The sequence below is a fragment of the Cuculus canorus genome, chromosome 24, assembly GCF_017976375.1.
Source record: "Cuculus canorus isolate bCucCan1 chromosome 24, bCucCan1.pri, whole genome shotgun sequence".
Classification (NCBI taxonomy): Eukaryota; Metazoa; Chordata; class Aves; order Cuculiformes; family Cuculidae; genus Cuculus; species Cuculus canorus.
In genome coordinates, this window is record NC_071424.1 from 3716164 (window position 1) to 3857273 (window position 141110).

At 53.5% G+C, this 141110-nt stretch overlaps 2 protein-coding genes across 6 annotated transcripts; both read right to left on the reverse strand.

Annotated features, from left to right (window-relative positions):
- Positions 1-1023: 1023 nt before the first annotated feature.
- On the reverse strand, positions 1024-23518 carry MDFI (MyoD family inhibitor). 3 transcript variants are annotated; one of them, XM_054088007.1, is made up of 4 exons: positions 8677-10411; positions 7702-7887; positions 2584-2838; positions 1024-2223 (listed from the first exon to the last, which is right to left on the reverse strand). In XM_054088007.1, the coding sequence occupies exons 1-4, from the start codon at positions 8786-8788 to the stop codon at positions 1967-1969; spliced, it is 810 nt and encodes a 269-aa protein (XP_053943982.1). In that variant the 5' UTR covers positions 8789-10411; the 3' UTR covers positions 1024-1966. The 3 variants fall into 3 exon arrangements, with proteins under 3 accessions (XP_053943982.1, XP_053943984.1, XP_053943983.1); XM_054088009.1 differs by lacking the exon at positions 8677-10411 and adding an exon at positions 23360-23518 and having other exon boundaries at positions 1025-2223; XM_054088008.1 differs by lacking the exon at positions 8677-10411 and having other exon boundaries at positions 1025-2223; positions 7702-8660.
- A 10620-nt stretch (positions 23519-34138) lies between these two features.
- Positions 34139-104420, reverse strand: FOXP4 (forkhead box P4). Of its 3 annotated transcripts, XR_008453472.1 has the most exons (18): positions 104346-104420; positions 80335-80551; positions 70002-70091; positions 61251-61373; positions 59094-59180; positions 52943-53090; positions 52025-52229; positions 51605-51709; positions 48823-48910; positions 46751-46834; positions 45627-45828; positions 45447-45523; positions 45135-45236; positions 40192-40313; positions 39998-40064; positions 39710-39876; positions 38773-39489; positions 34139-35695 (listed from the first exon to the last, which is right to left on the reverse strand). XR_008453472.1 is itself a non-coding variant. In XM_054087527.1 (17 exons), exons 2-17 carry the CDS (start codon positions 80533-80535, stop codon positions 39345-39347), a joined length of 2013 nt encoding a protein of 670 aa, XP_053943502.1. In that variant the 5' UTR covers positions 80536-80551; positions 104346-104420; the 3' UTR covers positions 36891-39344. The 3 variants fall into 3 exon arrangements, 2 of the variants coding, with proteins under 2 accessions (XP_053943502.1, XP_053943503.1); XM_054087527.1 differs by lacking the exon at positions 34139-35695 and having other exon boundaries at positions 36891-39489; XM_054087528.1 differs by lacking the exons at positions 34139-35695; positions 70002-70091 and having other exon boundaries at positions 36891-39489.
- Positions 104421-141110: the final 36690 nt, after the last annotated feature.

Genomic DNA, 141110 nt, shown 5'->3' on the forward strand with positions numbered 1-141110 from the left:
GATGGGGCCCTGATCCTCCCGAGGTGGGCAGCGATGTGCATCCCCCCACTCTGGGGCTCAGCACAAGAGGCTGGGCCAGGATAAGAGCTAAAAGCCTGAATCCACTGCTCCGAGTCCTCCCTGCCATGCACGGGGCGGAAGAAGGCTGCCTGTACCATCCTCTTCCCCTCCACGCACTTGCACTGCGCCAGGCTCCCACTGCCTTTAGCTCACCACTAAAAATAGGTTTCATGGCTGAGCGGCAGCGCTGGAGGGCAGGCAGCCCAGATCCCAAACCAGCCGGTGTCGCTGTGACCAACTGACCCATTTGGCCTCGTTTTTTAAGTACTTTTCACTCCTTGTTCCACTTCAGCCCAGGCAGCAGCCTCCTTGGGATGGCCAAGCCTGACGGACAGTGAGACTCCAGCGCGGGGGCTGTTGGTCCCTCACCTGCATGACACGGCACGGTTGGTGGTCCCAGCACCAGAAGAGCACCCAGGTCACCTAAATTCAGAGAGCTGCCAGCTCCCACAGCCTCACGCCACCTCTGGGCAGCCAGCAGCCACCCCAACTCCGCATCAGTTATTGTCTCCTTTAGGGAAGTCGTGTCCCTGCAGCAGGTGAAGCAGCACGTGGGTCCCGCTGCAGGGCAGAGCCCCAGGAGGAGCAGGGGACAGGGGGGCAGTGGGGTCAGGTTTTGTCCCATGGCTGCAGGACCCAGGGAAGAGACACCAAGATCTCAACCTGTTGCCTCGAGCAAGGAACAAGGAGTCCTCTCGCTTTTTCTCTTCCAGGATAAGAAGCGAAGAAGGAGCATCCTTAGCTGTCACTGAGCTGTTCCACGTCCCCAAGGCCAAAGGAACCCTGCAGTCTCTGTCCCTACAGCTGGGAGCGGGATGGGGTGCACGAACAGGGTCAGGGGACACAGCGTGGCTGGGAGCAGCTGTCCCCTGGGAGCGTCCTGGGAGCACCGGATGCAGCAGCCATCGGCCAGAAATGAAGAAAGACCTTTATTTACACTAACAAACCAAAGGAACAAAATATAAAATACTGTGACGCTTCCCTCCCCTCTCCCAGCCCTTCAATGGGGCTTTTTCCACCCTCACAAGCCACAAGCCCCATCCCAGGCGTGCTGCGATGGGGACAACCAACTGCGATGGGGGTCATTTGTCATCAAGCAAGCCACCCTGTCCTGAGATGCATGGTGGTTGGTAACAGCTTGACATGGTTCCAGGCTCTCCCCAGCCCTGGTTGTCCCGGCTTCCAGCTGCAACCCCGCTGCAGGGAATGGTGAAAGAGAATCTTCTTCTTGGCTGGTGAAATAGGGATGGGAGCAGGCTGTGTGTATTGCACTTGGCTGCCGATCTCAGCACCGAGGAAGGGAAGGGGACTGGCAGGATGTGTCCCACAGAAGGGACTTTTCAGCATCAGGAAGGCTTCAGCATCTTCTGGTGCCTGGTGGGCTCCCAGTGGCGAGTGAGGCTCTGTACTGTGCCCAGCCTTGGAGTCCTCGGGACGGGAGGATGCTCTGTGCCATCACTGTTCGGGATGGGAGGACGCTCTGTGCCATCACAGTTCAAACCAGAGCAATGCACCCAGAGCCTCGCGGCTGTCTCTAACACCGCGATCCTGGGGTGGCACCTGCAGGGTCTGTGGTGTGGGTGCTCCTGCTCTCGGCTCAGGTGGCAGGAGGCTCCGACTATGCTCAGCAAACTGGCCCGGTGCGGGGAAGAGGTAGAGCGTGATGGGATGTCAGCTGTACCGGGAGCCCCTATGGATTCACCCTTCCCCAGGCAGGATCTGAGCCTGGCTCGACGGCTCCAAGGATGAGGCTTGCAATAGGGGACTATTGCTTTCCTCCTTGCTCCATCTTTTGGCATTTCATACCTGGGTTTCCCCCCTCGCTGGCTTAGGGACCCTCGGCTGCTGTAAAAGGGGCTGGGAGGGACCCACTCCCAGTCCTTCCTCTCCACCCGAGTGCAGCCCCTCAGGAGGAGAAGCAGAGCCCGCAGCACTCCATGCAGATCTCCAGGCAGTCGGCCGACTCGCAGCAGGCGTCGATGATGCCGCAGTCCATATCGCAGGGCAGGTCGCAGTCCGCGCACTCGCCTGAGTTGCAGCAGCAGCAGCAGATGCAGGAGTCCTCGGAGGTGCAGGAGCCGCAGGTGGCACAGTCCAGCACGATGTTGCAGAGGGTCAGGAACTCGCAGAAGAGGCAGGAGAGAATGCAGTGGACGCAGCAGTCTGTGGAGGAACAACCAGAGAGTGGGAAAGGGGATGGATGCTCAGCCCCACAAGGATGGAAATTCTCACTCAGGAATTAATGGAAGGGGTGGAAAGAGGGGCTGGGAGCCAGGCACTGCTCTGGAGGCCTCCCTCAACACCCACGGACATCCCCAGCTGCCTGGGACATGCCTAGGTCCCAGGAGAGACCAATTCTGGAGGACGTGAGATGATCCCACTCAGCACCCACCCCGCGTGGCCGGGAGGAGAGCTCGGCTGGTGCCCAGGTCTGGGGCTCCCAGATGCTCCATGAAAGACCCCAAAGGATGCAGAGCCAGAGGAGAATGGCTGGAAAGGGACGTCCCTGGGAAGAGCCAGTACCTTCTTGTGCCTCAATAGGGATGTGGGAAGAGGCCGACTTGGAGCTGCCCTTGCTCTTCTTGCTGCTCTGGCTGTTGATTGAGTGATGTGACTGCAGCTTTCGGTGGGGCTTCTGCGTGCTGGGGAGGGGGCGGAAGACCCCGTTCCCTGCCTCCCCGTTGGCACCACCTGAATTGGGTCCTCGTCCGGCGCCGTTCTGCAGCAGATGGGTGCAGGAGCTGAGGGGCTGTGGGGAAGCTTGCACCTGGGGCTGGCCTGGGGGTGGAGAGCAGGGTGTTAACCTCACAAACCCTCCCTGCCATCCTCTGCCGGGGCAGAGACCCATGTCCAGTCCTTTGCCACCACATAGGAACCTGGTCCGCAGCTGGAAATGGGATGGCCTTGTGGCTGCGAAGAAGTGGCTAAAGGCTTGTGGTGACAGGACGAGGGGGAATGGGTATAAACTGGAGAGGGGCAGATTTAGACTGGACATTAAGAAGAATTTCTTCACCATGAGAGTGGTGAGACACTGGCCCAGGTTGCCCAGGGAAGCTGTGGCTGCCCCATCCCTGGAAGGGTTCAAGGCCAGGTTGGATGGGCTTTGGGCAGCCTGAGCCAGTGGGAGGTGTCCCTGCCCATGGCAGGGGTTGGAACTGGATGATCTTTAAGGTCCCTTCCAACCTAAACTATTCTAAGTGATGCTAAGAGATGCACGGTCCAAGAGAATGGAGATAGAAAAGGAGATGCAGCAGAAGATACGGTTGGAGAGAAGGAGGCAAGGGCTCCATAGAGAGGAAGGGCTGGAAAAAGAATGAGAAATAAAGACTTGTCATGAAGGATGTGCTGCATCTGCCAAAACTTGGCAGAGGACCTGGAGGATGAGTTCTCCCAGGATCCCCAATAGTGTCGGCACAGGCAGGGGGGGAGGAAGCTACCAATGCCGACCAGAGTGGGTGCAGAGACACTGGGAGGCATGCTTGCCTCTTGACGAGCGCGGAACAGAAGAGCCTGTGGCTGCTTCCAGTTAAGAGCCACCTTTTCCCTGAGCCACCATCCCATGAGCCCAAGGCAGGCGCTGCTGGATGGAGCTCCAGGCCATCCCCATCGCTCTCCATAAAGCCAGAGAGGATGAAGTGCCACCAGAGAGCCAGACTGCTCATCTCCCCAGGACCGCATGAATCGGCTGCTTAATTAAAGGGCTCCCCAGCCTCTGGCTGAACTTTTCTGCAGGAGGAGGAAAATAAATATCTGCTCTGTCTGCGCCTCCCTTCAGCCCTCGCACGCCGCAGCCGGGAGAGAGGCTGGCGGCCCCGCGTCCCACCGGGATGCTACTGGAGCCAGCGGAACGGCTCAGCCCTTCTCTCCTGCCCAGCACCGCATCCCCCACATCGCTGTCTTTCTGCGGTGGAGAGAGGATTGGGAACCAAGCGCAAGGGAGGGGGTTTGAGCATCCATCCCCCACCCCCAGCGACACCAATTGAAGCCATAAATAAAATCCTGCCTGATAGCGCTTTGGCCAAACTTTGATTTTTGTCTCCCGTGGCAGTAAACAAGGGATGATTCAGGCAAGAGGCTCGAGGGCAAAGGAACCTCCACCGCTGGGAAACGGGAGCTGCTTTCTGTGCAGGGAAGCTGTGGGTCACTGGGGGACCCATGGGGTGGAGGGAGCAGTGAGGGTCCCTAAGCAAGCACCTGCCCTCACCAGCAAAGCTAAAACAGATGGAGGCTGGAAAAACACAAGCACGCAGAGCCAGCGCCCAGTTCAGTCCGGACACAGACCCTGGAGGAAGTTTAACTGGGTCCTTGGGAGAATCGCTGCGTCTGCGCTGGGGAGGGAAAGGAAAATAATTGGAGCTGAGTGGGAAGAGCGGGCTGGAAGCAGGAAAGCTGGGAGAAGGGCAGAAATGGAAAGCAGGTCTTGGACTAAATGCGATGTGTTCTCCCCCTAAAGAAACTCCTGTGAGGGGTTGGCTTAGAATCATAGAATAATAGAATGGTTTGGGTTGGAAGGGAACTCAAAGCCCATCCAGTTCCACCCCCTGCCATGGGCAGGGACACCTCCCACTGGATCAGGGGCTCCAAACCCCATCCAACCTGGCCTGGAACCCCTCCAGGGATGGGGCAGCCACCACTGCTCTGGGCAACCTGAGCCAGGGCCTCCCCACCCTCACAGCAAAACATTTCTTCCTAAAATCTCATCTCAATCTCCTCTTTCTCAGCTCAAAACCAGCCCCCTCATCCTGCCCCTGCACTCCCCGATCAAGAGCCCCTTCCCAGCTTTCCTGGAGCCCTTTTCAATAGTGGAAGCTGCTGTAAGATCTCCTTGGAGACGTACAGCTTTTCCTGCACCCTTTTCCAGTGCTCCTGACCACCCGTGTCCAAGTGTGTCCATCCAGCTGGCTTCAAGTGGCACCGAGACAGAGAGTAATCGCGGTGCCGGGGCTGCCTGGAGCCACAGCGAGCAGGGGCTGAGCCCGCAGGGACCTGCAGAGCATCCCAGCCTGGCAGCGCGGAGCACTGGGTTTCTCCAGGGGGTTGCAGCACACTCGCTTTGGCTTTCTCCATATTGCTGCATTCCTTGGATAACTGTTTGTAAATCAAAATCACGCTCCAGCTGCGGCTACAAGGCAGCCAGCAATCTCCCCCTCTAAGTTAGGAAAAATAGCTTCCATTTTTTTAGGAGAGCCTTCAACTCACAGGAGCCCAAAGCTCTTCTAAAAGAGACGCCTTCAACCTGGAGCTGAGGGGAGCAACGCAGAAAAATCCCGGATGTGGGAATTAAGGCAGGAGGAGCGGGACCAGCCCAGCTGATGGCCCCCACTACACGTGCCAACCAGCACCAGGGTGCGAAATCAGTGCTTTGGGGTAAAGCACCAGCTTTCAGCTCCTGTATTTCCCACTCGAGATAATGCTTTCTCCAGCTGTGGTGGCCTCCATACAGCCGTGGGGCTGTCTTAGCTCAGGTTCCCCCATGGCAGCATCACCAGAGCTCAGAGAACAGATGCCCAGAGCGCTGCGATGCTCGTTGCCGTGACACAGGAGAGAAAGCCTTAGCACCGTCTACAACTACCTGAAGGATGGTTGTAGTGAGGCAGGTGTTAAAATCTCCTCTTCTCCCAAGTAACATTGATAGGATGAGAGGAAATGGCCTCAAGTTGCGCCGAGGGAGGTTTAGATCAGCTATTAGGAACAATTTCTTCCCCAAAAGGCACTGCCCAGGGCAGTGTCTGAGTCCCCATCCCTGGAGGTGTTTAAAAGGTGGGTAGATGAGGCGCTCAGGGATATGGTTTAGTAGTAGACAGGTATGGTTGGACTTGATGATCTCATAGGTCTTTTCCAACCAACCGATTCTATGATTTTATGACTTCTCCAGCCATCAGCTCTGCCAAAGTTATCTTCCCGAGCTGCTGAACTTGGCTGAACCGGCAAGCCGGGGCTGCCTGAGCAGAGTCTGCTGCTCGGCTGAAACGCATCACCCAGAGCCCCAAAGCCCACAACCCCCACTTTGGTTGCTTCCAAACTGCTAGAAGCTGATTTATTTAAGAACCGTGGCAGGCGTCAGCCAGCAACACTGAGCCTCGGGGGAGCTGATCCTGGCAACGCTGGCCAAGGATACGACCCTGCACCCCACAGCCCCTTCCTGCCCGGTCCCTCCTGACCTTGCACGTGCTGGGCTGGCATGAAAATTCCAGCACCAAAGGGCCATTACCCTCCTCTGCCTTCCAATGGGAAACCCTAACTGTGCTCCCCATGTCCTGCTGAGTTGGAATTTGCCCCCCACAAGTGATGGTGACGCCCTTCAGCAGTGGGGAGGGGGCTGCAAAGCAAGGGATGCTGGAGGTGATGCTCCACAGTGAGCTGAACCTCCTTTCCTAAAGGAGGATAGAGGAAAGAAGGGGGGGTTGGTTCTCTGCACCCAGCACCCAGGCAAGCCTGGATGCAAGCGGCTGTGCTCCCCCCAGCTCCGGGGCCCATGGGATGGCTGCTGGGGAGGGGGGCTACCGCGCCATGCAGGGTGCAGCAGGCTGCAGAGTGACTCAGAGGTGCAGAATGTCTGTGGGCAGCCAGCCCAGCTCCCAGATGCTTTGCAAGGGCTCGAGCTCTGCTGGAGGAAACGTGCGCTCTCCTCGCTCCACGTACGCTGTCAGGAGCGCCTGGATTTTGCTGTCCCTCCTGCTTCTTCCCACCCCGCCTGCTTGCTTTTCAAAGTTTGCAACCTCTCCCTGCTGGGAAGCATCCATCCACTTTACACCCCTTGGAAGGGAAAACTGCACGCTCACATTTAACAGAAGGGGAACGGCCGCGCGCGTAAGGGACAGCCGAGGAGCAAAACCCGCAGCTTCAGGCTGGGGGCCAGGGAAAGGATGGATGCTGTGACTCCAGGAGAGCCAAGCCCCCCGGTCTCCCACGTCTGCCAGTTCTGCTCTCCCACCTCCACATCGGAGCAAGGATTCCTCAGCTCCTACCTCTGCTCCTACCCCACCCCAATATTTCTCCTGGTGGGGGGACTGGCAGGTCCGCAGCAGCAGAACTGGGGAGGTGCTGCTCAGCTCCACCACTGCCGCCAGCAAGAGCAGATCCAGCCTGACCCCATCCCGCCCCCCCTGCTCGCTCAGGCTTTGCACCAGTCTCACCTTCGCCCTGGATACGCCAAGGCAAGAGCTGCCCCAGTGGGAGGCATCTCCCTTTGCTCCAGCAAACAGCTGTTGCACATCCCGACTGCGACTGCGACTGCAGAGCTGTTCTGCCAGCAGCCATCCCCTCTCCCTCTGCAGCTTTGGAGGATATTCCATCCCAGCAGCCAACTCTTCCCCCCTCTTCCCATTACAGCATCCTAGCGGGACCCCCAACATGACCAAGAGCTCCTCCATCCACCTGCCCTCCTCCCCCTCTGCCTCCCAAGGCTGAAGGAAGGCAGCGAGAGGCGTCACAGCGCTGCAGGATGCCGCCCTTCGCTTTCCCAGTGCCCGGTGACTCAGTTAAAGCCTTTTACTTTGATGTGGGGAAGAGCAGAGCAAGGAGGAGACGGCTTCCCACCTTTTTAATGAGCCCTGTTACTGATTAGATAGCAGCGCCCCAAAGCACGGGCACCTGGCGGTGTCCGGAGCTGCACGTGATGCCGCAGAGGGAAACACTCACATGTCACAGCTTCGGTGAGCTCCGAACGGGGACCTTTCGTCAGGACTTTTTGGGATTCATCATCTTCCAGGGGTTTCTCCTTCTTTGGTGCCGTGGGGCCGGCAGTGGGGCGGCTGGGTGGCCGGGACTCTGCCGACGGTGCCGCTACTGCCTGCCTTGGCGAAGCATGTGAGGTCTCTCCCACCTCTGCAAGAGAAAACGGCATTGGAACTGAGCAACCTGCGCTGCCCCAAGCTGTGAGCAGAGCCCCCCCGGGTACCCAAACCCCCAGCAACCCACAGCACATCCCCAGCGGCTGCAAACGGCACCCGTTGGCGCTTTGGGGCTTGGATTTTAGGGATCAAGCAAACCCAGGCACCTCTGTTGCTTTTGCAGCCCAGAGGACGCGGTAGGGGGAAGAGTCGGAGCACTGTGAGGGATCCTGGATGCTGGGGATGGGTATGGGGTGGTTTCTCTTGGATTGGAAGAGACCTTAAAGCCCATCCAGTTCCACCCCTTGCCATGGGCAGGGACACCTCCCACTGGATCAGGGGCTCCAAGCCCCATCCAACCTGGCCTGGAACCCCTCCAGGGATGGGGCAGCCACCACTGCTCTGGGCAACCTGTTCCAGGGCCTCCCCACCTTCACAGCAAAACATTTCTTCCTAAAATCTCATCTCAATCTCCCCTCTTTCAGCTGAAAACCATTTCCCCTCATCCCATCGTTGCACTCTCCAAAAAACCTTCCCAAGGTCCCACATTCCTTCTCTGAAAAGCCAGGGGATCTTATTACACTCAGTGGTTCAAGCTGGATTTTTCATCCCCTCTTCCCATGAAAGGGCCACTGTCTTCTCCTCAGGAGCCAGCTGCCACCTCCCCTTGCACCCCTGTTTACTCTGGGAACCCCTCGTTGGGGCAAGCAAATAAGAGCTACGTTATTCCCCATGGGATAAACCCCAAAGCCACACATCCCAGGGAGGAGAAGGCAAAACCCACCTCCTGCAGATGCAGCACGGCACACTACGGGCTGGCTGCCCCTCTGCTCTGGGGTGTCTTGGGGGGCTCTGGGGTGTCCAGGGGTGCAGTGGGGTGTCCAGTAGGGCTGCATGGTGTGATATTAAGCTCCTCCGCCCGCGGCAAGCCCCCCTCCTCGCTGCTCCATCCCTCTCCCCATAACCTGGAATAGCAACCGCTTGCACAACAGGGGCTGGACCGCACTTTATATAAAACTAAATTATAGCTTGGGCAAAGGGAGGGAGACCAAAGACCCATAATTTCCTTGGCTATAACAAGAGGTCCTACACGCAGGTTGGCAAGGGCGGGTAGGGGGGGGGAGCGAGACTTCGGACACTTCATTATACTCAATATAACAAGAGGTCCTACAAGCAGGAGCCGGGGAGGAAGGCAGGCAGACTTCACACGTATAATTATAGGGACTATAACAAGAGGCCCTACAAGGGAGGCGGAGGGCCCTATCTGCACCCTGGGGTTGGCAGGAGCCTGGACACCCTGCAGAGGGGCTCCAACAAGCCTGGAGCGATGCCTGCTCAGCTCCCGGCTCTGCTACATCCCACACGTTCATCCATCTGCCTCAGTTTCCCTCCAGGACGACTCTCCCCAAGATGCTGATCCAGCCTCGAGCACTGGAGCTCCTGCCATGGTGGGGTTTCTTGGAAGGAAAACATATCCTGATACAAAGCCCTGCCCCTGGCTCTCTGCTCTCATGGAATTGTTTGGTTGGGAAAGAATCATAGAATAGTTTGAGTTGGAAGGGACCTTGAAGATCATCTAATTCCACTTCCCATGGAATCAGGGGCTCCAAGCCCCATCCAACCTGGACTTGAACACCTCCAGGGATGGGGCAGCCGCCTGGGCAACCTGGGCCAGGGCCTCCCCACCTTTAACGTGAAGAAAAGACCTTTGAGATGATCAAGTTCAACCGTACCCATCCACTACTAAACCACCTCTCTCTCCTACGGGATGCTCCCGCAGGCAGGGTGATTTGGGGGCTCAACCAAGGGAAATTCCGCACTTGCAGCTGAATGTTGCACAAAAGCGTTGGCTCCAAATCCCAAGCGGAGTGGAAGTATCAGAACCCCAGCAAGGAGGAAACCCATTCCCACGGCCCTCTGAAAGCCCAGGGCAAAACGGAGAGGAGAAGAGAGCAGGGTGTCATCTACTTTGAGGTGTTTGCGCATAGGTGTGGTGGATAGGTGAATAATAACCACATGCTGCTGCATCCACATCTTCCGTCGTGTCCCAACCTGGACCGCCCTGAGTCAGACCCGCAGCGTTTAGTCAGTGCCTGATCTAAAGCCTGTAAAAGCCAGACATGAGATCCCCCATCGCTGGGGAGCTCTGGATGAAGCTCTTAGTCAGAGGTGCTGGTGCAGAGCAAGTCTAGCTCCTGTACGGCCCCCAGGAAGAGGGCTGAGCTGCCAAGCACCGGCATTGCCAGGGAGATGCTCTGCTTTCTGCCATGAGATTCCCAAGTGCATTCAGGGCTTAAAAGTAACAGCCAAGACGTTGGAGTTGCCCGGAGCAGCCCCATCATCACCAGATCCCGCTCTTGCCTTTTCGGTCAGCACTTACCTCTGCAGCAAGTGACTTACACCGGGAAAAAGAGCTGGAAAAGCAAGTGCTGCAGCAGGACAGAGGCTGGCTGGTGACCAGGAGAGCTCCAGTTGACCCTCGCCTCTGCTACAGCTGCCCTGTGCTGCCTCTGTCACATCTGCCCATTCATAGAATCATAGAATAGAATCGCAGAATAGTTTGGGTTGGAAGAGACTTTAAAGATCATCCAGTTCCAACCCCTCTGCCATGGACAGGGACACCTCCCACTGGATCAGAAGAGCCCATCCAACCTGGCCTTGAACACCTCCAGGGATGGGGCAGCCACAACTTCCCTGGACCACCTGTTCCAGGGCCTCACCACTCTCATGGTGAAGAAATTCTTCCTTATATCAAGCCTAAATCTGCCCCTCTCCAGTTTATACCCATTCCCCCTCATCCTATCCCCACAAGCCCTTATGAACAGCCCCTCTCCAGCTTTCTTGTAGCCCCTTTAGGTACTGAAGGTCGCTCTAAGGTCTCCTCAGAGCCTTCTCTTCTCCAGGCTGAACAACCCCAACTCTCTCAGCCTCTCCTCCTATGAGAGGTGCTCCAGCCCTCGGATCATCTCTGTAGCCTCCTTTGGACCCATTCCAACAGCTCCATCTCCTTCTTATGTTGACAATTCCAGAACTGGACACAACACTCCAGGTGAGGTCTCCCAAGAGAGGAACAGAGGGGCAGAATCCCCTCCCTCCCTGCTGGCCACGCTGCTTTCGATGCAGCCCAGGACACGGTTGGTTTCTGGGCTGCGAACGCACACTGCCGCTCATGTCAAGCTTCTCATCAAGCAGCACCCGCAGGTCCTTCTCTGCAGAAGGGGCTGAGGACAAGGATCGCCTGTTTAAACCCTGTGAGAAAGCAGTGGCATTGGGCTGTAGGGATGGTGAGCATCCTGGTCCACCACCTACTAAGACAAGGTTCGTTTTTGCCGTGTCCACTTCCCTCATATAATTATCCTGCTCAACAAGAGGTCTCACACACAACCACAGCGATGCAGGGAGGAAGATGGCAATTCAATTAACTCCCACTGGAACAAGCTGGCCAGGAGAGAGACAAAAATAGACAGGAGAGAAATTTGAGCGAGCTGGTCCTTCCCTGTCTTATACAGCCTCGCTTCCCTGATGTTGCACATCCATGGGGAGCATACAGACCTCCGAGTGCACAGCATCCCCAGGAGGGAGATGGAGAAGAGCTGTGTGTGGTCACAGCCTGGATGGAGAAGACTGGACACGAGTGGGCTCAGCACAAACCCTGCGGGCTCGTGCCCCACAGCTCCCTGCCGGCACTGCTGCTTTGCTGGATCCAGGAGCTTCCCAGGCACCTTCCAACCCAAAGGGAAATGCACACAGAAATGTTCATGCATTGGGCATGCACGAGCACAGCAGCTCTTAAACAAGCCTGGCAAAAGGCTCCCAAGGAAGAGGCGTCACCCCTGGTGGTGCAGGGAGAGACAGACAGACAGACAGACCCCAGCTCTGGCACAGCCTCTGTGCCACAGGCTTTTCCCACAGCTGCAAAGCTCCCCCTCCTCCTTTGAATAATCCCTACTCCCACTGCCAAGGCACCTCTTCCAGACCAGGGTGTGCAGCTCTGTAGGCTCCCGTGCAGATAATCCCCCGCGCCCCATGCCTGCATGCACTCATCACTGACCCAAACACTCCTTTTGAGGTACAAAGCCCCCAAAAGAGGGGGTTCCTGCTCCCCAAACCACATAAGCAGAGCAGGGAAAGAAGCATGGGGAGAAGCAGCTCCACCCTCCCATCACTGGGGTCTGGCAAGGGGTCTCCTGTCCCCACCGCCACCAGCGGAGGCACCTTCCCTGCCCTGCTATCATCCTGCTGCCACCAGAACGAGACCTGGCTTGACCTAAACCTGCAAGGTTTAAAAGCAACCACAAGCCCAGGCAAAACAGAGATGAAGCCCTTAGGATGGGACATCTATCCCCTTCCTTGCCTGCACCCCTACAGCGGCTGCACCCCCAACCCCTTCCCAGCCGGGGCCAACAGTCATTGTGCAGCAGAGAAATAGCCTGAGATGGGACGAATCCAGGTCTCTGCTCCCTGATTCCGCACCACCCTTCGTAAAGCACAAGGGAGGGATGAAACTAATGTGGCACAGGGAGAGCGACTCCCATGTCATATTTATGAGAACAGAGATAATAAGGCATTTAAAAATAATAAGCCGGGCTTCAATAAATCACAGCACTGCCGTAAGGTACAAAAGATTAGGAAAGGCGATAGACGTGGAGCTACTTTCTTTGCCTGCTGGTTCTCAAGGCTGAAAGATGAACACAGGTCACGTTTTCTGAGTATTCTCTCCATTTACAACGTCCAAATCCACCCATGGTTAAAACCCGAAGAGACCAGTGAGCTCCAAAGTCCACCAAGCATCGAAAAGAGTGGAGAAAGAAAGGAGGGAGGAAAAAGAAGATGTAAAGAGGGATGTAAAGAAGCTGTAAGGTTTTATTGGATTTAACAGAGTCTCTTGTAACACTCCTGGCAAAGTCAAAGGTACAAAAGGACCCTGCAGGAGCACCGGCCACGGGAAGGATGTGCTTTTTAGGGCCAGAGTCTGCAGGAGCTTCTGGGGCAATCATCAGACATCCTGATTAAGTGAAAAAGTATTTATGCTTTGGGTGGGAGGCACGCCGCGCTTCATTCCTGATGAGCTTGCAGGACTGAACTTACCCAGCCCCAAAAAGCTGGACAAACAAAAGGAAACAGCAGCGCGTCAGCAGCTGATGGGAGCGCTCGGCCGCACCGAGCCGGGATGGGGCAGAGCTGCTCTGGCAGCACAAACAAGAGCCGTGTCACAGGCTGCACGGCCACAGCATCTCAGGGCTCACAGGGACCTGTGGGTTTCCTTCTCTGCAGCTGCTTGTGGCGCCCAGACCCTCCACTGGGAAGGTCCTGAGGGTGTGGGAAGATGTAAAGCTGGAGCCGCACTTTTGGGTCAAAGAATTATAGGACAGTTGAGTTGGAAGGGATCTCAAAGCCCATCCAGTTTCACTCCCCTGCCATGGGCAGGGACACCTCCCACTGGATCAGGGGCTCCAAGCCCCATCCAGCCTGGCCTGGAACCCCTCCAGGGATGGGGCAGCCACCACTGCTCTGGACAACCTGGGCCAGGACCTCCGTACCTCACAGGAAAACATTTCTTCCTAAAATCTCATCTAAACCTCCCCTCTTTCAGCTGAAACCTGTTATCCCTCATCCTATCCCTGAAGCCGCTGGGTCAAACCCACCCAGGTTATCCCACGGCTCCTGCTCGGCTCTCCCAGCCAGCTGGGACCTCCGATTTATCTGTCCCTCCTCTATCCAAGTGCCTTTGGCTAAAGAAGAAATCTGGTGGTAGGAGATGGATGGGCATCTCCGGTACGGCACGTGCCCATCACCACTGTCCTTCACGTGTCTGCACACCAGCAATGGGCAGCACAGGAGAGAAAACTGCCTCCAACACACCGAAGCTAAAGACAGGCTTGGACTAATGAGCTCAGAAGCAAATCCCATCTTTTTGCAGCCAGCGTGTTTGGATGAGGTGGCGTCAACCCATTGCAAAAGGATGGGGGAAGAGGTCTGTCTCAACACATCTGCATCCACGTTTGCACTATTCCGGACCAAATCTAATGCCGTGGGTCACAACTTCTGCCAACGTGGAGATGCTCAGGAGAGCCTCCTGTCCCCCTTTGTCTCTCCTGTTAATCCCTCAGGAATGGTTGGTCAAGGACGAGATAATGTTGGATGGAGACACAAACAGAGACAGTCTAGCGAGGCGTTTGCCATTAACAACACGCTACCTTGCAGCAATATTTGGTTTGGGAGCTTTCTAATCTGTTTTGCGCAGATAAAAGACGCGTGTAATCTCTCCTGGTTTTCCCTTCCACGCTGCCTGGTCCAATCAGGTGCCTGTCTGACCCAGTCAAAGGATATTTTAAAGCTTGATTAAGTGGTTTCAAGTGCAGAGGAAACGGCACTGAAGCAAATCCTTCCAATCCCAAGAGCCAGGTTGGAGGAGAGGAAAGCAAAATTCTGGTTTGAAAGTTTGCTCAACTGGGAAAAATCCAAAGGGCTTATTTACATTCAGTCTGAAATTAATGCACTGAAGTCTTTTCAGATTCAATGATATTCAGAGAAAGGAAAAGGAGGGTGGGAGGGGAAGGAGGAGAAATGCCCACAGCTCCCAAAGCAAGCACAGCTTTGCTTCTCTCCTGGCAAACATCTGCCTCGGTGTCTCTCTGCTCACCTGGACAATGCTTTGGATAAACAGTTCAGTTCTGGGACAATGAGGAATCTGGTCAAAAAAAAAACCAACCCCAGTGGTTTCTATGAAAAGTTACTTCCTAAATGCAAAAAAAAAAGCAAAACAAAGCAAAAAAAAAACCCACAACCCCCCAAATAGCTCACCAGCCTGGGAGTTGTTGTTATTTGTTATTTATAGTCTTTGGGTGGGTAGGAAGAGAAGAATTTCAGGCTGGCCAGACAGGCCAGGACCAGTGTCTATCCAGCCTGTCCACGTTCAGCATTTGACCTCAGCTCAAAGGTTCTCCAAGCAAAAAGCTCCAGGTTTGACGTACGATCAAGGTGTCCCTACAAATCCCATCACCCAAAAGTCCTCGTTGACCTCAGTGGCTCCTACAGAGGAGGCATAAACCAACCCTCATGGAAGAGCTGCTTCTACCCTAGAGCAAGAACACTGGGGTGGGTGGGATAACCCTCGGGAAGGGTTTCAAGGAAGATAAACACAATCAGTGCAAGAAGCGTCTACCTCTGTCATTGCAGCAATGGTGAGGAACTATTCCTTATGCAGCAAGAACATATTTAACATATATAAAGGCAGCATTTGGGACTGCAGGTGCAAGGGAAGAAGCAATCTCCAAGCCTAAACCGGAGACACGAGACAATGCAACTTGCCCTGGGACTCAAACCAGACCTGGGACTCAAACCAGACCTGGAAGGACCGGGTTTCTTCTCCCAGGCCAGCTCATCTCCCAGCATCAGGTGTGGGCTTTGCCTAAACCGAACATCCCAAATGGAGGAGAAAAATGATGGGGGAAACCAAAGACCCAGATTGGAGTTCTTTCATTGAGTTTGAGGAGCACCACGTTGAGAAGCACCACGTTGAGGAGCACCACGTTGAGGAGCACCACGTTGTCTCAGTGCCGGCTAAACCCCACTGTGGGCCAGAAGGACATAAAAGAAGGATGCACGAGGAGATCCTGCGACATCCCAAGTGTCCTTAAGGACAAGCAATTATCCTTGAAGCCTGGAAAGCAGCTAACGCCTATCAGATCCAAGAAGATTCTGGGAATTACAGAGTAAGGAGACACACCGCTGTGCTGAGAAAATTATGGAGAGCCTAATTAAGGACCATGCCAGAACAGTAATTGCGTAACCTTACGGGGTCAAACCAGCACAGGTTCTGCCAGGGAAAATTTGCATCTTTCTAACCTGCTAAGAGTCCTTAAAAAAAGTTAATTGAAGAGCAGATAAATGTGAGCTGGTGGACATCGTTATTAACAAGGACAATAATTTGCACTTATACAGCACCTTTCATCCTGAGATCTGCCCAGCGTGTGGGCTTAAGCCAGTGCCCATCGCACGTTACCCCATCTCCGTGTGTTTTACATTAGCACAGCTGCTGTGAGACGGAGCCTTCTCACTGCTCAGCCCAGTGGGGAAACTGAGGCACATAAAAGGAGTTTACTCAAAGCAACACCCTACGGCAATAGAGCCCAAGATTTTGCAGTCCTGATGCTCAACTTCTCACTGGCAAACAGAAATTGGATTTATAGAACCATTAAGGTTGGAGAAGCCCTCTAAGCTCATCCAGTCTGACCATCAGCCCAACACCAGCGTGCCTTGCAAACCATGTCGCCAAGTGCTACAGCCACACGGTTTTTTAACCCCTCGAGGGATGGAGACTCCCCCACTGCCCTGGGCAGCCTCTGCCAGGGCTTCCCCACTGTGTCAGTAAAGAAAATACTCCTAATATCCAATCTATACCTCAACCTGGCACATCTTGAGCCCATTTCCTCTTGTCTTATCACTTGTTAACTTGGGAGAAGAGACCAACACCTGCCTGGCTCCAACCTGGCAGCCTCTCCTCATAACCCTCGTTCTCCAGACCCTTTCCCAGCCCCGTTCCCCTTCTCTGGACACACTCCAGCCCCTCAATGTCTTTTTTATAGTGAGGAACCCAAAACTAAACCCAAGATTTGAGTAGTGGCCTCACCAGCACCAAGCACAAAGGTCAATCCCTTCCCTGCTCCTGCTGGCCACCCCATGGCTGATCCAAGCCAGGATGCTGGTGGCCTTCTTAGCCACCTGGGTCACTGCTGGGTCATGTTCAGCTGCTGTGAAGCAACACCTCTGGGGTCTTTTCTGCCAGGCTGCTTTCCAGCACGCTTCTTAGGCTGGGTTTCTTCTAAGTACAGACCCCAAAGCAGCTTTGGAGGAACGAGTGAGGTGAAAAACTCTTCTGTAAAGGTCCGAGCATGGCTTGTGGGGCATCCTCGCAGAAGGAAGGTGGCAAGGCCAGGCAACCATGAAGCCGTTTGGGTGGAGCGAGTAATTGCTCCTGGAGTCAGCGAGCTGACCCGCTTTCCTCACAACGCGACGGCCGCGGGGAACGTGCCGTGCCGGCAGCCGAGCCCTGGCACTGAAAGCAGCCGAACTGGGCGAGCGTTGTCCTGCCCCAGGCATGGCCACACACACCAGGGGAGGGATCATCAAAGCACGGAATGGTTTGAGTTGGAAGCCACCTTAAAGCCCATCCAGTCCCACATCTTGCCATGGGCAGGGACACCTCCCACTGGATCACGGTGATCAAACCCCATCCAACCTGGCCATGAACCCCTCCAGGGATGGGGCAGCCACCACTGCTCTGGGCAACCTGGGCCAGGGTCTCACCATCCTCAGAGCAAAACATTTCTCCCTAAGATCTCATCTCAATCTCCCTTCTTTCAGCTGAAAACCATTCCCCCTTGTCCTATCCCTCCCCTCCCTGGTCAAGAGCCCCTCCCCAGCTTCCCTGGAGTCCCCTTTATGTACTGGAAAGCTCCTCTAAGGTCTCCCCAGAGCCAGTACTGGGAGCCTCCTGGGGTGCTCCACGGGGAGTACCCCAAAAGAGGATAGGACAGGGCGAAAGCACTTCCCAAAGCTACTGCCTGCTCCCTGATCCACCCCACCGCAGCGCTGGGGATGGAAAGACTGTGAGACATCACTGGAGCAAAGAGAGGACCTTCCCCTTCAAGTCAAATACCAAGTTCAACAGGGCTGCCAAAACCCACCTGAAGATCAAACGGAGACAGGCAAAAAGCCTGAAGATTAGGATTTGGGCAAATCATCCCTATTAACGCATCCCTGTTGCTCTCCAGTAGCTCCTTCCAACAGTACAACTCAACCGTCGGCACCCAGGGAGAACATGAGAAGGGGCCACCAGCATCGGAAGGGACCAACACGGCTCCATCCAACCCCAAAGCTCACAGCCCTGGGAGGCTGACGGTGTGCATCCTGCAGGAGGCTGCTCAGGCACGGCCTCAGCAAGGCAAAACTCTGGGAAAAATCCGAACAACTACAGCAAACACCCGGAGGACAGCTTGGGTTTCTGCAACCAATAGATTCGAGCAGGCGCTTTCCAAGGAAATTCAATTAAGAGCTGGAGCGGGACCGGGACGCTGCGGGGGCAAGCGGCACAACCCCAAAGGGCCTGCTTTGTTTTGCTCAAAACCAAAAAAAAACCCTTGAAACAAGCCAGAAGTCTGCCTTTTTGGGGCGGGTTGGAGTTTTGTTGTTGCTCAAAGAAAAGGAAAAAAAAAAAAATCAAGCATTTCCATCAGCAGAGAAGAAAAGAGGGAAAGAAAACCAGAAATGAATCTTTCGGTGTAAAAAATCTTTCTCTGGGATAAAAAAATAAATTTTGTTTGTTTCAAGGTTGGGTTTTTTTTGTCGTCTTTGCGCTTACAGGTTTGTCTGCACATCAATCTGCAATGAGCTGCACTTAAATGGTGCTCAGACAAGCAAAGATTCTTTTATTTTGACCTTGCATGGGTCGCCTTCGCTTCTGCTCTCCATCCTACGGCAGCAGAAAGTCCCAGAACTTGGTACCCGAGCGATGGTGGTGCCAACTCCTGCTCGGTGTCCCCTGCCCGGGGTCCCCGTGGGTGCTCAGCACCCTGAGCGGGGTGGCAGCACCCTCGCGCACGCAGTCGGACTCTGGTATTTGGGGTAAGTGGAGCGAAGGCACTCACAGCTCTGAAGGTTGGGGCTGCAGAACATGAGAGCTTTCCTCGGGGCAAGTTTCTTGGGAAGAGGCAGGAAGAATTAAAGGGAAAAAGGTGCGTGTGGATGTCCCATCACTGTTTGGCTTCAACCAAAGAGGAACAGAGCTGCTGGTGCCTGCGGCTGAGCCGAGACATAGAGGGGGAGAATGGTGGGGATGTGGTGGTGGCCCCACGCAACACAGGTCCTGCTGGGAAGGGAAAGGATGGAGGTGGGAGTGAGCAGAGTCAAACCCGAAGAGAAGCTTTTCCTTCTGGAGATGGATTTGCCTCCAGCACCTTTACATCATTTGCTTCCCCTGTTGTCCCTCCTCTTCCTCCTCGTGAAAGGAACGAAGGAGAAAAATAACCTCATCAAGCAAAGAGCTTTCTGTTTGCTCCTGTTTTCTGCTAATTCCTCCAAAAAATTAATTACACCTCACACACTCTGCACGCGCAGACAATCGCCCGTTCTGCCCAAGGCTCCTCAGCAGACTCCCTGCGGCTATTTCAAGGGTTTGGTTTCCAAGGTGCCCATTCCTGCCGGGCAGGAAGGAGGAGGCTGTGATGGGAATGGGTTCATCTCCAAAGATGCCAAGGAACAAACTCTGGGAAATGGGCTTCATCTCAGGCTGGGAAATAGGACCAAGCATCGCAATGACAACCCAACTCTGCCCATGATGGACCAAACTACTCCAGCACCTCCGTTTCTCTACTCATTATTATGCCAAGAGAACCCGTGGCTGCCCCATCCCTGGAGGTGTTCCACGCCAGGTTGGATGGAGTTTGGAGCCCCTCATCCAGTGGGAGGTGTCCCTGCCCATGGCAGGAGGTGGAACTGGATGGGTTTCAAGGTCCCTTCCAACTCAAACCATTCCATGATTCTATGATTTCACCAGCTTGGCATTACCAAATTATCTGGTCTAATATGCAAAGCATCGGAAAGGGAGTTGAATAAAAATTCCCAGGCTCTGTGGTGCGTGACAAAGCTGCTGGATGCTCCCCAAATGATAATAGCTCTGTACCGAAACGTCACGAGGCTAAACAAGCACAAAAGACAAACCAGACACTGTCCATTCATTGCTCACCAAGAAAGAAAAAAGAAGGAAGCGATGGGAACAAGAATTCAAAGCTCAAGACATGGAACCAAGGATCTGGTCTCCGAGACAAGGCAAGGATATTCTCTCAGCATGGAATTTGGCCGCTGGAAATGGCCAAATTTGGCAGATGGAAATCTGACTTCATCCAAGTAACAAATGATAGGATAAGAGGAAGCGGCCTCAAGTTGCGCCAGGGGAGGTTTAGGTTGGATATTAGGAAAAAAATTCTTTCCTGAAAAAGTGGTGAAGCATTGGGACCGTCTGCCCAGGGCAGTGGTGGAGTCTCCATCTCTGGAGGAGTTAAAAAAGTATGTAGATGCAGAGCTTTGGGCCATGGCTTAGCAGGCACAGTGGTGTTGGGCTGACGGTTGGACTGGATGAGCTCAGAGGTCTTTTCCAACCTCAATGATTCTGTGATTCTATGAAATCGAGGGTCTCCTGGAGAACCCCCTGGAGATGGGTTTGCCTCCAGCATCTTTACATCAGCCGGGGGGCACCTTATACCCTACTAAAGGAGGATCTAGAGGAGATGAATTTGGTCCAGCTCGGCTCGGGTTTGCCCATCCCAAGTCCACACTCTCCCTCCAGGAGGAGACTGGGGAGAGAAGGGTGGTTTATGGGCTGGTTTGGGCTGGAGATCCCTCCCCTCCACCATGGGCACACCACACCAGGCACTCAAGGATGCCCGCAGGCGTCGCGCCCCTCAGGACACAGGTACAAACATAAGACCGAACCATGTTTTACTGCACTGCTCCCGTGCAGCCAGCAGCTGGGAACACGGAAAAGATGCAAGGCCGTTTCTTCCCGACACATTTACAGACGTCTAAACAACTCACACTTGATCCTACAGTCGCCGGCGCACTACGCCGCTCCTAACCCAGGCTAGTTGTGAATTCCTGCGCAAAAGCTTTTTAGCACTAGGTCTGTGCATGAACGGTTCCCGGTTTCAGCTCCCGGAGAGGAAAGGAAATGGAAGGGAATCCAGAGAAAGCAGCTCCACGCAGCCCCTGCAGCTGCCTCGGCCCCGGGACACGGCTCCAGTACAAAGCAGCGAAAGAGTTCAGCTGGGCAGCAGAGCCTGCAGCATCCAGCTGGAAAAGCAGAGGGAAGAGAACAAGAGGATGTATTCTCCGAAACTTGGGTCCAGCTACGCTCCGGGCCAAAGCCAACAAGAGGAGAGATCCAGCTGGGCTAAGCTCGGTTTCTGTGCATCCCGGTGCTCTCACGGCACATCTCCTGCCTGCTCGGAGCTGCCTGCAGAGCTGCTCCCAGGGTGGATTTGGCCCCTTTCATGTCAGGTCTGACCGCACACACGTTGGGCTGTTTCACCTCTCGCCATCAGCTTCCTACTCCGGCAATTCTTCTTTCACATTAGAACTTTTAACGCAGTTTCTGCACGTGAACCTTGGCAGGGTCCAACCGCCACAGGACACTGGCGCAGCTCATCCTGACCCAGCAGGTCCAGAAAGACCTGATTTGCCTGGACAACCAAAGGACTTATGGAAAGAGTGAGGATCCCCAAAAGCTCTTCCAAGCACTTCTCCGTGGCCTGATCCTGCCCTCTTTGCATCCCAACGGAGAACCCTAGGGACAATCTAGAGCTGCCTGGACAACCAAAGGGCTCATGGAAAGAGTGAGGATCCCCAAAAGCTCTTCCAAGCACCTCTCCATGGCTTGATCCTGCCCTCTTTGCATCCCAACTGAGAACCCTAGGGACAACCTAGAGTCGTTTGGACAACCAAAGGGCTCATGGAAAGAGCGAGGATTCCCAGAACCTCTTCCAAGCACCTCTCCATGGCCTGATCCTGCCCTCTTTGCATCCCAACTGAGAACCCTAGGGACAACCTAGAGTCGTTTGGACAACCAAAGGGCTCATGGAAAGAGTGAGGATCCCCAAAAGCTCTTCCAAGCACTTCTCCATGGCCTGATCCTGCCCTCTTTGCATCCCAACCGAGAACCCTAGGGAGTCACTGCAGGGTGGGGAAGGGGCTCTGACACCCCCTTAAACCTATGAGGGGGTGGTTAGTTAACCCCTTCAGCTCCCGCTGGCCCCGTGCCCCGACTGAACCGTGCGCTTGGCTGAGTTACCGAAAGTTCTGCAAAGTTTGTGCTGCAAACTCCCTCCGGGGTTTGCCGACATCTGCGGTGCTCACACGGCGCCAGGGACACGCATGCACACACCAACATGCACAACTGCTCGGGGGGGGACACACACACACATGCTCAGCTGCACATAAGCACGAACACAGCTGGACACCCAAAACACACACTGTCAGGGGGACAAACACACCCTCAGCTGCACACAGTCATGCACACACACCCCAAAACACACAGTATCAGGGGGACAAACACACTCTCAGCTGCACACAACCATGCACACACACTCACCGACCCCAAAACACACACTGTCAGGGGGATAAACGCAGGCTCAGCTCCACACAGCCATGCACACCCCCCCCAAAACACCCCTGAGCTCTGTGTCCCCCCAGCCATGCACACCCCCCCTTATTTAGCTCCAACCTTGCACCCCCTGAGATCTGTGTGTCCCCAGCCATGCACACACACCCCGAATTTAGCTCCAACCTTGCACCCCGAGCTCCGTCCCCTCCAGCCATGCACCCCCCATTTAGCTCCAACCTTGCACCCCCTGAGCTTTGTCTCCTCCAGCCATGCACTCCCCCCATTCAGCTCCAGCCTTGTACCCCTGAGCCCCGTGTCCCCCCAGCCATGCACACACCCCCCAATTTAGCTCCAACCTTGCACCCCGAGCCCCGTGTCCCCCCAACCTTGCACTCCCTGAGCCCCATGTCCCTCAGCCATGCACTCCCCCAAATTTAGCTCCAACCTTGCACCCCCCTGAGCCCCGTGTCCCCCCAACCTTGCACTGCCTGAGCTCTGTCTCCTCCAGCCACGCACCCCCCCATTTAGCTCCAACCTTGCACCCCCTGAGCCCCGTGTCCCCCCAAACCTTGCACACACACTCCCATTTAGCTCCAACTGTGCACCCCCTGAGCTCTGTGTGTCCCCAAACCTTGCACACACCCCCATTTAGCTCCAACCGTGCACCCCCTGAGCTCTGTGTCCCCCCCAGCCATGCACACACCCCCGATTTAGCTCCAACCTTGCCCCCCTGAGCTTTGTGTCCTCCCAAACCTTCCACACCCCCATTTAGCTCCAACCTTGCCCCCCCCCCAGCTGTGTCCTCCCAAACCTTCCACCCCCCCCCATTTAGCTCCAACCTTGCACCCCCTGAGCTCTGTGTCCCCCCAGCCATGCACACCCCCCCATTTAGCTCCAACTGTGCACCCCCTGAGCTCTGTGTCCCGCAAACCTTGCACACACACCCCCGTTTAGCTCCAACTGTGCACTCCCTGAGCTGTGTCCCGCAAACCTTGCACACACACCCCCGTTTAGCTCCAACTGTGCACCCCCTGAGCTCTGTGTCCCCCCAAACCTTGCACACACCCCCATTTAGCTGCAACCGTGCACCCCCTGAGCTCTACGTCTCCTCCAGCCATGCACCCCCCCCATTTAGCTCCAACCTTGCACCCCCTGAGCCCCGTGTCCCCCCAACATTGCACCCCCTGAGCTCTGTGTCCCCCTCCAGCCATGCACCCCCCGCCCCATTTAGCTCCAACCTTCCATCCCCGAGCCCCCTGTCCCCCCCCAAACCTTTGCACCCCCAACTTTCCCCCCCCCCCCCTCGTACCTGGCTGCGGGGCGGGTTCTGCTCGGCGGGGTTCGGGGCGGCTCTGCCGATGGTTCCCCGCTTGGGACATCGGAGAAAAAGGGTGGGGGTGGATTTGGGGTGTTGGGGGACAACGAGAGGGCAAAGAGAAGAGAAGAGAAGAGAGAGGGGGGGTCCGAGCGCGGGGCGAGGGGGCTGAGCGCTCACCTGGGGCTCCGCGCTGGGCTCAGCCCCGCACCGCCCCCGCATCCCCCGAGCTGCGACGAGCACGGGGGGGTGGGATGGGGGGGAAAGGATGGGATAAGGCTTTTTCTTCCTTAATTCCTTTTCTTTTAAAAAAAAAAAATAAATGCGAGCACAAACAAACCACCCGAGATCGACGGAGAGCGAAAGGGGAGGAAAAAAAAAGTTTGTTTTGGGGCTGGAGCAGAAGGGAGGAGAGAGGAAGAAGGGCAGGAAAGGGGTTGCTCGGCTCCCAGGGCGGCCTCGGGGCTGGGATTGCTCCGCTTTGGGAGCCGAAAAGTGGGGAGTAAGGGAGGAGGAGGAGAAATCCCAGGAGAAAAATGGGATTAGGAGCTCTAAGGAGACCTTCGAGCAGCCTCCCTGCTGGGAAAGGGGCTCCAGGAAAGCTGGGGAGGGGCTGTGGCTCAGGGAGGGCAGGGACAGGATGAGGGGGAATGGTTTTCCGCTGCAAGAGGGGAGATTGGGATGAGTTTTTAAGGAGAAATGTTTTGCTGTGAGTGTGGTGACACCCTGGTCCAGGTTGCCCAGAGCAGTGGTGGCTGCCCCATCCCTGGAGGGGTTCCAGGCCAGGTTGGATGGGGCTTGGAGCCCCTGAGCCAGTGGGAGGTGTCCCTGCCCATGGCAGGGGGTGGGACTGGATGGGCTTTGAGGTCCCTTCCACACAAACCCATTCTATGATTCTGATTCTATGACCCCCGGGTGGGTGTTCCACCAGCCCGCTCCGTGCCCAGACAAGGAATCAAAGAGGGTGCTTTTGTTCTGGCACGTCCTCACCCTCCTCCACCCTTCCCTGCCTCAGTTTCCCCAACTGGTAAATGCGGTTCTGCTCCTCAGGGCAATGCCCAGAGCTGCTGGGATGGAGGTGGCATCATCACTGCTCTCATGACACGAGGTTGGATGGGGCTTTGGGCAGCCTGATCCGGTGGGACGTGTTCCTTCTCATGCCATGAGGGTTGGATCTAGATGATCTTTAAGGTCCCTTCCATCCGAAATTATTCTATGATTCTATAAGCCCTGAGAGCATGAAATCATGATTTCCAGCGGTATCAGCACGTCCCAAGTGGGGCCAACCCAGTGCTGGCTGTGTTTTGCTCTGTCACTGTGTCCCTGCAGGGTCCCCATGAGGATCCATCCACGTGCAGAGCTTCACGCAGGACCCACTGGGATATTTTCAAAGTTATTTTTTCGGTTGTAACGCCACTGTGTTTTCTTGCGTTTCAAAACCCCAGCGTTGCAAAGCGTACAAAAAAAAAAAAGAGGCTGCGATCGCTCTGGAGCTCAGCTGGAACCACACTGGAGATGAACCACAGCACCATGGGGGGCTGCCCTCCCCACAGCGCGCGGCTGGGGGGGTCACCGCAAGCCGCCACTTCCCTCGGTCACTGCTTCCCGGATGAGCCGGGGGTCCGGGCAATGGATTTTGCAATTCGGAGTTACGGCTCTGGGTTCCCAGAGTAGGGCTGAACCCACAGCGTGGCCCCAGGTGCCTTCCCACATCCTGCTTCTTTCCTGCTGGGTGATGCCAGAACCCTGCTGCCATCGGGGGGGCTGTCTCCTACGCTGTGGGGCAGCGATTAGGGTGGGGAGGGATAAAGGGAAGGCGCTGAGATGTCATTTCTGTGGCCCTGTGTAAAGGAAATGAGTTGGGAGGGGGAATTGAGGCAGCCTGAGGCATGATTTGGGACTGGAAGGACCTGGTATGCTCAGGATCATAGAATAATAGAATCATAGAATCATGGAACAGTTGAGTTGGAAGGGACCATAAAGATCATGTAGTTCCAACCCCTGCCATGGGCAGGGACACCTCCCACTGGATCCAGTTGCTCCAAGCCCCATCCAACCTGGCCTTGAACACCTCCAGGGATGGGGCAGGATACTTTACCACTTTCTAAGTGGTAACCGTCACTAGAAGGGTTCTGCATAGATCCTTCTTGGGGCCCATACTCTATAACATCTTCCTAAATGACCTGGATGAAGGACTTGAAGGTTTAATAACTAAGTTTATGGGTGACACGAAGCTTAGAGGAGTTGTTGACACTTGTAGAACGGTTTGGGTTGGAAGGGACCTTAAAGATCATCCAGTTCAAATGCCCCCATCACAGGCAGGGACACCTCCCACCGGTTGCTCCAAGCCCCATCCAACCTGGCCTTGAACACCTCCAGGGATGGGGCAGCCACCACTGCTCTGGGCAACCTATTCCTGGGATCCTTCTGAAAGTTCCAGCCTGAGAGTTCTTCGAGTTCTCCTCCAGAGAGATGGAGAGAGTTATAGAAGACCTCAAGAACTGGTCTGGTTGAAAGTCTACTTGTCACTATGGTTTATGCCTTTTAAATAATCCTTCCAGGAGAAGCATTCCCGCTTGCATCCTGCTGCGTCCCTAAAATCCTGTGTCCTCCTGAGAACCAGCCAGCCCCAACATTGATTGGCACCACGCAGGACCCAGTGGGATGTTTTCAATCGAGGGTGAAACATCGATGGGCACCACGACGCCCCATCCCGTGGGGGCCACGCCGGAGCAGATCACCCCACCAGGAGCTCTGGGCTGAGCTGTTTCCTTCACTTGGCTGGGTGAAGCCTCCCCAGGACCCAGCCAGCTTTCCACAAGGGTTCATTAAAGCAGCGGCCAAGCACCGAGCTGGCCATGCCGGTGACGGCGAGCGGGGCCACGGGGCGTGCCGGCATCGCCGAGCTCTGAGGCAGAGTCTGTGAGTCACGCCGGGAACACGCCAGCCCCACGCGCTGCCGCTGCACATTCCTCCCTGTTTACCTGCTCAGACAGCCGTGAGCCCAGCCCCGCTGGGAGGGATGCTCCCTCGCTTCTCCAGGAGGGACATGACCCCACTGGACGAAGATGCTTGATGCAAGAAGGACGCAGCAACCCTGGGATTGCCTTGGACCTGGGGAAGGAGGAGGGCAGGTGATGCTCTGCCTTGGGGTGGATGGAGCTGGGAATTTGGGTGCCACGTGCTCAGCTCTGGCCATGCTGGGGATTAGCAGCACTTTTCCTTTGACAGCTCAGCCTGATAACCTGTGAAAAAGATCAATGAGTACTTGGAAAGCTGAGTTACAACTTTGGTGGCCCAGGATCTACCGCCTTGGATGGGGGAAAGGGGCTCCTCACAGCAGCTGATGGGCTTCTGGGCACGATGGCAGCGGTGCACGCAGGAAAGTGCTTTGCAGGGTTTGGGGGACAGGAGAACAGCAGGGATTTACGCACAGCAACACCGTGGTGCCGCCTGCCCCACGGGCCGTCCGGCCAAGCAGGGACACCCCCAGCCTCAGAGGCAAAGCACCACTTCTCCTCCAAATGAAAGGGATTAAAATCAAAGGCAGGATCCAACCTTGCGAAACAAGTCTGTGTCCTCCATTCTTCCACCACCCTTTGTGTTAGGCAAAGTCCTGCCCTCGTACCCACTCCTGGGCAGGATACATCCCATCGCATTGCATTGCATCCCATCTCATCCCATCCCATCGCATTGCATCGCATCTCTTCATATCTCAACACATCTCATCCCATCCATCCCATCCCATCCCATCCATCCCATCCCATCACATCCCATCCTATCCCATCCCATCCCATCCCATCCCATCCCATCCCATCCCAGCCCATCCATCCCATCCCATCCCATCCCATCCCATCGCATCGCATCGCATCCCATCCATCCCATCCCATCCCATCCCATCCCATCCCATCCCATTTCAGCACAGCACAGAGATAGTTGGAAGGGTCCCGTCTTTCTGCTGCCTTCACCCTGAGCTTCGCCCTGCTCCACCACCTCCTCGCTGCCTCCTCCCATTGGGGTTTCTCTCCTGCCGCAGCCCACGGAGGCGAAATTTGGCACACATAAATTGAGGGCAGCCGGGGCTCAGCCTTCCCTGACCTCTCCTTAGCGTGCTGCATCGCAGGGATGGTTCCAGCACGTCACCGGCTGCATCCGTCACCCGCAGCATCTGGCTGCACTCTCCCCTGAAGAACCCTGGAATAAAACATGCTGCCACTTTGCATCAGTTGCCCAACAGGGATGAACAGCCTCCAACGCCCTCCTCGCTCGCTGCGAGGCTTCTGGACCCTGGGCACGGTGGTCCCATGGGATCCCAACCCCATCCCTCTACTGGAATGGGAATAGAGGCGAGCGGGAAGGTATAAATGAATCCGGTGCGGTTACAAGTGGGGTTCCTCAGGGCTCAGTACTGGGTCCATCCCTGTTCAATGTCTTTATCAATGACCTGGATGAAGGCATTGAGTGCACCCTCAGCAAGTTTGCAGATGACACTAAGCTGGGAGGAAGTGTCGATCTGCTGGAGGGTAGGGAGGCTCCAAAGGGATCCGAACAGGCTGGACTGCTGGGCCGAGACCAATGGGATGAGGTTTAACAAGACCAAATGCCGGGTCCTGCACTTGGGGCACAACAACCCTATGCAGCGCTACAGACTGGGGGAAGAGTGGCTGGAGAGCTGCACGGAGGAGAAGGACCTGGGGGTGATGGTTGACAGGGACTGAACATGAGCCAGCAGTGTGCCCAGGTGGCCAAGAAGGCCAACGGCATCTTGGCTTGGATCAGAAACGGTGTGACCAGCAGGTCCAGGGAGGTTATTCTCCCTCTGTACTCGGCACTGGTGAGACGGCACCTTGAGTACTGTGTTCAGTTCTGGGCCCCTCACCACAAGAAGGATGTTGAGGCTCTGGAGAGTGTCCAGAGAAGAGCAACGAAGCTGCTGAGGGGCTGGAGAATGTCTGACGAGGAGCGGCTGAGAGAGCCTTGAGAAGAGGAGGCTGAGGGGAGACCTTATTGCTCTCTACAACTGCCTGAAAGGAGGTTGTGGAGAGGAGGGAGCTGGGCTCTTCTCCCCAGTGACAGGGGACAGGACAAGAGGGAATGGTCTGAAGCTCCGTCAGGGGAGGGTCAGGTTGGATATCAGAAAAAAATTCTTCACAGAGTCCTCGGGCACTGGAACAGCTGCCCAGGGAGGGGGTGGAGTCGCCTTCCCTGGAGGTGTTTAAGGAACGGGTGGATGAAGTGCTGAGGTGTATGGTTTAGGGAGTGTTAGGAATGGTTGGACTCGATGATCCAATGGGTCCTTTCCAACCTGGTGATTCTGTGATTCTTCAGGGATTACAATTTGCTCAGTGATGCACGCTGAGAGCTGGGCTTTTCCATGTATTTTTTCCCACCCCTAAGTGCTGTCCCCTCTAAAGACACCCCCCCTTTCCCCCCCCCCCCCAAGGCAGTTCTAGCAGGGAGCTGTGCTGGGAGCACCTCGCAGTGTACGAGTGAATCCTGCAGCGATTTCCCACCCAGATGAATCCTTGCGCTACACCCGGGGCTGCTGCGCCCCGAGGAACGCTGTGGGAGCCGGCTGTATTTTGGAAAACAAGGCCATTTCTGTAGGTGTGTGACTGCGCTGACCCACATTCACAAACCCTGGCAGCAGCCACCGCTCCCAGCAGCTCTGCGGCCAAAGTAAATCCATCCCAGTCTTCCCAGCTCCTGGCTCCGTCGCCGGCTCCTCGGCAGGAGCAGAATCTCCTGGATCCTCTGCTCCCGTAACACCCCATCGCCTGGGCTGGAGGTGCAGTGGAAGAGGTTTTGGGGGGGGGGGGGGGGGTACCCAGAGATTTTAATCCAGTTGGAATAAAACCCCCCAACCTTCTTGACCTTTCCGACTCTGGCAAGGATTTAACACCGAGCGCCTCGACTTTGCAGTTCAAAGAAGGGGTTTTGCAACATTCCTGGCGTCTCTCCCTCCACGAACCCTTTGCCGTTGGGAGAAAAAAAAAGAAAAGCAAATAAATAAATAAAAGAAAATGCATGCAATCCGAAAAACAACCCAAAACCACCCAAATTCCCCCTCCAAACCCACAGCGTGCGGTTAACCTGCCATGAATGGGACTGTAGATTCCGGCTGCGGCTCAAGCACAGAGCCGGGTTGTGCAGACGGAGCTGTGTTTGCTTAGGGTCGAAGCCATCACCCCCGTGAGCTGTCTGAGATCATTACGAGTCGCTGGGCGCGCACAAAAACCTCTCAACAAAATAACCTTCTCAAAGGGTTCTGCGCGACGCGGGCAGGGGAGGGGGAGGAGAGGCGCTCCCTGCTCGGGGTTGGCGGTGAATGACCCCACTGTTTTCGATTTTTCTGCTGAAAGGTTTTGATGAGTCACGAGCTATTTCTGTAAAGAATAAAACAAATAATAAAAAAAAAAAAAAAAAGGAGGAAATGGTCATTTAAAAAAAAAAAATTAAAAAAATTTAAAAAAATTAGAAAAAATTAAATTAAAAAATAAATTTAAAAAATAAATTAAAAAAATTTAAAAAATAAATTAAAAAATATTAAATTAAAAAAATAAATTAAAAAAAATTAAATTAAAAAATAAATTAAAAAAATTAAAAAAGAAATTAAAAAATGTAAAAAATAAATTAAAAAAATAAATTTAAAAAATAAATTAAAAAATTAAATAAAAAAATAAATTAAAAAATATTAAATTAAAAAAATAAATTAAAAAAATAAATTAAAAAATAAATTAAAAAAATTAAAAAAGAAATTAAAAAAATTAAAAAAGAAATTTAAAAAAATTAAATTAAAAAAATAAATTAAAAAAGTAAATGAAAAAATAAATTAAAAAATATTAAATTAAAAAATAAATTAAAAAAAATTAAATTAAAATATTTAAAAAAATTTTAAAAAAATTAAAAAATACATTAAAAAATAAATTAAAAAAATTAAGTTAAAAATAAATAAAAAAAATAAATAAAAAAATAAATAAAAAATTAAATTAAAAAAATTAAATTAAAAAATAAATTAAAAAATTAAATTAAAAAAATAAATTAAAAAAATTAAATTAAAAAAATAAATTAAAAAAATAAATTAAAAAAATAAATGAAAAAATAAATTAAGAAAAAAATTCAATTTAAAAAAAGGGGTGGGGGAGCTCATGAACGTTCGTGTTTTGCAAATGGAAAAATTAAACGCTTCCCCCCCCCCATCCCTTCCACACGGTGCTCCATCCCTGGCGGGGTTGGTTGTGCGCAAGAGTTGGTAGTTGGGGGGTAGAAGGGCATGAAGAGGCACAGGAGCATCAGGCAGTGCCTGTTGGAGCAGCCCCACCACGGAGGGGACTTTGGGGGGACCTCCTCTTGGGGGGGGGTCACTGAGCCCATCCCAGCCAGGGAGTGAGCATCCCCCAAGGCTTTTTTGCAAGGAAGGAAACTGAGGCACCAAGAAATGCGTTGCTGGGGAGGATCCGGCTGCTCTCGGCGATGGGAACGATGCCACTCGGCAGCGTCGTCCCAACCCAAAGGGCTGGAGTTGCTCCGCGCTGCTGCTCACGTTTCTGGGAAGGGCATCAAAGGCAATTTGGCTTTAGGATGATGGGGGGAATGGGGTTCTGCCTGCTCGCACTGCCCTTGTCAGAGCCTCCCTGGGGCTCCACAGCACCACAGGCAGCCGCATCCTGCGGCGGGCAGCGATGCACTGTGCTCACGCTCCCCAACAAGGTCCCTTTTGTCCTCCCTCCCCATCCTGCTTCCAAACTGGGGGGGAACCCGCGCGCCTGGAGTTGATATTCCACATTTCTGCACCAGCTGATGCTTTCAGGAGGGCTACGGTGGCAAAAAAAGGGCGCTTACACCCAGCCAGCACCCGCTCTCCTCATTCCTGGTCTTTTCCTTCCCACCATTATCCTTCTCAGTAGTTTTTGAGACCCCTCCCCAGCTGCAGGGCACATCCCAGTTGGTGCCGGGCTTTGGAGACGATGCGCTGCTGGTATTAAATCAGCCACAGCGTGCCTGGGCGGCGAGAGAAAAATAAAGCAGCTGAATGAGGTCAAAGTCTATTTGAGGGCTGTTCTAGGACCCTCGGGACCCTTCTAGAGCCACCCAGGACACCCCAGTGGTCCTAGAAAGCCCTAAAGAGGACCCAGGGGGGCTCTCAAGGGGCCCTGGGAGGGTCCTAGAAGGCTTTTAGGGGTCTCTAGAGGGGTGCTGGGGGTCTCTACAGCGGTCCTGAGGGCCCTAGATGGGTACTGAGGGGGTCTAGGTAGGTCTGGAGGCCTTTAGAAGGGTTCTGGGGGTGTCTAGAAGGGTCCTGAGGGTGTCTAGAGGGGTCCTGGGGGTGTCTAGAAGGGTTCTGGGGGTGTCTAGAGGGGTCCTGGGGGTGTCTAGAGGGGTTCTGGGGGTGTCTAGAGGAGTCCTGGGGGTGTCTAGAAGGGTTCTGGAGGTGTCTGGAGGGGTCCTGGGGGTGTCTAGAAGGGTTCTGGGGGTGTCTGGAGGGGTCCTGGGGGTGTCTAGAAGGGTTCTGGGGGTGTCTAGAGGGGTTCTGGAGGTGTCTAGAGGGGTCCTGGGGGTGTCTAGAGGAGTCCTGGGGGTGTCTAGAGGGGTCCTGGGGATGTCTAGAAGGGTCCTGGGGGTGTCTAGAGGGGTCCTGGGGGTGTCTAGAGGGGTCTTGGGGTGTTTAGAGGGGTCCTAGGAGTTTCTTGAGGGGTCCTGGGCATCCTGGAAGGGTCCGGGGTGGCTCTAGAGCTCTACCCATCCAGAAGCCCCTGGGCAGAGCGCGGGATGGGCCCCCCCGGGTGCTGCCCCCCCCCGCAGGCTCCAGCCCCACCGCCCAACTGGAGAAGCTTCAGGGGGATCAAAGCACGGAGCAATCCCGCTGGTGGTCCATGGGTGGGTGGCCGTTGAGGAGCAGAGGGCTCTGCCTGTGCTCTCTGCCCGTAGGTGCTGTTTCATGGCCCCGGCGTTGGTTTTGGAGGTGGGGGACAATGCCACCCCAACCAGAGACCCCCCGAGATATCAGTGGCTCAGGAGTGGGAGCAGATCTCAGAGCAAGAAAGCTGTGGCCGCATCCCTTCCTGACCCCGTTGGTGCAATTCCTTAATGCTCATTTCTTTTAAAAACAAACAAACAAAACCCAACAAAACAACCAAAACCACTCCCTCCCCTTATTTCTTTTTTTTTTCATTCTTTTTAACCCTTTGAAAGCCGCACTGGCTGGAGAAACTGAGGCAGCAACTCCCTCCCTGGCTGGGAGCTCCGTTTCCGGCACTAAACTCCACATCGTGCTTGAGGGATGTACAAAATTCCCATGGATTTAGGGCAAAGCATTGATTTAGCCAGAAAGGAAGGTGGTATCTAACTGGAAGTGAGCTCTGGAGCGCAGGAGGAGGAGAGGGATGGGTACCCACTGCCACTCTTCTCTGGGTTCACGGAGCTCTGTATGCGGGAGATGTGGGAAGAGGGTGACTGCTCCCAATCTCTTCCCCCCATCCACATACTGGTTGGGCAATCAGAGCTTTCACGTCCACCGCGAGGAAAAAAACCCAAACCAAAGCAGGAGGAAAAAAAAAAAAGAAGTTTCTAGTTTAAAAGCTAAAAAAGCTCTTTCTCCAAGCGTTAAATCCATCAAAGCCACATGCTTTGCATCCCCAAGCGATGGACAGCCTGTGCCCAGCCGCAACCCCCCCGTGACCTCCCCGCGGGAGCTGCTGGAGGATGGGGAGCGACCCCTCGGCGGGGTTGGGGCACCCATGGGTGCTGCATGGCGTCCCCCGGGAGGGCAGCGAGGGGCTGGCAGAGGCACCGTCCCGGTGGCCATGGGTCAAAGAGCCCTGGAAAAGGGCCACTGGAAAAAAGATTAAGCAAGTTTGGCTGAGACGGAGCAGTGGAGGGAAAGGGGATATAAGAGTCTATTAATATTGGCAGGGTCGGGACGCGGATGGGAGCCAGCAATCTCGCTGGGATGCGGGGCGCCGCGGGGATCCCCATCCCTGTCCCCCTTGGCTGCTGCAGCCCTGGCTGGGACTTGGAGCAAGGATATTCAGGAAAAACCAATAATGCCATGACCAAAAGTTCCTGATGGTGAAGCCCCGATGCCCCGAGAAGTCGATTCCCCAAGGGGAGCGCTAAAACCGCGCTGATTGGTTTGATAAAGGGCAGATACCAAAGCTGCAGATCTGGCTCTGCTTTCAGAGCTGCGGTGCCAACCGGAGAGGGATAGGGTTGAGGGGAGAGGAGAGAAGGGAAGGCTGTGGGGAGACCTTGGAGCAGCTTCCAGGACTGAAAGGGGCTCCAGGAAAGCCGGGGAGGGGCTCTGGATCAGGGAGTGCAGGGAGAGGATGAGGGAGGGGTGGTTTTCAGTTGAAAGAAGGGAGATTGAGATGAGATCTTAGGGAGAAATGTTTTGCTGTGAGGGTGGGGAGGCTCAGGTTGCCCAGAGCAGTGGTGGCTGCCCCATCCCTGGAGGGGTTCCAGGCCAGGTTGGATGGGGCTTGGAGCCCCTGATCCAGTGGGAGGTGTCCCTGCCCATGGCAGGGGTGGCACTGGATGGGCTTTGAGGTCCCTTCCAGCCCAAACCATTCCATGATTCCATTCTACTCCACCACCACCAGTGGAGTCACTTCTCTCCCCTCTGACGCTCGGGCTGACCATCACTCCCTTGGTCCTAAAGAGCCCACAAGAATGAAAAGCCAGACCCTTTCATAATCAATAATCATAACAAAGCAGCCAGCAGAGCAGCATGATAAGTAATTTATTTTATTGCATTTTATAATGCCATTGTCCATACAGATTACATGCAGCTAGATCTACTGTACAAGGGTTTACCGTCTGCCAAAGCAGACACACGGAAGTTCAGAGTACAAATACACAGCAATGCTATTTCCTTTATACAGCACGAGGGATGCGGCAGTGAAGGCGGTGGCGGGAGAGAAAGAGTCACTTTATACACATCCTCCCTCCCCTCCACCCTCCGGCCCCCTCGGACCTCATCCCACCTCCCCAGCATCACCTTCCCACCCAGCGCCAAAGAGGATGGGGGGAAAAAAAAAAGAGGTGCAAGGGGAAGAAAAAAGGTTGTGGCAGGGTTGGTGCTTCCCAGAGGAAGCTCCCAGCATCTCCAAGGGATGGGGAAGCTCCCAGAATCCCCAAGGGATGGAGATGCCCAAAGCATCCGCAAGGGATGAGGATGCCCTAAGCATCTCCAAGGGATGGGGATGCTCCCAACATCTCCAAGGGATGGGGATGCTCCCAACACCTCATAGGGATGCCCCAAGCATCTCCAAGGGATGGGGATGCTCCCAACACCTCATAGGGATGCCCCAAGCATCTCCAAGAGATGGGGATGCTCCCAACACCTCATGGGGATGCCCCAAGCATCTCCAAGGGATGAGGATGCTCCCAATATCTCATGGGGATGCCGTAAGCATCTCCAAGGGATGGGGATGCTCCTAGCCTGGGCACCCAACCTGGGTTCCACTGAGCAGCTCTGAGGAGCAGAGGGTCTCCAAGCCCCCGGAGCTCTGGTCCATCCCTACCTTCCCCAACGCTTCCAGGACAAAAACCTAGATCCAGGGTGATGCTCTCCGGCCGTGAGGCTGGCCAGGCGTGTAAACAAAGCAAAGAAACCCTTTGGTTTAACGCAGGTTCAGCTGCTGCTTTCCCTTCGTCTCCACTGGCCTCCCCAGCAGCCTCCCAGTGCTACCAGTACCCTTTGAACACTGGTTTCTGCACCCTCCCCAGCTCTAGCTATTTAGGGGGAAAAAAAAAATTCATGGGAAAAAAGTAAGGAAAACATGGAAAACCGAGTAATTCCTTCAGTGAAAGCAGAAAAATGCCTTTACTTCCAAGGAGGTGCCCATCCCTTCCCCTCACAGAACTGTCCCAGAGGGGGGAAGAAATAGGAAATAAAAACTCAGGAAAAAACCCCAACTGAACAATTTGTGTTGGTTTAAACCCAGTATATATATATCTCAATATATACAGACATACAATTCTGCCGCACGTTGTATTTGGTCCTTTAATCCTTCCTTCTCCCCCTCCCTGTGTTTGAGGTAAGAGACGCAGAACTTTGGAGAAAAAAACCAGCAAAAAAAAGAAAGCCAAAAGAGCAAAAAAAAGAGAAAGCCAAGGGGTGAGTGGGTGCAGGCGTCACGGTACCTGGGGTGGGCTGGGACCCTGCAGGGGCGGCAGGCAGGGTGGAGGGGGGGTAAGAAAATGAATGAATTAATTAATTACCCCTGAGTATCAAACCGGGCACGTTTCACGTTAAATCACCCACCGTGATTCCCGTTCCAGCAACGGCCGGGGAAGAGGCATCACCTGGAGCCACAGGACTTGCCAAACCTGTGCACGTGTTTAAAGAAAAAAAAAAAAACAACTCCTTTATATTTATATATTTATTTTTTTTTTATATATATATATATAATATATATAGAGAGAGTGCTCTTTGGAGCCAGGATGGTGGCTAAAGACCTATAGGAATATCCACGGTGAAAGGGAAGGCGCCAGGTTGTGCTCATGGGGTGATGGTGTCCCGGGATTTTGGATCTGTGGGGATCTGGAGGTGTTTTGGGGTTGCCTGTATTTGTGGAAAAAAAGCTTAAAAATGATCCTAACTCCCACCCCAAGCAGGATGGCAGCGGCGCGGGAGGGCTCACGCCTTGGCTGAACCGTCTGCAAATCCCCTTCCTTGGGTTTTTAGAGAGCTGGAAACAATTCGACTGGAAAAGCAGGAGGAAGGCGAAGAAGGGAAAGGATTCAGGAGGAGCAAATGAATGGGAGCAGCTACTGACCCCCCATCCAGAACAAGGAGGGGGTTGAGCCTCAGAACAACCCCAACAGCACCCACCACATCCAGCTGTGCTGCCATAAATCAGGCTGTAGGATCTCCTCTGCCACGGAAAGGACAAGCTACACCAGTAAAAGGGCAAATCATTCCCAGTACGGAGCCAGGTTGTTCCACTGGGGTGGTCCAGACACGCTGGAGCAGCACAAGGGGTGACACCGGGTGCTGGCGTCGCCGTAAAGAGGCAGAATTGGAGATGCAAACCAAAAAAAAAGAGGGATGGAGGGAGGCAAGGGGATGCTGAGGGTGAACCGTGACTGAGCAGCAGTGGACTGGGGGTCAGGGGCTGCACCCCGACATCCATCCCATCTATCCTGCTCCGCTCCTTCGTACAAGTAAAGCAGTAAAGCGTGATGCGCAACGCCTGCCCGCGGCAGCTGTAAACTTGTTTAAAACAATAACTTAAAATCGAAAGACTGGAAAAGAAGGAAAGAAGGGAAAAGGAAAGAAGGGGAAAAGAAAAGAAGAGAAAATGAAAGAAGGAAAAATGAAAGAAGGGGAAAAGAAAAGAAGAGAAAATGAAAGAAGTAAAACTGAAAGAAGGGAAAATGAAAGAAGAAAAAATGAAAGAGGGAAAAATGAAAGAAGGGGAAAAGAAAAGAAGAGAAAATGAAAGAAGGAAAAATGAAAGAAGGGAAAACGAAAGAAGAAAAAATGAAAAAAAAAAAAAGGAAAAATGAAAGAAGCAAAAAGAAAGGAAAGAAAAGAAAGCAGGAAGGGAAAATACAGGGTGCCTCCAGCCTGGTGGCTGCTTTGAAGGAGGAGGATGAGGCTGTACCCACACTGCTAAAGTGGGGTTCGGTTCGCGCCCCCCCAGCCAGGGCAGGGTCTTTGGTGTCTGGCAGAGTCCGGTAGGAGCTGGTGGCAGCGAGGACAAACTGGGAGAAGCTGGAGGGTGAGGGGAAGCTGGTGGCTTGGCAAATCTCCTTGCCTTGCTATTTCAGCAGCGGCGAAGGAGAGAGCGAGGCTGCAGCACAGGGAGAAACACGGGTCGAGTGGAGACACCTAGCGAAGGCCGGCTCGGCACAGCCAGCACCCACAGCCAGCTGCCAGCACCCATGGGCAGCTTTGGAAGGCTTTTCTGTCGCTTTTAAGAAGAGGAAAGAGCCCCCTTGCAGCACCAGCCAGGGGAGATGCTAGTGACCCCCCCCCATTATTAGCCCCCACCAGGCTGTGCCTTCCCCCAGGGCAGCTGCTGCTCTTTTAAGGGTCTTGGCATCCCCCAGGATGGTGCTGGGGGGCAGAGGGGGGGCAGCTAGGGACCCCCCTCCACCTCAGCAGGCACCTGGGTACCGAGGATGCAATAGGCAGTGCAAGAGGATGTGCTGGGGTGATTCGAGGTATGGGGGACAACACACGCCACAGAGTGAAAAAGCCCTTTGGGGACCCCCCCGCGAGGTGATGCACACGGATAAATGAGCAGAGATCCCCAGGAGCCACACCTGTGTGTTGCATTTTTAACCCAAACCGCAGCTCCTGGTGTTGCTGCACCCGAATCCCAGCGTGGGGCTGGGGGCACACGCTGGGGCAACAACCCAGCTCCAACCGCCAACATCTCAGCCGGGGGAAGCAGGGGCAGGGAAGGATGGAGAAGCACTCACAATCGCTTCGGGAGAGCCCGGAGCTGGGCTCAAAACAGGAGCAGCTCCATGTCCATCACAGCAAGTCCCCTGACACCCCGCTGTGTGCCACGACAGCCAGTGCCAGCCTGGTCCCTGAGGCCACCAGCTGCCAGCCAGGAAGAGCCCAGTGCTGAGTACCCACATCACCACCACAGAAAGAAAGAGCAGGGAGAAGAGGGCTGTTTGGTTGTGTTGTTCTCATTATTATTAATATTTCTCTTTTTTTTCTTTTTTCCTTTTTTTGGCATCAATACCATCTGTTCACCTGAACTACGGACCTTCTGTCTCTAGAAATCTTTTGGTATCTTCCCATCTGGACACACACAAAAGGATAACAAAAAGAAAAGACGAAAGCAGCTCGGCTCGCCAGTCACAGCCAGGTTCGGCCACCACGTTATTTCACTTGGGGTTGGCTTTGCTACCAGCAGGACAGCCAAGCAGCAGCTCAGCGCCACGCTCTGCCCGCCCCAGCTCCTCTGTGGGTGCCTCCCAGGAGGATGCTCAGCGGTGGTGGGTGTTGCCTCCCCGTGCCATTGCCCGTCCTCGAAGATCCCACCCCAGCTTTGGAGGAGGAACCGGGCACGCAGGGGACCAGGAGCCAGTCCCTGAAGTTGAAGTCAGGCCACTGGCCACCCCTGCGCCGGCTGGGAGAGGTGTCAGCGTTGCAGCCGGTTCTAAGAAGGAAGTGGGGAGCTGCGTCCTCGCTGCCCGGCGCTGGCGGTCGGCTGGGGATGGTCATCGCTGCTGGGTACCACGAGTCCCCCCACCAGCAGGGACCGCAGGGCTCAGGGATCACAGTCAACCCAAGGTGGGCTGCTCTGCTTCCCAGGTGGCTTAGCAACCTGCCAGAGGTGACAAGGGGACACAGTCCCACCAATGCGCCGGTCCTTATCCTTCCCCAGTCGCAAGACAACGGTGCAAGCCCAGCGTCCGGATCACGGCAGAGGACTCACCCTCATTTCTGCTGTTTCTTCCCCCAAAGCTGGGTGGAGGCAGCGCATGGGCAGGGTCCACGGTCCCTCCTAGTGCAAAACCCACGGGGGGACGGAGAGATGCCGACGGGTTCCTGCCATCACCTTCTCTCCCCGGGGCAGTCGCTGGCAGAGGCTTGAGCATCACCGGGCAGGGAAGTGGGGACGGAGGTGCCTTCCCCATGCCCAGAGGAAGGAAGGAGGGACCATTTCGGACAGAAACAACCTACCATCCTCGTTCACCAGTCACTAACCAAGGGAGGAGGGGAGAAAAAGTCCAGCTCTTGGGATTTTTGCTTCTTGTGCCGCAGGAATTCCCCCGCAGCAGGGTCTGTCGGTCACCAGGGCCGCGGCATAGGGTAGATGGGAGCGGGAGGAACACGCCGTCAGCAACAGGTTGTTGCACCAAGGAAACCCTTTTGCTTTGTGGAAGTGCCTTTAAGAAACGGGTTAATGCCAAAGGTCACCTTGGAGAGGTGGAAGCTGTCACTTGGTCTCCGGCCAGGAGGGTGGGAAGGGTTTGCCCCTCAGTGAGGAGGAGGAGGAAGGGGTCCTTAGGACAAGTCTTCCACTGGCAGCTCCTCCTCCAGGTCCCTGTCATCGGGAATCGTCACATTCTGGTTGGTGGTGGCCATCAGCGAGACGGGTCTGCTGTCATCTTCTGCCTCGGCGGGTTCTTCCTTCACGTGCACTGGATGGCTGCAGGGAGGCAAGCCTTCAGCCTCAGGGAGCCAGTCCCACTGGATGCAACCGCTCCAAATCCCTTCCATCCCCATACTACCATGGTTTGGGAGCCACAGGAGATACCAAGCAGCTCCAGTTGCCCGGAATGCCACAGTCCCTTAACTCCAAACCTTCCAGCATCCCAGTAATGCCCACTAGCACCGTCCCTTGTCCCCTTGCCCCCAGCCGGGCTGACCTGTACTGCTGCGGGGACAGGCGCGGGCTGTTGCTGCCGTTGCTGTTGACCTGCTCCACGGTGCTGCTGACGTCGTCGTGGCCCACGTGCAGCATGCCGCTGGCGGAGCTGGTGTTGATCATGGTGGGGCTGTTCAGCAGCGGGAAGCTGCTCTCCGCCAGCGCAGCCTGCAATAGAAAGCAGCAGCGGCTCAAAGCATGGAGCATGCGAGACTGTGATGGATAAGAGGATTGCGGAACAGCAGAGGGTGTCCCAGCATCCCTGCCAAGGATGGGTCTGGGTCCTTACCTGGTAACTTGCATTAAGTGCTCCGTAACCGAGTCCTGAAATCATGTTTTTGACTAAAGTTGGACTCCTGCAGAAAGAGAGAAAGCAGAACAATGCATGGCTGAGCGCTCCCAGCCCAGGGATGGGGGGTTTGGCAGCGGAGGTGGGTGCAAGAGCAGCTTCCAGGCTCCAGTGCACGGGGCAGGAGGACCCACCCTGTCATCTTTGGTGGCCTTCGCTTTTGGTACTCGTGCTCATCGACGGTCCAGACGGCTCCCTTGACGTTCTCCACACGCACGAAGCACTTGTGCAGGCTCAGGTTGTGGCGGACGGCGTTCTGCGGGCAAAGCAAGCAGGAATGCTCAGTGACATGGACCCCTTTTCTCTTCCTCCCCACCCTTCTCCTCACCTCGCCCTTGCAGGTTCTCACGGCGCTGGGCTGTCTTGGCCACGCTTGGCTTGTCTACAGCCCAAATGCTCTCCAAAGCCACCTGGGGATGCTGCAAACGCTCACCCCAGCAGCACCAGGCGGGCTTTAGGAGCTGAGCTCCCAAGCTGCACGTGGGGCATTTGTGGACCTCGACCACATCATAGAATGATTTAGGTCAGAAGAGACCTCAGAGCCCATCCAGTTCCAACCTCTACCATGGGCAGGGACACCTCCCACTGGATCAGGGGCTCCAAGTCCCATCCAACCTGGCCTGGAACCCCTCCAGGGATGGGCCAAGATTCTGAGGACGATGGGGACAGCATGGGACAAGGGACAAATCACACCAACAAGGACCTGGGAGCAGAGCCACCCTCTTCACTGCAGCTGACTTGGTGATGCTCAGCAAAGCCAGCTAATCTTTTCCTTTCTTTTTCTTCCCCTCCACCCTCCCTTTTTGGTCCTTTCCCTCCCTTTCTTCTTTACATCGACCATCTTTACATTTCTAAATGTAAAATAAAGAGACACACACGTAGGCAGACAGCACAGCCCCGAGAGATACCAGCTCCCTTTTCCCCTTCCAACTCCCTGCCATTTGCTACTGCCCCTATTTCATTACCAATTTTAATTTGCCTCTAATTAAATCCTGTGTATTTTTCCGACTCACTTGCTAATCCATGAGGGAGGCAGGAGGCTGGAGTGGAATCTCTCCGAGCTATAATTACAAAGGGCCTAATCACGCCGGGGCTCTGCCTTTGAATAAATTTCCTTGCATTAAGGTTCTCAGATTCTCTGCCTTGCAAATGAGAATGACCCCAATTTCAGGAAGTTGGCCTCGGAGGGTTTTTTTTTTATATATATTTTTTTTTATTTCGAGTCCTGATTCGTGATGAGAGACTAATTCGTTACGCTAAAACATTAACAGCAATTTAAAAGGTCGAACGGGGGCTCTATAAACAAAGGAGCCGGCCAACACAACAAGGCAAAAGGAGACACAAGGACTGAACCCCGCTACGCTGGGAAGTGTTAGGAGTTCCCAGAAACTCATCAAATTGTACCACTGCCCCTTTTTCTTTTTAATTTAAGGGCAAAAGCAAACAAAGATGGGCTCCTTCCCTTGTCCTCCATCCATCCACCCATCCATCCATCCATCCATCCATCCATCGGCTGCTGCCCTGCACCCGTTGCCCACCAGCCAACGCCAGCATCTCCAGCTGTGCCGTCGTGCCTGGTGCTGCCGCAACGGCGCCGGCCAGAGCCAGGTGGAGCAGTGGCAGGCAGCAGGCTCCTGCTCCTCTCGCTCTTTGCTAGAGCCAGCCCGAAGAGGAAACTTTGCAAGCAGCTCCCCTTGCTCCCAGGAGCTGGTTCCTGGCGAAGGAGATTCAGGCACAGTTGGTGCCGTTTGGTGGGAGTTTTAGGGGGGGGGAAAAGGAATCTCTGGTGTCACCACCACTCCCACCTGGAGGTATATGCTCCATTCGGAACACACCTTACCCCTGGAGCCTAGACATCACTTGTCCTCAGCCCCTGTGCTGGCATCTGCCACCCAGAGCAGTGGTGCTGGCCCATCCCTGGAGGGGTTCCAGGCCAGGTTGGATGGGGCTTGGAGCAACTGATCCAGTGGGAGGTGTCCCTGCCCATGGCAGGGGTGGGACTGGATGGGGTCTGAGGTCCCATCCAACCCAAACCATTCCATGATTCTGTCTCCACAGGGAAGGGCCGCTCTCAGCACCGCACACACGGGCATCCGGAGGAGCTGGAAAGCCAAGGTGCACCCCAGACACTGCAGGATGAGCCCCAGTCCTTGCTCTGTCCTTGCACAGTCCCTGCAAACACCCCACTCCCTGCCTGCGCCCGGGGGTCTGAAGTCCGTGCAGGGCTGGGTCCTGCTGCTGCCCTTGAACCCCTGCGCTCTGGTGAGCAAACACAGGACTTCCTCCACTCGCCAGAGCCGGATCCTGCCCGGCACTCTCCTTCCTGTGCGCACAGGGGACTCCTGGTCCAAACAAAGCCCTGATTAAAGGCAAGAATCATAGAATCACTAGATTGGAAAAGACCTCTTAGATCATTGAGTCCAACCATTGCTATCTGCCACTAAACCATGTCCCTGAGCATCTCATCCACACATCTTGCAAATCCCCCCAGGGATGGGGACTCCACCGCCTCCCTCGGAGCCTCTGCCAGTGCCCAATGACCCTTTCTGTGAAAAATTTTATCCCAACATCCAGTCTGAAAAAGAAGCGTGGCAAAGCTCAAACCCTTCGTGCAGGTGGGGACGCAGCCCCAGCAGTGCCCACGTCCCCACCCCATGACACCCCCCCCTGCTTGCAGAAACCAGCGGATGCCGTGTTTGCAAAGGCAAAAGTGGAGGTGGAATAAATCCTGGCATCGGGCAGGATGAGATTCAGCATCACCGGAGCCTGGGATGTTGGGTGCTGAGCGGGTTGCTGGAACCAGGACATAGAAGAGGTACTATGGGAGATCCCCGACATGTGAATCACAGAATCATGGAGTGGTTTGGGTTGGAAGGGATCTTAAAGCCAACTCCTGCTATGGACAGGGACACTTCCCACTGGATCAGGTTGTTCAAATCCTCCTTACTGGTGCTGGGCTGGACCCCTGCCTCATCCTAACGTGGCTTTTGTAGTTTGAGAGAGTATTTGTTCAGTGCCAGCCTTGCCTGCTGTGTTTGCTTCTCATCTTTGTCTTTTCTAATGATGTTTGCTTTACGCCCCCAGTCCTGCCCCCCGTGCTGGGGGTCTCCCTGAGGACCCCCGCATCGTGCCGTGGCTCTGTCCCGCTATGGGGATGGGGTTTTCACCTTGGCCTTGGTACCCCTGTCCCATCCCAGAGGGAAACTACAGCAGGAGACGAGGGAGAAGCTGCAGCAGAAATGGTTTTCGGAAGAGCAGAAACACCTTATTTTTTCCCGTGTCCCCCCTCGTTCAAAACAAGCTTGGCCTTGAACACTGAAAGCTGTGAAGGGAATCATTCGCCGACACAAGCTCTTTTTAGTTCCCTGCCAACCCCTTTGGTAGGAGAACAGGAAAAAATAAAGAGCAGCAAAAAGGTAACCAAGAAGGGCTGAGAGATGCCCCTATGAAAATATCAGCTCTGCTCTTAGGTAACACGGGATGGGGGGAAGCTGCAAAGAGAATAAAACCAAAACATTTATTCCTTTCAGCTAGTAAAAGGGAAGGAAAAAGGCATTTTCATCTGCCATTATCTCATTCCATGGATGGGGAAACTGAGGCACGGAGCCGGGAAAGGGCTGGCCTGGATGGACCCTGCTCTGTCCCGTGGTGAGAAGTAATCCTGGGAGCAGCTCTCCATCGCTTCCCACCCTCTCCCCAAAGCCAGGGGTGCCCCCATCGGGTTGGCCAGGGCAGCAGCGGTGACGACCACTGCTGCTCCCAGTGCTGCTCCAGTGACACCATCCTGGGAGCAGCGATGGCTGCACCGGGCTGTCCCCCGGGGATGCTCTCTATCCCTTCCCACCCTCTCCCCAAAGCAGGGGGTGTCCCCATGGGGCTGGTGGTGGCAGCAATGCTCCCAGCGCTGCTCCCAAGGATGCTCCCAGCACTGCTGCAGTGCTGCGCGTGTGCCGTGAGGGGGACTCCAGACTGACACAAGGCCATGGCCAGCACCAAAAATGGCCCAGGCAACAATCACCACTCCTGCCCGGCTCCTTCTCCTTGCCAGCCTCACAGGGATGCTTGGGATGGGCCGTGTCGCAGCCAGGGGCCACCCAGAGCACTCAGAAGCCAAAATACCCATTATTCACCCAAAGTTTGCTGCGCAGAAGCAAAGCCCTACCGGTGAGCTCTGATCTGCAGCAACAACACTCCCGAATAACCGGTTCCTCCTTAACCCTTTCCAAATTCCACCATCTCGCTTGCCCTCTGCTTATTCTGATTCTTTTCTTTCTAAAGCGTTGGTCTCCCTTTGTTTCTTGCTGCCCCGAGCAGGAGGAAGCTGAGTCGCAGTAAATTCACGCAGCACGATGCAATAAATAAATCTTCCCTGGTTGGGGCACTAAGTACTCCTTCTAACCACCACCCCTGTCCTCTGAGATGCGTTTTCTCACTTCTCCGTTCCTAAATAACTGAGGGAGAAGCAGCCCCGGCACCCAAAAATCACACCTGTCAGCCCAGGCTAGTGACAAACGGCTCCTTGGTGCCAAAATCTTCCAATCCCTGCCCATCCAGCTCTGTGCAGAGTGGGTGGGGAGCTGGGGAGCACAGGCTTGGGGCTCACAGCGGAGCTACGGGTGCTCCTGCTTGCTGATGGTCCCCTCCAAATCAGCTTCTGCATCCCCGGCCATCGCTGAGACCCACCTATCTCAAAGCCGGCACCTCCCGCTCGCAGCGTACCACCTGCCCCCAGGTTATCATTAACCTTCTTTGCTATTCCCAGTGTCTCCCTCTCATCCCTGCCCTTCTCCTGGTGCTGTGATGGGTAGATCTGTTCCAGTCCCAGCTCCGCAAAAAGCCCCCACAGCACAGCCCTTTGCCCTATCCTACTGCACAATGCATCCCCAGCCACCAGGGATGCATTTTGGGAGAAAAATGTGGGGTTTATCCACAAAATCATTTCCTGCATCGTTTCAGAGCTGTGCAATGAACTGGTCCTTTACTACATGTGCCCATATAAAGCTGGAGCACATCACACTGCAGGCAGCCCCAAATGGGATGGGGCAAGCCCCATGGTGCTGAGCGGGATTGCTCTCACCTTCCAGGTGGCCGTGTTCCTCCGGAAGTAGGCAAACATCCGTGTGAACCAGTTATAGATTTCATTCAACGTTAGCTGCCTGTCGGGGGTCTCCAGGATGGCCTGGGAAACCAGAGAAGGGACAAGAGCATCACTCGCAATGCCCCGGTGGGGTTCGATGCCCATCCTATGGCAAAGCAGGAGGGGCAGAAATGGGGGTTCAGGGGCTCCCCCAGGAATAGGAAAGCAGGGAAGAGCGTGGCTTCGCCCAAGGTGCTCCACAAGCAGGTCTTGGGGTGCAAAACTGAACCCCATGGTGTGGGAACCACTCACCTGCCGGATGAGCGAGGCATACGTGAAGGGCGGCCGGACGTCCGCGTTTTTGTAAAACTCGTGATTCTGTGCAAGTTCTGGAGGGGGGACAAGAAACAGGGGGTGCAGGGAGTGAAGGGACCCGCTTTGGGACCCCAGGTTCTCAGGATGGAGGGCGCTGAGCCCATTCCTAGAACTCACCTGAAGATATCGGGGTGCAGAACTTCTCCGAGTTTCTCCTGCGGATGGGCCCCACATTGTGTAAAGTGGAAGAGCTGATGACGGAGGGGCCCTGCCGCAGCGGGGTGATGGGCGCCGTGGCGGAGGTGGGGGGATGAGGTAAGCCGTCGGGGAACGTGTCGGAAGTGCTCTTGGAGAGGGTGGCACTGGAGACCAGGTTCAGCTGCACGGACAGGCGGTTGGGCATCAGCGCAGGGAAAAGGCAGGGGCTGGGAGAGCCCCAGGCACACCGGGCAGCGCGGCGGAGCCGAGCCGGCACGTGCCGCAAAGCAGGCAGCGAAGGACTTGTAGGGGGGGACTTGGTGGGCTTAGCAGGGATGGGGGGCAACCACAAGATGGGATGCATTCATGGGATGGGATGCAACAGCAGGAGAGGATGCAGCTGCAGGATGGGATGCAGCCATGGGATGAGGATGCAACCACAGGAGAGGATGCACCCACAGGATGGGATGCAACCAAGGAAAATGGCCTCAAGCTGTGCCAGGGGAGGTTCAGATTGGACGTGAAGAAAAATTTCTTCACCGAAAGGGTTCTCAAGCACTGGCAGTAGTGGTTGAGTCCTCATCCCTCAAAGTGTTTAAAAGTTGGGCAAATGAAGTGCCTAAGGATATGATTTAGTAGCAGACAGGTACGGTTGGGCTTGATGATCTCAAAGGTCTTTTCCAACCGAGCGATTCTATGATAGGGATGCAACCATGAGAGAGGATGCACCCATGCGATAGGGATGCAACCGCAGGGAAGGATGTACCCACAAGACAAGATGCAACCATAGGAGGGGAGGAACCCACAGAACAGGATTGCAGCCATGGGATGTACATATCCCAGCTGGTGGAGCAGCACAACATGCTGACACAGGCTGTGTTTTACCCTGCCTGATGTCCTCCACCAGCACAAGGGACCAGGCGATGTTCACTGGAGTGTGGCAAGGGCATGTCCATCCCACGGAGCCCATCCAGCTGGGCCACGCAGGGCCGTGGTGGCCATGAGCAGGGCAGGGAGGAGATGGCAGCCAGTGGTGAAGGGAAATGGGAGGAGAGGGGCTGACGGCGGGGATGAAGGAGGGCAGGAGATGGATGCACGCTTACAGGTTGGCTGAAAGGCTTTGGCTCTGAAGGTCTCATGTGAAGATGGGCCATCATTGCTTGGAGACGCTCACTCTCCTTTGCCAGCTACAGGAGGCAAGAAGGAGAAAGAGATAAGTCTGGCAGTGCTGGCAGTTTCCCACGGGGGTGCCACAGCCCGGAGAAGCTGCTCACCGCGCCCCGAGACCTGCCTACAGGCAGGCAGCAGCCTCCAGTGTCCCCACAGGAGTCACCTCCTGCCTGACACCGAGTCCTCCCGAGAGCCCCAGCGGAACCGTGGCTCTGCACCCATCACAGCAGCACAGGGGTCGCCACTGCTCTGGTTCCATGTGTGCAGCCAGGTGAAAAACCTCTGATGAAACAGAGCCATTTCACATGTCCTGGCCACCCACCGCAGCCCTTGCTCACCTCCTGGGCTCTCTGGTGCCAGTTGATCCATCCCCTTCACCCTCCTCCAGCCTCTGCTGCCTCCCACACACCAGCGGCTCCCTGTCCACCCATCCCTCTGTTCGTCTGTCCATCCACCCGGACGTGCAACATCGCTTTAATTGCGCATTCCTGCCTGTTTACTCCCTGGAGTGCAAAGAAGGGTGAAATATTCACTGTGGCACCAGGAGAGATTTTGAGCCCGGCGGAGGCGATGGGATCTGACACCCGCTTTCTTCCCGTCACCTTCCCTTTCCACCGCGACCCCTCAAAGCTCAGGGCTCGGCTGTGTCCCCACATGCTGCCAGCTCTCCCACCAGCCGAGCCCTCTCCCTGGACAGGCACCGGAGCTGGGAGTCAGGCAAGGAAGGAGTTAAAGGCAGGAGCCCGAGTGGAGTTTGCTGCAAGTTTGGACCAGCTTGGATGCTTTTGCGCTGTCGTGGTGCTCATTAGAGCTGACAGGTCTCCCCTCGTGATGCAGACGCTCTCCGCCGGCACAGCGGGAGCTCCGCGCTGAAAACTTTATAATTGGTAGCTCCGGTGGCAGGTTCTCCTCTCTGCACACGCAGCTTTCTGCTCACCCTTCAGCTTCCCCCCTCCTCCTTCCTTTCCCTCCCCTCTTTAAGCCCCAGTAATTGCTTTCAACCTCTCGCTTTAGCGAGGGCTGGGGAGCAGGATGCGATCACACAGGCGGCTTTGCAGCCTCCCCACACGGGAAAGTTTTGCTGCGTGACCTCCAACCCCACAGTCCCCATTACTGGAACTCCAGGCAGATGCTTTCAAGACTGCTGCACATCACCACTGCTCTCCGGGTCTGGCAACCCCCACAGCGGTACCCACTGCCACGCACAGCGATGGGCACAAACCTCGGAGAACCCCTTGAGCCCCCAGCTGAGCAGCCGGGCACCCCGGCACCATCATGGGCTCGGGGGAGCGACCCCTGCCCTTTCCCCTCCTCCTCCTTGACTGCTTTCAAGTCTCAAGTTGAAACCTCTCCATTTCCTCCCATTTTTCCCCCCTTCTCTATTAACCAAATTACGCGAGTCAGAGATGCTGGGAAAGGCACTGGTTAAAGAATTGGCTTTCCAAAACCAGCACCGCAAGTTGGACTCATCCACCAAAATCAAAGAATCATAGAATAATAGAATGGTTTGGGTTGAAACCATGGTTTGCTTGGGGACCTCAAAGACCATCCAGTTCCAACCACCCTGCCACAGATAGGGACACTTCCCATTGGATCCGGCTGCTCAAAGCTCCATCCCAACCTGGGCTTGAACACTTCTAGGGATGGGGCAGGCACAAGGACCCTGGTCCAGGGTCTTTCCACTCTCAAAATAACTGGTGTGATGTCCCAAGAGCCCAGCAGCCCCGCACAGCTCATATGGGTCTGTACCCTTCCAGGTCTCTGGCATCTCCTTATACCCGCAGGGACACTTTGGGAAGGAGAGAGAGTTTCTGCCTTCCTCCAGCCCCATCATAATAGTGCAGGGATGCTGGTATCACTGGGAGAACCAGTTTGAGGGTCCCGTAGGTCTTGATCTCCACCAGGATGTGGCTCTCCTGCAGAGAGCGGCCAAGACATGCCCTGTAGAGTTGGAAAGGCGACAGCGTTTTAAACCCACCTCCTTCGAGGCTGGGGCGATACCCACCTGTATTTCCAGCTGCTGTACCACTTGCATCTGGACTCGACACTGGGCCGTGCTTCGGTCATCAAGTGCATGTTCTGTATTGAGGTGTCTGGAAGGAGAACAAGGGCGGTTATGGCCTGGACGTGCCCAAAACGTGGCCCCTCCACCACGGCCACACCTGGGATCAGTCCCAACATGTAAACTGCCTGTGCGGCAGCAATGCTCAGAGACACCCGTGAAGTGCTGCCTGTGTCAGGGATGCTCCAGCTCTGCTGCCCTAAATGTGACAGGTAGAAGGGAAACTGAGGCACAAAGGCAGCCCGAACAAACTGGGCTGTGCCTCCTCCCTGAACCTGGGCTGGAGGGTGGCCGTACAACCACTACAGAATCATAGAACCAGTAAGGTTGGAAAAGCCCTCTAAGCTCATCCAGTCCAACTGTCAGTTTAACCCCACTGTGCCTGCTAAACCATGTCCCCAGGTGCTATGAGCACACAGTTTTTGAACTCCTCCAGGGACTGAGACTCCACCTGATGCTCCTGGCCAGCCTCTGCCAGGGTTTCACCACTCTGTCAGTACAAAAAGTTTTCCTACTATCTGATCTAAACCTCCCCTGGCGCAACTTGAGGTCATTTCCTCTTGTCTATCACTTGTCACCCGGGAGAAGAGCCCAGCACCTACCTCACCACAACTTCCTTTCCAATCTTCCCTTATCCTCTTCTCCAGGTTAAACAGCCCAAGGCCCCTCAGCTGCTCCCAGAACCCCTGGGCTCCAGGTCCTTCCCCAGTTCCATCTCCCTTCTTTGGACACTGGGGCAGCCCTGTGGTGTTTAGGAGGAGCTGCTGGTTGAGGGAAAGTCCTTGAGAAATACTCCTGGCAGGAGTCACCTAGGAAGACCTGAGGAGCAGGTTTCCAGGACAAAGGTGGCATTATGGAGCTGTATTTACACCCTTGAAGGAAACTCCTGGAGGCAGAAGGTGACATTGCCAGAGTGCTCCTCATCCTACCGCTTTCCTGCCTTATATTTATAAAGCACAAGGACCTTTGGTCCTCACTGTCATCCCTTCTTCTCGGGCAGGGGAAGGACTCCTGGCAGAAGCAAGCAGCCGGTGACAGAGACACCACTTGCTGCAAAGCCGGGACACCCAGACTTTGCCTCATGGGGATCCTCAGCCACAGATCCATCAAAGCAGCAGCCTGGGGATGCCCTCAGCCCTGAAGACACCACATAATCTGTCCATGTCCTTGTTGGGGCGGGTGCAAACCCAACGGTTCGTCACCAAAGCAGTGGGACAGGTCAGAGCGGGGATGCTGGGCAGCAGGGCAAACTGTGCTAGGGTCACCCCGGGAACAGCCCAAAAGGTGGCATCTGATGCTGGGAAGCGCACAGATATCCCAAGGCCATGGGCAAATGCTCTCCAAGACCAAGATGGGGCAATATTCTGCTGAGGCATCCTAGAAGAAGGTGCCTCAGGAGTATCTACTGTTGGTCTGGATGTGGAAGATGACAGGAGTATCACCCAGCTGTTTGTGAGAGATTTCCAGCCCCAAGATGCAAAATGAAGTCTGAAGTAGGCTTTTTTAAACCACCGCTCAAAGGCCATGCTGCCCCTTCCACCCCAGTGCTGAGGCTTTCTGAGCTACTCCACGGAGGTGATGCTCGGAGGAGGCTCAAAGCCGGTACGTGGACTCAAAGCGAGGTCCATCTCTTCTGCCTTTTGGAGATGGAAGTTCTCTGTTTGTCCCACACCTCAAGAGGCTCTCATGTTGCCAGAGAGGGGACAGAAACACCTCACTGGTGCTGTTGGGGAGGCTGCCCCGTGGGAAACTTGCTCCTGCAAGCACTAGGTATGCTCAGAGGGGCAGGTGGGATGCAGCGACCCTGGCCGGCACAGTGAGGGTCCTCCGCAACTGCAACCAAGCCCTGGGCATCCCCTTCCAACCTCAGCTCCAGCTTCCAAATCAGAGCTTGGTCATCTGTCCAGAGCCATGTAAACACAGCCAGAGAGGTGGGAGGAGATGTTTTATCTAGGTTCGCCTTGTGAGTCAGAGGCAGAGGAAGGAAAATGCAGCAGTCTGACCCATTCGCTCACTCAGTGGCCACCAGGCAACACTCCCTGACCTTCCCCAGGCTGCCTTCATGCCTCCTCATCCTCCCTGGAAACAAGGAGGCCAGTGCAGTCTGGGAGATGCTCTGACCAGAGCTGGACCTGACTGTGTGCCAGAGGACAGAATCAGTTTGTACTGATCATCAAACCTCACTGATAGAGAGCGAAGCCTGCGCTGGTGCGTCTCGGCCGCTGCGCCAAGCAGACAGCCGGGGAGGTGGGGGGGAAGGAGCAAGCAAGCCCGTCAGTTCCTTCTGATGTCTTTGCTAAAAATCCCAGCTACAAAGAGATCTAATTGCAAATGAACTAATTAAGTAAACCTCTGACGAAGCGTGAAAACAATTTGTTTGACCCTGACGCTAGCAGAGGGCTCTTCGACAGCGGAGTTAATCAGTCAGTGCTGGAGCCCACAAGCAGTGTCAGCGGGCTGCCGCGCTGCCATCTGCTTCCTCCCCTCCTCTCACCCCCCAGGAGCAGAGCTGCACGCTCCCCTTGCCTCCTGCCCGCTGCACAGGGTCTTCTTCTCCTATCCCTGTGTGTTTTCCCCTTTTGCACGGAGCCTCGGGCACAGATTTTGAGGTGTCTCAACTTATTTCCAGGGTCTCCCTCATTGCCAAGCCCATGCTGTCCCGGCATGAGAGTGTGAGGCTCTCCTCTCCTCCAGGGAAACCTCCCCAAAAACCAGGAGCACTTACTTGACAAACTGTCCCAAGTCCTCACAGAGGGTTTCGCAGCCGGGCCACTTGCACTCTCCGTGGCCGTAGAGCGGGTGGGAGCTGGGGGTCTCTTCATGGGAAGAGCTGCAGAGGATGGAAAGGATCTGTCAGATGGGGCAGCTGTGATGCTCCAGTGTTCCCATGCATAGGACCAGTCCTTGGGGACCCAAAGGGATACCTTCCTGCCCTCCACACGTACATGGGCGCAGTGAAACAGCAACCAGACTTGTTTATGGGGTGCGCAGAAGCCCCTCAACCCCCTGAGCCCACTGCCAGCCCTGTGGGTGGTGGATCCCAGCCCCATGGGTGATGGATCCAGTCCCGTGGGTGATGGATCCCAGCCCCTTCTACCTCTCTAGAGGTAAAAGCACAAAGTGCCAGAGCCCAACCCGGCTCTACCTGTCCCTTCTTGGCGTGTGCATGGTGCTCTGTCCGTTGGGCAGAGGGTGATGGGAAATGGGAGGCGAGACCTTGGCGGCAGAAAACGAGGTAGAGTTGGAGGTGTTGGTGGTGAGGTCAAGACCCTCTTGCTTAATGCTGTCCTCGACAGGCTGGGCGGCCGTGACCTCCTTCCAGAGCTGCTGGAGGTCTGAGGGGCACACAGCTACAATGAGGGGAGAAAGCAACCATCGTTAGCGAGGGGAAAGAGCAGCAGCCCCCGGCACCCGTGCACCACGCTGGCTTGGAATGACCTCCCAAACTCCCTCCCTGCACAGCCGGCACAGCTCCACAAAGCTCAGGCAGATCAGTGGGGGCCATGGACTGGGAAATCATCACCCAAAGCTCTCTGTGCACACAGCCACGAGGGAAGGCTGAACCATCAGGAACCCCAAATAAGCCCTGCAGAGCTGCCCCTGCAGGGGAGGAAACCCTTGGCAAGAGGAAACCACGGGCCCAATCCTGCACACAAGCCAGTGCAAACTCTCCCAACACTACAGGAAAGCTGGGGAGGCGTTCTTCATCAGGGAGTGCAGGGATAGGATGAGGAGGAATGGTTTGAAGGTGTTCAAGGCCAGGTTGGATGGGGCTTGGAGCAACCTGACCCAGTGGGAGGTGTCCCTGCCCATGGCAGGGGGTTGAAACTAGATGGGCTTTAAGGTCCCTTCCAACCCAACCCATTCCATGATTCTATGATTCATTCTAAGCTGCTCCTCCCGTTAATGCAATCAGGCCCCAAACTTTAGATGGATGCACTAGGAAAAGCAACACTCCCAGCCCTCTCCCCAGCCCGTTTATAGGCCTCTCTTGCTGCAGCGAGAAGCTGCAGCTGTGGGGACCCCTCCAAAGTGCCCCCCCAGCCTCAGCAGGGGTCCTTACCTTGGGGCAGGGTCTGGAGGGGCACGGTGCCCTGTCCCGGCGGGAGGCTCACCAGCCCCTGGCGCTGCAGGTTTAACAGGTGCTGCTGCTGGAGCTGCTGCATCTGCAGGAGCTGCTGCTGGAAGGCCAGCTGCTTGTTCCCTAACGGCTGCCGTGAGACAAAAGGCAGAAATCAAAGCCCGTTATTTCCAGCTTTGCAGCAGCAGCAGCCTCGCAGGGGAGGCAGACGGCAGCCAGGGATGCCCGCGGCGGTGGTACCACGGCCGTGCGTGCTTCTGTCCTGCTGCCAGGCTGCTCTGCCCGCTCAGCTTGTGGCTGAGTGGATGGAGGCTTTGATCTATCGGAAGAGGAGGGGAAGAAAAGGAAAGGGATAAAAATAAAGCACTGAAAAGAGAGGGGGTGAGCAGAGCTGGGGGCTTGCTCAGAGCAGAGACCCAACTCTGCCTGCAAAGGGGGGCAAACCCGCAAAGCTGAGCTGTGGGGTCCCATGTGGGAAGGCTCAGGTGCAGGGCGAGGTCCCACGGGCACCGAACATCACTGAAAGAAAGGGGACACCCAGAAGGCAACCTGGATGCACAGAATACTCCTTTAAGTAGGGAAACGGTCTCTATTTGCCAAAAATGACCAATCCAAGCCCCTTCTTGGAGAGGGCAGAAAACAACTCTCTGCCGGGGAGAGGCGCTCAGCATCCTCCCAGGTAGGGCGACTCTCCCACTGGTTCCCAGGAGCAGGGCCATGCTCTGACCAACATAGCCAGCCCTAAACTAGTTAGGCAGGACAGGTCCCTGGGGAGGCACCAAGAAATCCATGAGAATTAACTGAAGGGGAGAGAATTCAATTAGGGATGGGGACAGGCAGCTGCTAATCCGAGCCAGCCACGAGAGGGGAGCTGCCCCGGGCCTGCCCGGCCTCATTAGCGGGGCAGGCGTCTCCGTAACCCCTTGAACCCCTCTGTGTTTGCGCAAATGTTGTTTGTAGGTTGTGAGGAGCCAGGCTGGCAGGCAGCGTGAGCCGGCTGTGCCGCGGCAACCAGCCCCTCCATGGCAGCTCTGTTATCATGAGAGAGAAATCTTGCTCAGGAAGTTCTGGATCAGGGAGAGCAGGGTTAGGATGAGGGGGGGACAGTTTTCAGCTGAAAAAGGGGAGATTGAGATGAGATCTTAAGAAGAAATGTTTTTCTGGGAAGGTGGGGAGGCCCTGGAACAGGTTGCCCAGAGCAGTTGTGGCTGCCCCATCCCTGGAGGGGTTCAAGGCCAGGTTGGATGGGACTTGGAGTCCCTGATCCAGTGGGAGGTGTCCCTGCCCATGGCAGGGGGTGGAACTGGATGGGCTTTGAGGTCCCTTCCAACCCAAACCATTCCATGATTCAATGATTCTTTAAGTGCCCCTCTCAGCAAAGCAAGCCTCTGCCTTGGCAGAAGACATCAGGGAAGTCCATGCTATGGGGCTTCCCCTTCATCTCACTGCCCTCTGCAGCCCCATTACTTTGCCCAAAAGGAAGTATTTTCATGTCTATGTTCTTACTGATGAGCACAAGAACTTTACAACAATAAATGCCCTTTTTTAATCTTCTGGCTGGGTCTGAGCACTGTGGGGTTTCAGCCCCCCAGTGCACAGGGGATCCCAGGGACCTGGCACAGCCCCACCTCACTCTCTCGATGATCCCCAAGGCTGCATCTCACGCTCTGCTCAACAGGGAACAGCAGACAGACTCTCTGTGGCAAACCCCATTCGTGGCTTATTTGTGAATCAGCAGGTGTTGCTGCCCCTAAGCAGCACCCTGGGCCCCATGGGATGCAGGTTATCCCCTGCGGATGCTCGGCTCTTTGAGAAACGGGAGGCAGAGATGGGCTCCAGGCATTGCCCTGCAAAATCCCTATAGTCTGCAACACAAGGCACGACTGCAAGTCCTGTCCAGGGCACAGAGAGAGTTTATATCTAGTTTGTCAGCCTCAAGAAGGATGTGGGGGTTCCTCGCTGTCCTGTCCATCTCTTGGTCACATCAGAATTGCGCCTGAGAGTCAGGACTGGATCCTTTCTGGCTTTGCCCCAGTTCCGCAACTCTGATACTTCATAGGCATAAATCAAAGCAATTTCTGCTTAGCGAAGAGAATCTCAGTGCTCACCCTCACTACCAAGCAAGGCACTGACCCAGGAGGGCTTCAGGGACACGGGATCGAAGCAGTCAGTGGCCTGGTAGGACCGTGACGGAGGGAAAAAGGGGAGAGCAGAGTGTGTGCCCTAAGGCCTTAACAGAAGCAGCATTGTCCCTCACGGTGTCCCTGTCTCCATCAAGGCGAAGCTCTGCCACCACGTGAGATGGACACGCATGTTCTTGCCTTCATGCCTTGGTTAGAAACTGGAATCAGGATGGGCTGGGCTTCTCCTCCTCTTCCCGGCTCCACCGCCGCCCTCCCCGTGGGCGCCAGGGCAAGCTCAGGCTTCGTACAAGCACAGTCCCTTTCACAGCCCTTCCAGGCTGCGGAGTGGGAGGAAACGGGGAGCAGATAAACTCCAGAGGATCCCCAGAGCTCATCGTCTGCACCTCGTACCCAGCTGGGCTTTCCTGACCAAGTCTCACCAGGCTGCAGCCAGCAGAACCCTCGGGGAACCGACCCACGTGTGATTCTGGCAGAGACAACGCTGCCCACGCCGAACCTCCACCTTCATGAGCTTCAAATCCATGCGTGCATCCTTCCGGCTTCTCCGGACCATGAACACAGGGAGCAGCCCCAAGAATACGACCCCTGGCTCCCAGCAGGTGCACAAACGCCTGGACTAAGCCAAACCAAAGGCCACTTCTCTTTGGGGATGCCAGTTTGCCAGTCCCTAGGGAGCAAGCACTACACAGCAGAGCCAACAAACTGCATGGGCTCAAAGACACCGAAAGCAATGGGTAAAGAGGTGCATCCACATGTGAACCTCCCGAAAGGTACCCATCAGCCCAGGGGCTACAAGTCAAGACCTTGCTTTGGAGAAAGCAGGGCAGAAAAAGCCTGAATTTCAGCCTCAGCCTCACTGAAAATCTCTCTCCCTGGCTATCGCCTCAAGAGTTTTGCTCAGCTCCTCTCTCTTCCACAAACCCCAGCGCGGTGAACACCAGCTGAGTCCCTCCCTGATGCCGGCTGGAGGAGCTGGCCCCACGTTTGGGCCAGATCCTGCACTTGGCCCCCATGACCCTTCCAGTCCCGCCTGCCGTCCCAGCATGGGGACTCGGGGTCCAGAGCTTCCCCGGCGCTCGGCGTACATTAGACGCAGATGACTGGGTGCAGCTACTGGGGTAAGAGCCGCCGTCACTTTGATTTATGAGCACATCAGGAGGAGTTTCGGCGTGACACGCAGGACTGACAGAAGCAGTTCATTAAGCTGACACTGAGGTTAGGCAGCAGGCAGCTCCCTGTGCCACCCCCTCCCCTGCCCTGCCAGACTCCGGAGAGGGACAACTCCCTCTGTGCAAGCTTTAGGGGCAGACAGAGACCCACTGGCCTCGTCCCCTGGGGATATTGGGGTCTCTGCACCTGGCCACCGCTTGCAGCAGCTGGGCTTGGAGAGGCAAAGAGACAGAGCGGGACAGCAAACACCGGCTTCACGGCCTCTTGCCAGGAGGGTGAGGGGCTGCCTGGATCCGTCCCAGCCCTGCGCTGCAGCTCCTCACTCCCCCGGTACCCAGGATGCTGCTGGGGGTTTGCCCTTACACCCTAATGCAGGAAAACACTCCGGGATGGGTTGGGATGTGCTGCAGCTCAGCCCCATCCTGGCGGGATGCATGGATCAGCTGCCTTGCTCGTCCCCTTCCTTGAGCCCCCCTGGCGCCGCACAACTCCTCGCACACCGTGGATACAAAGCACCCCCTGCATCCTCTGGGACAGGATGCTGCCGACACGTTTCCATCCTCCCCTCTCACTCTTTTCCTGCTCTCCCCTTCCCCGTGCCTGCTGGGGGACCTCCAGCCGTGCTGCTCCTCCTGGGGAGATCTAAGCCGCTGCTCCAGGAGAGGCTGCTACCTGCTCCCGGCGCAGCACAAAGCCGTTCCCACCTGCTGATCCCCTCTGTGCTTGCAGACGAGTTGCTGACTTACAATTACACCGAGGCGAGTCCTTGAAATCAAGCAGAGGGGAAGCAGAAGGCGCTCGGTTTACAAACCTTGCAGCGGGGCCGTAATTAAATACTGCCGTGGATTTCCATGAAGGAGCCGACACCAGCCAAGAGCGGCTCTGCGGTGGCATCCCAGACGTGCCAGCTATTCCCCACGCCGACAGGAGAAGCGACTGTATCGCTATTCCCGGCAGGCACACGCTGCTGCCGAATGCAGCCTTTATTAATAGCAGCTGCCCAAATTCATGGGGTGAAGCCAACCCCACAAGGCACAGCTGGGGGCTCTGGGGAGGGGAAACACCACGACATCCACTTCTGGGGTTCCCCTTGCTGTTTTTCCCAGCCCTGGGGTGGTTATGCTGCCAGGACCTGGACATGCACCCCGTTAGTAGCACTCAATGCCCTTTTCCCTCCTCACCAGACTTTCTTAGCGGATAGATTTCTGGTCTCCTCTGTACCATTTAATAGAAAGTTAACACGCGCTTTTTAAACCAGGAGCCTGCTAAGCAAGCCCTTTGTTAAAGCTTAATTATATCCTCGTTCGTTGCTGCAATACAACATCGCCACAGCCAAGAGGAAAGTCCTTGAGGAAGCTTAGATTTATGCCTCCCTCGTTCCCAGAGCACGAGCAGCTACTCCAGCTCCTGGAGATGGCTCTGATAAAGCCTGACCCCGCACACGCTGTGTAAACACGCCAACATCCCGCAATGAAAGCCCCGGGCAAAGTCTATTGAAGGCTCGAGTGGGTGCCGGCCTGATCCTGAGCTGTCCCGTCCCCCCAGCACTGGTGTGTACTTTGCCATCGAGCCCCCGCTGCAGCCACCCCGGTGCAGAGTCTGGGCTTAAACGCTTTCTTCCTCAAAAGAAAGCTGAGTTTTTAAGTGCTCATGAGTGTAAATCAGGGTGTTGGAATTTGGTGGGGTGATTGCAATGAACAGCCTCAGCACCCCATCCCCTTGCTTGTTACTGGTGCTCGACAGGGACCGAGCAGCTCAGCTCCATATCCCTCTGTGTTGGGAACCCAAGGAATGACACCTGATAGAGAGGGCAGCGATGTCAGACACACAGCAGCACGTACAATGCAAAATACCTACGCTGTGTGCACTGATCTGGGAAGAGAGGGGAGCAAAAATATATAAGGAATAAGGAAGAGAGTGATGCTGTCTGCCTGCTGCTGGTCGGGTGGACCCCCAGCCTCCGTGCAACCAGCACACCCCGAAAACCGAGCACTGTTGATACAGTCACAATGCCTTGGAGTGCATGACTATGGGAAAGGACAGCAAAACCTGTTGAGTGAAGGGAGTTATTCAAGACTGATGCAATCACATCGCTATAAAGGCTTCTCCATAAAGCAACCATCTCCCTAGCATGACCTGGTCATGGGGGGCTGATCATCCCCCGCTGGGCTGTCTCCCTTTGGAAAAGCCCTTTGCTGGCATCGCTGTTATTTCACGCAGTGCTTGGGTTTTACAGAACTGCCTTTCCTGGCAGGAAAAGCCCTGGTTTTTGTTTCTACCTGACCAGCCCTGCCTACTTCCCAGGGTGCTGCCGTGCCAGCTCGATCAGAACTGGGCTGCCCAACCAGGGCCGTGCCAGGAGCCTGCAGGGCAAGTGTTGGGCAAGGGCTGAGCTGAGTCTCCTCTGCTGCTCCGGTGAGGAGGATTTGGGGAGCCCTCGCTCTGTGCCAGGGAACAGGGACCTCTCCCTCCCGTCAGGGATGGTCTGGTGGCTCTGCTGGAGCTGCCAGCCCACACCCGCTGACTCCACCGCTCCCCACACCCATCCCCAGAGTTTCTAGATGTGCCGACAAGAACGCAGTGCTGAGAACGGTGCAGCTCAGTGCACGTGCCAGATCACAGATAGCAAGGAGGAACTCCCAGCGTTCGGACGGGCTGCCCTGGCACCCTCCAGGAGCAGGATGCCCCCATGCCCTATCCCTGCTGGCTCCCTGCTGCCTGCCCTGGGTGCTGGGATTCTCACACATCTTGTTTTGTGCTGCTCCCCCTTTTATTTCCTGCCAAATCCAATGGCCCAGAACCCATCAGCGTGAGCTCACCTCTTTGGGTTGCTGCTTTCCGGCTTGCTGCTGCGTCAATAGCTGCAGGTGAAGCTGCTCCTGTTGCTTCTTGTAGTATTCCTGCAACTGGGAGGGAGAGAGGGACGGGAGGCAAAAGAGCAGCCTAGATTAACAGCAGAAACACCCTGTTTGCATCTCTCTACTTGCACTGCTCTGTGCCCAGCACCAGGCTTTGCCACAGCCTCACCAGCTCCTGGCACCGTGCCGTCAGGGCAGGATAAAAAGCGCCTGTTGGAGGAGTCACAGCTGTAGAAGAAACCTTGGGCACGTGCTCCTAACAGCACTGCATCCTCACAGCCAAATAAAATCCCCAACCACCGCTGAAGCCAAACGTGCTGGTTTTTTAATGCCAACTGGTTGCCCTGGCTTTCCAGGAGCCTTCGCCTTGCTTGCCCCCAGCGAGCAGAGTTAAAAATCCTGTTTCAGAAATTCCTGTGCATCCTGGGGATTTCGCAGCTGGGCAGGGGATGTTGTTCGACAGGGGGTTGCAAAACATGGGGAGGGGGGCAACCCTTTGCAAGAAGGGGGGGCTCAGGGGCTCTGGCATGTAATGCAGCATTTCAACAGTAGAAAACCAAACATTAAGGCTGGAAAAGACCTCTGAGAGCATCCAGTCAGCCCAGCACCACCGTGCCGACTAAAACATGTCCCCAAGTGCCATGGCTAAACATTTTATGAACACCTCCATGAAAAGAGCCTCCCATTTTCGACACAGTGGGACCCCAAAACCCCCCAGCAAGTGTTGTGAGAGCCAGGGGATTCCCAGATGCGAAGGGACAGGGAACAAGCATGGCCTCATCCCTGGAGGGGTTCAAGGCCAGGTTGGATGGGGCTTTGAGCGCCCTGATCCAGTGGGAGGTGTCCCTGCCCATGGCAGGGATTGGAACTGGATGGGCTTTGAGGCCCCTTCCAACCCACCCCATTCCATGATTCGATAAAAAAAGAGGATTTTGCTGGGCCAGTAAAAGAGATAAAAACACCGTAGTGATGAGCCACTACAGAGAGTCCCAGCCTGCAGGAGGCCCCAGCCCCTAAATAAACTGTTAGTGATGGATTTGCTGCGGGGAGGGGGGAATGAAGGCACGGGGAGGTCAGTGAGACCCCAGCAGCCCCCACGTCCCCCCACGTAGGGGCGATGGCGGTGGTTCAGGAATGCCCCTTTGGATGCCGGGAAGCCTTTATCAGCTCGGGGCTGACAGCGCTGACAGCAGCAACTTTGCTTTTTCTGTCGGGGAACAGGTTTGGAAGGGCTGGGTGTTTACCCGAAAGCCAAAGTCAGGTCTCTGCAACACGGCCGAGAGCGGCTGCGGGAACATTGGGTCAGGGGTGAGAGGTGTGATGTTTGGTTTTCTTCTGGTGGAGAATGCGAGCTATTCCGGCCTGGGTTGTTTAATTTGCAGTCAAACGTGTTTCTTTATCCGGCTCCAAAGAGGCTCAGGAGAAGGACCCACCCAGGGTAGTGTTTACCCTTTGTTCTTTCCCTGGGGCCAACCTTGAATCCTTATCAGCCTGTTTGGAGTAAACAGGTACTGGAGGCAGGAGGAAGGGTGGGGAGGATGCTTGTGGGATTTCTCCTTCTCTCCCTCCTGCTGGCCGGGAGGTGTTTACCCAAGCAGACCTGTTTTGTTTCGGAGTTGAGGTTTGTTTTTTTTCCTTCTCCTCCTTTTTCTTCCCTCCCCGTTCATTTTACACTTGACAGAGCGTTCCGGAAAAAGCCGTGCGAGGCCGTGAGAAACAAATCCACGCTCTCAGGTCTGGAGTTGGACCGAGGCACCTGCCCTAAAACCCAGGCAGTGACCACGGGGGCTCTGCTTGGGGTCTGTCGAGCCAAGAGCATCCACTCTAAGCCCAGCTCTTCCCAAGGGCTGGGCAGCCCCAAGCCAGCCCTTCTGCAGGAGATTTCTGGGCTTAGAGACCCTCACTCAGGGCAGCAGCATATGGTTTAGTTAGCACTTGTAGTTTTTTTCATCCCTTGGTGCCGGACATGCTGGGAATCCCCATGGAAATACGAGAGAAACACAGGAGCCAAAGGAGGAAAGGACCCATCTTGCGTGCTCCCAACAAGCTCCAGCATTTACAGATATCAGTGAGGAATGGCTCAGCCAGATCCAACCAGACCAGGACCGGTGGTGTTACCTGTTGCAGCATTATCGCCTGCTGCTGCTGCAGGAGGGCCTGGAGCTGGGGTGGCGAGAGGATCTGCTGCATTTGCTGCGGTGTGATCATCTGCGGGGACATCATGGCCACGGACACAGGGACCTGCGGAGAAGAAGGACATGTCACCACTTGGCCACCAGTCTATCCTGGTACAGGGATGCGGTGATGGCACGGATACGCCCCATGGTGCAACTGGCATGGGGGTGAAGCTTCCTAAACCATGAGCTCTCCCCACCCTGAGGGCAGGATGTGCTCTGCAAGGGACTTAGGCAGCTCCAAACCACAGCTCCCTCTCCTCCTGTGAGCCCAGGAAAGGTACCTGTCACTGCTCCTTCCCTCAGAGTCCTGGAGGATGCAGGGAGGAGGGAAACACCACGGGAAGCAGGGAAGATACCAATCACCCAAATAACTTTGCAAAGCAGAGCACAGAGAAAGAGGTTACCAGGTTTTCCACAGACACATCAAAGCTTTACCTCCAGTTGACACCAGTAACTCATGTAATTACCATGCCAAGTGGAGGGGGAGCTAGGAGAACTTGCCAACCCCTGCCTTTGGTTATCATAACACGGGTCCACACCCCCACGGCAAAGCACAGCAGAAGGTGTCAGTGATGGATCCCAGCCCTGGAAGCCCTGCCCAGGTGGAGCAATGCTGCCCTCCCAACCACAGCCCTCAAGAGCTGCCTTGTCTCAGCCCTTTGCTGATCCCACCAGCCCAGAGTCCTTCCCAAAGCTCTGGGCAAGGTTATGGATCTGCAGTGATTTAAGAGCCTTGCCAAAATGCGCCCTTTTCCTGGGAAAGCAGGTAACTGCTGCTGCTGGGAGCAGGAGAGCTGGTCAGCCACCAGGTTTGAAGCTGAAAGAGGGGAGATTGAGATGAGATCTTAGGAAGGAAGATCTTTCCTGTGAGGGTGGGGTGGCCCTGGCTCAGGTGCCCAGAGCAGTGGTGGCTGCCCCATCCCTGGAGGTGTTCAAGGTTGGATGGGGCTTGGAGTAACCTAATCCAGGGAGAAGTTCCCTTGCCCATGGCAGTCGTTGGAACTGGATGGGCTTGAAGGTTCCTTGCAACCTCAACCATTCCATGATTCTATGAACCCCAGGGGCAACTCTGTGCAGTCCCTCCCGTCCACAGCAGACGTCCGGCCGGGCTGGAGCACACTGACCTTCAAAGGAGATTGCAAAAGCTTATCTGTTTACTCAGGCATTTTGCTGGAGGGAGGGCCGAGTTTCATTTGTCGACGGCGATCCCCCCGCCAAGCTGCCTTCGTGTCAGAGTTATTGATTAATCGCTGCGTGTTCACACCCAAAGGCTGCTGCTCGGGCGCCTCTGACTGCACCGGCTCAGCTGGAGATGAAGAGGTTGGAAGGATGCAGGAGCATCCCCAGCAAAGAGGTACCCGCTGATGCCTAACGAGAGTGAGGAGAACCCTAAACACCTCCCACGGCACAAGCACCACTAAGGAGCGACCGCTTTGGCGGTCAGGTGCTTCCAGACAGCTGTGCAAAGCCCTCGTTGAACATCTGGGAAGGAGAGAAGCTGGCGAGGACGGCAAGACGAGAGAGCAAGCGGGGTGCGCGCCCGCTCGCTGGGAGCTAAGCATCCTGCTAATTTCCCCTTTGCCAATTCATCAGCTGGCAACGTGCTCGGAATGAGAGCCCCTAATTAATTGCTCATCCGCATCCCCCCATCGCAGCGGCTTCCCCGCCCCCATCGCTGCCAGGCGGCCTCTCATACACGTTTGCTGGCATTTTCAAATCGGAGGCATCCTAATTACCGGAGAGTTATAACACCTTCCATTTCTCGCCCAGCGGACTGACACCCTGTCAAGAGCAAAGAGAATTGCCAGAGGTTTTGACAACACTAATTGCCCCTATAATCTAAAAACACAAAGGAGAGGCGATTAGTCGAGAGGGCCCCAGCTCTCGATCCGACACGAGGTTTTCACAATGTTACAAGAAAACAAAAGCAACGCTTTTTAGAGTTTGATGGCTGCTAACAAAAGCAGAATTATATTTTCATACAACCTTTGTCTGCATTAAATGGCTTTTTTTTTTTTTTTTCCTTTGCTTCCGTGTTCCAATGCGGAGCTGACATGGGGGAATGGTGGAGGATTTGCGAGGTGTGAACGGGGCGAACTGGTGCTGGCTCTTGCGAGGGGCATCCGGGCTTCGCCGCTTCCCCAACAGAGGATGAAGGTGCATGAAGCATTTTCCCCAAAGCATGGAAAACATCCCCATCCTAAGGTTTCCAGGCAGGGCAGGAACTTTCTTTAGTAAAAGAAAGGCACTGGTGAGGCATTGCATGGGTTGCCCAGAACAGCGGTGGCTGCCCCATCCCTGGAGGTGCTCAAGGCCAGGTTGGATGGGGCTTGGAGCCCCTGATCCAGTGGGAGGTGTCCCTGCTCATGGCCGGTCCCTTCCAACCCAACCCATTCCATGATTCTAAAAGGGGAAACTCCCATAGACAGCAAGTTTTTCTCCCTCTGCAGATATTCATCGCGAGCGCCGGTGCCGGCTGTCGAGGAGGCAAGTGTTGGCAACTGGCTTGACCCTGGCAGGGGCAGCAAACAGCAGAGCTGCGGCTCTGTGCCCTGGTGACAGCACCAGCTGCCTGATGGGGACGGTGACAGCTACCGCCCTGGCAAAATAAGATGGGAACAGAAATGTCCACTGCCAACAGAAATGTCCCAGAGGAGGGACAGCCTGGTGCAGCCCCCAGGATGCTGAGAAAGAAGTGCAGCTCAGCCCCTTCACAAGCACTCATGGTGACCACCGATGGGCAAGCTGCCCTACGGAAGGGACAAGCCAGCCTGGCATTCCTGGATAACAGGGCTTTGGGCAATAATTGCCTCAAAAACACCCAAAACCCCAACAGAAGTGAGAGCCAAAGGGCGCTGAGGAGAGCAGCACCTAGCTGCATCCTTCTCCATCCATTCACCCAGCAGCAAAGTCCCTTCCCAGGCACCAGAGCAGCCGGAGACCATCCCTGCATGGGACAGTCGCACCAGACCCAGCAAATCCCTTGGGAAGCAGGTCCTAGCCGCCAGCTCCGCAGCAGCGGCTGGTCCCCGGCCGGCGCGTCACGATCTGGCATCTGCCAGACACCGACTCAGGAAGGGTTTGACTCACGCCTTGGCTGGCTGCCACTCTGCAAAACTGCTTACTAACAGCTCCAACTGCCTCCCAGAAAGCCCCAGCGCTGCGGCTCCGACCGGGGAGGCTTGAGGGGGTGATTTTCCAGGCGGTCCCGGTTGTAATCCCTGCGTGCCAGAGGATGGGGCGGACGCGGCTCATCAGGCAGCGGGTGGAAAATGAGATGGGTATTACAGGGGAAACTCGGCACTCGGCGTAAGCGTGGAGCAACTCTGCCAAAGCCGGCTGAGCGAAACAGGATTTGGCTGGGCAGAACACAGCAGGATGGGGGAGAGATGCTTTTAGTTCAATTTTTTCTCAGATTTTCTATTTTTTTTTTTTCTTTTCACAGGAAGCGGATTGCAACTCCCAGCCATGAGGCAGAGCAGGGAAAACCATGGCCCGACGGCCAGTCTTGGCTCTGAGCGCTGCGGGGCTGCCATCAGAGGGACAGCCGCCCTCCTGACCCCCGGAACAGCCAGCTTGGCAGACCCAAGCAGGAGCTGGGATGTCCCTCATCAGCCCAGGGCGTGTGAGCAAGCCTGCGGTTTGCTCAGCCTCAAAGCATCCCTGTACTGACCTTCACCTCCCAACCGCACCATCATCCACGCCAGGAGGTTGCCGCAGGAGCTGCTGTGTCCCCAGGGAGCTCGGGAAGGAGCATCTCCAGGTCCCCACTGAAAACCACACATCCAAGCTCCCACGCCAAGGCAGGCGCAGCCCAGACTTCATCCCCGCTGAGCCAGGGGGAACTCTGGGGCCACAGGGATGAGCAAATCTCTCCCTGTGGTGGGTGCCTGCCAGGTACCTGGGGTGTTCGATGCTTCCCACAGAGCCCAAGGCGCTGCACATCCTTGTCTCCGATCTAATCTTGGGGTTTAATTCCCAATTAGAAACAACAGCAAACATGTTTGTGCTGTTTTCCTTTTCTTAAAATACCCTTTTCAATTCCAAACCCAACAGAAACAAACTAAGGAGGTCGGAGAGGGAGGCCGGGAGCCGGGAACAGAATGGGAGAAACAAGAACACCAAGAGCAGCTTCGGGTCTGCTGTTTTTAAGAGCAGGACATGAGCAAACCTCCCTCCCAGAGAACGCACTTTTTGCAACCACAGCTGGAGAAAAGCAAACCTTTCACTTCAAGAACAGCCAAAGCACGTAGGCATATCCACATCTCCCCCTCGTGCGCTCAGCATCCCTGGGCAAGCTCGGAGATTCAGCTGACACAGACCATCTGCAGGAACTTCAAACACCCGGGGGCACACAGCGATGCCTCTCGCATCAGCGTAAACCCAGTCACGATTTACACACCCTTATGGGTGGCACAGGGCTACCCAAACACTGCTCCACCACCACTCCACTCACTGGACCTTACCAAGATGGGACAGAGATGATGGATCAAAATCTACCCAGGGTTACAAGAGAAAGCAAACCCAGGGAGCTCTGGGCTGGGTTTTGAGGCTGTGGGGTTATTTCCTGAGCACTTTGAGCAGCCTTAGCACCAAAGGAGTAATTGTCCTAGAGGGAGGTGGCAGGAGGAGGGCAGCAGCATGGGGTGAGCAAGCGAGTGGGTGCCAGTGTATCTCCATGAAGGACAAACAGCCACTGATGTTCGGCTGCACGCAGAGAAAAGGAGGAATCAATCCCCTGCGTGTTCAGCCCATCGTGCATCCTTGTTAGCGCGGCACGCCCCGCCGGGGAGGCACTAATCGCGTATAATTGGGCTGCAAGTCGCAAGAAGTTGAAAGGGACGTGGCTGGGGGATGCTCGGGGAGAGGCGACGGTGCGCTGGCTGTGTGACAGCCCTTCCTCAGTGCAGCCATGCTAGGGAGTGGGATGACCCGCTGCCCTGAGCATCACCCAGGTGGGGTCCTGGGGAGAGCAACATCTCCTCCACGGGCTCAGGATGCTGCAGGGATTGAAGTAACTCCTTTGCTCCCACGTTAAACCAAATGTTGCGGCAGTAGGGATGGAGCGGGATGGCAGCGGTGGCAGAGGCTGTATGGGGGATGGAAAAGAGGAGGGGAAGTGGCAGGGGGAACCGGGATGGACAGCGGTGCGGTGAGTTCAAATGGAAAAACCTCGCACTGCGCAAGCCGAGACAGACGGGCTGCTGTATTTTTTTCCTGGAGAGGGAACACAGAAGGGCTGGTATTGATCTGTCTTCATTACCCATTTCACTCAAGTTTCAAATCAACAAAATACACTTTTCCGCTCTGCTGCCCTCCCCGCCGCAGCAGACAAAAGAAAAGCAATTTCCCGCAGTTCGCTCCAAACTCTTCTTCCCTTCCCTCAGTGCCCTTCAGCCCCTCTCCCATTTCAGAGGCTTTTGAACCTCAGTAAGCTGCTCCCACCAGAGGCTGGAGGACCCCTGGCTCCAGCGGCTGGGCTGGGAAAGGGACCCCAAAGAGGGCACCCTAGGGTTCAGCGCTGCCTCCGAACCAGAAATGGGCCAGCATCAAAAATACAGGGCATGGACAGATTCATAGAATCAGAATGGGCTGAGTTGGAAGGGACCTTAAAGCCCATCCAGTCCCACCCCATCCATGGGCAGGAATACCTCCCACTGATCAGGGGTTCCAAACCCCATCCAACCTGGCCTTGAACCCCTCCAGGGATGGGGCAGCCACCACTGCTCTGGGCAACCTGTTCCAGGGCCTCCCCACCCTCACAGCAAAACATTTCTCCCTAAGATCTCATCTCAATCTCCCCTCTTTCAGTTTAAAACCATTATCCCATGTCCTATTCCTGCCCTCCCTGATCCAGAGCCCCTCCCAGCATTCCTGGAGCCCCTTTCAGTACTGGAAGCTGCTCTAAGGTCTCCCTGGAGCCTTCTCTTCTCCAGGCTGAACAACCCCAACTCTCTCAGCCTGTCCTTGTACATGAAGTGCTCCAGCCCTCGGATCATCTCTGTGGCCTCCTCTGGACTCACTCTGGATTCCTCACTGCCTTCCAAACACGCTCCAGCACCTTGTACCATGGGCTTTACCAGATACCAGCAGTACCTCCCCATGCCAGTGGGGTCCCGGGGGGATCCACCACAACAAAACTCCCCCAAATGCAAGACTTTGTCAGCATTCATCCACCAAGTTTCTTACAGCTTAAAAGTTGCAAAGGAGTAAAACCATTTAAAAATGTTTCAGGATGGGGTCTGGGGGCATTTTTTTTTGATGCATCTGTAATTCGAGTGTCAGCTGTGAGGCTCTTCACACACACCTCCAGCCATCTGGGGGGAGAGAGGGTTCATACTCCAAAAAAAACCCAACCCCAAGATCCTATCGAGCCCAGCTCCTTGTTTGTTTTTAAGAGCACGCTGTTACCGCCTGTCATTAATATTCTCACTGGCTTAGAGCCCCATAAATGTCCCGTGCCCATCAGCAAGGTGACAGGGAGCAGCAAACGCATGGTGTCAGCAAGCTCCCGGGATCTGGGTGCTCGGCACAGGGCTTCTGCTCTCTCTGCAAGCACTGGGATGCTCCTGGGGGTCGCTCGTATTTGGGACACCCTCCAAATGCCCAAATGCTGTGGAAATCCAGCCCCTGGGTCCCAAACACAGTAAAAATAACCACTGTCCTGCCACACTCCCCTATCTCTCCCCAGCCAGAGGCGGCTGCACTGGGACCCAGCCTTCCTCCACCTCCTCCTCCTCTTGCAGCCGTCCTGGCCAGTCTCATCCACACCACTCTGCTGTTAGATAAACTTCCTTTCAAAGGAGTCTGCTTAATCCTCTATCTCCCCTCGGTCAGATCCCGCTCCAGCTGCCGGTGGGGCCGTGGGGGGAGGAAAAGGCCGGTCACTGCTGAGTTATGAGCTATTTCTGACTCACGTCTACAACTTTCACAAGTCCTTTTGCAACACAAAAAAAGGGAGGAGGGGAGAGGAAGGCAGATCCAGTTTGCTCCAGCAAAGCCGCCGGCCAGATGGGCAGGGAGGGGAGGCGAGAGAAAGTAGCAGAGAAGAGGGAATGGGATGTTAAGCGAAGAGAAGTGTGTGAACATCGCAGCAGCGGAGGGAGAAGTAAGGGATGGGCGGGGGAAGAAGTACAGGCAGAAGCACAACCAGGGATGCACACCCATGGAGGGGAGCGACACGCCGGTTACCGGAATCTGACTTCACCCTCACTGCCTTTGTCCTTCGCAGACATTTTCCATGCAGTGACTGCATTTCCTTCCTGCGAGCACCAGTGGAAAAAGCCGCCTGTTTGTGTTGCAGAAGCCCTGAGTAATTCCCACTGCTCATACCCAGCTGCTGCTTCCCAACCTGGGGGAGCAGCTGGGGGGTCTCCGGGCTCCCTTGGCCTCTCGGATCCCCCTCCAGTGCTGGCAGCACCAAGACAGCTCTTGCTGCCGGCTCTGGCTCAGCTGTACCCCACTCACCGAGCCGGCGATCGCCCATCCCAGCCCTGGCTCTTGCTGCCCTCCTGTCGCCGTGCTGGCTCAGCCTGGCATAGGCAGGACCTCCAGCTCTGAGAGCGCTTGTGCTAATTACTTTCCTTTGTTAATTAAACCCACGTGGCTCTAATAAGGTAACCTGCTGTTCTCCGATAAATTTAATTAGCCTGAAGGGAGAGCCCCTCCGCACAGCTATTTAAATTGTCACTTCCCATTGCTTGGGCTTTGCTTCTTCCTGCCTCTCTCTCTTTCCAGGTTCACACCCCTCCTCTGCCCCTTTCTCTTGGTGCAGGAGCGTGCAGGGGAGCAAAGGGAACGCCCCTCTTTCCCTATGGGAGCAGGATGTCATTCAAGGGTGCTGCACCCACCCAAAGTCCTGTTTTCCTGCCAGTCTACAAAAAAAAAAACCCACTCCAGCTGAGCCTTTCTCCCATCCCAGCAGTTGTTCCATACTGGAGGGGCTGCCCTGGCTCCAGCTCCAAAGGGCCGTCCCTTATCCAGCCCCTGCACCCCACCTACAGCACCCAGCATCAATCCTGGGGTGTGCGCCCCTGAGAAGCTCGGCACCTCCCTGTCTGAAACGCTCCCTGAACATATGGTGGCACGCAGTGACCTCGCTCTTGTCCTTCATAGAATCATGGAAGGATTCGGGTCTGAAGGGAGCTTAAAGCCCATCCAGTTCCACCCCCTGCCATGGGCAGGGACACCTCCCACTGGCTCAGGGGCTCCAAGCCCCATCCAACCTGGCCTTGAAACCCTTCAGGGATGGGGCAGCACCACTGCTCTGGGCAACCTGGGCCAGGGCCTCCCCGCCCATACAGGAAAACATTTCTTCCCAAGATCTCATCTCAATCTCCCCTCTTTCAGCTTAAAACCATCCCCCCTCATCCTATCCCTGCCCTCCCTGATCCAGAGCCCCTCCCCAGCTTTCCTTACCCTGCCTGAAGCCACCCATTCCCTCCAATCACCCTTTCCCACCATTCCAGTACTCAATGGAGACTACATCCCCCACCCCAAAAAAAACCTCCCCAAGAAATTTCTGGAGGTTGACAATGGATTTAACTCTTTGTGGGCTCCTGGTGCGCTTTAGCCATCCTGAAGACAGAAGCAATGTGTTTCCATGTGCACTCTCCCACAGTATCATTTTGCAGCCGAACCCTTCCTGAAAAGAGGGTGAGGGGACACACGGACACACATCCTTGGGGCTCACCTGCACCGCCGGCTGCTTGCCCTCATTGCTGCTGGGGGAGCTCAGCCCCGTGGCCTGCTGCAGCAGGAACTGGCGTGCCACCTGGAGAGCCTGCAAAAGAGACACAGCGGGGTGGGCAGGATGAAGGGTGCCCTCCTCCTCCTCCATCCTCCGGGCATGCTCCCACTCCCCAGAGCAGCGCCTGGATGTGGGGCTGGCCAGACTGACTCTCTGTGGGTCTGAGGACAGGCTGAGAGAGTTGGGGTTGTTCAGCCTGGAGAAGAGAAGGCTGTGAGGAGACCTTAGAGCAGCTTCCAGGACTGAAAGGGGCTCCAGGAAAGCTGGGGAGGGGCTCTGCAACAGAGAGTGCAGGGACAAGACAAGGGGGAATGGTTTTCAACTGAAAGAAGGGAGTTTCAAATGAGATCTGAGGAAGAAATTCTTCATTTTGAGGATTTTGCACGTGTTGCCCAGAGCAGTGGTGGCTGCCCCATCCCTGGAGGGGTTCCAGGCCAGGTCGGATGGGGCTTGGAGCCCCTGATCCTGTGGGAGGTGTTCCTGCTCACGGTAGGGGTGGAACTGGATGGGCTTTAAGGTCCTTGACAACCCAAACCTTTCTACGATTCATGGGGTGCAAGCGATGCACAAGGGCAGCGCCGCCTGATGCTCCATGTGCGCACTCTCCCGCCACACCGGTACATCCCATCACAGATCACTGTTCTCCCTAGAGCCACGGATGCCCACAGAGAGCTGGAGGCAATCCTGTCCTTCCCAAAACCCCCTCCAGATCTTCAGCAAGTCACCGGGTCCAGCATCTTTGTGCCTTTGGCTTATTTTCACACAGCTCAGCCCTGGCACGAAGGTCCAGTGCTGTGGCTGTCTCCTCGATGACTTATTCTACTCTTGCACAGAGCCACCACTACATTTCTCCTGCAGATGACATCCATTGTGTCTAAAGCTACCACGTATATTTAATTTTACATCTTATTGTCATGCTGGAGGACCAAAAAGTCCCAACCACCACCAGGATTCGGCTCAGGCCAAGTGCAGGATTACCCTCTGAATTAACAATCCATGAGCGCATCCCCACGGAGTTTATGGTGATTCGGGAGGAGTTTAGCCAGTGACCAAGATGAAACCTGATTATTTTTATGCGTGTTTGCCTAGAAAGAGTTCTAGGTTTCCTTAACTTGTTTCCAGGGACGTAGGTGTCCTGCTGGGAAGTCGCACAACAGAGAAAAGAGGGAGAAACGAACACAAATCGATAAAAAACACTTGTGGAAACACACGCAGGGACAAGCAGGCACGAGCCAGCCGTGCAAAGCAGTGTCGGCAGCCACATAAAGTAGATGGAATTAAGGAAAACCCTGCAAAGAGAGAAGAAGGAGGGAGAAGCAAGTGTGAGCCAGTTGGTCACAGGCGAGGGCGAGCACCGGCGTGTGAGCAAGCCGAGAAAAGGAGCTTCATTCAGGAGCAGAGAGCCAGGAGAGGGAATAAAACCCTAAGGAAATCCACGCTATGGTACCTGGCTGCTCTTCCCAGACCCGCTTCTTTGGACATTCCTTACTTTTGCTTTTAAATTATTATTTTTTTTCCTTTTTTTTTGGTCCATTTCTAACAACCCAGTCATTGCAGGACAGGTTGGCATTAGGGGCTCAGAGCCCGGCTCGGCAGCGCTGCCAGCAGCACAGGGGTTCGCCGGCTGTCATCACCCGGGTCATAAATCACCTCCCTAGTTTCCAGGAGGTATCCGCACGCCCCAAGAAAGGGCTTCTTGTTAACGCACCACAGTTCTAGCTATAAAGAACAAAGCCCCGAGCCCGCTCCCTGCCAAATCCGCTTGCAAACCAAGAGAGTGGCATCGCATAGAGCGTGGATGTACCTTAATCCACCCCTCCAGATCTCTCACCATGCATTTAGCCTCTGCAAACCAAGGAGCACCCACAGCATCCTTACACAGTCGTTCAACAGAGCATCCACAAAGACTCATTACTGGTGATTTAATAAAAAAAGTCCCATTCCGTGCTCCCCTCTGCCAGGGTTGCTCAGGAAGAGGGAGCAGGACAGATTTAGAGCAGAGGATGTCTGCGCTGTGCCACCACTGATTTTCTGTGGATAAACCCATCCGACCCACTCCTTGCACATGTACAGATGTTTAAAGTGTGTTTGGAAAATGAGAGGTAATTTTAAAGTTGCTGTTGAAGTCAGGGATTGAGTACAGAGGGTTCAGCAGACACAGCCTGGCCTATTTGATTTAAAAAAATATATCATTTCATAGCAAGGAATACAAACCCAACAGCTCTGTCCCAGACACAGCGCAGGGCACCCCCTGCTCACCCTGGCTGTGTTTCTCACTGCACACATGAACTTCACCCAATCACAGAGCGGTTTGGGTTGGAAGGGACCTTAAAGCCCATCCAGTCCCACCTCCTGCCATGGGAAGGGACACCTCCCTCTGGATCAGTGGCTCTGAGCCCCATCCAACCTGGCCTGGAACCCCTCCAGGGATGGGGCAGCCACCACTGCTCTGGGCAACCTGAGCCAGGGCTTCCCCACTCTCTCAGAAAAATATTTCTTCCTCAGATCTCATCTCAATCTCCACTCTTTCAGCTGAAAACTGTTCCGACTTGTCCCATCCCTGCAATCCTTGATCAAGAGCCCCTCCCCAGTTTTCCTGGAGCCCTTCTCAGTACTGGAAGCTGCTCTAAGGTCTCCTCACAGCCTTCTCTTCTTCTTCTCTTCTTCTTCTCTTCTCTTCTCCAGGGTGAGCTACCCCAGCCCTCTCAGCCTGTCCTCACACAGGTGTTCCAGCCCTCGGATCATGTCTGCTGTCCCCTCTGGACTCGTTCCATCAGCTCCATGTCCTTCCTGTGCTGACAACTCTAGAACTGGACACAGGACTCCAGGTGAGGTCTCACAGAAGTGAGAGGGGGATAATCCCCTCCCTGGACCTGCTGGTCACAGAACCAAAAGGGCCTGAGAAAAATCAAAAGTCCGAAAGGCTAGGAGTGTTTCAAAAGCAGATGGGATCCTACTCATCATCCTATGAGAGTAACTGGGGCTGCACCCAGAAACAACGGACAAAGCCTGGTGTGGCCAATGTGGGAACACCCAGAGCAGCCCCGTGGCCACCACCTCTTCCCAAGCGCTCCTGACCGGCTTCTGGGGATGCTCAACAACTGCATGACCATTAACTTGCAAACTCCCTTTATCCAAAACGATTAAAAAATACAATCCTTGAGGACAAACATGGCAATTTGCTGTTAGGAACGGTATGAACCCACGGTCCTCGTCCCAGAGCCCACGCAGCCCCAGCGCAAGGCTCGCTTCTCTGCGGGCATGTTATTTCCCTGTTATTAACAGTAATAGATGTGCATCGGTAATGCGAACACAGAAACCATGTGACAGTTATGACAGCTCAAGGTCTGATATTTTAATTACTTTTTGAAATGAAAACAGTAATTCCAGTTAAAAGCCAAGGGTGGAGGAATTCAAGCGACGGCTGCTCAGCACCAATGCGCTGCAGAGCCAGCAGGTGCAAGGCACCCACGAAAGGACAAGTGCTGGACCACTGGATGCATCCTACCTGTGCATGCTGGCTGCCTGAGCTTTATCTATTTTTCCACGTGTCTGTTTAACAGAGAGGTTTGCATGGATTTGGTTTCTCCATCTGCATCACGTGAAATTCCTCCTGTGTTTGCAAGGACTATCTCGCAGAGGTGATCCAGCCTAACGAAAACCAAGGCAGTGGGCACGGAAAAATAGAGCAAAGAAGGGAAAACCAGAAGAAACATCATGCCAGAACCCAGGCAAAGCGCTAAGCAGGACTTCTTCCAGAATCTCACTTTCTAAACCCAAATCCTGGCTGGCCCGCGGGTGCCACTGAGTCCCCAGTGCCCGGCTGGCTCAGCCCCACTGCTCGCCGCCCACCCCGCGCTGCCTCTCAGGGGGGAATTTAATTCACTCCCCGCTGGCTCTCTCACTTTGTTGTGCTCTGAAGCACGAAATTACAAGATTTACAGGGGAAAAAAAAAAAAAAAAATGACACGGCCTTACAATTGCACACAGGGGCCTCTCCGGCAGCGCCCCAGAGCTGCCCTCGCCCTCCCTCCTCACCACCCAGCAGCGATTTCCACTTAAGCCTAAACTCAGCTCAGCCTGCAAACGAAGGATGCTCTGGCTGGCAGTACCTGGCTCTGCAAACCTGTTGCACAGCTCCGAGAATGGAATTTCAGGATGCAGAGCCCCACGATATCTGCATGTGTTACCCTAAGTGCTGGAGAAGGATAAAGCAAGGAGGATGTTGCCCGCGACCTCTCCTTAGGGCTGAGAAGATTGGAAAGCAGGAGGAAGAAAGTGGGAGTGGATGGGATTTCACCTCCTGGCTCTGTGAACCGGAGAGAAAATGATTTTTTTTTAAAGCTATATCCTGCTGCATGGTGTTATTCAAGAGTCATTAGCGTGTTCCCCATAATTAGGAACGAATGGGTTGTGTCAAATTCATCACGCTCCTGGATGGCTCCCTTTGATCAGCAAATTATCCCATAAAAAAAGTTTGTAATGTTTCAGACACCTCAGGAGCTGATGCCGTTTGACTTTGCCCTCCCCAAGAGCAGCAGCAGCAACACAGCTCAGGGCTGAGGAAGAGGATGGTGACCCAAACATTGCTGGGGGGAACCCACAGTGACCTCAGCCAACACGGGGACACACAAAACAACAGTTCAGAGCAAGATCCATCCCCTAACCCTGGTAGGACCATGCCTGGGGTAGGAAAGCTTTTAATCTGGCAGGATTGGAGAGCTGGAACACCTCCTGTGTGAGGACAGGCTGAGAGTTGGGGTTGTTCAGCCTGGAGAAGAGAAGAGAAGAGAAGAGAAGAGAAGAGAAGAGAAGAGAAGAGAAGAGAAGAGAAGAGAAGAGAAGAGAAGAGAAGAGAAGAGAAGAGAAGAGAAGGCTCTGAGGAGACCTTAGAGCAGCTTCCAGTGCTGAAAGGGGCTCCAGGAAAGCTGAGGAGGGGCTCTGATCAGGGAGTGCAGGGTTAAGACAAGGGATAATGGTTTTAAACTGAAAGAGGGGAGACTGAGATGAGATCTTAGGGAGAAACGTTTCCTGTGAGGGTGGGGAGGCCCTGGAACAGGTTGCCCAGAGCAGCGGTGGTGCCCCATCCGTGTTCAAGGAGGTGTTCAAGGCCAGGTTGGATGGGGCTTGGAGCCCCTGATCCAGTGGGAGGTGTCCCTGCCCATGGCAGGGGGTAGAACTGGATGGGCTTTAAGGTCCCTTCCAACCCAAACCATTCCGTGATTTTTAAAGGCAATCAAAAACCTGAAAAGTACTTAGCAAGTTCTTAAATGTGGTGGATAAGCTGCTTCCCCCAAACTCGGAACCTCACCCCAGATATCACCTCAATAAATGAACCACGGCTAGGCTTAATCCCCGATGTGGCGAAGGCTCTGTCCAGACAGCACGCATCCTGCCAGCGCCAGCTCTGAGCTGCTCCCATGGCAGCAGAGGTTTCCCCACCACGGAAAGAGGCTCTTGGGTACCCAGCCTATGGGGATGCCCACCTCTCCCCAGAGACATCGAATCTGGATAAACCAAAGCTGGAAGCATCCCATCCTCCAACAGGGAAGCAGCCTGTTATCCCAGGGAAGTTGTGGCTGCCCTATCCCTGGAGGTGTTCAAGGCCAGGTTGGATAGGGCTTGGGCAGCCTGATCCATAGCAGGGGCATTGGAACTGGATGATCTTGAAGGTCCCTTCCAACCCAAACTATTCTATGATTCTACGATCCCAGATGCCACCCAGCGCATTACTATTAATTCCTCCCCAAAGGCTCATGCTCTGGCTGCTGGGACACGATGCATGTCCCCAAGACGGGCAGCTTTTAGCTGCCTTTCACACAGCAAACACCACAGTCTTCTCTTTCTTCCATGGGAACACCAGGTCCCATCAGGCACCAGAGATGGAAGAGCCCAGGTAGAGGAGATGGCAACTCCTTCACCCCAGTTAGGGTGGCTGACACACATTTTAATCCCTACATTAATCCCTCATCCCTGCCTAACCACTCTTTTCCCCACAAAACCTCCCCAACGCCTCTACTTCCGTGGACAAAATTGGGCAGAAATAGGTCAAGAAGTTCAAAAAGTCCACTAAGGATGGAGACATCCATGGGTCGTTCTCAAAGCATAAGCCTCAGCCTCCCAGAAATCAAACAACGCAACAGAAAATCCTACCCAGAGTATTTAAAAATACTTTATCCTACCAGGTATTTTATTTGATGAGGGTGTACTTTTTAATTAAGCCCAGCGGTGCCCAAATGCTTCAGGTGTCGGAGCCAAAGCAAGGGGAGAGGGTTCACGCTGCCCACAATGGGAACCACTGCCCCAAAATAGCCAAGGGATTTTCCACCTGGATGGGATCAAAGCTTTGCATGAGGTTTTAACCTCCAAGGAGTGAAAAAACCACCCTAAAAATTACATTAAACCAAGAATTTTGTAAGAGAAGAGGATCTATAAAGAGAGTCTGTCTCTTCTCTTTTCCCTCTGTTCCTTATGGAGGGCAGAAAGGTTGGGGAGGGATGAAAAAAATGTGAAAAAAAAAAAGGATATTTTACACTAACCTCATAAAAATGACATCGTCACATTCCAGAATTAGAGCTATTAAACCAACACACACACACACACACACACACACGGATATTTTTAGATGGATATTAACGGTAAATGATGCCATATTGAGAAGTACTTCCACCCAACCCAGCCCTGGTCTGGCTTAACCAGAACCAAATGGCTTAAAGAGATCAAAATTAACAAAAATCACACAAGTCTTCACAGGGGGGAGAAAAAAAAAGTCCTTTTTACAACCAGCTCTGTGCTTCGGTCCCAGCTGTTCGCCCTTTCGCTGTACACATTAATGCTGCTGGACTTGATTCCTCTACTCCTGATTCTTCAATCCTTGCAGGCGAGGGGTTAAACCCATTTCCACTAATGAAGAACACAAGGAAAGAGCTCCTGACAATCCCACCCAATGGAAAAAAAAAAGGGAAAAAAGCCTTCCTGCATTTGTACTCGTTAAATATAAAATATAAATCAAGGAACCTAATAGAGAGATGAGTTTCACTTAAGTGCTCTGGTCTCATTTTTATCTTAAATACCCTAATAATAGCAGATTACACAATATATTTGAGATGTGATCACATGTTTTATGGAATGGTATCTTTCCTACGGCAGAAGTGCCCCTCCTCCCCCCATCCACACCCTTCTCTATCAAAAAAGTCCGATGTGCTTCTTTTAAAAAAAATTGTTTAATAACTTCACTTTACTCTACAATATTCTGGGGTGTTTTTTTGCATAATAAGACCCCACCAATCAACGCTAGAGTGGCTGCGGTTTCCAGATTCTCCTTTTCCATAGGACTGTGAGTTGGAATGAGCTACCATACATCCAGGATTCCCTGCTCCGAGCAACCCTACGCCTCAAACTGCCCCCAAGACCCAGCCTCGCTGCACCCCACGGCCTTAAACCCCAACTCTACGATGAGATGAGACTTGGATTGTTTTGCAGGGATTTGTGGAAACCCCGGAGAGACCTCAATCATCAGAAAGGAGCCCCTGTTGCGCACACAGCCCAACGACTCCCATCCACGGGGCGCACCTCTGCACCCCCATACCCAAACTGGAGCATCCTCCACCCTTCTCCCACCGCAGGGATGTGACACCCCTGTCACCCCGCTGCCCTCGTTTCCTGCCCAGCCTTCCTCTGCCCAGGATTACCAGGAGGGCCGGCGTGGCAGGGGGGCGAGAGGCCAGCCCTTACGTTAAAAACTCATTAATGCATGAAGGCAGCGGGGCCCTTTGGAGCTTGCTTGGAGGATGTCAACGTGCTGGAGGTCTCGCTGCGTTCCCACAGCAACGGCGGTGGGAGACCCCGGCCGGCGGGCAGCCCTCCCATGCCCCTGCCCGACCTCTCCCCTCCGCCAACCCCGGCACAATGCGAGCGCGCACTATTCAAGCTTTTCAGCCCAATCCCACCATTGAAATCCAAGGATTCAACCCGAATGCCAGTCTCTGGACTGGAGGAAAAAGGAAGGATGGAGAGGAGGGGGATGTTCCAATGTTGGGCAAGGAAGATGCCCTTTCCCTGCATCATCCCACCAGGCTCCCGCTTTCCCTCTGGACCACAGGATGCTCTCAAGTTGCACAGATCGAGGTGGACAGAGCGACCAAGGGACAGAAAGCTGTCAGTGCCGCAGCTGGCAACCCCTCTCCTGCTTGGTGCAGCTGGATAGCCCCATCTTCTTGCTCCAGGGACATCCCATAGGTCACCAAACAGCTTTGGGAGCTCCCTGAACACCCTATGATGCACTCAGCTCCCTGCAAGCCCCTACCCAGGCTACTCCCCTCCAGGCAGAATCCTCGGAGAGGAGTTTTAACCTGAGATGTTCCCGCAGCTCAAACACTCTCCAGAACTGGGCTCACTCTTTCAAAGGTGGGAGCAGAGAGACTGTAGGTACCGAAAATGGTCAAAACCAGCTGATTTCACCAAAAGGTGCAAACCCAGCCAAAAGTGAAGGCAGAGTATGTGTCCCGAGACCTGCATCGCCCAAGCTAATCCCTGTGGACACTGGTAGTCCTTCACACAGGGTAGTCCTTCAAGCCTTAGCGTGGTTGTTGAGTGGTGGGTTCCCACCCTTTCAAGCTTCCTAATGTTTCTTTGGGATTTCATGTAGTTAAATAGGAACAAGGATTGAGCGTCGACATTTCGGGAGCTGTGGCAGAGGAGCTGTCAGACAGGAACAGCCCAATGGTCCGGGAACCTGACTGCGACAAAGGGCGAATGCTGGATGCTCCAGAGGATGGTGTAAAGCCTTCATGAAGCACCTAATTGTGCAAAACTCTATATATGGGGACATTTATCCATGACCCCAGCTGGTGCTCAGCCTGCTCCCTGAAGCATGAAGATTGATAGTCCTCAGGATGGGTTTTTTTTCCTCCCCCCAAAGTGCTGTCTTTGCAGATGTCGTTTGTTTTTGGAAGTTTACCAAACCCTGTGTTTTAATAATTCCAAGTGGCGGCGAGTTTCCCAGGGTAATTACACCGGGAATCCAAAAGAAGAAATGCAAAAAGGTTGAAATTAAACATTGGCTGTGTCTTGGGCAGTGCAGGATTTCCCGGGTGAGCTCGGGGAGCAGCATCCGCAGGGATCAGCCAATAATAGTAGTGCTCTGCATTGCAAAAAGCCTTTTTCCCCTTCTTTTCCAGAGGAGATAACCCCGTTTCGCTGCCCACCCTCAGATTTGCACCATTCTGGTTGGGCAGGACCAAGCATCTCCTATTCATCCCTCGCTCCGGCTGCCGCTCAGGGAAACTCGGGGCTGTTCTTGGCGCAGGGAGAGGAGCGAGCGGCAGCTCCTTCAGCAGGGGTGACTCGCAGCGGCATTACACGCATGATTACCCTTCAGATCAGGGGAACAGGGGCTTAACTGCGTGAGAAACGGCTGTTATTCAGGTAATGGATTTACAGCACTCACTACTAAAGTATCAGACACAGCAATTTTTTACAGCTTTCACGCTGGAATTTATGGCTCAGGGAGGCGATCTCCATACGAGGCAGGGATCATTGCCTTATTTAGTATCCGAGGAAGAAAATTTATGTTTTCTCCAAAGTTTGTTTTGAAAGGTAACCTGCAGGCATGCACACATGGTTCCCCCTCCCCAAATCCACCCCGTGCGAGGGGAGCCGGGTGCCATTCAGCTCCCGTGCACTCCACGCATGTGGCTCAAGGGCAGAGCTCTTGCACGCAGATGTCACCGTCACACACGTTTTAGACCAAGCATGTGAGGCTAACTCTTCAGCTGAAGGCACCAGAGAATGGGAGACCACCCCTGGTCACCCACCTGGGTAACCAAACACAGACTCAAGAGAAAACCTGCTCCTTATTTTATAGCCAACGGGTTGTAACCCTGCTCCTTTCCTACACCATTTTCCTCATCTGATGAGGGACAGAGCAGGCAGACCCAACAGAGCAGGCAGAACCTCCCCAAAATGCAGCCAACTCCTAAGCAGCAAGAGTCAGCCCTTGAACTGCACGGATGGATCGTCTCCATCTCCCTAAGGATGTGCACCCCGAAGTGATGGGCTTTTTGGGGCAGCTCCTCCTTTTTGGGGCAGCACTTGCACGCCAGCTTCAACACGGCTGCCCAAGCCTGGTGGTGCAACCCATCTCCTGGACCAGCCCTGGCGATAAGGGGAGGTTAAAACTGGCTGTTACCCCCCAAAAGCCAGATCTTCAAAGGACTCAATTCCATGTTGCCTTGTGGAAAGCGAGTAAGAGAAGAAAGCAGGGCGTCACTCCTACCTGCTGCTGCTGGAAGTGCAGGAGCTCCACGGGGCTCATCTCGCCGTTGGTCTCCCCGCTCGTGGCTCCTTCGCGCCCACCGCCCCCTCCACCGCCACCCGTGCCGCCCCCGCCTCCATCAGGCTGGTTGCTGAGGCTGCTGACCCCGTTTTGGCTGGAGGGAGTGGATCGTATCGTCTCTGAGGCGGATTCAACCATCATGACTTGCTAGCAGGACCTGAGGAGGAGGAGGAGAGAGCAAAGCCTGAGAAGACAGTCTGAAATCCCTGCTTGGCAATCCCACCTCTGCCCGCTCCATGCCCCATCCTCCTCGATCTATCTCTGATCCCTGTGAGGTCCAGCAGGGAGATGCAGGGATCTCAAAATCCAGGGATTTTTAGCTGCATTCAATTTACTCCAAAACCCAAACATGCATTGTCATGAGCTGCCTTGAATTCACTGCCAGCCCCGTGCAAAGCAAGCACAATCCATCCCTTAGGAAAACACCACGTTTACGGCTTTCTCACAATCTGATACAAGACATAAACCCCCAGGAATCTGGGCATTCTTCATAGCATCCCAAAATATTTCACTTTGCGACGCTGGAGACGGCACAGCGGAAGCTTCAGCGAGGCTGCACACCGAGCATCTACAGCCCACGCTACACGTTTCACCACGAAAACCTCAACAAGGTTGACAGGCTTCCACAAAGCCCATCAGCTCCCAGCAAACCAGCAGGAAAAAACACCTGATAGGAAGTTTGCTGCCAAGCTGAGAAAGCCCAAAGGTACCACGGAGCTGCGACACAGCAAAACAAGGGTGCATCACCGGAAAATCCCTTTCTCCCAGATGCCTCCGTGCACTCCCTCCTCCTGCTGCACCCTTCGGAAGCCCTTGAGGGGCCAAGCTGGGTGCTTCGCTCTTTGTGGTGGAGGGGCTACAAAACCCACCGCATTTTCAGCCCCCAGCAGCTGCATTTTGCAGCTCTTGCACTTCACATCAGGCAGTTATTGGCTTCCCTCTCTCAAGGCAACACTTTGCATCCACGAATATGGCTTACCCTGTGATTTCTCCCTGCCTATTACCTTGTTCCAGCTGGGGCATGAGGACAGAACTGCCTGAAGGTCACATTTCCTCCCTGGGTTTTGGCTGCAGGGCTTGCACTGGAAAGGGTGACCCTGCAGCAATCCCAGGAGCAGAACTGTGGGATGCTGGCAGCCTCAAGACCGCCGTCCAGAGCTCTGTTTGGCCAACACAAGCTCCCAAGCCGTGGCACTGAGCTAGGGGAAACCACCAGGAGAGCTGCAGGTTGCTTGCACCCAACACACAGACAGCTGCATCAGAGCTGGGCACTAAGTACACCCTTTGCCCCTTAATTAAATTAAGGCAGAGGGGCCAGGGGAGAGATCCTGAGGAGCTGCAGGGTTTGGCTTTAAAGCGATGAGACAAAGAGGCTTGGCTCAGCTGGGTTTGATTAGCAGGCAGGTTGTTAGCTCTAAACCTGAGGGTCTCCTTCCTAGGAGAAACTCCTGGATCCAAGCTGACACCAAAGGGAAAAACCACCACCCCATCCAGCATCAAATCCTGCTGCTCCAGCCAGCGACTGGGACTGTACCCAGCCCCGGCACGCACACAGAGCGGGATGGGAGTACGGGAAGACCCATTGGAGCCAAATGTCTCTCTCTCCTTCCCACCACGCAATTTGCCCTGTGGAAGAGTGGAGGACGCAGGGTTTTATCTCATCCACACCAGCTCCTTCCTCACCAGCGGGTGCCGGAGCAGCATCAGCACTCACCGACCACCACTTGCGAGTTTGAAACAGGAGGGGAAGAAAGAAAGAGGGATGGAGAGAAGAAATATTGTTTCTCTCTTTTTCTTCTCTTTTTCTTTCTCCCCCTTTCTTCCTCCCCCCCTGCCCCAAAAAGACAGAAAGACAAACCACGAACAACATAATTGCTGAAATGTGGCGTGTAATAATAGCTATTCAGAAGCTGATCATTCATATTAAACAGGGTGAAGCAAGCTTCTCATTTGCATGTTTGAGATTATATGCATTTCAAAAGTCATTTCCGCAGGGTATATGACTGACATTAATTCCCATGTGGAGCTGCCGGCTCCCTCCCACCGTCCTGGCGTTCCCAAACCCGCGCGTGGGGTGACACACCAGTGGCTGCGGGAGAGTTCAAGGTTAACGGGATTACTGGGCTTTGGGTTTAGGTTGAAGTGCTGGGGAGGGAGAGCACGGCATCATCAGAGCAACTTCCTTGGATGGGATGATAAAAGGATGGGAAGGTTAAAGGATGGGACGGTAAAAGGATGGGACGGTAAAAGGATGGGACGGTAAAAGGATGGGACGGTAAAAGGATGGGACGGTAAAAGGATGGGACGGTAAAAGGATGGGACGGTAAAAGGATGGGACGGTAAAAGGATGGGACGGTAAAAGGATGGGACGGTTAAAGGATGGGACGGTTAAAGGATGGGACGGTTAAAGGATGGGACGGTAAAAGGATGGGACGGTAAAAGGATGGAATATTTGCTTGGCGATGCTGCGTTAGGAGCAAAAAAAGCTGGAAAAAAAGAAAACCCCATTTGCTCCTTCCCCCTAAAGATGTCAGAGCCTGCAGAAATATTACATTACGGCTGTTATTTTTCTCGTTTTCCTTCCAAAACTCCGCATTTCAGCCAGGCAAGCAGCCCCGTGGGGAAAGCCAGGCTCTGCCCATGTCCGGCAGTCACAAGGCATCATCGCGGCCAGAAACTCAGCAGGATTCAAAAAGGGATTTGACTTTTATACGGAGAACAGGAATATGCAGAGTTACAACAGGAAGTATTAAAAAAGGCAAAAAAAAAAAAAAAAAAGAAAAAAAAAGAAGTTTTTTGGAAAGGATATAAAACTTTCCTGGCTTCGGGGCGTAGTTGAAGCTTAACTATTGGAAATCAGGAGGAAATCTCTGCTGGTGGAGGAGCTGCGGGCTCACTCTGCCAGAGGTGGGATGGATGCTGGAGCTGATGAACCGGCGCTGGGGTCTGGCCAGGTGATTCCCGCAGCCCAGGACACCAGGCCAGTTGGGTTCCCTCTCCAAGTCTAGTAAAACTCGACTTCCCGTTCCCCAACTCTACTGGGATGCTGGTGTGTCTGGGTTCGCACCGCTGCGAGGGAAGTCGTAAAAGAAAGTAATAATAATAATAATGAAAATATTTCCATTCATATAAAAGTTTTACAAAACCTTAAAGAAAAAAATGAAGGCACTGTCTGCAATCTTATAAAGTTGATTTAAATTAGGAACGAGTGCCTTTCCAGCCAGGGCTGATCCGGGATGACTGAGGCCGCATTGGGAAGAGGAAACACGGCTGCACGACTGGCTGCGAGTGCTGAAGGACACGTGCGTCCCTGCACATAGACAGGAGGGCTCTGCAGCATCCCAGCTCTGGCTTTGCATCTGTGCCAGTCCAAACACATCCAATATTTAGGGATTCTCCGTACGCCGGTATCTAGAGAGTCTTAACAGGATCAGACCTCCCCCCAGGTATAAAAGCCTGGACCTTGCCCACTCATAGCAGAAGATACAACACTCAGATAAAGTAGAAAAGGATGTTTTCACTAAAAACGGAGGAGACGAGACCCCTCTAACGGCAATGAGCAACAGAAGCTGCAGAAAACAAATTGCTAATTACCAGTGCTGACTCAAAATCACTTCACTGAACAAGCGCTCTGCCTTACCCCCTGCTTCACTTAAACCCGCACCTTTCGCAAAACAAAGAAAAGGAAACAGAGAATTACAAACGGCGTTAAGAATCCCCCTGCCTTTAGCAGTACCATATGGCAATGAGAGTATATTAATTACCGTTGCTCTTTAATTAAGAATTGCTTCATCTGAGAAGCAACATTTCCTTGACATCCCCTGACTTGCCGCTAACCTGTAAAGTGCACGCGCCATGCCAAGTCATCAATTCATTTTATTGACATCCCCCCGCAAACAGCCACGATACCAAGGTTTTCCAATTAACACCTCCACACTCTCTAATTAGCGCAATTAACAGACTGATGGATGCCCAGAGCTTCCCTGCAAGGGAGGGTGCAGAGCAGCTGGACGGGCTGTCCGACAGGGCTCCCGTCGCAAGCACATGCGTCTGACAGGCATGTGCCATGCTCAACGGGGTCCCTCGGAGCCCGGCATCGCCACGGAGTGCTTCCAAGCTCCAGCAGAAAGGAAAAACGAACACAGAGGTGAGCAAGCCAACAGACCCGAAGATTTGCACAAAAGGAGGTGGGAGCTGTGCCCAAGTCTTTAAGAACAAGAAGAGGAGATAAAGCATTTACAAAGTGATTGCTCGCCCAAAGCTCCAAAGATGAAGTTTGGGGCATATAAAGCCACTTGAAGTGATGCTGTTTCTCCATCCGATTCGGCTCTATAGATATCACAACTAAATAGGACTATTTAGCCCACGAGACCCACAAAAAGCAGGTACAGCTAAGACCACGAGCTCCTATGAAACAACTACCTGAACACCTATTTTAGCCGCATCTCCTATTTTTAAGGAGTCCTCAGGGGCTCCATAACTTTGGGCTGCCCTTCACAAGTTGCAGGCAGCACCGGGGCTGCATACGGCCCCAGCATCGCAGCTCCCTGTCCTCGATCACCATCCCCATCCTCACTCCAGGTGCCCCTTGGTCTCTGCTTCCCTGGATGCAAAACCAGAGCATCCCCAGCTGAATATCACAGCTGGGAGGGATGAAGGTGTACAACGGGCAAACACTAGCAGGAAAACACTCCTCCACATCTCTATGTGATCTAGAATCACATTCTATGATTCTATGATCTCCATAAGCCGAGCAAGTCCCCAGTGCTGAACCACATTTTGCGCAGAAGAGGCAGGTGGTACCATGTGTTTGGGAGTAGCCAGCTACTGCGATGTTCCACAGGCTTTTTCCACCCTTCCCATTAGATGTCAGCCCCAAAGCGCTTTTCAAGACCCTTCCTCCCAGCTCCAGCCTCGTCAAGACCCAGAGGAGAGCAGGGGGCTACTCCATGGCATGGTGAGGGCTCTCCCTCCGGCAGCAGAAGATGCAGGAGCACAGACCAAGCAAATCCCCCTCCTCCAAAGCTGTCGGAAGCCTTGTGAGATGCTCCCCTGCACAGCTGGGAGGAGATGAAGGCTCCGGGAAGCTTGATCCCAGGCACCGGATCTGCTCCAAGCTATGGAAAGTTGAGCAACCTGCCCATCCGGATCCGGCACCATCGAGGCTTTAGGAAGCGGCTCGCTAATCTTAAAAGGCTTTGGCTTGAAGAAAAGCAGCAGCCAGGATTGCTCGGAGAGTGGCTTTTTACCCTTTAATTAACACATAAACACATGGAAATGTGGAAAGGGGATTAAAATAAAAGTCTGGGGGAGCTGAAATGAATCTAGAGCATTACCGTAAATTAGAAGAGATTTAAGGAACCGAGGACCAGCTAAGCCTGGGCACCGCTTTAATGGGATCTCACCTCTGGGCACTTTCATCTCCCACTTTCATCTCCCTCCCAGCAACTTCTTTGGGAAGAACCAACCTCCGGGCACACAGGAAGGCCTTTACTCCCTGCCTTTCTCCTCACTTGCCCACCATCCAGCAGCAGAGAACATTTGCCACTACACAGAAACCAAGCGAGAAGCACCACAGGGAAGGTTTTCTCCCCCAAAAGGTGGGTCATCTCATTTGGAGAGCTGAGAGATCAAACTTTGAGGATTTACAAGGCCCCTTCCAACCCAAACCATTCTATGATCACCTGGAAGCCTGAGCACCACCAATGAAAGAAGCAACCAGGACTGTACCATGCCGGAGTGCGAGATGTAATGCTACTCCTGCTTGGGTCCTGGTCAGCCCACCTGCCTCTCCAAAACACATCTCCATTGGAGCATCCTTTGCTCCCCAAAGCTTGTGCCCACAAAGCAACGAGGACACCCCAACTATAGCCAAGCCCATGGGAACTGATGGAGCCATCCTACACGGGACATGGAGACGCCGATGGTTGACTGGCACATCTCCAAGCTTCGAGGAAAATAAAAGCCTTTCTGGCGTGGATGTGGGGCTGGCTGGACACTAGCTGGACCAGCGCCGGATGAATGCTGAGGCCGGTGCCGGGCACGTGACCGGATCGCTGTGCTTCCCTGGCTGTGCTCTTGAAAAGATTAAAAAAAGAGCCCCACTCCATCTCATTAAGAAAGTAAACACAAGAGCCGTCTAAGTGTCTAATTAAGCTTCTAATTAGTCCCTGCTTGTTACTAATGCAAATTAGATTACGCTGCTTAACTACAGCATGTCCACAACACCCTTGTTAATTGCGGCCTTTTGAAATTAAATTACTCCCTAATTAGCATATCAAAGCCATTGATTCGGAGCCAGGAAAGATGAGGGCAGGAGGAAGCCAAACGCCAAGTTTTGTTAATCAGGGACGTCTAATTAAATAGTGACGTGGTGCATGGGGGGCTCCTGCCTGGCTGCTCAGGAGCTGCATGTGTGGGCGCAGGGGGGACCCCGAGTCTGGCAGCACCCTCAGTGGGTGCAGGATGGATGCACCTAGTGGGATGCACCCAGCATGGTTCATCACTGTGGTGCCGAAGCTTCCTTGTGGATCAGGATGCAGGTGAAGCATCCACGCTCTGGTGATTCAGCAGGATGCACCCACTGTGGTTCATCCCTGCCACGCCAGAGCATCCCTGTGAGTCGGGATGAAGGTCCAGTATTCATGCCCTCGTGATCCAGCAGGATGCACCCACCGTGGTTCATCCCTACCACGACAAAGCATCCCTGTGGGTTGGGAAGCAGGTCAAGCATCCATGCCCTGGTGATCCAGCAGGATACACCCATTGTAGTTCATCATTGCCACGATGAAGCATCCCTGTGGGTTGGGATGCAGGTCAAACATCCATGCCCTGGTGATCCAGCAGGATGCACTCACTGTGGTTCATCACTATTACGCCGGAGCATCCCTGTGGGTTGGGATGCAGGTCCAGCATATCCATGCCCTGGTGATTCAGCAGGATGCACCCATCACGGTTCATCCCTGCCATGCTGGAGCACCCCTGTGTGTTGGGATGAAGGTCCAGCATCCATGCCCTGGTGATCCAGCAGGATGCACCCAGCATGGTTCATCGCTGTGTCAGAGCATCCCTGTGGGTCCGGATGCAGGTCCAGCAACCATACCCTGGTGGATGCACACTGCAGCTGTGGGGAAAAGCTCAAGCTCCAGGAAGCATCCCTGGAGTTACACCTGTCACACGGTGTCAGGATCCAGCACTGAGGAGGGAGACCTCAAAATCTCATCTCCCAAAAAACTTGCTTTCCTCCTGCTAAATGTGCTCTGAAGGGGAATTCAGAGGAAAAATATCTCCAAGCGCAGAAGCAGCCCTGCAAGCCCCTCCATTGGACAGGGTTGTCCGCCCCACAGAGCATTCCTCAAATCCTCAGCAACGCACACAGGAGCAGAAAAGGCATCCACGCAAGGACAGGCAAGGCTGGAACATCCAACCGCATCTCTCACCTGGAGGACCCCAAATCCAGCTGGCACAAAAGCCCCTCACCACCATGGGATGGGAGAGGGGAATGCCTGCACCAGTGGCCCTGGCACCAAATCCAAGGGGATCCATGAAGAACACTCCCACCTACACCCCCATCCCAACACCCTGCAGGCATTGATGAGTACCCAGCACAGATCCGTTCTTCCCAGAAAACAAACCAATCTGTCGAGCCCTGAGTGCAGACGCCCTCAATAATCGTTTGAGTTACCCCCAAAACCTCCAGCCCCAAATTCCAGACAGGACATAAATATCAGAGGCACTGGAGAAGAGCCTGGATCTAAAAGTCACCAAGTAGAGTCACTCCAAGGAGAGCAAAAATGAAGCAAATGGCTTATTTTTAAAGTTATTTCAATAACTTCCTGAATTACTCAGTCCTTTAAATCTTATAACTTTTCCTCTTTCTTTTTTTTTTTTTGTTTAAAGAGGTAGGAAGGAAAAAAAAAATAAAGGGACAAAGATTGGAAAAGTTTAATAGAGGGAGAAAAAGTCTATTAAAATAAAAAAAAAGGCAGCCCGTCTCGGGGGAAGAGTTGAAATATTAAAGAAAGAAAAATCGCTTCTGCGGCTGCTGAGAGAGGAGGAGGAGAATGGAGCAGCTTGAAGAGAAGGAGCTGTGCACTTTTAATTGAAAAGAGGGAGATTCAAATGAAATATCCAATATTAAAGAAAGGAAGAAAGACGGACGCTGGCCAAGAAATTGCTAAAGCCCCAACTTTCTTTCTCTCCTGCTGCCTTGGAAGTTATAGGAGAGAGGGCTGAGAGAAAGGAAAGGAAGAAAGGGTCCTTCTTAAAAGAGGAACTCAAGGGAACGGAGGAGGAGGGTGGGAAGGGAGACCAAGTTTTATTCATTTATTTTATGAGATGAGTAAAAATAATACATATTAAAAAAAAAAAAAAAGGGCAGAGTTTTATAATGTCACCGTGTTTGGAAGCAGCAGCAAAAGGGAGAAGAGATGGGGGAAAGCAACTAAGAACAGAAGGGCCAGCTCCAACCACCCGCCGTACCAGCCTCTCTCCCAACGAGATTCAATTAATTGATAACAAGAGGCATCAAATTAATTTTTCAAGGATGTTAGATTTTGATGAAGGGAAAAAAATCTCTCTGATTTTAATCGGGGCGGCGTTTAAAAGGCATAAATGAATATCCCTTTCTAATCATCTGAGGCGCCGAGGAAGCACCAAGCGGTTAACGTGAAAATTCAAATCGTTTAATTAGGGGGGGGCTGAGGGGAGGTGGCCGCGGTGGGGGAAGGGGACTTGGGTTTTGCTTTTTAAAGAGCTTTATGAAGAAATTATTTTTAAAATGATTTCTTTTCAAGCATCTTTGCTCCCCCCCCTCCAACCCCGCGACGCACTTGTAAAAACATATCTCGGAGGTTCTTCTTTTGAATAGAGACCATTCCCCAGCACAATCTAATTAACAAAAATGATAATGAATAGGGTGGGGAAAAAAAATCGTAAGGAACAAAAAAAATACTCCAAACTCCTAGGAAGTAAAAAAAAAAAACCCACAGGAGGAAGAACGTGTGATTTCCCAACTCACTGTCAAGAACCGTTGTGCCCTTCCACACGGGATGAGGTTTGTAAGAGATGGGGGATTTCAGCACATACACCTCAAATCCTATTGAAATAATTAAAAGCATCTCCCATCGCTGGTGTGGCATGGGATGAGTCTGCAGTCGGAGTGGAGCCCAAGGGCAGTGGTCGCAGGGACCAGCACAGCAGCTTGGACTGCGTTGTGAGCACATCTGTGCACACACACACACAGAGCGATGCTCCCAGGCATCGCTCCACAGCCCAGTGCCATCACCCAGGTCCATCCCCAGCACCCAAGTCCATCCCCACCAGCTGCCAGGATGCGGTCGCCATCGCACCAGCCTTTTGCAAAAGCTCCTCTCCCAGGAATTCCCAACTTGGGTTCAAGTCTCTTCCCATGCACCCAGCTCACACAATTATTGACCCCATCAGCACCACATGCAGCGAGGACATGCACGGAGCACGTTCCTCTCCGCTGCAGCATCCCCCCCCAGGCCATGCGGAGGACACGCAACACGCCACGCACATACAAAATCACCTCCATCCCTTCAACACAGAGACAGAGCAAACGTGATCCCACACTTGTGGGTGTCCTCATGGAGCACCCGCCTAGGAGAGCCGCAGGCTAGGAAGAGGAGAGCTCTTCCTCTCGGATAGAGGCACAAGGGAGAGGAGGGCTACAGGGATCCCAACGTGCCCAGAAGAAAGATGCCCAATGCCCTGTGGCTGGATGGCTCAGAGCCACGGTGTGTTTATGGGGGAAAGCTGTTCAAGTCAAGCTGCAGGAGCTGCCCCTGTCCCAGCCCTTCAGGGGAGGCTGCAAAGGGTGAGGGCAGAGCCAGGGAGGAAGAAAATGACCTGGAGCAGGCGAGGGATAAACCAGGAGCGATGGCAGGGCCATGACGTGAGGGAGCCGGTGGTGGGACACGAGCCCCCAGGTGAAGTTTTCCAGCTGAGTTTGCGTGAAGGCAGACTGGAGATTGTTAGAAGTCTCTTCGTGCCTTTAAATAATCCGGAAGGGAGGAAGAAAGTGTCACGGTGCCTATTGAACAGGAGGGAGGAACTCGGATGCTGCAAGTTTTCCCAGACACCGTCATGTTTGGGCAAAAACTCCTCCAGAAGAGGCTCTGTTTAATGCACTCCCTGCTGCACACTGATGCTTTCCACTGCAAATCCCATTTTTATGCAGGAAAAGGCCTGAATTCCATCCAGAAATTATGCTGCTCACGAGGAGGGAGAAGAAAAAAGGCTGCGAGGGGGAGAACTATCCTTGGGCATTTTCAAACTCCTGGTCTGAAGTCAGTTTCTTTGCATCCAAATCAGAGGCAAGCGTGACCCGATGCCAGCTCCGTCTCGCAGCCACCGCCAGAGTCAGTCTCAGCACTTCTCAATAACCTTCCCGATTTTATTTCTGCACAGCTCAGCTCCATCTCGCATGGACCCAACATCTCCTGGTCTGCTCGGGCACCCCGCACCCCTGCACGGAGCAAACCGCAGCCCTGAAGACGAACACGGCTCCCGACAGCCCTGACATCTCTGCTTAGAGCAGTGACTGGTATAACACGAGCAAATTCTCCAGCGCTTTCTTAAAGCGTGCTCATCGGAGAGGCTGGGCTGTCCCAGGGTCTTGCAGGGGATTGGGAAGGTGTATTTAACACTGCAGGTGCTTGGGAAGAAGGCAAGCATGGAGCATCCCTCCAGCATTACCCCACGCAGACCCTGTGTCGAAGCCAAGAGATGACCAGGGTCCCCTGTGCTCCTTCTCTGGGTGTTCTGGAGGAGCTGTGTTCAGTCGCCAAGTCCTCTTCCCAGGGACAGCACTCCTTGCCAGGGAATCCAGGGAGGCAATGCTTTGCCCACAGCTGTGGAAGCAGCAAGAGCTTCTCCCCTCCTCTCATGATGGGATGGCAGCACATCTCCGTGGTTTCAGCAGCATGGAAAGGTGATCTGGTCCCACAGCATCACTTTGCTGTCACCCATAGCACCCCCAGGTCCTGCTGATCCATCCAAGCTCCCAAGCCCTGTGCATCCCCAACAACTCAGCCCTTACCAGACTGCAGATCGGGACATGACTTCCTTCCAAACACCACATCCTTGCTTTACAAATTGTGATAGAGCTACTGAAAGACAAAGCGAATCAGGTTGATTTACACCTCCTGAATCCCTGCTCCTTCCAAGGAGCAGATGATGCTTTCTCTTGAGAACAGCAAGATCCTCAACCAAGCCCAGCTTCAGGGGGCAAAGACACCCAAGAGCAGCACGCAGGTGGCTGATGATGCTCTAGGCCAGAAGAAGCCGTGCTGCAGTGGCCAAGGAAGCCAGCAGCTCCTTCCCACTGGTGCAGGATGGTCAGCACTGCTCAAACCTGGAGGATTCTCACTATTAATCTTGTGTTAGACACATCCTCATTGCAAAAAGGGTTTGGGTTTTTTCCTCTCCTCCACTCCTCTTAAAAATAATGCTTATTCTTTAATATATTAGTTTAGGATTCACCAATTGCCGCACTAACACCCTGCACCTCGCCCACAGCTGCAAATCTTGGCTGACACATCTAAGGGGCCCCGTAAGCACCCATGGGTGCTGAGGCAGAAATGGACTGAAGATTCCCAGTTCCCAGCTTCCAACACGACCCCCTGCCCATGAAGGACTTGCTGCCGGTGGATGAGAACCGCAGCAAGGCACCTCAGCAGCAGCTCGGGTATAGAGAGCTGCTTTCTTTAGTGGAGAATCCAGAAACTCCCATCCCGGGGCATGGGATGCAAGTGAGGGTGAGCACCTCAGGCTGGGTGCACGCAGAGGATGCTCTGGCGTGAACCCCACAGCAGCTGCAACACAGCTTGGGCTCTCAGCCAGCACCGCTCCTCCGCAATCAGGTCACATCATTTCCCTGTGTCTCCTGATGAGACAGGGGTACAGACAACTGTCTTGCCATCCCCAAAGTGCGTCCAGGGGATACTCCCCTTCCTCTCTGGACCAAAAATCACTGCATCAGGCTGAGGGAATGCAACACCACCAGGACAGAGCATCATGCAAGACACAAAGCTGACACGGTCTGGGTCACCAACTCCTGAAGGACATGTCCAACCTTCCTGGCCAGCCCCGCGCTCCTGGCCAGCCCCAACACAGATGACATCTCCTTCCCACTGGCAAGAATTTTAAACCACCGATTACTATATTAAGCCTCCAGCTAAAAATCAGCAACTCCCTGCTCATTCCCAGCCCCAGGGTGATTCTCAGAGCATTTATATCTGCAACAAGGAGGACTGGCAGAGATATCCACCTCGGTCACCAAGGACCAATCCTGCAGCGAAAGGGGACGTGTGTCCCCTCCAAAGGAAGAGGTCTGCCACTCCATCTCTCTCCCAGATGGACAGGCACTGTCACCATCTCCTCCCGCAGTGGCCCAAATCTACAGCTGGAAATTCAACAGGGCCAATGCTCCCCACTACTGGCATCTGCTGCTCTGATTTGCATCTTGTTTGCTCCAAACAAGCCCCCTTGCTTATTGAACCTCATCTCCTTGCATTTCCGAATGGACTGGCTTTTTCATCAGGGAGTATTTTAAAGCCACCACCTCTATAACTCGGGGGGAAATCGCTCCAGCACTGCTGCTGCTCAGCTTTCGCCCAGGCAATGCCGGTGTCGAGACCAGTGCAAATCCTGCGTGGTGTAGGAACAAGGCAACATTTGATGCACGCTGCTCCGACAGTCCCAAAGTTTGACCCAGATTTGGAGCCACGGTTCCACTTCCTAGGGAAAAAGGCATTTGTTCAGGGCTCAAGCCCACTAGCATCAAGAAAAAGACTTCAAGGGGTTGAGAAACGGCTCCTAAAAGCAGACTCTGCCTCGCTAGATATAAATAAAACCTGGTTTAAAAGGAAAAGCATGAATAACCTCAACAGAGCCACACTGATCCCGACTTGCCTGCCGCATCCGCAGAGTCCCGAGCATCCTTCAGGGCAGGCAGAGCCTGATCGCAGGGATCCATCCTGTTAAAAGGAGTGAGGCTGGTCCCCACAGCATCAAACACTGCAGCCAGGGTGAGCAGAGGAACCAGGAAAACTCAGATCTAATATTTTAGCACAGACATTCCACCTGTTGCGACAGTGAAACAGGAATGAAACGAACCTCATCCTGCACCACAGGAGCGGAGCTTGGGCAGAAACCACTCACCGGAGTTCTCTCCAGCATGCTCTGCCCCTCATCACCCCTAGGATGGATTTTAGCACCTTTTTCTCCCCCTGTTTCTCTCAGGAGTGCATTGACTGGGCACCTCCTCTCCCCAATACATACAACAAACCCCAAATTTGGGGAGATTTTTCCCCAGGACTGCAGAGATGCCCCTGCAGGCTGGACAGCCAGAAACCTTGCACAGAGGGATCAGAAAGCAACAAAAATCATATCTAGGTGACCCCACGCACATCAGGGACCTTTTCTCTCCCTGCCTTTGCCCCCTCCACCCCACCCTTTGGAGCAATCCCAGGGTTCCATCAGCTGGGCGTGATGTACAAAACCATCACCCGAACCAAACCTCCACTGATGCGATGCAGGACTCATCAGAGCTTTGCAGGCACTTGAGAAAAAGAGTGTCTGATCTCGTCCTCTTTCCAGGAGGCAACTGAGCCCAGCTCCAAGGACATAGGGGACCCCCACATCCAAAGAACCCACACCAGTGGCTTTGAAGCCTTTCCCAGTGCGTTCTACTCAGCTTGTGATGGATTCATCCCCAGCAATCAGAGGTTGCTGCAGAAACCAAGATAGCTCTGACCCCAACCAAGTTTGCACAGGGGCAGGAGCTAGCCCCACACATTCTTCTCCTTCATCTGCACACAGGAGCAGCGGTTCCACTATCAAACCCAGAACCCCCTCCCAAATAACAAACCAGCACTCGCAGTGCCAGTCAGAGAGATAGAAACGGGACCTGCTGGGGGTGGGGGTGGCAGGAGCAAAGCACAAATACCCCAAACCACAGGTGCCGAGAGGCTGAGACAAATTGGGAGCAATGGGATGCACAGCAGCACCCTCCTCCTCCTCCCTCCAGCCTCAGATTTACCCCCACAGCAGGGGACAAATACCCCTTTTGTTTTCCAAATGAGAAATCATGTCGATTTTGAGGTTTTAATTTATTAGCGGTGAAACATCTGTGCCAGGCGGAGCGGTCTCAGCCTGCCTCCCTAAACCCCGCTCCCAGCAGAGCCAAATCCCAGCACAGAGCATGGCAACATGAGGAGGAGACGGGGAGGGGGGAAACCCTCCCTGCCCATAAACCAAACCACATCCCACCAGGACCCCACTGCAGAAATGCAGAATAAAACCAGCACTGCTCCAGTCAGGAAGCGGCTTCACTGCGGGGAAACAGGCTGGGAAGCAAGAAGGGAAAGCATAAATACTTTTCTCATCCAGGCTATTTATCAGAGAATGCAAGGATAGGATGAGAGGGAACGGGTTTCAGCTGAAAGAGGGGAGATTGAGATGAGATTTTAGGGAGAAATGTTTTGCTGTGAGGGTGGGGAGGTCCTGGTCCAGGTTGCCCAGAGCAGTGGTGGCTGCCCCATCCCTGAAGGGGTTCCAGGCCAGGTTGGATGGGGCTTGATGCGGTGGGAGGTGGAACTGGATGGGCTTTGAGGTCCCTTCCGACCCAAACCATTCTATGAGACTTTGTAAACAACCCCAGAAAAAGGCAGAGCCGGTGGTGGCATTTTATAGCCTCACTCCCACCCAAATTCATCTCAGCAAAATAAGGGGTTTTGCAGCTACGCCTGGCATAGCACTTTTCCAAAATCCACATTTCCTGCCACAAAAGTTACAGGATACTCTACCCCTCCCCTTTATTTTCTCTCCTTCCATTTAACAGGCCCAATGATGCTGTATTTCTACTCCAAACTCGAGTTACCCCACACTTCAAGGAATTTCCTTCCCACTGTCTGCATCCAGGAGGGATTGGCTGGGAGACTTTGGACTGTGGAAGAAGGATCCAGCTCCGGTGTCTCCTCCTCCTCCTGCCTCACTCCCCACTGGAAGCAGGGACAGGGATGCGGGGCCACAGGATGCTCAGCAGCGTTGGCCCCTTGCACGCAGTTCCCCTGGGAGATCGGGGAGAGGTCTAAAGAAGCACAGTTGTGAGTTATTAAAGGGCGTTTTGGTTTTGTTCAAGATCCCACGCTGTTTCCACACCACTCTTTTAAGAGCAGCGAGTTTTGGGATGCACTTCTCCAGCCGGAGCAGCCCCTAAAACCAGCACAGCCCTGGCAAAAGAGCTCCCGGTGCTGCACAACCCCATGGAAACGGGGCTACCAGGGCATAATCTGACAAGCGATATCCCAGAGGAACACAGCAACATATGGAAAGCCCTACGTTAGGGTTGGGGCGTGTGCATTCCTCTGCAGTACAAGGTGTTCGTCCACCACTTCTGCCCAGATCCTGGTCCAGTGCAGCCAAAACTCCCAATGTTCAACAAGAAACTTCATCTCCATCAGGTATTTCTTGCCATAAATCATCCTCCAACTCCCCCAGGACCACCGTGAGCCCCAGACAGCCCCAAGGCCTTTTGCCAGCACTGCAGTGGGGCACCTTTCCCCCAGCCCTGCCATCCCAGCCCAGCATTTCCATCCATCCTCCTGGGAGCTGGCTGTGATGCCATCGGACAAGCTTTGGGAGCTGAGATGCCCCCAAAACCTCATGTCCCAGTGGAGCCTGGGGACATCCTGCAGCACCCAGGACTGCTTGGCCAAAGTGGGATCACCCGTGCCGGGAACCTCATCCCATGGTGGCCAACATAACCGATGTGTTGAGATCCTGGGACGCAACGCGTGGCACCTAACCAAGCCATGAACCCACCACAAGCTCCAGCACCTGAGTGAGCCACCTCCCTGGCCAAGAAACACTGGTAAAAAGTCACTGGGCAGCCACATTCCTAGGAATGCACAGCAGCAGACAACTGGCAGTCAGAGAACCAAAGCCAAGGAGCCACCAGGAGAAAGGGATGTTGCTGGGCAAACAGGATCCCAGCACATCCTTCGCTCACGAGCACATCCTAGCCTTATATTTTGCGTTAAGCAACGTACCTCGAGCCCTCCTACACTGTTCCTCTTTTCCGAGGCTGATGATATCTTTTCCAAGCCCATCAGCTTCTCCTAGGTGATCCCTGTCCAGATCTTGCTACAGGCGAACAAAATGACAATCCCTGGCTCGCAGATGCTCCATAAGTAGGCAAAAATAAAATCACTCACCTAAAATCTACAGTTTGTGGAATAAACGCAGACTTGAAGGAAGCAAATGAAGGGCTGGAGGGTTCAGCATCAGGGCTTTGATGGCTCCGAGGCGACTGCAGTGTGATGCTCGCCTTGCCCTACGCAAGCCCATGGGAAGCGCTCGCTGCCCTGGACAGCACCGTTGGTGTTTTATGCCTTTATTAGCCTCAGCGCAGTTAAATCCCACCAGATAAACCCAGCTCTGCCAGCGACCTAGCAAAGGTGTGTTGAAATCAGTCATTTCAACACCGCCTGCTCCGGGTGAGCGGCCCATCCCGCTCCTGGCAGCAGCCCCAGGTTTGTTTCAACGGGAGCATCACTGCCTGAGCACAAACACCCCGCTGGGACGGCATCTCCGCAGGAGCTGCCAAACTCTGCACAACACCCGGAGCATGCATCCATCGCACAGGGGTCTTCCTCCTCCTCTCTGGGAGCTGTAGCTCCCCTGTTCCCCACCAGCCTCAGGACCATTCAGGTGCTCCATCCATACTTTCCCAGCTCCATCTGTGTTTTCCCAGCTCCATCCGTGCTTTCCCAGCCGGCCGGTGCCAGCTCCCCACCGAAGCCGCTTACACAGAGGAGGCTTGCCAATGAGGCAGAATAAACGGCTTCCAAATCGCTTCCAAAGTGGGGCCCCACACAGGATTTTTTTCCCCCTCTAGTACATTAGAAAGAATTTTGTTTTGCACCTTCCCATGGTTTTGAAAGTCATCTTCTAAAAAGAAGTTTTATTCCTGCACTTTTCACTTCCCATAAGCACATCCCAGAGCCCCCGGCAGAGCCGAGCCATCGGGACCATAAGAAATTTCCTCCTACTTTGCGGCCACCCTCCACAACTCCCTATTTTGCTAAAAAATAAGCACGTTTTTTGCTGCTAATCTGAACCCGGTGGCACAAGAAGAGGGTTTCCGTTGGAAAAGACTTTTTGCCAACGTGCCAGGGCACGAGAGCCGGGTGGCAAGCATCGGCTAGGGTTGGCAAACGCTGACACCGGTTCGTGTTACCCCAGCTCACCGCTCAGAAAGGATTCCAAATACAGGTTTCGCTTTCCTTAAAAAAAGAAGAGGAGCAGGTCCCGACTCTCTGTGCCAAGCGTTTTGCACACACTGGGCTCATTTGCCTGGAGATCCAGGTACCGTTACAGCCCCATCCCCACGCCAGTACAATAATCCCTTCATGACTTCCCTCCAGCTCCGGCCCCAGATCAATCTCGCCTCCAGCAGGATCTTTATAACATAAAATAGAGTGGACAGACAGGTTACGTCTTCCTCCACGGCATCGCATCACCAACCTCCGAAGGGAGCCACTCTCCTCCTCCGCTGCTTCTGCCTCTTAATTCTTTCCTTTCCCTGATGCTGCTCTGCTTGCAAACACATTTTTGTCACGGGCAGTCTGATTACCAGCAACATGTTTTATCCCAGAGACTCGCCTGTACGAGTGCCAAAAGGGCTTTTCATTAGGAAAAGTTAAAACACAGAATCATGGAATGGTTTGGATTGGAAGGGACCTTCAAGCCCATCCAGTTCCAACCCCTGCCATGGGCAGGGACACCTCCCACTGGATCAGGGTCCTCAGAGCCCCATCCAACCTGGCCTTGAACACCTCCAGGGATGGGGCAGCCACCACTTCTCCAAGAAACCTGGGCCAGGGCCTCCCCACCCTCACAGCAAAACATTTCTTCCCGATAGCTCATCTCAACCTCCCCTCTTTCAGCTTAATACCATTAAAAATAACCCAAAGCAGCGTCATCGCTGCATTTTGTTCTACGAACACTTGGAGCGGGAGCTGGAAAATAAAGAAATTAGGAAGTTTCTCAAGCTGTGCCCAGCCCCATCCTGATCTACAAGTTATATTTGACTTTTAAAGGTGCAGCACAGGGAGCAGGGGGAGGTTTTGCAGGGTGATAAAATGGGTGCGAGCCCTTTCCCATGCTGCCCTCCCATCGGTTGGCCGAGGAGTGAGCTTCTCTGGCCAAAGCCCCGTGGCCGCTCAAAGAAACCCGACAAGGTCGCACGTCGGACAGCAACTTGCTCCGAAACCAACGCCGTGGCCCCTGTTTTTAATTTCAAACTACCTCTAAGTTTCCTTCAGGTGCATCAGGGTCTCCAGAACTGACACAGGGAGGATTTTTACTTCTTCCGAGGCAAACACATGGGTTTCCAAGCTCTAAGTACATCTGCAGTTTTATTTCTCCCCTTTTTCTCTCCCTCTCCTGCTACCACACAGCTTATTCCTCAGCAGGGACGATGCTCACAGCAGGACTGAGCCCAAATTGGGTTTGCAATGTGCCCCCCCGGTCCATAAACCCTGTGGCCACACTGAAGGAACTGGAAATCAAAGAGGACGGGACAGGAAATTTCAAGTTTCCACTTCCAGAAGCGGCAGGTGATGCCGAGAAGACAGAAGGGTCATTTCGGGAGCAGAGGATAAACCCCACATCACTCTGAAGAGGGACCCCCACACACACATGGGGTGCGAGCAGCGAAGAGCATCCTCCCAGGACCCCCCTCAAACCACCTGCTCTGCTCTGAAACCACCGCGGGGAAGCGGAAAAACTATCCCAGCTCTCCCTTCCGTAACAAAAAGCATCTCCCTAAATACTTCCAAGCTACCAAACCCGACTCCGCAGTGGGAAACACGACGCAACGAGCCATAAATGTGTATTAAATGAGCAAAAAGAAAAGCCGGGGATGTCTGGGCTCTCCCGCCTTTCTCCGGTCGGAAGAATGAGCCCCGTTCCCAGCTGGGGGCACGGTTTGCCCCCCCACCTTGCTGCTACAAAGGCAAACCCAGCACCTCTCCTCCTCCGGCCTCGCTCCCCCCTTTCTACCCTCCTTGCCAGACCGATAAGAAAAGAGGAAAAAGAAGAGGGGGGGAATAAAAGGAGCAAAAAAAACCTGAAAGCCCAGTGCTTCGCCACCCCCCTTTTCCCTCAGCCCCACAGTGAGACACAAACATCAGCAGCCTCAAAGCATCCCCCTCTCCAGCGGCAGAAAAGAAAAGCTCCCAGGATCTCCGGGCAGCAACTTCACAACTGAGTGCACTCGCATTCCTGCCGGGTTATTAGGAGAGAAAAGGGCGAGGGCCCGCAGGAGATATTTTAGTGTCACTTGATTTTACACATTGCACAGATTTGTTGGGGTTGGAAACACTCCCTGCTCTTCCCATCCCAACCAGGACACAAACCCCACCATCGCCCCAGCTTTCCCAGAGGGTAGGGAGGTGACTGGGGCGGGACGTGGTGTTTACAGACATTAAAATATCTTTTTTTTTTTTTTTTATTTCAGCCATCCCCTAAACAGCAACTTTTTAACCCGTTTTATTGCATTTTGCTGTTTGCTCAGCCTTTCGACCCCCGCCCTCGCCGTGCAAAACCCCAATCCTCCCATCCCACACCCATTGCATCGTCCTTCCCAAAACCGACCCCGCTGGGCGATGCATCCCTGGGTGAAAAGAGAAAAGGGGGGTATTTTCCATGCCGATCCCATCCTCCTGCACTTTTCCCCTCCACCGAGTCCAACTTTGCTGCGCGACGGAGCTGCTTTCTCGAAGCGCTTTGGCTTTTATCGCAGGAGCGATGCTCGGAGAGAAGGCATCCCCATCCCCGCGCCAAACTAATGGGGTTGGGGTGGGGGGAAACGACCCCAAACCAAACCCCACGCAACAAGTAATAAACTCAAATTTAAATTAAGATGTAATAAATTCAAATAACAACTCAAACCAGCATCTCCAAACAGGAGCTCCCGAGCTTTCCTGGAAGCAGAAGGAGCAGGAGGGCTGGGAAACCTCTTCCCCGCGCCTCGCCCCCAGCCCCGGCACCACAAAGGGCAAAAGAAAAGCAGAGCTGGATCCACCCAGGGCTTTCCAGCCCTGACAAAAGCTCCCCATCTAGGCATAGGGAATTTTGTCCCTTCTTCCCTATATATTCCCCCTCCCAGTTTGATTTAAGAGACTGAAAAAGGAAAAGAGGGGGGAAAAGAGTGAATTCTCCTACTATTATTTTCTCCATCCACTGGCAGCTCGGTGGATTTTTTCGGTTGGCTTTAAAAAAAAAATACATATATAGTAATAAATTAAGAGTTGGATTTCACGAGAGCCCAAGACTTCGCTGTATTTAAGAGGGGGAGGAAAGGGAACGCGTCCACACCAACACCCGCAGACCAGGGTCGCACCCACCCGGGCAGGACACATGTTGGGTTGATTTAACATCAAATGCTTGTTTGCCAGCGGAACACGTTTCTCGCGTAAATTTTTTAATGCACGGGGAGAAATTTGTAAAAAGTAAATCCTACTTCTGGTTTGGGTTAAAAACAACCCAAGCCTTTTAATACAGAAACTAATAACGTTTTTATTGTATGCCCCACAGCTTTACAACGCTCGCAGAAAAGTGAGGTCTCAATCCGATGCTAAGTTGGTTCGGAGCGTGGTAGAAAGCAAAGCTCGGGCTATCGCCAAGACCGATGGGGATAGAAGAGCTGCACGAAGCCGGCGAGCGTTCCCGGGGAGGAATTCAGACACAAATTCCTTTAAGACTATATTAAGAGCCAAAAAAAAAATCAAACCCCTCAACCCAACGCAAGTTTTCAAAGCGCTTCCCAAACACTGCTCAGAGGAAAGTGGAGTTTGCAGATGCCTGTGAATTATTCCTGCTTCCTTCTACGTACATTTTTATTCCTATTAAAATGCGCACAGGAGGGGAGAGAGCGAGCCCTTTGCTTATTTTTTTTTTATATATAAAAAGAGGAAATAAATAATAATAATAATAATAAAAAAGGAATCACTCCCAAATGGAAAAAGAAAAAACCAATTACACTCCACTTGTTCTCTCCTATCCACACCTCCGGAACGCGCCTGCCAACTCAAACCAGATTTCCTAGCACCAAAAGAAATATTCGGAGCAATGAGACACTTTCCGAAGCGCCTTTCTTTTTGAGAGAGGGAGAGGGGAGAAGAGACAGAGGAGCGTTTGTTTACGGCACAGGCGAGGGAGATGGATCCGGGAAGAATAGAAATATCTGAACTTTGCCAGCGCCGGGAGAGCATCTCGCAACGAAGGCGGACACTGGGGTGGGAATGGGATGAAAAAGGCTGATTCGGGGCTCCTAGCGCCCCGCTGCCAGCATCGCTAAACGAGATTTGCCCGGGAATTTCTGAACTCCCAGAAGACAACGGCTCCATAATAAAAACTCTTTCCAAACACGCTATTATTGCTGATATTATTAAGTAGCCGCTGCCGGCAGGGTCCCCGCCAGCCTGCCGAGACCTCCCGCAGGCAGTGAGCATCGCATCCAGGTTCTAAAGACCCCCCCAAATCCTTGGAAAAACACCTCCAACCTCGTTCCCCTTCCAAACAAAGACACAATCAAAGCCTTTCAAACTTTGGAACGCAGGCACGGGCGAAAGACAGAGCCGCGCAGCCAGCTGCTGTAAACCTCCCTCCCCATCTCCAGAATCCAAACCTGCGGGAATTTCTCGGGAATATCCTCCAGCTCCATCCAAAGCCGTGCATTTGTCCTCCTCACCCCTCACCTTGCAGTTGGGGTTATTATTTTAGGCAGAGATTTCCCTGGAGCGACGGCCGGGCTTGGCTGCAGGTTGACGGGGACGGTGGCGGCTTCTCAAAACTTGGGAATGACTTATTTTTATCCCAAAAGAGGGAATCGCACCCCTCGGTGGGGATGGGGCTGAGTTAAAATGCAAAGGGAAAGGGGGTGGGGGGAAGGAAAGAGGGAATAAAACCCACCCGAGCAGCTGGAATGAAAACAAAACTGCCAGGGAGAAAAGAAGGATGGGGGGGAATGGGAAGCACCAACAAAGGGAGCCTGGGGGCGGCTGGCAGGGCAGGGGCTGCCGGGCTCCCCCTAATCCCAGGGGATCTGCTACCAGCAGCACAAGATTCCTGGTATCCAAACCCCCCTTTTCCCGAGGGGGCTGCCCCCCCTTTTTTCCTCAATCGCTCGGAAAAATGCTTGGAAGAAGAGGGAGGCAGCAGAGATCCTCGAGACAGGGGTGCAGCGAGGATCCCAAAAACACCGGGACCCCCCTATCAATGAGCAATGACCTGGGGTGCAGCGGGGTCCCTGCAAACACCGGGACCCCCCCAACCTCATGTGCACTGACCCAGGGAACAGCGAGGACCCTGCAAACACTGGGACCCCCCCCATTCCATGCACACAGACCTGGGGGTGCAGTGGGAACCCTGCAAACTTTGGGGACCCCCCCCCCGATGCCATGCGCACAGACCTGGGGGTGCAGTGTGGACCCTACAAACACCGAGACTCCCCTAAACCTATGCGCACAGACCTGGCAATGCAGTAGGGTCCCCGCACCCACTGGGACCCCCTAACACCGAGGACCCCCCCCCCCCATCAACGAGCAACAACTTAGGGGTGCAGTGGAGACCCTACAAACACCAAGACACCCCCCCCCCCCAATCTCCACTCCACGCGCACAGACCTGGGGGTGCAGTGGGGAGTCTGCAAACACTGGACCCCCCGCATTCCATGGACACAGACCTAGGGGTGCAGTGGGGATCCTGCAAACACTGGACCCCCGCATTCCATGCACACAGACCTGGGGGTGCACTGAGGACCCTGCAAACACCGGGACCCCCCCATTCCATGCACACAGACCTGGAATGGGGGTGCAGTGAGGACCTTACACACACCAGGACCTCCAATCCCCATCCCATACGCACAGACTTAGGGATGCAGTAGGGTCCCCGCAAACACTGGGACCCCCCCCATCACTGGGACACCCCCCCCCCCCAACAATAAGCAACGATCTAGGGGTGCAGCGGGAACTCTGCAAACACCGGGACCCCCCCAATCTGTGCTCACCGACCTGAGGGTGCAGTGGGGACCCCACAAAACCGGGATCCCCCCTCTCCATTCACCCATAAGCACCGACCCTGGATGCGGTGGGGATCCTGCACCCCCCCCCCCCCCAAATTCCATGCACACAGACCAGGGACAGTGGGGACCCTCCAAACACCGGGACCCCCCCCCCCTCCAAATCCGTGCTCACCCACTTGGGGGTGTAGCAGGAACCCCCCAAAAATTCCCCCCCCCTCCAAGCTCCACTCCCTTTGTCCAAACGGCGCAACAAACTTCGAAGCGCTGTGAGGGGGGGGGGGGGACGGCCGGACAGACACACGGACACACAGACCGGGATGGAGGTGGGGGGGGGACGGACACACAGACCGGGATGGGGGGGGACAAACAAACCGGGATGGAGAGGGGGACGACATAAACAGACCGGGATTTGGGGGGGGACACACAAACGATGGGGATAGAGAGGGGCAAACAGACCGGGATGGAGGGGGGGGGGGGACGACAAACAGACCGGGATGGAGGGGGGGGGGACAAACAGACCGGGATGGAGGGGGGGGACGGGACAAACAGACCGGGATGGAGGGGGGGGACAAACAGACCAGGATGGAGGGGGGGGGGGACACGACAAACAGACCGGGATGGAGGGGGGGGACAAACAGACCGGGATGTTGGGCGACAAACAGACACAACCCCCCCACGCAAAGCACATGGGGGTGTCCCCCCCCAATTCCTTCGGGCTGATGGGGGGGGGGGGCAGCTTGTGCGTGTGTGTCCCCCCCCACCTCCAACCCCGTGGGGACGCGGGGTGTCCCCCCCTCCACACCCCCCCCCCCCCTTCTTCTCCATTCTCACCCACCTGGTGGCACCGAGCGCCGGGCTCCGCTCCGGGCATGCAGCCACGCCGCCTCCTTTGCGGCCCCCCCCCCTCCACACCAACCCCCAAACCCACCCACCCACCCCCCCCAACCCGCCCACCGCCCCACCTTCCCCAAACTTCGACGGGGCGGCAGTTTAAAGGCTGAGCGGCGTGGCCGGGGGCTCCCGCATGGTCAGCATCGCCCGGTGCAGCCGTGTTCCCCCCCCCCCCTCCACACACACAGTCTGTGCTCTCCCTCTCTCCCCCCCCCCGCCCCGCGTTCCTCTCGGCTCCGTCCCGGGCTCGGGGCGGCGCGGGGCCGCCCTACCATAATTCCTCTAAAACAGGTGCAGCAGCTTTGGGCCCCCGCGCGCCCCCCCGCGCCTCAGGATCGCGCGGGAAGGGGAAGCGGCTGTGGTGGGGAACACACACACGTATCTGTCCCTCCTGTGGTTTTGGGGGGACACACACACACAGCCCTCTCCCCCCGTGATTTTTTTGGGACACACACACGTCTTTCCTCCCTTATTTGAGGACACACAAACGTATTTCCCCTCCTTCCCCCCCTTTTTTGAGGGGACGCACAAACATGTCTTGCTGCTCCTTCTCCCTTTTTGGGGACACACACACACGTCTTTCCCCCGTTATTTGAGGAGATACAAACATGTCTTGCCTCTTCTCCCCTCTTTTTTGGGGGGACACAAACACATTTTCTTTCACCCCCCCCTTTTTTTGGGACACCCCCCCCCCCCATCTGTCCCTCCTGTGATTTTTTGGGGGACACATCTTTCCTCTCTTATTTGGAGAGACACAAACATGTATTGTCCCTTCTCCCCTCTTTTTGGGGGGACACAAACCACATCTTCCTTCCTCCCCTCCTTTTCGGGGAAACACACCCCCCCCCATCTGTCCCTCCTGTGATTTTGGGGACACACACACACATCAACTCCCCCTCCCGTGATTTTTTGGGGGACACACACACTTCTTTCCTCCCTTATTTGGAGAGACACAAACATGTATTGCCCCTTCTCCCCTCTTTTTTGGGGGGACACAAAGACACATCTTCCTCCCCGCCCACTTTTTTGGGGACACACACACACACACTTCTTCCTCCCCTCCTTTTTGGGGACACACACACATCAACTCCCCCCCTCGTGATTTCTTGGGACACAGACACATCTTTCCCCCCTTATTTGGGGAGACACAAACATGTCTTGCCCCTTCTCCCCTCTTTTTTGGGGGGACACAAACACACATCTTCCTTCTCCCACCCCTCCTTTTTGGGGAAAGACACACACATCTGTCCCTCCTGTGATTTTGGGGACACACACACATCAGCCCCCCCCCCCCCCGTGATTTTTTGGGGGACACATACATCTTTACCCCCTTATTTGGGGAGACACAAACATGTATTGCCCCTTCTCCCCTCTTTTTTGGGGGACACAAACACACATATCCCTCCCCCTTTTTTGGGGACACACACACACATCTTCCCCCTCCTTTTTTGGGGACACACATCTTCCTCCCCCCGTGATTTTTTGGGACACACACACACCATTTCCCCCCTTATTTGGGGAGACACAAACATGTCTTGCCCCTCCTTCCCCCTTTTTTGGGGGACACACACATCTTCCCCCCCCCCTTTTTTTTGGGCACACACACACATCTTCCTTCCACTGCACCCCCTTTTTTTGGGGCATACACACACATTAACTCCCCACCCCGTGATTTTTTGGGACACACACACACATCTTCCTCCCCCCTCTTTTTTTGGGGACACACACACACATCTCCCCCCCCAGCCTTTTATGGGGACACATCCACCCACCCATCCACCCACCCATCTTCTCCCCCCCCCCCCTCCAGCTTATTTGGGTGACACACACACATCTTCCCCCCTCCCACATTTATTTGGGGGACACACATCTTCTCCACATTTTTTGGGGGGGACACACAAGCACGTCTATCCCCCCTGTAATTTTTTTGGGACACACAAAGAAACATTTTCCCCCACCCCCCTCCCATTTGGGGACACACATATACACATCACCCCCACCCCCCCAATCCCTTTTTTGGGGGGACACACACATCTCCCCCCTGCCCTACCTTTTTGGGACCCACATACCCTTTTTGGGGGGGACAGACAGACAGACATATCTCCTCCTTTTGGGGGGAGAGAGAGACACACATATATACACATGTCCCCCCCCCATTTTTGGGACACATACACCCCCTCCTGCCCCAGTTCCACCTGCCCCAGTCTCTTCCCTTCTCCCCATCCACTTTTTTGCTCATTAACACCTGCGTTAATTGGTTTCTGCTCCGTGACAAAGTGATGCCCCGGGGCTGGGTGGGGGTTCAAGGGAGGGACACTGAGGGTGTACCCGTCACCCCGCCCTTGTGCCCTTTTGTTTTGGGGGGTGGGGAAGCATGTGTGCCCCCCTCCAGTACAATGTGCCCTACTCGCTTCTCCTCTCCCCATCCATATTGTGCTCATTAACGCCTGTGCTAATTGGTTTCTGCTGCGCAAACCGATGCCCTGGGGCTGGGTGGAGGTTTGAGAGAGGGAAACTAAGGCACAGGGTGGGGGGGATGCCAGGGACATACACACACCCCCCATCCCTCCATCTGCGATGGGGCAGAACCACTGGCCCCATTTCTCAGATGGGGCCACTGAGGCACAGTGACCCCTGCCTGGTACAGTTACACCCCAATATTCCATCCTGCATGCAGGGAGAAGGTCCACAGAGCCCTTGGGTTGGGTGAGCAGAGCCCTCCTTGGGTTGCTGGACCCAAACCAGCACCTGGATGTTGGGTCCAGTGAGGTTGTGGGACCCACACATCTGGATGGAGCCCTTGGGCAAAGCAGAACCCGCATCAGACTGCTGGACCCAAACCAGCACCTGGATCCTGGACCCAAACATCTGGATGGAGGCCCTAAACCTCTGTGAGGATGCTGAACCCACACATCTGGATGGGGCCCCTAAATCTCAGTGAGGATGCTGGATCCAAACACCTGGATGGAGACTCCAAACCTCTGTGAGGACACTGGACCCACATATCTGGATGGAGCCCTTGGCTGAGCAGAGTCTGTGTCAAGGTGCTGGACCCAAACCATGGCCTGGATGGAGGCTCTAAACCTCTGTGAGGATGCTGGATCCAAACATCTGGATGGAAACTCTAAACCTCTGTGAGGATGCTGGATCCAAACATCTGGATGGAGGCTCTAAACCTCTGCGAGGATGCTGGATCCAAACATTCAGGTGGAACCCCTGGGTGAGCAGAGCCCATGTCAGGGTGCTGGACCCAAACCATCACCCAGATCCTGGACCCAAACATCAGGATGGAGGCTCCAAACCTCCCTGCAGATGTTCGACCCAAACCATCCCCCAGACACCAGACCCCAAAGTGTCATCCGAAGTGTTGTTGCAGGGACCTGAGGAATTGGGGACAGATGATCCAAACCTCACACGCAAGGAGTGAAATAAAGGGGTTTTTTTTGCCTCAAAGCCAGGACGTTTCAGTAGCACTGAAGTGCGACCACTTTGCATTTTCCTTTTTTTTGTGTGTCAAAAAACCTTTTATTTTTTGAAATTTCCATTTTTATGGACAGATAAAATAGTTTTCAAAGGTGAAACTGGAATGAAAAGGATTTCAACACACCTGGATTTTTTTTCTGTAACTTAAATTTTTTTTTTTTTTACGGGAAAACTGTTTTCTTTTTAAAAAAATATAATCTTTTCTCAAATGAAAAGTCCATATCTGGGAATCCCTGTGTGATGGAAAAGCTGTTTCCTCCCTAGGTACAGGCTCTGGTGGCCCCAGTGAAGATCCAAGCAAACCCATCAGATTTGCCCCCCCAAAACTCTTTCTTTGAGGGGACAAAGAGGACAAGGATGAAGGGTCTTGTGAGGAGCGATTGAGGGACCTGGGGCTGTTTAGCCTGGAGAAGAGGAGGCTGAGGGGAGACCTCATTTATCTCTGCAGCTCCTGGAAAGGAGATTTGAGCCAGGTGAGCACTGGGCTCTTCTCCCAAGTAATAAGTGACGGGATGAGAGGAAACGGCCTCAAGTTGTGCCAGGGGAGGTTTAGATTGGAGTCACCGCCTGCCCCTGGCTCAGCTGAGATGATGCTCTGAAGGGTCCAAGGAGTTTGATTTCCCTCATGGATACATAAAAGCTGTTTTCCTATTCACCTCCCCAAATCCATACCCTAATACGTAACTTTATGAGTTATTCACCCAAATATCAGCCTAGAAAACTCAGAATTTTTATCCCAAACTGGCATTTTTCTGAGTGAAAAATAGCTTTGAGTGCTAAGCCTCATCGGACCTGCACTTGCTCTCTTTTCTCATCGTAAGAATAGAATCATTGAATCATAGATTCATAGAATCATAGAACAGTTTGGGTTAGAAGGGACCTTAAAGATCACCCAGTTCCACCCCCTGAGATGGGCAGGGACACCTCCCACTGGATCAGGGGCTGCCCAAGGCCACTTTGAAGACATCAAATAACATCTGAGCGGGAAGGATTTACGCAAAAGGAGATGGGCAGCCTTCCACCAAGGGGAGTTTGGGAACTGAGCACAGCCCAAAGTTCCCTCTTTGTTTATCTGTGTCAGCCAGGACAGAAAAAAATAGGAGTAAGCAGGAATCTGGGTGAGGAGACACGGCTTGACTGGGCTTCGGTCGGGGTTTTGTATGGCACCTTGCGTGGTGGGGTTTGGTCTTTGAGGGACCACCTGGCTCCTAGCAACAGGAAAACTGATGGGGACATCAGGGAAGGCCAGGAGATTCCCAGGAGGGCACCAGCAAGAGACCATGAATGCTCCAGGAGAGCTGGGGAGAGGCTCTTGATCAGGGGGTGCAGGGATAGGATGAGGGGGGATGGTTTTCAGCTGAAAGAGGGGAGATTGAGATGAGATCTTAGGAAGAAATGTTCTCCTGTGAGGGTGGGGAGGACCTGGCCCAGGTTGCCCAGAGCAGTGGTGGCTGCCCCATCCCTGGAGGTGTTCCAGGCCAGGTTGGATGGGGCTTGGAGCCCCTGATCCAGTGGGAAGTGTCCCTGCACATGGCAGGGGGTGGAATTGGGTGGGCTTTAAATTCCTTTCTGACCCAAACCATTCTGTGCTTGTGACACAGCACTAAACTCCCAGAAGACAGAGAGAAAGAAGGGAAAAATTTCCTTTATTTTGCAACCGGCAACGCTTCGGGCATGTATCATCTCCAGAAGGGGATAGCAGAGGCAGCGGGATTTATAGCCCTTGGATTAAACATTTCACATAACATCTGGTTATAAAGCACTGAGACACGTGGCTGAGGAGCAGGAGTTGGTGTGGGGTAAGCGATGGGTGCCAAATGTAGTGTTTGTTGTCTCTTCTAGGACACTTCCACCTTCCAGCTCTTCCAAGCTCATCCTCACTCTTCTGCCTCTGCTATAAATTCCCAAACTCTTATCTGTGGGAAATTGTTTTTCCTGGCGTAGTTGTTTTTTTGTTTTTTTTTTTTGGTTTGTTTTTTTTTTTCTCCTCCAGAAAGTGTTTGTTTTTCTAACCAGAACACTGAAAACCTTTAAAAAGTGAAAATTTTCAACCAAAGGGTTTGGATCCTGGGGTTACCTGGAACGGAAACATTCTCAGTTGGCTGTAGGGGTGAAAGAAAGCTGAAATCTTCCACGGCAAAGATCAGTTTGGGTTTGTTCTAAGCGCTACTCAAGGCAAAGCTGCTCTGAACTGGGCAGCATCCTCATCCTTGCAGAAAAGTCCTCTCCAAACTGAATCCAACGTCTGTTTGCCACAGGTTATGGATTGGCCATTTCTGGCAAATGGATGGTGGAGAACATCTGAGCTGAAGCTCATTTGCTTTCTATTTTCCTTCTAGCAGACGAGTAACTTCAAGAAGAAATCCTGACTTCTCTAGAGATGTTAATTTGAAAACAACCCTGTATTTGATGATGTGAACAATTCCCCTGAACTCCTCTGCTTCCTGCCCTGTCTCGGATTCTCTCCCTCCTTCTTTCAAGGCAAAATAAAGGAAAAAAACATATGGAAAGAAGAGAAAGAAGAAAATCTGGAGTATGAAAATAGGGAGAAAGAGAGAAGAAAGTTACTTTTTCCCTTCCAGAGTAGTGTCTTGGGGAGGGAGCTCTGCATTGACACAGCTAAACCCAAAGTCCCAACCCCTCCATGGTGGAAATTTCAACAGATGAGCACAAATGCTGGTTTTTCCACCCAAATTCCACCCTAGCCATTTTCAGGTGGTTTGGTGAAGCCGCAGTGCCCGGCAGCGCCTGGAACCCAGCTCTCTGCCTCACTCCTTTGCCTCCCCCAGGATCCTGACCTGAGTCCCACAGGGTTCATCTCAGCAGTGTTTGCACCCAGCTGCCCTCCAGGCATCACCATGGGATGTGGTGACTAGTGGGCAAGCCGAGAAGGATGCAGGATCCGTCCCCTTTGGGATAAACCCAGGGCTCTGAATGCTGCATCCGCAGCCAGCACAGGCTTGCTGAAGCCGGGGGTCCCATGGAGACCCCCAAAGCCCCCGAGGGAGGACGTTGGTGTGGTCACACGCCCCACTCAAGCCATGCTTGCAGATCGCCAAGCACCCGGAGGAATCCGGCTTTGCCTGGACGTGCTGGCAGGAGCGTGGCCAAGATCTTGGACCTCGCTCGCCTCTTGCGTAAGGCAAAGAAATGATGCACCGAGTTACTGTAAGTGATGAGAGGCTCCTGGCTCCCTTTTAAAGCGACAGGCTGCTGTCTGCATGGGGTCCAGCATCACCCCCCTCTGCCCCAGCCAGCGTGAACCCACTGCCCTCAGCCACAAACACCCCTGGAGAAGGGGGGATCCCGACACCCGCAGGGGCTGGCGGCCCCACATCGGGCCTTAATGCAAAGAGGAAGGTGGGGGGAAGAGTTACAGGGGGTGCAGCACCCCAGGAACAGCCTCTGAGCGTGGTCAGGGCTCAGCAGCCCCTCTGGCTTGTGTCTGTGCTGTGCCTCAGTTTCCCCTCCTGGCACGGACAGAAGGGGGGCTCAGCCAGGTTTTGGTGAGCTTGAAGCTCATGGTTGAAGGAGAGACAGCAGAGAAGTCAAAACACTGTTTCCTGGGTGTGCTGCTCCCACACAAGGAGGAAAGGTGGTGGAGAGGGGGGATTCTCCAGTCAGTGACCAATTTTCCTCCTTGCCTGCAAAGCCTCAGCGCAGGAAAGAAAGGAGCCAGCGAGAAGAGGGGCTGATCATCAGATTATCCTGCTGCAGGGTGCTGTGCATCCCTGACGGAGATGGAGCCCCTGGCTCACCTGCACGCCGTGCCACCAGCACGGCAAGACACAGGGACACAGGACACTCGGCTTCTCTCTCCCCACTGGCATATGCTGTGGTTGGGGTTTTTTTTTTTCCCCTTTCCATTCTTTTCTGTTTTTTGTTTCTCACTTATCTGCTTTTCCAATAACGTTACTCATCCCAAGCAGGACGTCTGCGTTCACCACTCACCGTGTTTGTCTGCATTGTTTCCTTCGGGGAGATGCTTACCCGTACACGGTGACTACTTGTCTGAGTCGTCACGGTGCCGAGCGTCGGGGATTACTCATGGTGTTAAGGTTTAAGAAAGCGGGGGGGAAAGGGGGCAGATCTGGCACTTTGTCTGCAGTTGTTCATTTCTCACTCTTTGATACGTGGGGTTTTTTTTTTCCCTCCTCTCTTTCTTCTTCTGCCAATGCTCTCCATCCCAGCTCTCGGAGCTCCCTCCTCCTTGCTCTTACGCCACGGCCAGTGCATCTGGCTGAATCCCTGCGGGATGGAAAACAGTTTTTGCTGCTCTGTCCCCCATGGGTGCAAAGAGGCCCCCTGTCCTCTCCCAGCTGGGAGAACCACTCCTTCCCTCTGGGATCCCCCCCCGCACCCACACTGTCCGCTGCTGCTGGCTCTGCCCGCTCCACAGTTCCCCATTTCTGCTCATTCTTAGCCCAACATTTCCCATGTCTTTGCCACGATGTCCCCACGCAGCACCAAGCCACCACAGCGCAAACTGCTTTGTCCAAGCTGGACTGGAGCTGACCTCAACATCCCCCCATTACTTCTTCCAAAGATCCAAACCCAATGTATGAAACCTTTTCTTCCAATGAAGACCCAAACCCAATGTATGAAACCTTTTCTTCCAATGAAGACCCAAACCCAGTGTGTAAACCTCTTTTTCCAAAGAAGAGCCAAACCCAATGTATGAAACCTTTTCTTCCAATGAAGACCCAAACCCAATGTATGAAACCTTTTCTTCCAATGAAGACCCAAACCCAGTGTGTAAACCCTCTTTTTCCAAAGAAGATCCAAACCCAATGTATGTAACTTCTTCCAAAGAAGACCTCAACCTCATGTATAAAACCTGTTCTTTCAAAGAAGACTCAAACCCAATGTGTAAAACCTCTTCTTGCAAAGAAGACCCAAACCCAGTGTGTAAAACCTCTTCTTGCAAAGAAGACCCAAACCAGATGTGCAAAACCTCAGCCATCGTTAGGCTGAATGGTGTGATAAAAAGGGGAAAACCAGCACCCAGAATGCCCTGGATCCGTGTTTCCGCCCTCGGGCTGATGTGTGAATTACCATGTTTGCAATGCCTTGGCACAACCCTCTGTTTTAAACGTGTACTTGGGCAGACTCAACAGAAAAGCATTTGGGACGCGGTCCTTCCCTTTCTCTGTGCAAACCCGCTGCAGATCAATGAATATTTTAACAAAGAAATATTTCATTAAAAGAGTTGATTGCTTAATGAACTGTCCCTGTGAGCCATCAAAATGCAATGGTGGGGTTTTTTTTTTTAACTCCCTTTAACGAAGGCGAAGATTCATATCACGAAGAACTGGCTTATCAAATTACCGTAATAGCCTGTGTAGACCAAGCCCGTGGAGAGGTGCAGGGAGGCCAGGGGCTGCCTTGCACTGGGAACGCAGCTCTAACGTGCTCCTCGGGTGTGTTTAGATGATACTGAACAAGTCCAGGGTCCCTGGGCACGACTGCAACATGATCCGTAAATACCAGTAGTTGGGAAAGCGTGAGACAGGTCTGTTTTCCTTTGGGCTGCCGATACTTGAAGGGAAAGGAAATTATTCGTTGTTGTTTTCCGATCTAAAGAACATTGTGGTGAAGGGAGAGCATCTGGTTCATGAAAAGAGAGTTCTGATGTCTGAGTCCATGTATTTGTTGCCCGGAGCAGTGGTGGCTGCCCCATCCCTGGAGGTGTTAAAGGCCAGGTTGGATGGGGCATGGAGCCCCTGATCCAGTGGGAGGTGTCCCTGCCCATGGCAGGGGGTGGAACCGGATGGGCTTTGAGGTCCCCTCCAACCCAAATCATTCCATGATTCTATGATTTGGCAAAGCTCTGCTGGATTTGCACCAAGGGTCCAACATTGTTCACCTGGCTGCATGAGAATCTTGGATTATTAAAACAAGAAAGGCATCCAAAAATGCTTTCCTCCTATCAACGCTGTTTGCTTGTGTGCCCTGATGAAGGTATTTAAAAGACGGGTAGATGATGTGCCCAGGGACATGGTTTAGTGACAGATAGGAATGGTTGGACTCGATGATCCAAGAGGTCTTTCCCAACCTGGTGATTCTGTGATTCTATGATAACAGCCGGGTGCTTCCCACCTCTCCTGACACTTCCTCTGGTTCTTCTGGGCAGGATATGGGCTCACCTTCCTTGCTCCTTTTTCAAGTCTCCATTGTATTTCCTTTAGAGATTTGTATTAATGAAAATACTCCTCTTCATCTCAGGTTCCATAAAAGCTCTGCTTAGGAGCAGAGCTGCCAGGGCTGCTCCACAGGGTGGGCGTGATGCTCACTGGGCTCCGGGGCCGGGCATGGCTGGTAGGAGCAGAGTCATTAGCAAGAGGGAAATGAGCAATAACCTGACAAGGAACGACCAATTTTCCATCAATTAGAGCGAAGCCTCTTTTTGTCTTTTTGTAAAATTAAGTTTTGCTGCCTGGTGATTACTTTGGTCTGATGACAATTCATTAAAATTTACATGAGGAAGATGCTAACGGCGCAGCCGGGAGGAGGAGGAGGAGGAGGAGGAGGAGGAGGAGAGGGAAAGACAAGAGAAGCAGCCAGAGCTCAGGTTGCTATGCGCTTGGAGAGAAAAGTGCATTTGGAGGCAGGATCTGGAGGTCAGGATCTGGCTTATTTAATGCTCCAGCAGCAGGACAGGACATGGAAGAAGAGGAATGCAGCCCCCAAAAGCAGAGCAACAGGAAGCCATCTCCACTCACTCTCTGGCTGGAGCACAAAAGTGCTTTGTTTGGGACCAGGCTTTGGCTTCTCATGCTGCTTCACTCATTGAGGGCTCCTCTGCCGCCTCACTCCAGTTTAATGATGCTGCAGCATCACCAGGTCCAGCACCAGCTAGGGATCCTGGCTGGAGTCACAGAGAAGCTCCTGTGAGCTTGGAGATAGCAGAGACCCAGCCTATGGCTGTGCTCGCTGTGCCCTTGGTCCACCTTCTCAACATCTGCAGAGGTGTCACGGAAGGGGATGGGATGGAAGCAGAGCTTTGAATTCAACACGTGTTGGACCAGGAATGGGCAGCGGCAGGAGGGAGCTGGTCCTACAGGAGAAGATGTGGAAGTCACCACCAGCACCTTGAGCAACTGCCCAAACCAGACACAATAGAGACCCAACTTCTGTTAAAGAGGGGAAAATATGCACCAAGTTTTGCATTTACAGGTATAAATTTTGTAGATACTCACAGAGTGAGTACAGAGGAGACCACGGAGACGATCTGAGGGCTGGAGCATCTCCCATATGAGGACAGGCTGAGAGAGTTGAGGTTGAGAGCAGTGAAGAGAAGACTGCGGGGAGACCTTAGAGCAGTTTCTAGTACTGAAAGGGGCTCCAGGAAAGCTGGGGAGGGGCTCTTGATTGGGGAGAGCAGGGAGAGGATGAGGGGAACGGTTTTCAGCTCCAAGAGGGGAGATTGAGATGAGATCTCAGGAAGAAACAATTTGCTGTGAGGGTGGGGAGGCCCTGGTCCAAGTTTCTCAGAGAAGTGGTGGCTGCCCCATCCCTGGAGGTGTTCAATGCCAGGCTGGGTGGGGCTTGGAGCAACCTGATCCAGGGGGGTGAAACTGGATGGGTTTTAAGGTCCCTTCTGACCCAAACCATTCTACGATTCTGTGATTCTACATGTGCCCAAGCACACAGGCACAGGATCCTTTGGAAATCGAGTCAAGCAACGCCTCAGAGCCACCTCTGTGGCAGGATCAGCCCTCCTTGGTCCCCAGTTCCCCAAAACCAAAGGCAGAAGCTTCTTAGGCTCAACTCACACACAACCTATCTCTGCTTGAGCAGGCACCGGGAAGCTCTAACACTTCAAGAGCCCCCCTCAACTGTCCTTTGCACTTCCAAGAATGTCCCTGTGAGAGCCTAACCCCAAGCTTTCACTTTTCTTTGCTTACTTGTAATGTTTCCTGGTGATTCCAAATCTGGCGCTCATTCACACTGGTTTTCGGCAGAAAGGAGTTGCCTGTGCAATCCCTTCCCAGGGAAATGGGCAGGGATTAGATCATCAGATGGTGATTGCGAAAGGCAAACGAGTATTTACTGTAAAAGGGCTTTGATTCAGCAAGGCGGGTGTTTAAGTGCTAAGTCAATAGGATGGGAGAATGTGTTGCTGCGTTGGGCTGAAGCAGAGCCCTCCCTGCACTCCCAGCTCTCTTGGGACATAGATCCAAATCCTCACCTCGCAGGAGGGCAGCAACGGCCAGGTCTGAAGGGTACAAAACTTTAATAGGAATCATAGAACAGTTTGGGTTGGAAGGGACCTTAAAGACCATCCAGTTCCAACCCCCCTGCCATGGGCAGGGACACCTCCCACTGGATCAGGCTGCCCAAAGCCCCATCTAACCTGGCTTTGAACACCTCCAGGGATGGGGCAGCCACAGCTTCCCTGGGCAACCTGGTCCAGGGCCTCACCACTCTCATGGTGAAGAAATTCTTCCTTATGTCCAGTCTAAATCTGCCCCTCTCCAGTTTATATCCATTCCCCCTCATCCTGTCCCCACAGCCTTTGTGAACAGCCCCTCCACAGCTTTCTCATAGCCTTTTCAGGCACTGGAATGTCGCTATAAGGTCTCCTCAGAGCCTTCTCTTCTCCAGGCTGAACAACCCCAACTCTCTCAGCCTGTCCTCCTACGGGAGGTGCTTCAGCCTTCCGATCATCTCTGTAGCCTCCTCTGGACCCGTTCCAACAGCTCCATCTCCTTCTTATGTTGAAAATTCCAGAACCGGACACAACACTCCAGATGAGGTCTCCCAAGAGAGGAACAGAGGGGCAGAATCCCCTCCCTCCCTGCTGGCCACACTGCTTTGGATGCAGCTCAGGACACGGTTGGTTTCTGGGCTGCGAGCGTACATTGCCCGATCATGTTGAGCTTCTCATCGACCAGCACCCCAAGTCCTTCTCTGCAGGGCAGCTCTAGTAAAAATAAAATAAAATAAAAGTCAGGTTCTCATCAGGTTCTTTTCTTTTTTCTTCCCCAAACTCCCTGCAGGTTTAGAAAGGGTTGACTCTGCAGTTGGTTCAAGCTGTATTGTTCATACAGCACCCACTGGGTGTACGGGGTAAAAATACAGGGTTGATTTGCTCCCTGCACTTTCCTATCACTCTATTTATAACTTTATTTGCAATGAAATTTCCACAAAGAGCCATAAAAACTGGGATTTCCCATTGAAAAACTTTTCATGTTCTTGCATGACCTTTGTTCAACAATGACCTAATTTTGCTCAAACTTCGGCAGCTACTATTCCTGAGGTGGGAGGAGGAGTGGCAGTCAAAATTGGGTCAATTTTCATTAAAAATGCTTCCGTTTACTAATAATTTTTCATTTGTTGAAAGGACTTGGATCTGCTCAAAACACCGCTCGGCGCAGAGGGGATGGCAGCCGTTCCTGACTTGAGAAATGGGTTAATCTTCATGGGAAATCACTCGTCACCGCTGTTGATGCTCAAGGACTTTCTGGCTCTTGGCTAAAACCCTGAAAGGCTCAGAAGGACGCGGTGCATTGGTGTCCTGTGGTGCCCACGATGGATGCACCTTCCTGAGGGTCCCCAGTTGGGTGCTGGGGACAAGGACAAGGATGGATGGGGCTTCTCGAAGCTGGGCCATGGTGGTTGTGCCCATGTCACACGTGTAACTCGCTCTTGGGTTCATGAACATGAGCTGTATGTTGGCTAAAGCGGTTCGAGTTCAGCCGTTCCCCAGGAAAGACGTGGGAGGGAAACACGAAAGCAACTGGAAGGCTGAAGCATCCCATACTCTGACCTAATTCAGAGCCTAATCCCAAGCCTGCCCTAATCAGAGGGATCTGAATCTTCAAGTCTGATCCCAGTAAAGCAAATGGGAAAAGGCAGCGGGATCTGGGAGACGGGGGGCCAGCTGCTGTGCAGCCACAGAGGCCCCTCTTTGGGCTTCCCAGGGATGGAACCACAGCTCGGGGTGTGCAAAGGGACCGTGGCCTCAGGTCTGGTCTTGGGCTGCGAAACATCACTTTTTGAAGCCGTTCAAGGTGGGATGGTAGGGAAGATGCATTCAGAGAGTGACAGAGCCCCCAGACTCTGCGATGAAACCCTGCGTGAGCTCCAAGGTGGCTGAGAGCTGGCAATAAAACCGGCTGAAAATGGAGCGAGGTGGAGAAGGAAGCAAAGCGAAGCACTCGGCTCTCAGATGGTTCCTGCGCCGCTTCTCAAATGTGCAAATTATGCAGCCATTTCACGGGACACTTAGGAGTCAATTTGCAACGCGGCTCAAGGGGGAAATTGGGCACATAATTCCCCTGAACAATAACCGGGAGCAGCCCGCTTAATTTAACTCCAAGCCTGCACCTAGTTAGCGCTCGCCGAAGGGAGGATGCTGCGGGTGCCGCGGCCACGTGCCCGCATCCTACCCAAGCCTGGCGCCGGTGGCGAGGCCGTGAGGACCCAGCAAGGTGAGCTGGAGGTTTGGTCTCCTTTGGAAGGCAGCTGCTGGGGTGGCGCACGCCAGCTCGCACACGCGCCATCGGGCTCCGGCAGCCCGGAGCACAGTGGCAGCAGGCTGTTCTCATTACAGCCCAATGAGGCTGTTTACTCACCCAGCTGGAGACAGTTAGAGAGTGATAAATAATGAAAGAGAAAACATGATTTTCCCCTCTGTGGTTTCTATTTGTGTAACCATATGTCACAGCTCAATACGGCAGCATTTTTTTCTGCTTTATTCAGGAAAGAGTGGATTTTTTCCATAGAGCGGCTATTTTTTTTCCAACTTTTTTTCTTTCTGGTGCAGCGACAAAAGTATTTCTGTTTGTTTTCCTGTAATACTCGCTCACATACAGTCTCCTTAAAGTCTGGCTTGTCCCAGAAACTGCAGAGGTTTGATAGGACTGTTCTCAGCTTCTTTTCAAATACCTGTCATGGGGCTGCAGGGAGAAGAAACAGCCGAGAACAGACTTGGGGAGAAACAACACCAAGAAGAGTGAAGCTCACATCTCTCAGGCTTTATACCAGAGGATAACACATATTTGAGTTCTCTCTGGCAAGGGAAGGGAAAGTTAGATGAGTGATAACTGGGATATTTTTGCAAGCAAGGCTCTCTGAGAGCTTTGCAAGGGCAGCAGAGCATCGCTCCTGCTGGTTTGCACACAGGGAAACTGAGGCAGGGTGATGCAAAGGTTTCATCCAGGCAGAGCCACACATCCCATCTGCACTCACCCTTCCAGCACTGAAAGGGGCTCCAGGAAAACTGCGGAGGGGTTCTGGGTCAGGGAGTGCAGGGATAGGATGAGGGGGAATGGTTTTGAGCTGCAAGAGGGGAGATTGAGATGAGATCTTGGGGAGAAATGTTTTGCTGTGAGGGTGAGGAGACACTGGCCCAGGTTGCTCAGAGCAGTGGTGGCTGCCCCATCCCTGGAGGGGTTCCAGGCCAGGTTGGATGGGGCTCGGAGCCCCTGATCCAGTGGGAGGTGTCCCTGCCCATGGCAGGGGGTGGAACTGGATGGGCTTTGAGGTCCTTTCCAACCCAAACCAATCCACGATTCTATGATCTGTCCAGGAGAGGCAAAAGTGGAGTTTTAACCAGTGGAGAAGCAGCTCGTAGGGGAAAGGAGGCAACAGGCAAAGTGAAGGAGAAGATCTTAGATGAGCGCACCTCTTTCCCTGAGGAAAAGTCCTTGCAGCCTGGATTGGCGTCGGGAAGAGCTCAGTGTGAATATCCAGCTCCGTGCGGGCCCTGGGGAGGGCAGGTGCCTGCAATGCCCCTCACCCTTCCCGCGAGGCACCACACAACTTCCTTCTGCAATTATCCCCCTGGTTTCCCCCAGCACCGCGGCTCGGCTGCCGGCGTCTCTTCTCCTGCCACGGCCCTGGAGCCTGCAGCCTATTGTTCAGAGGCCTTGGCACGCTCTGCGCCTCAGTTTCCCCCAGGAGCGCTTTCAGCCAGGGGCATGCGATGTATTTTTTTTGCCCTAGCAAGTTCTCCGGCTTCATAACATCCTCTTCCCGCAAGATACATCGTTTTGGGAGAGCAATTATCCCAGTGACTTCATCCATGTCTACGGCATGAGGTCACCAACGTTCGGGGAGCTGCTCACCTAGCCTGGTCCAACGGGGTGTGTCGGGGAGCTCAGCTCATCCTGATGCAGCATTTGGGCTCACTCCAGAGCCCAAATCACCAAGGAAACTGGCAATTAATTATGGCATAATTCCCAGAGGCCAAATCGGGTACTGTTTGGAACTGGATGGACTTTAGGTCCCTGCCAACTCAAACCGTTCTATGATTCCTGCCCGGTGCTCTGTCCTGAGCTTTGGTGGAGCTGCGCTGGGGCTGAATGTGCCCCTTTGTCCTGGAACGGCACCGAGTATCGTATCTCCCTTGCACAGACCTCTGAAACGAGACCCTCTGACCCATCGCTCTGCCTGCCTTCGACGGGGTCCATGTCCCATTACTCGGTGTGTAATCACAGTGCGTACACGATGTTAGCCGCGACACCTAATCTCTACAATCAGAATCCCAAAGCCTTGGCCTGTGTTTGAATTACCTCAATTAAATTTAGCAAACACACCTCCTCGTACAGCTGATCACTTCTTAAAAGGTCTGAAAAGCATTTCTCCGGAGGTTTTGTCTGTAATAAGCCCAGCCTGCCTGAAAGGGAGAAGATCATCTTCTGCTCCTCCAGTCCTGCACATCCACACATGTACACACGTTACACAACACTTTGCTTTGCTGGTTCCTCCATCTGCTCTAGAGATGTCCCGCAGTGACTGGTTTGTGGTGAGACTGGCATTTCACCAACACCTTCCAGTTCTCAGAGGTGAGGTCCCACCACCATGGGCAAAAATGTCCTCAAATTCACCCAAACGCTGTAAAGCCAACAGTTAAAATCATACAATAGTTTGGGTTGGAAGGGACCTTAAAGATCATCTATGCCATGGGCAGGGACACCTCCCTCTGGATCAGGGGCTCCAAGGCCCATCCAACCTGGCCTTGAATATCTCCAGGGATGGGGCAGCCACAACTTCCCTGGACAACCTGTTCCAGCGTCTCCCCATCCTCATGGTGAAGAAATTCTTCCTAATGTCCAGTCTAAATCTGCTCCTCTCAAGTTACCCAGAACAGAGCCATCACATTCCAGCAAAACCACCCAGCTCCGAGCCTGAACCGTAGGCTGAGCATCTGAACACTTCTAGTGTTGACGGAGCTCTCCTTCTTTAAAGCAAATTTAACAGAGTGAAATCAGTATCTTCTTACTTCAGGTCACAACAAGCTCTCACTGCTGGGCTTGAGCTGGAGATCAGGGGGAGGATGGACCCTTCTGGTTCCCTTGACTCCCCTTCCGCCCCAGCAATCTTTACAGCCTTCCACAAGCAACCCCAATCCTCCCCTCAGGTCGCCAGGTCCTGCTCCTCCTCCTGCAAGCATCAAAAAATAAGAGCTGGGGATTTGTTGCAGGTTAATTGGGGTTATTTCATATTAAAGGCTCTTAGCCTTTGTAAACCCAACCCTTGCTGCACCAGGGGCTTCGACGTGCTTTGTTACACTTCTTTTGGCACAGAGAGGGATTGTGCGCAGTAAAGGAGTTGTGGGTCCTTCCCCTATGATCTCCTGCGCCCCGGGTGACTCGGCTGCCCGGCGTGGGATGTCACACCTCTTCATCTGTGTCACCTCCTGCTGTGAATCACATCAGCCAGGAGGTGACCAGTGGAAAACTGGTGCAGGTGCCATCCTGGAGATCACCTAGGTGGCACGTGCAGGGAGGTGGAAGCCTCTGGAGAAGACATCCATCAGCTGGGAACTGCATCTAACACCGCGTATCACAACAGCTCCCTCCAGATAATGGCTCTGCCTACAGGAGAGCTGTGGAGTGCAGGGATAGGACGAGGAGGGATGGTTTGAAGCTTCAAGAGGGGAGATTGAGATGAGATCTTAGGAAGAAATGTTTTGCTGTGAGGGTGGGGAGGCCCTGGCCCAGGTTGCCCAGAGCAGTGGTGCTGCCCCATCCCTGGAGGGGTTCCAGGCCAGGTTGGATGGGGCTCGGAGCCCCTGATCCAGTGGGAGGTGTCCCTGCCCATGGCAGGGGTGGGACTGGATGGGCTTTGAGGTCCCTTCCAACCCAAAGCATTCCATGGTTCTACGATTCCATGATTTCACATCACCAGGCTTCCAGCCCCCACCTCCGCGGCTACATCGGACGGTGGCTGTGCCAGGAAGCATAAAGGGTCCGGTCCTGGCTGCGCAAACCCCCAACCCCTGCTCCTGCTCCTGCGTCTGCCTCTGCACCCCCTCCACCTTCCCACCGCCTGGGACAGCATCTCCTGGGTTAATGGGAGGCTGATTGGGTGGAAAAAAAGTCCTTTTATATTGCAAAAGAAGATAGAGAGAAGAAAAAGCATGAGAATCATTTATCTGGCTCACGGTTTCACTAATGCCATCGGCTTTAGGCCAACGTGAGATATTATGAGGTAAATCGGCCAAGTCATGCTATACAAACATTTCAAGAAAGAAAGATATTTTCAGGCTCTTCAGGAATCCAGCCCTCCCCCAGCCCCTCTGGGTTACTGCCGCATTCGGCCAGGTTTGTAGCCCACTTCACGATGATCCATGGGTGGTCAAGAAAGCAGGAGAACCTAAACTAAAAGACAGGGCTCAAATTTGGCGTGGGGCTCGCTCGGTGATACAAGCACCTTGGCACCAGCTGGGCACCTCACAGAGTATCCCAAGGCACTGGGGGAGCCAGTGGCAACCTGGACACCACCTGGGAGGCTCTACCCTGGCCCACCATCCTGCCTATATGGAGCAGGGAAGAGCAGCGGGCAGCGAGGGAAATTTCCCATGGAGAAAATGCCTTTCTAGAATCACAGAATGTCCTGAGTTGGAAGGGACCCACCGAGAATCATCGAGTCCAACTCCTGTCCCCGCACAGGATAACCCCAACATTTACACCGGGTGTCTGAGGGTGTTGGCCAAAGGCTTCTGGAATATTGTCAGGCTTGGTGCTGCGACTGCTCCCATGGGAGCTGTTCCAGTGCTCCACCACCCTCTGGGGGAAGAACCTTTTCCTTCTCTTCAACCTAACCCTCTCCTGGCTCATCATCCTGGATAGACACTTCTTTCCTCTTAACATTGGGGGACTGTAGCGGTGCTCAAAGCGGTGCTCAAAGATGGACTTCTCCAGCCACACCACACTGCTGAGCTGCTCCAAAGAGTGTGGTGCTCAAAGGCAGCCCCTTCCAATGCCTCCATTCCATCCTGGAGGGGTTCCAGGCCAGGTTGGATGGGGCTTGGAGCCCCTGATCCAGTGGGAGGTGTCCCTGCCCATGGCAGGGGGTGGAACTGGATGGGCTTTGAGGTCCCTTCCAATCCTAACTATTCCACTATTTTAGCTTCACAGGAACTATGTATGTTCAACAACACATACATTGTTTTTTATTGCTTACAACATTTAAATAGACGTGTTCTTTGTTATTTATTAAAGGGCCACTGGAAATGTCTTTCCATTTGTGTTCCTATGTCTCAAGCAGTTCATTAAAAAGCTCACCTTCCCCATCATAAGAGCTGCGTGCGCAGGCTAATAAAATCCGAACAGGTACTATTAAAGTCCCCACATAAAGAATGAAAAACCTACCTGCAGCCCACATAAAACACAGCAAAAGCTTTCTGCCACTGCACTGACCACTCAAATATGAGGGACAACAATGATTAAAGTCTGGAGAGAGCACGCCACGTCCTGGGGGTCTCCTGAATGGGTTTAACAGGGAGACAGAACCTCCCCATGAGCTTATAACTGAGGTCTTTTTCCCATCTTGAAGGTCCTACAGATGCTGTTCCTTTCCTTCCTACAATACCCAACAGGTTCAAGTTTGAGGACTCTCAGGGGGTTACATCACCAGGGGTACCAGGAACTGCCGGAGGTTGGAACCGGATGGACTTTAATGTCTCCTTCCTACTCAAACCATCCTATGATTCTATGACAGGTTGGGCAAAATAACCCAGTGCATCATCCATGTAACGGCCTGACAGCAAAATCAGAATACATCATCTTGAGATGATGGTTTCATCTCCCCACTGGGCACCAGTGCCAGGACCAGCAAGAAGCAACACCACCCTGTTCCTGCCCACCCTTTGCTCTTACTTTTGGCTGATCCCCATGAGATGGCCCACAGCCACCTGCCCCGAGCCCCGGCTGCTGTGCTGGAACATCTGCCAGTAGAGCATCACAACCCCAAGTTCCCCCCTCCGCCTGCATCCTCCTCCTGGGAATCCCAGCGCTTTGCTGGAGGGCACGGAGCGAATCATCCAGTAACACAGAAATCTCGGAGTCCTCTTTAGACATCCCAGGAGGAGGCAGATCTGAGGGAAGGCAGCGGAGAAGATGCCTGCAGCAATGTCAGTGCTAGAACAGCCGGGCTGACAGGATTCAGAGCGGGGATTAAGGTTGGGATCAGGGATGTGGGGAAAATGAAAAAAGGCTCTGGCTTTCAGGCGCGCCTCCGCTGTGTTTGTCTTCTTGTTTGCTCGGGAGGAGAACGGGCTCCCGGCTTTAAAAGGCTCCCGATCGCCTTCCTGAAGAGGCTGAGGTTCACCTCGGTGCTGCATCCAGATCAGCGAGGATGCTGTAGGCACGTTGTGCCATCGCTGGACCAGTGGCAACAAGGAGAGCCTTGGGTGGATTGGATGCTGTCGCATGGGAGGATGCATTAAGCAGCTGTGGGGGTCTGAGGAATATCTTCTTTCTCACAGGGGCTTCTGAAATTCCATTTCCTGACCAGATTATTCCTGCTTCCATTCTCCGCAGTGCTTCTCTGCCAGGACATCTCAGGTGCACAGGGGTGGTGACACCTTTCTTCCCACCTGCAAATCCCTTTGCTCTAAGGTGGCATTTTATTGCAAATGCCTCTCCCCATGCTTCAGCCTCTGCTAAAAAGCAGGACTGCGGGTCACGGAAACCTCAAGGAGAGCAAGAAAGGAGGAGAAAAAGCCAGGCTAATTATGGAGCTCATTTAGGTGCTGGAAACTGGGAGCTGCTGCAGGCAGGGAGCACCTCGCTCCCCACGGCTGCTGCCTGTCCCCTGCTCACTTTTCCACCTTGTCACCAAGAAAAGATCCAGCCACTTGTCACCCAGTGTCACAGCTTTGCTCTGCTTCCCCTGCCACGCATTTCCACCCTGGTGACCTGAGCTGGAGCTCCACCTTCCCAAAGGCTGAGTTGGGTCCTCCTCCCCCAGTTTCAGCCCTTCCAAAGTACACGGAGCAGCCCCCAAAGGGCAGGTGCTGCTGCATTTGCCCTGGGCAAGCAGGGGAAAAATAGGAGACGGCAGAAGTTTGATGCTAAGAAAGCAAAACCTACTCAAAAAAAGCACTTTTCCAAGGAGAAAAGGTCCCACCCGCCTCTGGCCCAGCTGGAGCAGGCTGAGGGTCCCTGCCTGGGCTCAGCCCTGTCTCCCCCAGCTCTCCCTGGAGCTGAGCAATCCCAGGCACAGGGTGCTCCCAGCCAGCTCCTCCTGCTCTTATCTCTGGAGGAGGGAAGGGGCTGTGGGATCCCTCCGTGCTGCACAGCCGGAGGCGGTGGAGGGCCCCAAACACTCTCCAGAGCACCAGCAGGGATGCTTTAATCCACAGGCTCTGCAAACGCCTGCCGTCCAGGCAATATTCCCAGTCAAAGCAAATCTGGAGTCTTCCCTTTAGCCTATTTCTCTCCCTCTTGCCTTCCCCCCCCCCCTTCTCTCTTATCTCCAAATAGACCATTAACTTTCCCCCCAGCGATGCCAACCCTCCTCGAGGCTTCTTCCCTGCTGTTTTTGCGGTTTCCAGCCCTTGCTCACACCCAGATGCGAAGCCTCACGCAGCCCCGGAGCCGCTTGCGAGACACCCGTACGGTTCGACAGCCTCCAACATCTTTCTCTGCTTTACTACTTTGACTCTTTCATTTCAAAGCTCCCTCTTTTTCCCCCCACATCGAGCTACAAAAGGCACCAAGTTTTTCCCTCCGCATCCCTCTTTCCCCTTCTACCCTCTCTGCGATGCGCAGGATCCAACCCTCTATTTCCAAGGGTTTTTTTTTCCCCTTCTTTCCTGCCCCTCTCCCCCCCTTTTTTTTTGTATTTAAGTTTTTCTTTTAACTTTCAAGGTCAACACGGACAGACAATGCCACCAGTGCCTGTTTGATATGTGAGCGCTATTGGCGTCCATTGCCACGGTTTCCGTGGTAACACAGTAACCATTAATTTTCAATTAAAGTAGACAAAAAGCCCGATGACAGCTCCAGGTCTGCTGAAGATGTCAAGAATCCGTATTAATATACAGCAAGAGAGCATAATTGTGTGTCCATCTTCCCGAGCAACGAAAATGGAGGGATAATTACCAGCTAGAAAGCCACTCTGTAATTTTGTTCTTACTGTCACCACAACCCTACATATTAGCATAAATTAAAAGCAGGGTTTATTGTTACCAAAGTGCATTGATATTTCCAGCCTATTTCCTTCCTTTTAACTGTTTGTTGTTGATGAGTGACTCCTGGACACATGGTGGGTGAGCCCACAGGAGCAATCGAGATGCCAGAAAGTAATGGATGAAGCTTTGCGATGCCACCCAGGTGGAAGGAAGAAGACGCGCGATGAGGCATGGAGGTGGGCAGAGAAATCCGCATGGATCCGCAGCCCTCTTCCATCCTCTGGATCATCCCTAGAGTGGTCCATCCCAGCTCAGCTCCTCCACGCGTCCCCGTTGCCACCTCCGCGGGCTTTGCCTTGGAGCTGGAAGGGGTGTAAGTCCCTGAGTGCTGCACGCTTGGTGACAGCCGCTGAATTCATGAATTTAAGTGAATGGAAAAAAAAGCGGGTTCCTTGTATCATATCCAGAGAAAGCTGTCCCTCAAAAGGAAATTTAGTGTAATTACCCTTAAGGGAGCGATCCTCACTCAGTCAGTCACAACACTGACCTGCTGCTAGGATCTGACAGGGAAATTACAGGCTGTGTACTCAACAAAAGGGGCTTCCTTCCCTTCTTAGGGGAAAGATGAAATGCCAAGGTTTGAAAAGAAAAGTATTGGCTTCGGGGTTTTAAATCAGTATCTCACACAGGGCTTTCCTTTGCACACACCAAGGAGAAGGGGTGGAGGAGGACAAAGCCAGGAGGGGAATGGGTGTTTTATGGGCTAGAAAAAGAACCAAGAAGCTTCAAGATTCCTTCCAAGCAAGAAAAGTGGTTTCTCAGGACTGGCTTTGTGGTTCGCAAGAAGCGATGGGTATGGCAAAGAGCAGAGGTGGGATGGTCTTCTCAAGGGCTCTGCTGTAAGCGAGATCTCCATCCTTCTGCAGGAACAGCATCATTGTACGAAGCTAAGACAACAAACCCTGTGCCTCTGCAGCTGCTGTTGCCCCAGAATCTAACCCGGGATTACTTCTCACAGACCCCCAGGACTGGGGAGAGGGGTAATCCCCCCCTTAGATGCTGCCACCACTCCAAGTGGTGCCTAAGCTTGAAGAAACCTCTGTTGTTCCCTCTCGTACATAAGGAGCGACTAAAGCCCTCTCTGATCCACCGGTTTGCATCTACAGGGACTCAGATGATGAATTCCCAGAGGACTGGAAAAGACAATCATAACATCTATGATTAAAGGCGGGGGGATTAGTCAGAATAAATTGATACTCAGAAAAATACACAAATAGATTATTAAGCAATCAATTTGTAAGGAGCTAAAAGATAATGGCGAGGGGATGGCTTTGTCTAGAACACCGTGCCAAGGCAATTTCTTTCTGCACCGAGGCAGCTGGCCCGGCACAAAGAGGGGGAGCAGCAGATGCGATGCAGGCTGACTCCAGGGAGGCTTTGGTGTAGCCTCCCCAATATTCTTCTAAGCAAATAAAGGTAACGTGGTCTCGAGATGAAATCACCATCCCGCAGAGGCACAGCTGGGTGGGAAACCACACTAGGAGTTATCAGCAGCTCGCTATCGAACCAGGAGGGCTTTCTCAGGGCTTGGATGGGAGGGATTGTCCTCAGCCTGGTTAATATTTTTGCCAGCGAGTCAGTTTGCACGCAGAGAGAACGCGTGCAACGTCTGTGAAAGCATCCCGGAGAGGGGCTGCCCTGCGCGGGGACAGGACCGGAGCTCAGAACCATCTCAATAAGAGGAATGAATGCCCTAATGAATTGCGGGCAGACCAAAGGGGCAGGGAAAGAGAAGCAAAAAGCTGAACTATAATTTTTTTTGCCAAAGGCTGGCGAGCCAATGGTACAACAGAGATTTATATTTAATGGCAAGCTTGGTACAAACCATGGAATTGCCAAGCACAGCCAGGAGGAGAAGAGCTGCAGGGGGATGCTCCAGGTAGGGCTTGGCCAGGTACTCATCCCGCATTGCCTGCTGCCCAACAGGGTGGAGACCGGCAAACTGGAGAGAGTTCAAAGACTGGCAGAGAAGTGATGATAAGAGGTTTAGAAAACATGACCCATGGAGGAGAGGCTGGAGGAGCTGTGTCTGTTTAGTCTCGCCTGGAGAGAGCCAAGGAGGGCAGCTGATAACAGCCATACGTTATAAAAGGTCGCTGGGATGAGGAGAAAGGTCCACTGCTCCCCATATTCCCAACACAACAGGGGCAGGAAGGGGCTTCTCTTGCAAGAGAGAAGCTTTAGGATACAGAAAACTTTGTATGAAAGCACTCCAACACACAACCAAGAGGGATCACAGCTGTTTTCATAACAAGACTTAAGAGATCAGAAGAAGGTGTTGATGCCACCTGCAAGAGAGACCCGACCTGAGCATCTTCTCCCAGGCAGCACTGAACCACAGGCTCCAGACTCCACAAAGTGACACTGGGTGCTCACTCCAAACATGTCTTGAACCTTAATGTTTGTAGTAGGACTAAAATGAGGATTTCCATAAGGAATTTCGAGGTGCTTCAGCAGCCAGGAGACCTGAACAAGGAGTTCAGTAAGGAGGGCACATAGAGAAAACGCTGCTAGTTTGTGCCAGACATCTCAAAAGTAAGGCAGCTTCAGCGATCTTTCAGATTCGAAACACAGAGCAAGCTGAGAGCATCTTATTTGTGCAGTTCAGAAGTGGTGGATGGGGGAGTTTTGAACAGATTTATTTGGAGAACATTCAGTACCTCTGAAATGCAACAACAGTTTTAAAAGCTCAAAACAGGATCACCTGATTTTCTATAAACAAACCATCCCTTGAAGTTATGTTGGTTTTTTTTTTCATTCAAACTCCATTTCTGGCTAATTAAATACTGTTTCTAGTCTATTTGTGGATAGAATTTGTTTTAAATTGTGGCATTTACACTGATTTTGATTCAATACGATGCTCACAAGATTTAGGGGCCACAACAGTGTGAATTCTCAAAACACAGAATGTTAGGGGAGCAGTCAGTATAAATTTCTGGCTGTAAAATACCGGATACAATTGTTATGCCCATTTTCAACCTTATCTACAGCTCTGAGGAATTGTTATCCAAGTCAGGGCTCACCTTCCAGACCGAGTGCTCCTGGGATTGCATTGCGATACACGCGTGAAGCTCATCCATCATACGAGGAGTTACAGACCACGGTGCTGATATGATGCCCTAGAGAGCATAAATCCCACCGCAGGGACGAAGACTCTCTCTTTCCAGAAAAGCAGGACAGTAGGGCTGAGCCCCTTTTATCCTGGGCTGCCTCTGATGGAATCTGCAAGCCTTGGCTGGCTTCAAAATGCCCTGGGTGAAATCAGCTGGTGTAAATTGGTGCTGCTCCACCAGCACCAATGTTAAGATGCTGATTTAAACCAGCTGAAGGCTGAGCTCTCAACATTTAATTTCCACCTGACAGAGCCAGCTGTTTGCAGCACTTTCCCTTCATAGAATCATAGAATCATAGAATCATAGAATCATAGAATCATTAGGTTGGAAGGGACCCACTGGGTCATTGAGTCCAACCACGACTCCCTTCCCATGCCCAGCAGATGTGTAGGACATTCTGATGCCAGAATCTGTCCTAGAAGCGGTAGAAGGAGCGTTGAGTACAGCTGGAAGGTTTGTATGTGCTATTGGGATCCCTCAGGACAAGGGAAGATGCTATAAGCGTTATTCACGTGCCCAGCTCAGCTGATGGATATTGCATACTCTCCCAGTGCAGGAAACAGGCTAAATTCTGCTTCTCGTTACACAAGGGTAAATCTAGAGCAAGTCCCTTCTGGCTGCACCTCCTTCCCAGAGACAGGCTGCAAAGCATCCACGTTTTGTTTAGTTTAGGAGGAGGGGGAAAAACCCCATCCAGATGATTTACAGGGGCAGGGCTGAAAGGGAAGGTGACAGAACCGGCTTGTCGCCAGGAAAATCTCGGCTCCCCTCTTTGCTGGAATGCTCTCACGTTGGGCAGACTGAACCCTCAAGCCTCTCCCTTGCAGGTGCTGAGCTACGAGGCTGGGGTGCAGGCAAACCCCACTCTTAGATCTAAAAAAAAAGAGGGAAGCAATGCCAGAAAGCAAGAATTGAGGAAGGCTCTGTGACAGAGCCCTCCAACAACTCAGTTCTCCGGGATGGTCCCATCTGGGATCACGATGGCTTGGATGTGTGACCGTGTTGCTAACCACCTCCAGCTCTACTGCCCTACAGCCCATATCACTTGAAATACAACACACCCTTATTCAGGTTGCCTTTCGCTATGCTGCAGAAAGGCCGTTCCCCGCTGCAGCTGAAGGCACAGCGCAGGGCTCTGGTGTTGACTTTGAGCTCCTGTGTCAGCCCCAGGCTGTCGCATGGCCAAGGGCAATCTGGGCTGAGCTTCCAGGCCTTGAGCATCCTTCCTTCCTCTCCTTCTCTCCCTGTGGCTTAGTTAGCTTGCAAGGTGGGGAAATCCCTCACCAGACATTTATCTACTCGGTGCCTGGCAGGGTGATCTCGGCCGAGGACCTCTGCACGGCGGAGAGATGCTGATGCTCCCCAAAAGCCCTCGTACGTCCTCAGACACCCACCTGGCTTTGCCCTCAGCCACAGCCCAGGGTGCTGCGTGACACCAGCTCTCAAAACACCCCAGTTCAGAGCTAGTAAAGGGTCAAAAAAACCTCTCAGCCCTCCTTTTCCCCCCCCTTCGATATAAATACCAGCCTACCAGTCGACACAGAGTACATACATCTTAAACAAACACTTGGCCGGGCTGTTTATCTCCACAGCCTTTAAACAAACTCTTTCAAAGGTTTCTGCTGATATGAGAGATTTACTGAAAACCATTCGCCCTTCTTAAAAGCCTCTCAGTTTATGCTGCAATGGGTGAAACGAATAGTGTTTTAGCCTGGAGTTTTCTGTCTTCTGACCGCATGTTTATCCTAGGGGCCACCGCCGGCTTTGATAGGAGAGCAGCACGGACACAAATCTTTATGAGGGAAAATATAAAATAAACCCAGAGCCTCCGTGTGTGCGTGCGTAGGGGCGCGTGTGTGTGCCACGGGTGGAGGGCACCGCTTGGGAGGAGTGAATGAGAAGTTTTGTCGGTGTTAGTGTCAGTTCAGCATCTCCAGCCCGCAGCTCCAGCATCCCACCTTGCTATTCCACGGCGTACATGATTCCCATGAATTTTTTTTGCATCCCAGCAGTCGTTGCGGGGCTCCCTGAGGTTATATATTCATAGCAGCTCTCTGCAGTGCCTGCGACGGGCAGCTCAGCATCTCCACGGGGCACGCTGCCGTCACGCGGATTGGTTCGCGGAGCAGGTTCCATTAAACCACCGGCCAAAACGGAGAGACATCAGAGTTACTGCTGGAGGAGGGAGGGTGTCTGCACAGCCTGAGGCGCTTTATAGCGTCTCAGTGAGTTTTCAGCCCCATTTCACAGGTGGGGAACCTGAGGCAGAGGAAAATGATGCGCTCAAGGACACTTGGGAAGTAAATGGGAGGAATTGGACCTGAGTTTAAGTACTAGGTGGTCTTGCTTCAAGTAAGGCTGATCTGCTGCTTCTGTCTCCAACGTATGAAGAAGAAATGGGAGAAGAAAGATTGAAAGTGCTTTTGGAGGAGCTGAACCATTCAGCAGGAAGAGCATTTGCCCACAGCGCTCAGAAATTACACCTTGATTTTAACTGGGGCCTTTCACATCTCAGCCGTGGCTTTGCCACGACTGCTCCAGGTTTCTACCAAATCCAGAGGTCCTCACACAAGTTAGAACCATAGAATAGTTTGGGTTGGAAGGGACTTTAAAGGTCATCCAGTTCCACCCCTCTGCCATGGGCAGGGACACCTCCCACTGGATCAGGGTGTTCAAAGCTCCATCCAACCTGGCCTGGAACCCCTCCAGGGATGGGGCAGCCACAACTTCCCTGGACAACCTGTTCCAGTGTCTCACCACTCTCAGAGTGAAGAAATTCTTCCTTATGTCCAGTCTAAATCTGCCCCTCTGCAGTTTATACCCATTGCCCCTCATCCTCTCCCCACAAGCCATGGCCCCAGGTACTGGGACGCCTTGGCCAGCCACCTTCGGTGTTCAGGATCACCACCCCTGTCCCAGCAGCTCCAGCACAGGGATTGCTCTGAGCAGGGTTGGTCCACGGTTCCTGTGTCCCAGGGCAGTGCCACCTGGCTGAGTGCATCGTGTCTGGGCAAACTCTGAATAAAGACAGTCCCTGCCTTAACCCGCTGCAATCTAACAGCAGGCTGAAACATTCGCCTTTCTTTCAAGTAGTTCACATCATTTTCTCCAATGTTTTCCAAGGAGATGACTGAGCCTTCGATTTGCTTCTGCCGCAACGTGCCATGCAGAGGAGGGATGTGCTCCCTTGCTTCCAGCAGCCCAGGGCTTTGCGGCGTTACGTGTCATTCCTTATTTACCGTCTTCCCTCGCTTATGACACACTCAGGTAGAGATCTGTTTGTTGTCGGTCTGACACCCACCTTGGTAAACAAAGCGAGTTTACCCAGCCATCAATCAGGGAGTTATCGACAGCAAGCACTGCTTTCCAATGGCAAAAGCAACCTCAGAGCTTGGAGCCAGCGCAGGCGATTCTCTGTCATCCAATATCCTTGGGATCTCTGCTGCACAGCCAGAGGACGAAGCTCTGCTCTTGGACCACTGAAACTCAGCTCCCTGCAATGCACAGAGAAAGCTACAATCAAATCTGGGCTCCTAAAGGTCTTTTATTGCTCTATGAATATTTTGCCCTCTCCCGCCGTGGCTCTCTTACCTCCCTGCATCTCCCAGGGTTTTAGCAAGCCGGAGCGAACAAAGCCACACAACAGAGTTCAGAGTAAACCACGAGACTCCTGATAACACTGCAAAAGCTGCGGCCACCCAGCCACGCTTGGAGACACCACCTCACTGCTTGGAAAGCAGAAGAATCAAGAAAACCCTAATAAATTTATTTGCAACAGCCGCGGCATCATCACAACATGGGTTTTTAGCCCAGCTCGGAAATAAGCCGGAGGCCTCACTTGGGATTTGTGAGTGCTGACATTGGTGGTACCACTTTTCTATCCATCCTTCATCCCCTCAGCTCAAGACAGGAGAAATTCAGGGTCTCCAGGTCTCTCTGGGTGTCCCCAGGTGTGAAGGTGCTGGGAGGGAGGAGGATGAAGAAGACAGTTCCCAGATGGGTCTCTATGCACAAAGAGACGCGGAGCAAGGGTGATCCACGCTTCTCTGGGGATAAAAGGTGGTTTTGTATGCTCTGCATTTAGAAGAAACCCGGCAAAAGAGCAAAGGTCAGGGGAGAAATGCTGGTATTTATTTACCCAGGAGAGCTTTGCGAACAACACGTATTTGGGAGCCTTTCAAAACAACAGAACTCGCCCTTCAGAGCTGCTAAACCAGTTTGGTAGCGACACTCCTGCACACACACACTGGGAGAGGTGTGGGCAGCACGAGGGGCACCGGCAGAGCGTGTGGAAGGGCAGCTGGAAAAGCAGCCACCCACGGGAGTACAATAACTCGTCCCCAATCCAGCCAGACGGGACCCTCCGGTTTCCTCTGTAGCACAGGATTAGCCCCATCCCGGGGGTGTTGGTTAACCCAGGCCTGATGCTGGGGTGAGGGGCAGGATACGCTCAGCTCTACGTGGAAACCAAAGGGAAAAGCAAAGACCTGCCCATTCCTTGACCTCTCCTGCGCACGGGGAAACCTGGGAGTGCTGCGTCCCCGGCTTTGCAGCCCTTGGATTTGCTTTAATGGGTTGGGCAGGTGTTTCTCCATGGGAATCTGAGAGTCTGTTGTGCTCAGGCTCTCTGTACGAACCCCTGATGGTGCTCAGCCCCCCAAATCAGTAGCCACTTCTGAAATTTGGGTGTTCATAATGTGGAGCAAACAGCCTTCGTGACGGAGCAGAGCCCAGCCAGCGTCCCGGTGGCAGAAGGGGCTCCCAGCCCTTACCACCCACCTCCCTTCAAACAGAAACTTTCCCTTCTATCACCCTTTTACTGCTTTGACGGAGCAGCCGGTGAATCCCACGCCACAGAGCCCGGCAAAGGGAAGGACGCAAGCAGGAGCCCATCTGCTGGCTCCGTTATCCTGATGTTTCTGGTAGCTCAGAGGGAAGTTGTTTGTTATAAAAAGAGCTTTCTCTGAAGCCTCATCCTGAGAAGGATGGGATGCGCACCCATCCGGATGCGTTGGACGGTCAATGTTTCGGTGGGCAGGGGGCTCTGTGGTGGCTTCCTCGGTGCCACCAGAGCATCGGCTGTTCCTGCTCTGTTTGCTGCTTGCCCAGGCTCCTGGGAAGGCAAAAAAATCACATCGATGGGGGCTTGAGGGGTTTCTGGGTACTCTGAATGAATGCAAGCTGGTAAGAGCAGCGTGAGCAGTGGCCTTCTCCGAGCTGCGTCTATAAAAGCTCAGATTTGCTCTCTCCATCCTTTCTTTGTGAGCATCCTGCCCACTGAATGAATGACCAACACCCCAACAACTCAGCCACGGCCAGGATTTGAAAGGAAAACAATAAATCCAGGCAAAAGCTTTGGCCAAAACATGGCGAGGCAGACTTGGAAGCGCTCCCGCAGAGCCGCTTGGGATCAGTAGCTCATTTATTTGCACACTCCTGCTCTCCTCGCCGGGATGCACACCCCGACGGGCAACTCAAACCAAAAAAACATACAACCTATCGCACCACCATCCACAGCTCGCGATGAGCAAAACCCCACGGGCAGCAGCAAGGTGGCCGTGATGGATCCTGTGCGGAGCAGTCCCGGCACGAGCGCAACGGAGCCCCGCTGCCGGCGAAATGTGGGTAGCACAGACGGGCCCTTGAGCATAAACCGAAGAGAAGACTTTTTGTTCACATGTGTTGGCTCAGCTCAAATAACTCACCGGGGACCCAAGCTGCAGGCTGGAAAGGGAAGAAACTCTCTCCAGATGAAAGGATGTCAGAAAATTGTATTTAGTCAACTGCGTGTGTGTGTTAGAAAGGGGCGGAGGGAGGAAGGGGCCGCGGAGGCTGTTACTGGGACTGACTTTCTGACTTCTTAACTTGTCAGCATATCCTAAAGTTAAAAATGCACATGCACACAGGACTGCAGCCAAAGAGGCTGTCTAGCCGCAAATCCAGATGTGGGGGCCACTGCGCAGCCAGCCAGCCCCGCTCTCCCTGAAACGACTTTCAGACTAAACAATTGTGACTTGGCTGTGAGAGGCAGCGCAATTCCAGATGCTGCTTTCCTTTCACGTTGTTTTAATTGGGCTGGCAGGCGCAAGGGCTCTTTCAGTGAGAGGAAAGCTTCCCCATGGGACCGCAATGTTTTGGCAAAGCTCCCACGCTGCTACCTTAAGAGAGGGAAGGAGAGGGAGAGAAGGGAGGTGGTGGTGGGGAGAAAAATTGAGAGCGACTTTCCAAGGTGTTTACTGCTGCGAACGGCTGCCGCTTTGCGTTTTTATCTGCTGAAATTCTCACCTTTTTTTTTCTCTTTCCCTTTTTTCCTTTGGGTTTGGTTTGTTTAACATCACCCTGGAAAAAATAAAACACGCAGGATACAAGGCTGTGCTGGGAAATAGGGATTCGTCCCATGGTAGCCTGTAAGCAGTGCCAGGACAGCCTGGCCATGCCAGGAAGGTGGTACCCAGGCTCTGTGCAGCATCCCAGAGCTACAGAGGGTTTCCCTGCTGGGCATCCTCATGACACTGCCCTCGGGCTGCTTCCCAGGAGTTTACAGACACAACAGCCCTGGCATGGAGCTGGACGGAGAGTGTGGGTTTGCTCTTCTCCTTGCGCTGGCAGAGCAAGAAGTGATACGGGTGGTTAAAGTCACTGCAAATCTCCTCCTATGTAGCATAGGTGCTGACATCCAGATCCTTCTCCATGAGGGAAAACACCTATCTGGAGGGTGAACACCCTCCTTCTGCCTTGCCTTGACTCCCCCAGCAGCAAACCTGCTCTGGTTGGTATAAACAGGTTAAACCGACTCGTTTTGATACCCCACATTGCTGTCTACGCTGCTCCCCTTTATATCCCGCTTTGCCTGTGGCACTGCCAAGGAAAAAAGCTTCACTCTTGGGGTAACAGAGCTCTGCCCTCACAGGGTTAACCCATCACGGTCCTTCCTCCATGGGGTGAGACCCCAAATGCTCTTTTAACTGCCTTGAAGTGGTGTGCCGGCCTCGCAGCCCACTGCCAGCGGGTGAGTCAATAGCACAATTTTAGCCTGGGCTGGGCTCCTCTCCCAAAGCCAGGCTGAACCAAGGGAGGCACAGCCGACACCGAGATGGGATTTTAAGGTGGAGTCTGGAAAAAAAAAACCAACAACCCCCAGGGAGCACAGGAGGCAAGAGAGGAGCATGGAGCTGGAGCATCCTCCCCACCGGAGAATCATAGAATCATGGAATAGTTTGGATTGGAAGGGATCTTAAAGATCAGCCAGTCCCAACCCCCTGCCATGGGCAGGGACACCTCCCGCTGGATCAGGGGCTCCGAGCCCCATCCAACCTGGCCTTGAACACCTCCAGGGATGGGGCAGCCACAACTTCCCTGGGCAACCTGGGCCAGGGTGTCACCACTCTCATGGTGAAATTCTTCCTTATGTCCAGTCTAACTCTGCCCCTCTGCAGTTTATACCCATTCCCCCTCATCCTATCCCCACAGCCTTTATGAACAGCCCCTCCCCACCTTTCTTGTAGACCCTTCAGGCACTGGAAGGTCGCTCTAAGGTCTCCTCGGAGCCTTCTCTTCTCCAGGCTGAACAACCCCAACTCTCTCAGCTGTGGTTGTGGGATAAAGCACCTCCTTGCAGCACCCAGCCACTTGCAAAACCCACAGGGATGCAAAAATACAGCTTTGCTACATTGGGGGAAATGCAAAAATCCTGAAGAACCCTCACCAACCACATGGAATCCTCATCCCTTTTGGTGGTGCCACCGGGATGCTGCTCTGGGGCTGTGCAGCTCCATGGGTGCTGCCCTTGCCACCTTCCCTTGGCTTGTTTGCCTTAAAACCAGGAGGTCTGAATTATAGGATCATCGAATAGTTTAGGTTGGAAGGGAACTCAAAGCCCATCCAGTTCCACCACCTGCCATGGGCAGGGACACCTCCCACTGGCTCAGGGGCTCCAAGCCCCATCCAACCTGGCCTGGAACCCCTCCAGGGATGGGGCAGCCACCACTGCTCTGGGCAGCCCATTCCAGTGCCTCTATTCCCACTGGATGCTGTTGTTTGAGATTCAGGAAAGACCGGTCATGTCCCTTCTGGAAGTCCATCACTTCCAGGAGCGACAGGTTCTTCCGATTCATGAAACTCAAGGCAAAAAAAAGGTATGCTTTTAGGGTTGGGGGCTCTGACAACACAAACGGAGCGAGGAACTGGAATAGCTGTCCCAAATCCAGCCTGGCTCCTTGGCCAAGGGCGCTGGGAATGGTGAAAAATAATCAGGAAGGTTTTCTAGACAGGAGGAAAAAAAAAAGTCCCAAACACATCCTTAGCCTGTGCCCTAACGAGTCCCTTAACTCTTCCCCCCCTAAAACGGGGAGGGAAATAGGGTGGTGTTTTGCTTTAGTTTCTTTGGGGGGGTTGTTTGTTTTGTTTGTTTTAAAACTTTGGCCTCATTAATTTCCCAAAAAAAAAAAAAATATATATATATATATATTTCCCCCCCAATAAAAAGAAAACATGGAAAGAAAAACAAACTATTAGAAAAGAGAGGAGGGAGGAAATGTTATTTAAAAGGTTACCAGACCACATCATTTTCCAATGATATTATATACTCCCTGCAGTATCCAAAATATATATGGGCTTTGGGCCAAGAATGTAAAAAAAAAGAGAAGAAGAAGAAAAAAGAAGAAAAAAAAAACCCCACCCAGCGCAGACACAACATCTGGACAGAGGCTGAACAAAACCTCCATTTATCACACTTAATCCTGCAATGAAGCAGTCAACAGTTTACTTCTGTTTTGCTAATTTAGCTGCTTTCATGCTTCCGAGGTGGAAAAGCCAGAGTAAAAGCTTCGAATTAAGTGTCACTTTATGAAGATACTTCTCCTTTTTCTTTTATTTTTTTTTTTTCATAAAACATGCTTTTCCCTTCTTTTTTTTTAAATCCCATTCTTTTATTAATTCCACCTTCCCTGCCCCCTCCTGGTTTGTTTTTTGCTGGGATCAGCCAAAAAATCCAGTGGCACAGCCTAGATGAACAAACCCACTGAATCCTGTCCCGGTTCCCACCCAAACGCACACAAACCCCACAAGGGTGGGTACCATCCTGCCCGGAATCGGTCCAGCACCGGTGGGATTTGCAGCTATTTGGTTCCTCCAAAAGCCAAGGTGCTGGTTTAGCTGCCCAAACCCAGGTGTAAGCGCCCGGATCAGGCTCCCAGGTTGGAAAAATTGGAGCCACGGAGTTTATATCACCCAAAAGGTGTGTGCGTATAAAATTATTCTCAGCTAGAAACCACCTCAGAGCCGGGTTTGCAATGGAAAATTGGGTTTCTCCCACACCAGTATGGGTGGTGAGGGCTTCTTATGTGTGCGATGTGCCTTTTTCTCCGGGAATCGTTCAACTTCTTATTGAAAATCAAACCCCACCAAGGCTCTTCCAAAAAGTTGGTGGCTCTCCTAGGAAATTCAGAGGGTGGGATCCAGGTGTATCCCCCCACTGCTGAGTTTTGGGGTTGCTCTGAGATGGATTTGTCTTCTCCTCTGAACACCACTCATGCTTTCGGTAGACAACTCCCTCATTTCCTGAACGCACTGCGGTGCAAACGCGAGTCCATCCATCTGTCTGCCTGCTTTCTTCTGCACCCACAGCTCCTACAATTAATTACAGAGGCAGATTTGGCTGTTCTTGGAGAAGATACTCTTCCTTCCGACAAGCAATAAAGTACCTGACACCCTGTTTGGGGGAGTTGGTGATGATAACAACAACCACAGCATTAACCACAGCACATCTCCATCCCCCCAGGAGTTATGGATTCCAGAGGATTCTTCTTCAGCTGCTTAAATACAGATGTGTGAGTCCAAATTCAAACTTTTGAGTTAGAAAAATGTTGGCTGCTGAAAGTCCATTGCCCAAAGGTCCTGGCCCAGGTTGTCCAGGGAAGTTGTGGCTGCCCCATCCCTGGAAGGGTTCAAGGCCAGGTTGGATGGGGCTCGGAGCCTCTGATCCAGTGGGAGGTGTCCCTGCCCGTGGCAAGGGTGGAACTGGATGACCTTTGAGGTCTCTTCTAACCCAAACCATTCCATGATTCCATGATTCTATGCTTGTGTCACAGCACTAAACTCCCGAAAGAGGCAGAGAGGCAAAAAAGGAGGGGAAGACCCGCAACAGGCAACACTTGGGGCACGTATCATCTTGAAAAGAGGCAGTAGGATTTATAGCCTTTGGATTAAACATTTCATAGAATCATAGAACAGTTTGGGTTGGAAGGGACCTTAAAGCTCATCCAGTTCCAACTCTCTGCCATGGGCAGGGACACCTCCCACTGGATCAGGGTGTTCAAAGCTCCATCCAACCTGGCCTGGAACACCTCCAGGGATGGGGCAGCCACAGCTTCCCTGGACAACCTGGGCCAGTGCCTCTCCACTCTCATAGTGAAGAAATTCTTCTCTTTGCATAATGTCTGATTATAAAGCACTGAAATACGTGACTGAGGAGCAGGAGTTGGTGTGGGGTAAGTAACGGGTGCCAAACGTGGTGTCTGCAGTCTCTTCTAGGACAATTACACCTGCCAGCTCTTCCAAGCTCATTCCAAACCATTCTATGATTCTATGGAAGGATGAGCGGTTTAGGGATTGCAGGAAGGAGGCTGGATTGTCTCATCCTAATGGTTAATTAAAAGTACTTAGCAAAGCCCAGTAAAGCGGGCTGCTTCCATCGTTAGGACAGCACTCTGCTAGGCACAGCCTTTGCAGGACAGGAGAGTAAAACATCCCTGAATATTCAGCTGGGCCAAGGTTTTTGCACATATTTAGTAAACACAGTTATTTGTCTGCTCTTGTAGCTTCTTCAGATTATTTTTGTTGTGTCAAGAGCAAAAGACACAATAAATAGCCATCCTCAGAGGCTTAATTAATATTTGTTAAGACCAAAATCTCATGAATTGCAGAACGTCCTGCCTGTTTGGAGCTGAACAGCATCAGACAATGCTTAACGCAGCGTGGGGAATTAGGTTTATTTTGGGGGCTGTCTGGTTCTCTGCTGTTGTTACATGTGTGATGTTGCTGTTCTTTCCCTCCACTTGATGTGGTTTCATGTGTATGTCGAAGATTGGTTTGTCTCCATAGACACTCCTTATTACTGTTTTATAAACTGGAAGAATAATGAACTAAGTAACAAAGTGAGGGCCTTAAGATCTGCAAAGAAAACGCCTTGTGCGGTGGGAGACGCACAAGTACGAATAGCTCCTCCAGAGCAGCTTGCAGATCCGGAACGTCGGAATGCAGCAGTGACACACGCTGCCTACCCTGTCTAACAGACACATCAATAGAAGATTAGATAAGGAACAGCACATTCAGGATGTCTAGAGTGAAAAAAAAATATCAAGGATGTACCTGGCTTTGAAAAACAGAAGCGGAAAATTGCCGGCATAGAATCATAGAATAGTTTGGGTTGGAAGGGACCTTAAAGATCATCCAGTTCCAACCCCTCTGGCATGGGCAGGGACACCTCCCACTGGATCAGGGTGTTCAAAGCTCCATCCAACCTGGCCTGGAACACCTCAGGGATGGGGCAGCCACCACTGCTCTGGGCAACCTGGGCCAGGGTTCACTCTCAGAGTGAAGAAATTCTTCCTTAAGTCCTTCCATCTGCCCCTCTCCAGTTTATACCCATTCCCTCTCATCCTATCCCCACAGCCTTTATGAACAG

What these genes read in the sequence shown, in the direction of transcription:
- MDFI (XM_054088007.1), bottom strand. Translation starts at nt 8,788, where the DNA reads ATGCAGCCCTACTGGACACCCCACTGCACCCCTGGACACCCCAGAGCC. An exon ending in GCTCACCGAAGCTGTGACAT is followed by an intron (nt 2,839 to 7,701) that starts GTGAGTGTTTCC and finishes CTCCACCCCCAG; the next exon opens with GCCAGCCCCAGGTGCAAGCT. An exon ending in CCCTATTGAGGCACAAGAAG is followed by an intron (nt 2,224 to 2,583) that starts GTACTGGCTCTT and finishes GTTCCTCCACAG; the next exon opens with ACTGCTGCGTCCACTGCATT.
- FOXP4 (XM_054087527.1), bottom strand. Translation starts at nt 80,535, where the DNA reads ATGATGGTTGAATCCGCCTCAGAGACGATACGATCCACTCCCTCCAGC. An exon ending in GAAAGCAGCAACCCAAAGAG is followed by an intron (nt 53,091 to 59,093) that starts GTGAGCTCACGC and finishes GTCTCACGGCAG; the next exon opens with CCGTTAGGGAACAAGCAGCT. An exon ending in CTGCACCCCGATATCTTCAG is followed by an intron (nt 45,524 to 45,626) that starts GTGAGTTCTAGG and finishes TCCCCCCTCCAG; the next exon opens with AACTTGCACAGAATCACGAG.